Genomic DNA, 139,921 nt, shown 5'->3' with positions numbered 1-139,921 from the left:
TGGCATTTACTGAGATGGAAAGAGTAGTGGAGGTGCTAATTTGGAAGGGAACAGCAAAGCTTCCATTATCGGCTATGATAATTTTGAGATGATTGTAAGATAAATAGGCAGAGATACAAATCTGGGGTGCACAGTATTAGTGAGGGCTGAGAGTATAATCTGGAAATCATGAACATGTAGATACTTTCAAAAGCCATGAAATCATCTGGGAACAGTGAAAGAAGAATTCCAAAGACAAGCCTGGAGCTCCAAATATTATGAGGTTGGAAACTGAGGATGGGATGGAGGAGGCAGAGAGGAGTAATAAGCAAATGAGACTGCCAAGGTACAGCCAGTGAGGCAGGCAGAAAACCAAGAGAGTTTGGTGTCTCAGAAGCCAAGTGAAGAAAGAGCTTCAAGAAAGAAGTGACCACTTGTGGTAAACGGGGTTTGGTGACCCTGCCATGACTGGTTTCACCGGGTTGGCAGGAAGAAAAGCATGCTTGGGATGGGTTGAAGACAGAACAGGGGAAGAAAAGAGAGAGAGAGAGAGAGAATGGGAGGTGAGGCAGTGGAGTCAGGGAGTTATAGAGAAGCATCTAGAGAAAGTGGGAAACAAAAATAGAATAATAATTGAAGGGAAGCCTGGGGGTCAAGGGAAGTTGTGCCTTTTTTCTCAAATGGGGTTTATTACAGTAAAGGGAAAATTAATGCTACAAGAGAAGGAAGAGAAATGTGCAGGAACAAAGTCTTTGTGGGTAAGTGGGGATGGGATCCAGTTTGTAAACTGAAAGTTGTCCATGGGCATAGCAGGAAAAATAATTTAGAGTGTTCCTTACACATTCCTCAGGGCCTGCATCTAAGTTCTAGAAGTTCTTTTGAATCACAGACACAGGTGAAATGGAGCCAGGTAAGGAATATCTAGTCTTCCCTAGTGGCTCAGATGGTAAAGAATCTGCCTGCAATGAGGGAGACTCAGGTTCGATCCTTGGGTTGGGAAGATCCCCTGGAGAAGGGAACGGCTCCCCACTCCAGTGTTCTTGCCTGGAGAATTCCATGGACAGACGAGCCTGGTGGACTACAGTCCATGGGGTTGCAAAGAGTCAGTCGCGGCTGAGCGACTAACACTCTGACTTTCGATTCCTAACATGGCCCTTGCCATCTGGTGTCATGGTCCATGTGGCTTGCTGCCATGTCCTCCTCTTCATGTCTGCCAACAACTTTGCTACAACTAGTCTGCTCAAGGCTACCACAGAAAATGTGCCACTGTCCCCTGTGCACCCTCAGCACAGGGACTCACAACCTTCAGCTATTCCTTTTCTACTGCTCCCGGATTGGGTTGGGTGTGGGGACCCAGGGTAAGCCTGGGCTGCTGTTACAAGGAGAATGAACAATCATTCAGCAGCTTGACCAAAATGGCAGTTCCTTTTTCTCTTATAAAATTGTAATGGACTGCATATGTCCTCCCAAAATTCATGTGTTGAAACCTGATCTGGAATATGATAGTTATTTGGAAGTGGAGGCTTTGACAGGTGGTTAGCTCAAGAGGCTACCCCCTCACCGAAGGGATTAGTACCCTTATAAGAGAGGCCCTGGGGAGCTCCCTGGCTCCCTTCACCGAGTGAGGACCCAGAAAACAGTAGCCAGAAAGCATGTGTCCTCATCAGACACTGAATCTGCCAGCACCTTGTTTTGGACTCCCCAGCCTACAGAACTGGGAGAAATAAATCTCTCTTGTTGACTACCCACCCAGTCTATGGTCTTCTGCTATAGTGGCCTGGACTAACTAAGACAATCATGGTCTAAGACTCACAGTCCAGCTCATCTGGTGGCCGTGCTTCCTGTTGTCCTCCAGGCACCTAGGTTCCTCCCCTGTCTGTGTGATTGAGACTGGTTTATGTGGGGTTCAACTGGCCAGGAAAAGGATAGAGTCCTGGGAGTCCTCCCCCTTTCAGTTAACAACAGTTCCATTTTCCCAGTTGTTTGGGTCAAAAATGTCATCCTTGACGTCTCTTTTTCTCATATCTCACATCTGGTCTGTCGGTAAATGCCTGAGGTATCCCTCACTAGTTGAATTCCTAGTCTCCAAACTCAGAAACCAAAAAGACACAGATAAATATTTAGAAGTGTTCTTTCAGTATCTGAGCCTTTACAACTACAACCATCTTTAGACTTAGGTCCTATGTTTTAGGAGGCCCTGCATATATCCCAGGTTTCCCCAGTGGTTCAGTGGTAAAGAATCCACCTGCAATGCAGGAGTTTCAGGAGATGCAGTTTCGATCCCTGGGTTGGGAAGATCCCTTGGAGGAGGGCATGGCAACCCAGTCCAGTATTCTTGACTGGAGAATCCCATGGACAGAGGAGCCTGGTGGGCTACAGTCCATGGGGTCACAAAGAGTCAGATGCGACTGAAGCATGCACGCATGCATAAATCACACACACACATCAAATAAAGAACACGTAAGTGCCTCTGACTGTCAGGTTCTGAAGTTCAGCGCTGGCACGGAACAACTTATAATCAGAAATATCTGCTCTAGGACTAGCGCCATTCAGTCCCCAGGGAAAGCTTCTAAAATCTCTTGACCTATGTCCTCAAAATAAAAGTTGACTGTGTTGATGCTGTAAGGTTTACAACTTGTGTCACTGCCAACAAGAGACAGACACTGCTTCAGAGTCTGGGGAAGACTGAGAGTTAGAAGAACTTACGCAAGAGAAACAACAAATTGGTTGACTTGCCAAATCCTTTCTCTCTGATACCATGAATGTAGTCATAAATCCTTGCATGACAAAACATTATTTACAAGTAGTGCCCAAGTGTCCATTTTCTTGCTTCTCTTCCAGTTTCAGTTCCAAACAAGAGGTCCTCATAAATAACCTCGGCAAGCACAACAGCTGCGCATGGCAGCAAAGGGAAGTTTTCCAACTAAACAAGTCATATTACTCATCTGGGCTTCCCTCATAGCTCATCTGGTAAAGAATCCAACTGCAATGAGGAAGATCTGGGTTCAATCCCTAGTTTGGGAAGATCCCCTGGAGAAGGGAAAGGCTACCTACTCCAGGATTCTGGCCTGGAGAATTCCATGGACTGTATAGTCCATGGGGTCACAAAGAGTCAGACACGGCTGAGTGACTTTCACTTTCACTTTATTATTTATCTGTGTATATATAGATCTGGATCATATGTGAAGCATAGTACCAATTCTTTCTATTAGCATTTTCATAGATACTGCACCCTAAAGTGGTAGAAAGTTTTCTTTAAAAAAAAAAAAGATTTGATAAAATCTTCCAAAACAAAATATATGACCTTTCAATTTTGATTTAAAATGTTATATTAATAGGTAGAGCTTGCTTTTTTATTTGTATTGATGATTTAAATCTTCTGTAGTAATTTTTAAAAACAAATATATAAAAATTTCTTATTTTAAATTTTCATATTTATTTTAATTTTTTATAAGAATATATGCAAATTTGTGTATTCTGAAAAATTACATTTTAATTTAATTATTTTGCATTTTATTTTTTTACTTTATTTTTAACTGGAGCATAGTTACTTTATAATATTGTATTGGTTTCTGCCATACATCATCATGGATCAGCCATAGGTATACACATGTCCCTTCTCTCTTAAACCTCCCACCCCATCCCACCCTTCCAGGTTGTGACAGACCATCAGATCTGAGCTCCGTGGGTCATACGACAAATTCCCACTGACTGTTTTATATGTAGTAATGTATATGTTTCAATGTTATTCTCAGTTTGTCCCACCATCTCCTTCTCCAGCTGTGTCCACAGGCCTGTTCTTCATGTCTGTGTCCCCTCTGCTGCCCTGAAAATAGGTTCATCTTTGTAGATTCCATAAATATGTATTATAAATGATACTCGTTTTTCTCTTTCTGATGTACTTCACTGTGTATAATATGCTCTAGGTTCATCCACTTCACTGGAACTGACTTAAGTGGGTTCTTTTTTATAGCTGAGTAATATTCCATTATATATATATGCCACAACTTTTTTACCCATTCATCTGTCAATGGACATTTAGGTTGCTTCTATGTCCTAGCCATCGTAAATAGTGCTGCAATGAACACTGGTGCACATGTGTCTTTTTCAATAACATTTGAAAATAGTGACTGTTCTCCATAGTAGCTATACCAATTTATATTCCCACAGACAGTGCAAGAAGGTTGCCTTTTCTCCATGCCCTCTCTAGCATTTATGTGAAAAAAGTTACATTTTAACTTTAATTCTTTAGCTCAGAAGTTGGTAAACTTTCCTTTGTAGGGACAGAGAGTAAATATTTTAGGCCTTGTGGGCCGTTATGGTCTTTGTTGTAACTACTCTGCACTATAGCGTAAAAGCAGCCAAGACAATATGTAAATGAATTAGTGTGGCTGTTATCTGGTAAAACTTTATTTACAGAAACAGGCAACAGGTTTGATTTGGCCCGCAGGTTATAGTTTCCAAATGCTGTCAGGAAAACACAGATCATGTGAAAAGGAGTTTTAAAGATTTATTTAGTTATTTTTGGCTGAACTGGGTCTTCATCGCTGTGCGCCAGCTTTCTCTGGTTACGGCGAGCAGGGGATGCTCCTCATTGTGGCGCAGTGGCTTCTCTTGTTTGGACCACAGCATTGAGGCTTGCAAGCTTCAGTAGTTGTGGTACATGGGCTTAGTTGCTCCTCAACATTTGGGATCTTCCTGGACCAGAGATCAAACCCATGTCCTCTGCATTGGCAGGTAGATTCTTAACCACCAGACCACCAGGGAAGCCCTATGTGAAAATTTTGACTGTGAAAAATTGTTAGTAATTTTGCAGAAACAAAATCAAGAAAAACACATTAGTGCACCGGTACCCTTCAGTTCACCAGAAACAGACCTGTGGTTAAACAATTTGGATTTATACCTCCCAGCAGTGAGGGAGAATACACACCACTGGAAATCATGGGATGTTGCAAAGAGTGTTAGGAAGAACCTGTTATAGGATCCTGGCTAGGGATGAATGACTTGGGGGAAGGTCTGAGAAAGTGAGGGATTGCTCCAGATTAGATGTCAGAAAGCAAAGGCAATTCTGTGATTGGGGGCATAAATTTGATCTATAGATGGAGGTGACTAGCACAAGGGTAAAACTAGTTGGTAAGAAGTAGCCGTCACTCGGACTTCCCTGGTGGGTCAGCGGTAAAGACTCTGCATGCAAGGCAGGAGACCCAGGTTCGATCCCTAGGTTGGGAAGATCCCCTGGAGGAGGGCATGGCAACCCATTCTGATATTCTTTCCTGGAGAATCCCCATGGACAGAGGAGTGTGGGGGCTACAGTCCATAGGGTCACACAGAGTCAGACACGACTGAAGTGACTAAGCAGCCGCAGCAGTCACTCATTTTAGCTAAGGGGGGTTGTTTGATATTTTATGGATGGCACAGTGACTTTGTTGTCTATGCTTAGACAAAATGTAAAGTGGCCTTGTTTTGTCTCATTTAATCATGGTCTCAGAGTAACTTTGTGTGAGACTGGTATTCAGTGTGGTCATTTATGTTCAATACCATGACCTAGCTGTGAGTACTAAGCCAGCCTCCTCTTTTTTTTTTTCCTTTCTTATATGTGCTATGTGCTTAGTCGCTCAGTTGTGTCTGACTCTTTGCAACCAAATGGACTATAACCCACCAGGCTCCTCTGTCCATGGGGATTCTCCAGGCAAGAATACTGGAGCGGGTTGCCATGCCCTTCCCCAGGGTATCTTCCTAACCCAGGGATTGAACCCAGGTCTCCCACATTGCAGGTGGATTCTTTACCAGCTGAGCTACCAGGGGAGCTTTTCTCATATGGAATAAATACATAATAACTTATTAATTGAGTATATATATTTTTTATTTCTCACCTAAGTATTTCCAGTCCATCAATAGAATACCCAGATATGTACTATGACAATTCAGTCATTTTATTTTTTATTTTAATAAATTATTGGTCATATAAAAACCATAGTTTTTCCATATATATTTTTCATTTTGTCATTTTGAAACTATGTTTGTTAAAGTATGAAGATAGAAGATGTCTTAATTAATAGATTTTTGTCTTGATTTAGAGTTTTTAAATATTTAGACATCAGGTAGGTGAGCTTCCACTTACAGCATTGTCCCAGGCCCTGTAGAAGTGGGCAGTGGACCTTTTTGTTTCTCCTCATCAGACTCAAAGTGACATGACTACTGTCACATCAGAACTTACCATCCAAGCTCAGAAACCAAATAGATTCAGACAGTGAGGGATAGTCAGGATACTTTCAGAATTCAAGCACTTCTCACACCCCTGTTGTCAAAACTCTGGCCCAGTTAAACTCAGTTCAGTTGCTCAGCCCTGTCCAACTCTTTACGACCCCATGGACTGCAGCACACCAGGCGTCCCTGTCCATCACCAATTCCCAGAGCTTGCTCTAAGTCATGTCTATAGAGTCGGTGATGCCATCCAACCGACTCTGGCCCCAGTCATTTCAATTTATCCTCTGGGTTGGTGGGCTTTGTATTATGTCAGCTAAGCTAAGCTGCAACTATGTTTCCCAGAGTTCCTTTCCTTGTATAGTTTTGGGTGACAATTAGCCCCAGAGGGAGATTTAGGCAGGGTCTAGAAGGTGAAATGAAGCTGCGACCATGATTATATTTGGATGGCTAGTACAGGGTCAAGTGCTATGCATGTTTTCACTGATCTACTGCCCACCTCCCCCGTTGGTGTGAGGCTGCAGCCGGGCCACAGCAGCCCCTTCCTGCCCCAATCTCTGTCTTCAGCTTCTCCAACTCCAGGATGTGTTGATGAAGGGCACCAGTTTCTCTTGCTGGTCGTCATCAAAAGTGGAGACGTAGAGGTGAGGAGAGAGAAATGGGGGGGTGTCTACAGATTCCATTCATCTTCATGGTGCCAGTTTGACCTTGCCCTCCACCATTTCATGTCCACCTTTCAGAACACCCATCATTTAGGACTTACGTGCTAACTCCTAGCCCACCATCAGATACGCAAGCAACAGCTGTACGTAAACTGTGTAACTAGCACCCATAATTACACCTGGTCAAATACCTCTAACAAATGCCCTCTTCTTATCATTCCTAATGGTTCTGCTTCTCTGATGGAACTCTGATGGATACATCTGGATTATTGCAATTGACTCCTAACTGGTCCCCTCTGGTCTGTCCCTGCTCTCCTGGGCAGCCAGAGTGATCCTGTTAAAACTTTTCAGACATGTCACTTCTCTGCTCAAATCTCTCCAATAGCTTCCCATCTCTAAATATATGCCAAAGTCTTTCCTGTAGCGGCACATATTCAGTTTAGATGTCTCTCAGCAGTCTGTATCCTTGCCTCATCTCCAAACTTGATGGGCTGCCTCAGCATCATCAGGAGGCAAGCGCTAACCTTTGGCATGAACTCAGTTAAGCCTGCTACAGTAGGAACCCCAGAAGCTTTGGCACTCACGACTGACCCAGCTGGACTTATGAGGGCTCTGGCTTTCCCAGCAATGGGTCAGTGGAAGGAGTTAACACAATTCCAAAGTGCAGACTGTTAAGACCCTGTTGGCAAGCATGGGACTAGACAAAGAAAAATTGCCGACATATAAATTCCTCACACTTCTTCCTTACTATGGACTATTCCAAGACATACTGGTTTCATGTGACCTCACTGAAGAGATTCCAAGTGACTGAGCAACTGACCTTGATTTTTGTGGAGCTCTGGCTAGCTAAGTAAAGCCCTTAGCTTGTATTTCTTTCCTTCCTTCTCTGTTTCACTTCTCTTCCCCCCGTCCCATCCACCACCATTGCTTTTGCTTCCTTGGGATTACAACCCCCAAGGAAGCATTAACATACAATCTTTTATTCAGGCTCCATTTTCAAAGGAATGCAGGCTATATTTAATGCCAGAAGAAGTTCTAGAAAACAGACCTTTGGGTGTGATTTTGTAGTTGAATTTCTCACCCATGTGAAAGCAAGAGGGATCTCATTGCTGGTAGCAAATGGAATGATAATAACTTTGCCCTTCAGTTGGCATCACAATTAGTAAAGCTTTCACTTGTTGTGAAGGGAAGGCTACATGGGGAAAAAGCACACCCAATCACATTATAAGTGGCAGAGTTGCAAAGGTCTCTACAGGTACAGTGTCAGTAGATGTCCTATGTCAGTGTCAGGGTCCTGATAGGGAAAGAATAAGGCCCTGAGACCTGGGTTAGGGACGTCAGGGTAGACAAACCTAAGATTCTTTACCTCATAAGTTCTCCTGGGTGGCAGAAGCAGCTCCTGTCCTTTTACTAACGAATAACAGCTTCTCCTTGTCTTGAGACTATACAATAATCTCACATGAAGCAGGTCCCTCATAAGATATTTGTTCTCTTCAATACAAATATCATTTCCATTGCACACTCAAATAACTGGGGTCAGTTCCTAGCAACTCTTAAGTGGGGAGATTGAAGTACTGACCCTGGAAAAATAGGTTCCAAATCAAAGGAATTGAAAGGCCTAGCAAAAACATATGTGGGAGTGACCTTGGGAGTTTTAGACATGTTAGTGAGGAGGCAGGCATAGCAGAATATCAGACTGGTTTATGGGGAATCCATCATCATGGAACATTTTGTTCACTCGCCCAGTCATGTCTGATCCTTTGTGACCCCATGGACTGCATCACTATGCATGCTGCTAAGTCGCTTCAGTTGTGTTCGACTCTGTGTGACCCTATGGACTGTAGCCTGCCAGGCTCCTCTGTCCATGGGAATTCTCCAGGCAAGATATTGGAGTGGGTTGCCATGCTCTCCTTCAGCGAATCTTCCTGATCCAGGGATCAAACCCTATCTCTTACATCTCCTATATTGGCAGGTGGGTTCTTTACCACTAGCGCCATTTGGGAAGCCCTCATCATGGACCAGTCTCAAGTAAATCAGGCTTTAATATGCATGCAAGGACGCCTGAGCTGGTCTCTGGTAGTTTTCAAAGCTGGTCACCACTGGGACTTCCCTGGTGGTCCAGTGGATAAGACTCCATACTCCTAGTGAGGGAGGCTGGGATTGGATTCCTGATCAGGTAACTAGATTCTATATGCCACAACTAAGGTCCTGCATGCCAACTAAAGATTCTGTGTACTGAACTAGAGACCTCACATGCCACGATGAAGGTCGAAGATGCCATGTGCCCCAACTAAGACCTGGCATGGCCAAATTAATAAATAAATAAATGTTTAAAAAAAATCCAATCATCAATTCCTTCCCTCCCTTTATGTACATGCCACTCCTCACAACAGAAAATGGCATCTATTTCCACCCCCTTCTTGAATTTGGACTGGCCTTACGACTTGCCATAACCCACAGAATATGGCAGAAATGACACTGATCCAGTTCCAGACCTGGCCTTTGAGAAGATGGGCAGCTCCCATGTCCTCCCTCTTGGATGCCAGCCACCATGTAAGAAATCCAACCACAGGGAGACACACAGTAAGGAGGTATGAGCTAGCCATGTGGAGATACCATACTGAGAAAGAAAGACGCCTAACGAGCCAAGATGTTCCATCCATTCCAGCTGAGCTGCCATTTATGTGAATGAAAAGGACATCCTGAACATTTTACCTCCTGCAACACCTGCAAACAACAGATGAAGCATATGAACAATCACCTGAGCCTAACCCAGATTGCAGAATTGTCAGAAATTATAAATTGCTGTCGTTTTAAGCCTTTAAATTTTGGGTGGTTTGTTATTCAGCAGTAGATGATTGAAATATGATCTTAATAGTTTGCAAGTATGCTTGATTAAAACAGGATGATGACCTACAATAAATGAGGTCAAGATGCTAGAACATCCTTGGTAGAATATTTAGGAAGAGGTCAGAAAGTTCAGGGAGGTGGGAATGTAAGATCTAAGAACCCAGCACCGATATTCTCTAGGAGGGCCCACAGGACACTCTGCACTAAGTCAGTGAGCGGTTCATGATAAAGGGGACACCAGCATTCTGAGTAGCTCAGTGGTGACTGTTTTGGGTACCCTAGGATCAAGAGTAAGAGATGCTGCTGTAGAACTGGGATCACTAACGTCAATAGTAATGTTGGGATTCCAGAATGGCAGAGGTGGCATCCAAGACCAGGTGAATATAATTGCTGTCAAGGGCAGCAAGGCCAGAGTGACAGTGAGGATGCCTCAGTCTGCAGGAATCTATGGCAAGTTGATTATGGGGATGGGATGGATGGATAGCTCAATGGATGATCCTCTATTTTTGCTTTTTTTTTTTTTTTAAGCAAGAGCTGGTAAGCAGAAGAGTGACATCAGCTGCTACAATAGAAAACCACCACAGTCCATCATCTAGATTCTAGATATAAACTCACAGAGCCAGAACCCCTTGGCTACAGGAGAGGCCATTTCCCTTCAGAAACAACTCTACAGTGAGGTCATGATTATATATAGTAAATATTCCTCCACTCCTTCCCCAAAGGAATCTGATGCCATTTGCCAGGATAACTGGGTGTTGGAAAAAGGACAATATTCAGAATTTTAAAAGATTGTTAAAGGAATGGAGTCTGAGTTGACACAAAACACCATCACAGTTCTCTGGCTAAAGTAGGGAGTAAAGGAGGCCAAGTGATACAGATGGAGTTTAGCCTAAGTCCAGTGGGTCCTATAGAAGCTGACAGAATCCTGTCATTGGTTCCATGATCTGTGGAGTAATGGCTATTATGACAGGAAGAGCCAAGCAGAAGCTCCTGAAACTCCCTGCTTTAGTCAGGGTTCTCCAAAGAAACAGAACCAATAGGAAGTGTACATATGTAGAAAGGGAGTGATTTATTTTAAGGAATTAGCTCATGCAATTGTGGAGGCTGGCACGTCCACAATCTGCAGGATAGACTAGCCACCCGGAGAGCCAGGAAAGAATTGATGTTACAGCTGGGCCCAAAGGCAGACTGCTGGCAGAATTCCCTCTTCCAAGGAGGAGTCAGTCTCTTTTTTTCTCTTAAGGCTTTTAACTGATTGAATGAGGCTCACCCACATTATAGAAGACAATCTGCTTTACTCGAAGTATACTGATTAAATGTAAATCTCATGAAAAAACTACCTTCACAGCAACACCTAGAGTAGCATTTGACCAAATATCTGGGTACTGTGGCCTAGCCAAGTTGACACATAAAATTAACCACACACTGCCCTACAGATGATTTGTGCAGTATTATTTCTGATCTAATACTTTGGCTAAGCTTGGATTCCCCATCATATCCCCATTCAATCCACCTGTCTGGCCTCCAGGAAAACAGATGGATCATGGTAGATGATGAATAGACTACTGTGAATTTAATCTTGTGATAGCCTCCATCAGAGCTGCTCTTCAGGATGTGGGACCTTTACTGGAGCATATCAGCACAACTCCAGCACTTGTGTGTGTGGTTGTTGGTTTAGCAAAAGCTTTCATCTCAACACCCACGAGAAGAGACGATCAAAGGCAGTTAGTTTGCCTTTACATCACAATACTACAATGAGCACCTTTACTCTCTCCCCTAAGGGCTTTGTTAGCTTACCGGCTCTCTGTTATCTATAGTCCTCAGGAACCTTGACCACCTTGAGATCCCACAGAATATCATGTTGGTCCACTATATGGATGACATCATGCTCACTCACTGGATATGAACAGGAAATGGAAAGCACCATGTTCGCCAGAGAGTGGAAAATAAATTGCATGAAGATTCACGGTCCTGCTACAACTGGGAATATTTTTAGGGGTTCAGTGTTTTTTGAGGCATTCCAGGCTCAGTTATCTAACCCCACACATCTCTTAGAAAAATGCAGTTTTTGGCTAGAGCAGTGGAGAGCTCTTTGGATTTTTGGAGTCAGAATATACCCCCTTAGAAGTACTTCTCCAACCCTTTATTAGGTGACCTGGAAAGCTGCCAATTTCGAGTGGCGCCCAGACCAAGAGAGAGCTTTATAGCAGGTTCAGATCATAAAACAGCCAATGCTGCCACTTTGGATTATATGATCCTGCAGAGACAATGTTGCTGGAGGAATCTGTGGTGGATATAGTTTCTGTGGGGAGTCTCTGAAAGCTCAGATAGAAGGGCTGCAGTGAGGACCCCTAGGATTCTGGAGCAAGGCCATAATTACCATGGTCCATTTGAACAAAAAGGTTCTTCTGTGCCTCTGGGTCCCAGTAGTGACTGAGCATGTGACCACCAGAGGTCAGGTGGCTATATATCTAAAGCTAGATGTTATCAGATGGGCACAGCAGCAATCCAACATGATGGAAGTGGTACATTCAGGGCTATGCTCAAAGGATCCAGAGGCATGAGTAAATCAAACGAACAGACATCTCAGACTCCCATGACATCTAACTCTATGGACCTGACACTTCTTTAACTCATACCTATGGCCTCATGGAGGAGTCCCTGCAACCAACTGATAAAGGAGGAAGAGAGTAGAATACATTTTACAGATAGATCATTGCAGGCAGAAGATGCTTGCTCCTTGGAAGGAAAGCTATGACAAACCTAGTCAGAGTATTAAAAAGCGAAGACATCACTTTGCCAACAAAGGTCCGTCTAGTCAAAGCTGTGGTTTTCCCAGTAGTCATGTATAGATAAGAGAGTTGGACCATAAATAAGGCTAAGGGCCAAAGAATTGAGGTTTTTGAATTGTGTTGCTGGAGAAGACTCTTGAGAGTCCCTTGGACTGCAAGGAGATCAAACCAGTTAATCCTAAAGGAAATCAACCATGAATATTCACTGGAAGGACTGATGCTAAAGCTGAAGCTCCAGTACTTTGGCCACCTGATGCAAATATGCTGGGAAAGATTGAAGGCAAAAGGAGAAGAGGGTGGCAGAGGATGAGATGGTTAGATAGCATCACCAACTCAATGGGCATGAACTTGAACAAACTCTGGGAGATAGTGAAGGACAGGAAAACCTGGAGTGCTGCAGTCCATGAGGGTCAAAAAGAGTTGGACATGACTTAGTGACTGAACAACAACAGAATAGGCACCAGATGGAAATGGACCACTCTATTATAACCGCAGGTAGGAGTAGCCCCAAAGGACAGCAGTCAACCCTCCCTGGGGGCAAAACTCCAAGCAATATACTTTGTCATTTCCTTTGTGTGAAGGAAGCGATGGACTGAAGCACAGACATACACTAACTCCTACTAACTAGCAAATGGTTTGGCTAGTTGGTCAAGGGCACAGAAGAAGGGTGGGATTTCGGACATAAGCAGGTCGGGGTAAGGGGCATATACACGGACTTCTGGGAGTGGGTGCAAGGCATGCAGATCTCTGTGTCTCGCGCTAATACTCACCAAAGACCATCGAGGCTCTCCAGTCAGAGGGTCAGGTGTCCCACCTTGTGGAAATCAACCATCGTCTAAACCTAGCCACCCTGCTGTTTTGCAAAAGACCCATACAAGGATGGCCCCAGTGGCAAGGATGGAGGCTATGAATGCACCTGACAACTTGGGCTCCCTTCCATCGAGGCTGATCTAACAACAGCCAACAACTAGCCAACCAGGCAGCAGCAGGCAGCTGCACAGAAACGTTGGTTAGGGAGAGCAGCCAGTCACCTGGGCGCAGGTCAGTTACATCAACCACCTTCCAGCTTGGAGAAGGCAACGATTCATCCTTACTGGAATTGTTCAGTTCAGTTCAATCATTCAGTCATGTCTGACTCTTGGCGACCCCATGGACTGCAGCACGCCAGGCCTCCCTGTCCATCACCAACTCATGAGTTTACTCAATTGAGTCAGTGATGCCATCCAACCATCTCATCCTCTGTCATCCCCTTCTCTTCCCGCCTTCAATCTTTCCCAACATCCGGGGCTTTTCAAATGAGTCAGTTTTTCACATCAGGTGGCCAAAGTACTGGAGTTTCAGCTTCAGCATTAGTCTTTCCAGTGAATATTCAGGACTGATTTCATTTAGGATGCACTGGTTGGATCTCCTTGCAGTCCAAGGGACTCTCAAGAGTCTTCTCCACCACAGTTCAAAAGCATCAGTTCTTCAGCACTCAGCTTTCCTTATAGTCCAACTCTCACATCCATACATGACTACTGGAAAGACCACAGCTTTGCTTAGATGGACCTTTGTTGGCAAAGTAATGTCTCTGCTTTTTAATATGCTGTCTGAGTTGGTCATAGCTTTTCTTCCAAGGAGCAAGAGTCTTTTAATTTCATGGCTACAGTCACCATTTGCAGTGATTTTGTAGCCCCCCAAAAAGCTGGAATTGTTATTTACTCCAAATATGGGTGGCATTTCTAGTTCTTCAATCATCACCATCCAAAGGTTGAAAGAATGCTCAATCCAATACCCAAGGCAAGAAGACCCATTTTATGGCAAAGGATCTGAGACAATGGCCTCATGAACATGGGCTTCACTGGTGTTACTATATACCCATCACCCAGAAGCAGCCAGGTTGAGAGAACAATGGAATGATTTCATTTCCACAAGCTTTAATCTCCTCATCTGCAAAACACGATTATGAGCAGTGATTGTACTTCTCAAGACTGTTGTGAGATTGGATGCAAGTACTCAATATATGACTTGTTGTTTAGTCACTAAGTCGTGTCTGTGGCTTCCCTGGTGTCTTAACAGTAAAGAATCTGCCTGCAATCCAGGAGATGCAGGATATTCGAGTTCAATCCCTGGGTCAGAAGATCCCCTGGAGGAAGCATGGTAACCCACTCCAGTATCCTTGCCTGGAGAATTCCATAGACTGAGGAACCTGGTGGGCTACTGTCCATGGGGTCACAAAGAATCGGGAACAACTGAAGCGACTGAGCACACATGCATGCAAGTCATGTCTGACTCTTTTGTGATCCCATGGACTGTATGTAGCCCACCAGCCTCCTCTGTCCATGGGATTTCCCAGTATTCCCAGAATACTGGAGTGGGTTGTGATTTCTTTCTCTAGGGGATCTTCCCGACCCAGGGATCAAACCTGAGTCTCCTGTATTGTAGGTGGATTCTTTACCTCTGAGCCACCAGGGAAGCTCCCCAATAAATGGTAGGCATTATTATTAACTCAATTAAATTGTCAGAGACTTTCTGCCTTAGGAGGAGCTGGTGGTCTGGCTTCACTAAGCCCAGTAGGACTGTGGATCCCAGTCTAGTTTGACCTGCTTTGAATACTCTGAGCTGTTCAGAAAGTCTCCAGCTTGAATTTCGTCTTTTAGCCACTAAGCAGCTCAGCAGAGATGTTGTCACTGAGCAGAACTGGAACGGAGGAGAAAAGCTGATGCAGAGCGCGAGAAACTGAAACAAAAAACCGAAACTAGAAACTCTGACACTGATTGGCCACTTGGAGGCAATCTGAAAGGGTGATAAAAAAACCAGCCTGAGGACTGTTACTTCACTTCTGCTCCCTTCTAGCAGCAGGCTCCATCCAGGCAGGAAGATTCTTTCTCTGCTCTCCTCCAAGGTAAACCCAGAAGCTATAAAGTGTGCCAGGCTGCCTGCCTGGGAGCCTTATTCCATAAGAGCTAGAATGCCCATTCCTCAGGGAGGCTATACTCCTGAGTGCCCGGACTAAGACTGGTCTGAAGGGATGGGTTGGTGGGCTTTTAGGGGCTTGGGTTGCAAGAAACCCCAAGAGTCATGAGATTTAGCTTATAGGTGCTGTGTCAGCGGCCTGTGGCCTTAACCCTGTCACTTCATTTCTCTGGGCTTCAGTTCTGTAAAAATGAGGATCAAGCTACTTCACCTGCCCAAAGGACTGGATGATTTCTGAAACCCCTTTATTATAGGATCTAATGTGATGGTGAGTTTATCTTTGAGGATAGACGAAGGGATCCGAAGCAGATGTTCAAAGTGTGGGTGTGGCATCAGTTAACTGTGGCTTTAAATCTTTACTCTGCTTCTCCCTAGCTGGGTAGGCTCAGGAGTGTCCCTTTTCTGAGCTTCAGTTTCCTTATTTATAACATGTGGTTGAGAACAATGGTACCTACTTCATGAGGTTGTTATAGGTATAATTAACCTCGTGCCATAAAGTGCTGAGTAAGTGCTCAGTCCAGGGGAAGTTTTGGGGGATTTCTGCTTGCTTGTTTTTATTTCAAGGAAAATGCATTGAATGGACAAAGATCACATTAAAGGTAAACTGTGGTGGGGGCAGGGAACTGTGTTTCTATTTTGTGGTGTAATGGAAAGAGCATAGGTCTTGGATCCTGCCGGTCTTGATTGTGTGTCTAGGCTGCAGGATTTGGGAGTGACCGCCGGCAAGTTCCTTTATCCCTTTCTGCTTTCTGAAAAGTGAAGTTAATCTGAGGCAGCGTTTGGTGCCTGTCATATTCAATGCACTGGAAGAATAAGTCTATCAACAACCATTGTTTAGAAAACCCTATGTGACAGGTCCTGTTCTAAATGCTAGAGATCCAATGGTGCACAGTTGCAAAATCCACAGCCACCCCCTAAAATAGGCTCTATTAACACCCCCACTTTAGAGTTAAGGAAACTGAGGTTCAAAGAAGTCCCGGGTTTCCTGGTTAAGGTCACACAGCCAGAAAATTCTCACGACCACTAGAGGGGCAAAAACATCAGCGTCGCTGGTGCAGCGAAGAAACGAAAAGCCTGCGGCTCCTGAGAGGGGGTCCTGGGCTCAGTCCAGAGCACCTTGATGCTTTTTGTGGACTTATCCTCGCATCGAAAGGGAATTACCACCGAACGGGCGTGGTTCCAATAAGAGGACCGTCTCTTTCCTCTGCCCCTGTCCCAGGGACGGTGACAAAGCCTTGAGCTGCGCCACCATGCGGCAGAAGGCAGTATCGCTCTTCCTGTGTTACCTGCTACTCTACACCTGCGGCTGCCACCAGGAGGAAGGTAAGGATCTTGGGGCACCTAAGGATTAAGAAGCGGAGAGTTTCAGGATCCCTCGTTTAGAGACCCAGGCATGCCTCTGAATGAGAGGAGCTATTCCAACGGACAGCGCGGCGGGGGTGGGGGGTGGTCCCTGTAGCCAGAGCCCCAGGTTTGAATCCCTGCTCTGTCCGTTCGTCCATTCTCTCGAAATGTATTCAAGCCAGTTCTGTGCCAGGCCCGGCGACCTGCGAAAAGCCGCTATCCTTCATTGAGGCTCTCCAAAATGGGAGGATGGTGGTCCTACCTGTCCGGGTGGTCTGGAGCTTCGGGCACAGAATAGGGGACCTTGCTCTCCACTGGGCTTTGTCCATTCTCCTTCCAGACGAGAAAAGACGCTCAGAGGAAAACAACGACTCGAGCTTCTGGGGCATGGTGACCTACATGGCCGTCGGAGGTGGTAGGTCTGCAGGGTGGGGAGCCCGGAAGATGCAGGCGGGCCCTGCAGCCGGCGTCCCTCGCCCACCGCCCTCCTCTCCCTGCAGGACTCATGGCCGCGGCACTGCCCGTGCTGGGCTTCGCGGGCACCGGCATCGCCGCCAACTCGGTGGCCGCCTCACTGATGAGCTGGTCGGCCGTGGCGAACGGGGGCGGAGTGCCGGCCGGGGGGCTGGTGGCCACACTGCAGAGCCTGGGTGAGTGCGGGCAGGGCTCCTGGAGGCGGGAACACCCGGGCCAGGGGCCTCCTTTACTGTCCTGAGCCCTTTTCACAGCCTAACTCGGCTCTACACACCGTGGGGAAACTGAGGCACCCACCTGGGGACTAAGGGATTGACTCCAGTTCTCCCATATAGTTAGTACCATCGCCAGTATTCAAGCCCAGTCAGCAGGCCTTCTCACTTTCAGCCTGTAACTACGGAGGCCTCACCCATGCTCTGGCCAAGTCACAAGTCTCAGTTTCCCTGTTAACCAGGATAAGCATCCTCACTTTAACACTTTATGAAGCTCATCCATCCCAGAAAATCAGAGTGGCAACGAACCAGTGAGAAGTGACCCAATTCAAAGTCCTGCCCATCCTGGTCTTGCATTTCTTGAGCATCATGACGGGGACAGATACAGAGCACAGAGTGGTGCTTCTGAAAAACCTGCTTTCACTTCTCTTTCTGTCTCCCCATCCAGCCCTTTCTTTTTTCGTTTCCCCTCTCTCCCTCTCTCTAAGGCCTCCCACATCCTTCAGAAAAACCACCCCTGACAAACTGCCCCTCTGCCTTTCCCTCCCTCTTCCCTCGGTTCTGGATGACAACAGCCCCAAGAAGCGGCCCAAGAGGCCAGGGCCCTTCTCAGAGCGGGCAGCGGGCAGCGGGCAGACGCAGACGGAGCCACACCCCCAGCGGTGGGAGAGGAAGGGGGTGGGCAAGCCCAGCAACAGTCCTGTGCTGTGAGACGGCTGTCCTCTCACATGTCACAGGGTCGTGACAGGTTGTCCTGTCCCACATGGCGGGGACAAGGTGGACATATCTCACTTGCAAAGCGCCAGCACCCACCGAGGCCTCCACCAAGGAGGCGGTTCGCATTACCAATAGCACAGCGCGTCTGCTGCAGACATGAAGAGAATGCGCTCTTATTTTTGTCATTTTCATCTCGGATTTGAGATGGCAAGTTGGCAGGGTGGCGATGGGAGTCCCTTCGCAGAAGTCCTGTCCCCTCTGGGCCTCCGTTCCTCTGGCTGGAAATAAGAGGGTACACTTGACCTATTGTTTCCCCACATTTGGATCCCTGGGCCTGGTGCCTGGGCCCCAAGGGACCCGGCTGTCATTTGTCTTACAGGCGCTAGCGGTGGCAGTGCCCTCATGGCCAAGATCGGGGCCCTTCTGGGCTATACTGTCCACAAGCAAGTCGAAAGCAGACAGGAGAGAAAGGAGAAGAAGTAGCTAGCAGCTCCCTGGAAGCCCCTCCTTCCTCCTTGTCTTCCTTTTCCAGCTGCAGTCCAGAGCTTCTTCTGTAACACTTGGCAATGACCGAGGTAAAAAAAAAACACACACACACAGAATAAACGTCTCTCAGAAAACACTCGGGCCTGCTGTGAGTCGTGGTTGCTATGAGAAGCCCAACAAGATCTTGCTCTGGTGTGCCTCATCCACACACCCCACCCCCACGCCCCTCCCCAGAGCCCCTCACAGCTCCTGGAGCACCACCAGCTGGTTTTGCCTCTGAGCCTTGGTGAATTCTGGTCTCTCGGCCTAGGACGTCCTTCTGAAGCTCGCAACCCACCTCACACATACCTCATCCCCCAGGACTCCTTCCCAGCAGAGCATTCCTGCTACCCCTGTCACAGCCGGAGCGCCCAGGCTCCATTTCACAGGGTGTCTGGGGGGGCAGATTCTTCCTGTTCTCAGTGAGCAAAGCTTCCGGGTACTTCCCTGATCAGGTAGGGATGGAGAAGCCAGATCTCCATTCCCCAAAGAAGCGCTAGAGGGGTCTCCCTCAGATAAGGCCAGGCCTTTGTCGTGGGGAAATGGTTTAAGAGCAGCTTTTGTGGGGATGGGGGTGGTCAGCGAGGCCTCCCTTCCTTTAGAGAGCTCTGGGGACAGGGTGGGGAGTTTGCAGCTGGAGCCCACACGCCTTCTGAGGGGGAAAGGGAGGCCCAGCCCTTGGGAGGATCTGAGGTTCAGGAGGCCCATCCAGGGAACCAGAGTGCCAGGACCTCGGTTAGGGAAGGGCAAAGAGGCCCCGGAAACCAGTCAGCAGTAAAGCTCAGGCTGGTTCTGGCACTAATGCAGAGAGAGACAGACTCGAGCTCTGGTTCCGGCCTGAGTGGGCGTGCCAGCCACGATTCCAGACCAGCCTTCTAGAGAGATCCGCACCCCTTGGGAAGTGGCCGTGTGTGAACCACAAAGCCGGTCACTAAAGGCCCCAGCCAGCTGTCCTCAGGCCTCCCCCACCCAGCCCCACTGCTAACCCAGAATTTCTCCTTCGAATACCAACGTGCAACGGCGGCTAAGAGGCTGTATCGTGCTCGCTCCTGTCTCCAGGTCCGACGCCACCCTGCAGGTGGCAAACAGTTGGCCTCAGCTGGCTCACCCCAGGCCCCCAGAGAAGCCGGGTTTGTGAAAGAGGGGGCACAGGTGCTGGAGGCCCCACCGGCACCTCAAACACTGTCTCCACAGTTTGTTCCAGGAGCGGAAGCTGAGCTTAGTTCCCTGCCCTCAGAGTCACCACAGGGCATCAGCTGACTCCCGCCTTGGTGGACTTCCGCCCACGTCTCAGGCGCCACACTCTCCCAGGCCTGCTGATTGCACCCCAGTTTGTCCACAGAGTTGATATCCCAGAGATGGAAGTGTGTTCCCTCAGCCCCTTCACAGCGGGCACTGCATCTCACTCATCTCACCTCCCCAGCGCCTGGCATACAGCAGGTGCTCAATATATGTGGGTAGAATTGAACCTGAGGCCAGTCTCCTTCCATCCACCAATCCTTTCACCTCCCCCAACCTTCACGGGAGGCAGGGGCTGGACCGCTTGTTCTTTTCCTGGGGAGCCCTTGATAATACCCGCTGTCACTGCCATGCGGGCCTCAACCCCCTTTAACGCTGTGGTCAGGTAAACACAGGCCCCTAACTTTTGCTCAGTATTCTCTAGCACAGGTGAGGCTGGGTTTTCCATGAAGCAGAGGAGCAGAGTGGTTAAGGGTGTCCCTCCGAGCCCCACAGACCCGGGTTCGAAGCTGCCCTGCCCTCTCCGACCACGCTTCATGCCCTGCAAGGTCCCCTCACTGCCCTGTGCTGCGTTCCTCCCCCGTAAACCGAGAACAATAACAGCATCTGTGTGTTAGTCGCTCAGTCGTGTCTGACTCTTTGTGACCCCATGGACAGTAGCCCACCAGGCTCCTCTGTCCATGGGATTCTCCAGGCAAGAATACTGGAGTGGATTGCCATTTCTTATCAGACCAGATTAGATGAAATCATGAACAGAGTTTAGCACGATGCCTGACAAATGCTAAACACTCAGTAAATGTCCATTATTATTATGAATAGGGACTTGCATAAAGCAAAGAGGAAATAGCCAAATAAAACCAAGAATTAGATAATCTAACTTTGGAGTCTGGGTTTACTTTGTAGGGCTCACAGCCCTGGATCTTCTTTCTTCCTAAGGGTGGGCATCCTGCCCCCAGGGGCATACACCATCCTTAGATATCATATTGCCCTGAACAGCATTTAAAGCCAGAAAGAGGTGGACGACTCTGGCTCCAGATTTTAGATCTGAGGCCTCAGCAGTTCTCAAGCTGAGTGACACTGGCAATGACCTGTCTTTAAGGTGATCCTCTGCCTATCACAGGATCCCTTTGGGCTGGTGCAGGATAACTCTTGACTTTCATTCCACAGCATTTACTGGGCACTCACTCTATGTCTGGCACTGTGCCAAATATTAAGGACACCGCAGTGGAAGAGACCCAGTTCCTACTTACTTGGAGCCCCTGCATACAAATTAGAAGCCCCTCAGAATATTCATGGCCACCCCCCTCCCCCCGGTTCTCCTTCCCTGTCATCACCTCCTCGCCCCCATCTCCTTTCACCCATCCTGGCCCTTGTCAACTTTCATGGACTGCAATCATCTTGTCCATAAAATATGAGACAGAATGACGAACATAAACCCAGAATTCGCTAGTGCAACAAGTCAGGAGACACTAATCACCTTTGGACTCCTCCCTGGCAATGGTCTTCAGAAAGACACAGCACCAAATCCTGGCCCAGCTCCAGAGTGGGGCGCTCAGGCAGGTTACTTGCCTTCCGTGAGTCCCAGCTTCCTCCTTTTTAAAACAAGGGGAGGTTGGACATCTGAGTCTCTGGGCACTTCCTGCTCTAAAACTGCTGAGCCTGAAGCACAGACTTCTGAATCCCCTAGGTCTGTCAGTCCCAACCCCTGAGGTTTTATTTTTGGAAGCAGCCAAAAGCCATCTTGTGGTGCCAACTTTGGTGACTAAGGTGGGTGATGGTGCTGAGAGATGCCTATTTGGTCACAAATAAGGGTGGCTAGAAACTAGCAGGGCCGTTCCTCACTCTGGGACCGCACCCTAAGACAAATCCAAAAATAGATCCCATCTGTGTGGCTGACTTGATGGAAAACAACGTTGAGGTCCTCTGACATCATCATTTCTTTCTGGACCTCAAGGTCCTAGTCTATAAAACAGAAGAAGGGGAGAGCTGGACTCTCGTCTAGACCTAGAATGTCTTTCCAAAGTGCTCAAGTTAGAGGTGTCTTGCTCTTTGATAAAAATCCCTTTATCTAGAGATTTATTTTATTCTTTAAGGGGCCCCCTGGCCCCCAAGACCCTTGAAAGTCCACTCACTCCCTCTCCGGGCAGGCTTCCCACAGTCTCACTGTGCTATGCACGAGTATGACCACCAGGTGGCAGTGCTGTCCCAGCCTGAAAGCCGCCTCAGCCTGACTCATCCTCCCGCAGCTCCACTATAATCAACAGCTCTCCCTGGGGCCAGCCCCACCGAGGATGCTAGAGACCAAAATGATTCAGGCTCTGCGCCGGCTCTGCGGCAGGAGCTCCTGAAGCTCACAGGAGTGGTCAACGCTGAGGATGCCTGCAGGGCTGCCCTCTCCTCTCCTTCCAGGCCCTCGGTCCTGCAATGCTGGGATTTCCAAACTCCTGACCACAGCAATCAGGACACCCTGAGACCGGATTTCACTTCCAGGCTCACAGCCCGTGTTCCCAGACCTGAGTCACGGGGGGTTTAAAGGCAACGAGAGGAGCACTCCACACAGACCCTTCTTGTCGGGACGGGAGACGGTGATACCCGGAACAGGGCATCTCTGGACCCAGCCTTGAAGGGGACCCGGGCCAGGAGAGGGCTTGGGTCAGCAGCAGCTGGAGGGAGTGGAGGCAGAGGGGGCCTGTGGCTTCCTGTGAAGAACTGAAGAGCCACTTCCTTTAAGCTAGCCGGTGTGGGGGAGGGGCAGAAGGTTAGGGAGCATGGACTTCCCGGCTCAGGGGGAGAGGAAGGCCCTAGGAAGACCCTATGAAGAGGCCCAGAGCAGCCTTCTATTTCCTTTCCCTCTAGGGGTTTCCATGGAACAGACAGAGCGGACAGGCAAGGTCACACCTTTTCCAGGTTCTGTGAAGCCACAGGGAGGTCAGATTGGGGGAGGCTCATTTGTACCAGATCAGTAAATAAATGGGGTCTTGATGGCTCAAAGAAACAGGCCCAAAGGTACCGCCAGGTATGTAGGAACCTAGGCTAGACATTTGCCCAAAGGGGCCCTCCTACCCCACCGACCTTCCAACGATAGCCTTCTTTACTCTGGGGTCTCCACTCAAATGTCACCTACTCTGAGAAGCCCCCCTTGACCACATTTTAAAGGAGCCTCCTTTTTTCTTGCTACCACAGCAGTTCCCAAACTTATCTACAGCTGGAATTACCTGGAGGGATCAAAACATACTGATATGTATTTTACCCACAGAAATTATTTAACTGGTCTGGGGTGTAGCCTGGGCTTTGGAAGTTAAAAAAAAAATCTCTGGGTGATTTTTATGGTGCAGACAGACAAGTGTGGGAACCACTGTGCTCACATGTCATCCTGTTTTAATTTTCTGTATAAGGCCAGTAAAGAATTGGAGACTTGGAGGTCCTTGGTGGTCCATTGGTTAAGAATCTACCTGCTAATGCAGGCAACATTGGTTTGATTCCTGGTCTGGGAAGACTACACATCCCTCGGGACAACTGTGCCGCAACAACTGAGCCTGCATTTTACAGCCCGTGCTCCGCAACAAGAGAGGCCACCGTGATGAGAAACCTGCACGCCGCAGCTAGAGCAGCCTCAGCTCACCGCAGTTAGAGAAAGCCTGCGTGCAGCAACAAAGACTCCACGCTGCCAAAAATAAATACATTTTTAAAAAATAAATTAAAAAAAAAAAAGAGCATCTTTAAAAAAAAAAATTAAAGAATGGAGCCTTGGTTGCTTCAAGAAGCAGACCCAAACACTCAACCCCAAGTTCAAGTCTAAGGAACCTCAGAACCTAGTCCCAAACACCCAGATCCAAGGTTTTACTTATATCACCTCATTTAATCCTTACCACAATTTCCTTAGATGTTATTAGGAGCTTCATTTCACAGAAAAGAAATGAAGGTAAAGAGATGTCAAGTCACTTCCCTGAGGTGAACAGCTGGCAAGGACTTGAACCCAGTCAGCCTCACTAGGACAGTGCCTGGCCTCCAGAGGGCACTCTATAAGTAACTGCCCAAGCAAGGAATTTAACTTTAATCTCCTTCTGCCTCAACCATCCAACCCCATTCAGCTGAGCAACCAGGCAGCCTGTAGATCTATTTTCTAATTATTTCCTGAGTCTGTTCACGGGTCTCCACCCACATGGCTCTCCTCTCAGCATCCAGGTCACTAGCCTCAGGCCTAGAGGGCACCCACAAAGTCCTTCTAAGAGGTCACCCTGGGTCCACTCTTGATCCTTGTGTTCACTCTTATGTATTCTCCACACAGGGCCAAGGAGATCTGAAAACAAAGGAGATCAAGTGACACTCCCCCAAAAAACCCAACCCATCACACTTAGAATAAAGTTTCACTTCTTTATTTTGGCCTTTGAGGTCTTTAATAATCTGCTCCCCCAAATCTCCAGAGTCTTATCTCACTGTGCTTCCCCTCCCCCAACTCTTTTCCAGCCATACCGGCCTCTTTTCCCTTCCCAGAACCCTGCAAGAGCCTGCCAAGTTCAATGCCTTTCCACAAGCTCTTTCCTCTGCTTGGAACACTTTTGTTACTTCAGGAGTCAGCTGGAAGGTAACTTCTCCAGAGACCCGAGCCCCCAATCTAAATTCAACACTCCTTTATTCCGGCAGCTGGTTCCTTATGTTCCTAGAATTGATCACGGTTGTAATAAAAGCATGATCGGTGTAAACATTTGTTACTGTCAGACTTGCTCACTAGACTTGAGCATTCTGAGATACAAGCACAGGGCTCATCGGTGTTTATCACCAGCACCCAGCTCAGCGCCTGGCACACAAGAGACGCCCCAAAGCTTTGGCTGAGCGGACAGTTAAGATGGACAGCTGGATGCACAGACCGATGAATGGGTGGATGAGTGAATGAGTGAATAAATACATTTTAAAACTTAGAAAACGATTCACCTGCCTGTACATTTCTCAGGGTAGCTATAACGTGCGCGATTTACAAGGGAGTTATTTTCACCCTTCGACAAGCCCCACCCACTGGCCCTTCGAGGCTTTTCCCAGGCCCGGCCACTGGGCGGGACTTCCAGGGCCGGATGAGTGACGTCACGGGGCGTGCCCGGAGTCGGCCGCTGCCTCCTGATTGGCGGGCGCCCCGGGCCGCGGCTCTCACCGCCACTGCCGTCGGCGTGGAACCGTGGGAGCTGAGCCGAGGGAGCTCGGCGAGGTGTCCCCGTGGACCTCGGCGACGCCGTCTGCAGATGCGCCGGCCTCGGCTCATCGGGGTCCCCTGGGGCACGTTCACGTAGCGCTGAGCCTTTGGCCAGGCTCTCCCCGTTCTGCCGGGAGATGGGACAGCGCAGGGGGCCCGCGCTGCGGCTGGACCGCTCCCCGCAGAGGGCGGGGCAGAGAGCTGGTGACCAGACCTCTGAGCGCTCGCCGAAGCGCCACTATTTCGGGCCTCTGACCTCAGCGAGGAAAGTCCCAGAAACACAGCCCCACACACCACCACCACCCCCCAACTCTTCTGGACACGCTTCATCTCTTCCCCAACCCCCCACCGCAAACTCAGACCCCAAAGATCTGGACGAGGAGTAGCACTGGATTCCTATTGCCTCCGTCAGGCTCCATGCCCGCCCTGTAAGGCGGGAGATGCTGTTCCCATTTTACAGACGCGTGAGCTGGGGTTTCTGGTTGGCTGCTTTTTATCTAAGGTCGCACAAATGAGATAGTGGCCAAGCCAGGGTAGACTTGAAAGCCCAACCTCTTTCTTCTACCTCTCAGCTTGGAGCCTCTTGTCTACTGACCCTGCTTCCAGAAGCATCATGAGATCCTGAGGGTCCACGGCTCCTGTTCCACACAGCTGGATCCCACCCACACTGGGGCCTCGGCAGCCAGCTAAGAGCTGACTGTATATCAGGAGTCGCCCCTTCCTTCTGTACTTGGTCACTGCCCAAAACCACGGAGGGACCTAGAGTAAAATTAGGCAGTGGCCAAGGAGCATTCTGGTAGCCATCAAGTCCCTGAAACTAGACTGGGCCAGTTATTTCCTGCATGACCTTCAGTGGTTTCCTTTCTTGGAGCCTCTGTTTATCATCTGTAAAGGGGGAATATTATCCCTCCCCGGGGTCTCTGTGTGCCGGTTTTCAGGAAAACTGCTCTTCTTTCTCCCAGGTCTCCGTACTACTATAGATAATAATGTTTAAATCCTCAATAATTAAAACCCTCCTGAACCCTCTCAGAGAGTATGGCCTCCTCTTCAGGGTCCCTGTGATGGCAAAACGCCAGCATAAACTGCATATAACCTGGTCCTTGATGGAAGTCACAGATCCTGCGTGGGGCAGGCTGCTTCAGCCGCTCTTGGCCTCCATCTCTGCTGAGGAACCGCTCTCTCATCACCTCGACTCCCTCTCAGTTCTGTGGCCTTTGCAGAGCCGTTCCCCAGGGGAACCCTGTCTCTTCTGCCTCCTTCTGTTATCCTCTCTCGCTTCTCTACCGCCCCCCCTCTGCCCACAATTGTTTATCCATGCCTACTCTGTGCATCCGTCACTGAATAAGCTCAGTGCCAGTCCTTGCAAAGGAGGAGACTGACAAGGAAACCGAGTTATAATTCATGCACCCATCCCCAGTCCTATTGCCTTCCCCGGTTCTGCCCTCAGCGGTGCAGTCTGCTCTCTACATCCTGATAAAAGGGAGGTCAGAACATGTCACTCTTCTGCTCAACCCCCTCCCACGCCTCCCCAGCCCAGAGGAAAAGCCAGCGTCCTTGCTGTGACCTGCACGGCCTGCCTGAGCTACCTCATCGCCTCCCACTCTCCCCTCTGAGAGCTCCATTCCAGCTGCACGGTCTGCCTTGCTGTTTTTCAACATGCCAGGCATGCTCCCGCCTCAAGCCTTTGCATTTGCCCTTGGTGCCGCTGGAATGTCTTCCCCAGGTATCCCGGTGACCTCCTCCCATCACTCAGGTGTCTCCAACTCTTTCAAGGGCTTCCTTGAAATACTGAATACTACTTCCTACTGCCTTCTGTCCTTTTATCTGCTTTATTGATGTTTTCTTGGCATTATCAAGTGACAGATAATTATTTGCTTATTGTGTGTTCCCCTACTTTCAAGACTGTAAGTCCCATGAAATCTCCTATAGTTCCTCACCCCTCAAGGGAAAAAAAAAAAATGAGGGAGGGAGAGAAAAGAGTATCAGGAAACTATAAAAAAAGAAAGGCAACACTCACCATACTACTATAGATAATGTTTAAATCCTCAGTAATTAAAACAACTTGCTTTGGCTGCAGGAAGAGACAAAGGAGTGGGCTGGGCTAGAATGTCCAGAAATAGACCCAACTGTACACAAGAATTTAGTACTTGATCAAAGTGGCATCTCAAAGTGAAGAATGGACTTGCTAATAAATAGTGTTGGGACAGCTAGGTAGCCAACTGGGAGGGCAAATGAGATCTCTACCTCACATTAAAGCACTAGGATAAGCTCCAAAGGGGTCAAAGTTTTAAATGTTAAAAAATTAAAATAAAAGCACTAAAGGAAAACAGGAGAATCTGTAATCTCATAGTGGGAAAAGTCTAACTGATGACTCAAAAACTAAAATGTCATTAGGAAAGATTGATAAAGTCAACTATATAAAAATCAAAAACTTTTGCATGGAAAAAAATCATATAAATTTAAAAATCACATAAATCAAGTCATAAGATGAATGACAAAATAGAGGAAAAGATTCACATCTCAGATCACAGACAAAGGGTCATCTCTCTAATTTATAAAGAATTCCTGGAAGACCACTAAAAGGATCAATGATCTAGTAGAAATAGGCAGATATGAATTGACAGTTTGCAGAAAAGTAAATACAAATGGCTTTTAAACATATGGAAAGAAGATCAAACACAGTTGAAAAAATGAAAATCAGGAAAAACATGGTGGAATACTATGTCTTATCCGTCTGGTGAAAAATCCAAAAGTTTAATAATATACTCTGTGGGCCTTTCTGTAAGGAAACCATACTCTCACACCTGCAAATATAAATTGGTGCAAGTCCCCAAAAGGGCATTTTGGCAAAATCTATCAAAATTACAAATGCATCCAGATATTCTACTTCTGGGAATTTATCCTTCGGATATACTTGCAGAAGTGAGAAATGATGTATGGACACGATTATTTTCGGCAGCGCTGTTTGCAATAGCAATAGACTGGAAACAACTCAACTGTCTGTTAGTAAGTGCTGGGTTAGGCAGAGTACAATCCATCCACAAAATGAGGTACTATTTAACTGTGAAAGAGAATAAGGGAGATCCATGTATCCTGACAGGGAAAGGATATCTGTAAGGGATAGTAAGTTTTAAAAGCAAGGTACAGGTACTTCCCTGGTGGTCAATGGCTAAGACTCCATGCTCCCAAGGCAGGGGCTCTGGTCAGGGAACTAGATCCCGCATGTTACAACTAAGACCCGACACAGTCAAATAAACAAATAAATTTTAAAATATATATGTTTAATTTAAAAAATCCAGGTGCAGAGCAGCATATATGATATTCCACCTTTTGTAGGAGAAAGGGGGAGAATTATATATACAGCGGACCCTTTAACAATTCAGGGTTATGAGCTCTGAATCCCTGCACAGTCGAAAATCTGTGTACTGCTATGTCTGCCTCAAAAACGAAGGAATTGGTAAATGACTCACACAAAAGCAGGAAGTGGGGGATTCCTTAGTGGTCCAGTGGCTAAGACTCTGCACTCCCAATACAGTGGTGCTTGGTTCGATCCCTGGTCAGGGAACTAGATCCCACGTGCCACAACTAAGACTCTATACAGCCAAATAAATAAAAAATAAATATTTGAAAGAAAAAAAAAAAAAGCAGGAAGTGGGAACAGTTCAGATAGAATCAGGATTCAACTTCAGTTCTTTTGATTCCATGGACTGGGATCTCTAATCAAACACAAACTTTCCCCCACACAATTAAGTTAAAGATCTATAAAATGAAATCACTTGAAATCTCCTGCAGATCTTAATATACCCATTTTACAGCTGGGGTTTGTCTAGGTACCATATTTATTGGGGAAAAAAATCCTTGTATAAGTGTACCCACACAATTCAAACCCATGTTGTTCAAATGCCGACTGTATATTCATAATCTTACTGAGAGGCAGTATAATCGGTGATTCACAGCACAGGCTCAGAAGCCAGACTGCCTGAGTGCAAATGTACTTTTGGGTGCCAGGCTGGGTTCAATAGTGTCCCACCAAAATTGATGTCCATCTGGAACCTGGGAATGATTGTGACCTTATTTGGAAATAAGGTCTTATTTGCAGATGTAATCAAGGTAAGACAAGGTCATCCCTACATTCAGTATGACTAATGTCCTTATAAAAAGAAGAAAATTTGGACACAGAGACAGGCACACACATATGAAGACAGAGACTGGAGTGATGCATCTACAAGCCAAAGAATTCCGAGAATTGCTGGCAACCACCTGAAACAAGGAGATGGGAGGCTTGGAACAAATTCTCCCCAGAGCCTCCAAGAAGGACTGAACCTTGCTGACCCCTCAGTTTTGGACTTTTAGTCTCCAGAATTGTGAGAGAATAGATTTCGATTGTTTTAAGCTACCCCGTTTTTGATCATTTCTTCTAGCAACCCTTGTAGCTGTAGTGGTAATATAGTTACTTAGAAGCTGTGTCATCTTGGGCAAGTTATTTAGCCAGCCTCTCTGTGCTCCAGTTTTCTCATTGGTTCTGGAACCAATCCCCAGCAGATACCGAGAGACAACAGTCACTGAGTCTCTATATTCTTGGACAAGTAATTCAGCCTCCCTGGGCCTCAGTTTCCCCATCTGTGAAATAGGAACAATGATACTGACCTTTCTGTACATTTACTGTGCACAGTAACCCAACAGGCACCTCACACGCATCATTTCACTTCATCACATAGGAGATTTTATCAATATACCCATTTTACAGATGAGGAGGTTTAAGGAGTTTAAGCAGCTTGTTCAAGGTCACCCAGTAAATCAAGGAGTCAGGGTTTGTCTAGAGGCCAATGTCAGGGTTATGGAGACAAGGCAGTGTTAATCAGTTCAAGCAGACCCTGGGTCAGACCCCAGCTTGTTCACTCATACACTAGTTGTGTGACCTTGGATAAGTCTCTGGAGCTCTCTGGCCTCTAACCTTATTCACTGGAAGAATGACTCTACTTTGCAGGGAGATGATGCAGGTTGAATGTCTAGAACAGGGCCTGGCCTACAGTAGGTGCTCAGTAAAAGTGTCCCTGCCCCCTTCCTTCTTTGCCTTCTCCCTTGCTTCTTTCCCTCCTCTGGAAGGGATTTCCAGTCCTGTGGGCTAACCTAGCTGAATCGAGACACAGTTGGTGTTCCCTCCTCCCATATTGATGAAGACCAGAGGACTGCTGGGGGCATCCCCCACTCCCAGGGTCTCTCCATTCCCAGGGAGCCTCAGCCTGCGGCCATCTGAGGGATGGTCTCCAGTCTGATGTAGACACAGCCCAAGCGGAAAAGGAAGATCCCAGCCCCAGGCCTGACGCGGAAACCACAGCGTTGTGCCACCTCATTGCATAGTGTGTGTGTGGCTGTGGTGTGCACACAGGAGATAGAAGCATTGGCACTGTAGCGGGGGCGGTGCGGGGGGAAGTGTCTGCCCCTCTGCTCTATGTTGAGTGACCTGCTGGGACCATGACCTGTTGGGAGGTGAGCGCATTGTGTGGACGTCTGTTGGCACGGTCCAGCTGGTACTTGTCAAAGTGACAGCCCAGTTGATCTCTAAAGCAACACATGGTGGAGCAAACAGGAATTGTACCCCGAGTGAGCCATACTGGCTCACTCTCTTCCTCCCACCGCCCATTGCCACTGCCTACTTAGCACCCTGGCCCCCAAGGGCCTCGGGTCTCACAGGCTGCAGGAAATACCAGGGACCACTGGGGCAGAGTAACCTCCCCCACCCCAGCAGGGCTCCTATACTCAGGAAATCAGCAAGCCCCCCATAAAACAGGAGGGACTGCAGGTAGACTGCAGAGACACCCTTGGAAGCAAGGGTCTGAGCTCAGCAACGCTCCCCACTTCAACCGGGAGTCCCATACTTGAGAAAGGGTTGCTGAGGAAAGGAAAGGAGTCCTGCCCAGAGGCAGAGGGATGGCCAAGTTAACCTGACCCTTATCTGGAAGCTCCAGGGCACCAATGGGAGGCTACATCAGGACTGGCTTCTCCTTGGTGCCACCGACTTGGAGGCAACATTGGATATTGGACCCCAAGGCCTTGGTCTCCAGCATCACCTTGGAAACCACACTGAGGGACTGCATGTGGCTGAACTGGAGTGCGATAACCCTGAGGGGCGGGAGAGAGCATGAGACTGGACTTCCAGGCACTCCAGAATCACTGGACTGCAGACTCGGGGCTGAAGGAGTTCTCTGGCAGCCTCCAAGGCCATACACAATCTCCACCACTCTTCTCACTCACCTCTGAAATATCCCAATCCACCCCATGAAAGACTTCAACTGCCTCTGAAGGACTCCTGATCCCTCTGAAATAATCCAGCCTCCCCCAGAAGACTTCAACCTTCTCTCTAACATTCCAGCTTCTCTCTGAAATACTGTAGATCCTCCTCACTCCCCATACTCTAGCACAGAGGTCCCCAACTTTTTTGTCTTCACAATTTTTCCACAGACCAGGGGTGGGAGGATGGTTTCAGAGTGATTCAAGCACATTACACTTACTGTGCACTTTATTTCTATGATTATTACATCAGTTCAACCCTCAGATCATCAGGCATTAGATCCTGGGGGTTGGGGTCCCCTGCTCTAGCATCTTCTGAACCCAGCCCTTGGTGAAGTCCTGTAGCTCACCCGCTCTGCATCAGACAATATTCCAACCGTCTCTTGAGTACTCCAGCACTTGCTTTGAAACTGCACTCCACTTTTAAACTGCAGCTCAACTTTCAATGTGTGCTCCAAGTTCAGTACTCTTGTTTTCTGTCTGCAATATGCCAACGTCCTTAATACTCCTCACCCCACTAGAGTACTCTAGTCCTCACTCTCATTATAGTCTCCATCCCCAGTGAAGATCTTCCAGCCCCTTCAGTAATACTCCAACCCCACGCTATAGCCCAAAACCTCTGGAATGCTCTGCCTGGCCCCAAAGATGGACTCCCAGGCCTGCCTAGGACGCAGTGAGAGGTAGGACTTGCCCTGGCAACTCAGTCTGCTGTTCCAATGCCCTTCTGAGCCTTATATGGCTCCTGGACGTCAGCATAGCACACAGTGTCAGTATCCCTTCTGGGAGGAGGCTCCCACCAGCTTCCTCACAGTCCTCCAGCCAAACAGACTCTCCTTCTAGAAATCTTCCCCCCGCTCTGCTCAAGTTAAGAGCCCCACTGACCAAACATGATTGTAGTCCCCAAAGGTTAGGGGCACCCAGGGTCTGGGGGACAGTACACTGCTGACCTGCCTGGTGGACTGGTCAGGAGCTCCCTGCCTGGGTCAGCCACCCAGGGTAATCCGACAGGTTCAGTCAGCCCCAGCGCCTGGCCGGTTTCCCCTTGTGCTGCTCTGAGACACCTGTCCTGTGGCTCCATAGGTCTAAGATAAAAAGGCAGTTAGGCCAAGGCCAAATGGCCTCTGTTCAAAGAACACAGTGACCCAGTATGGCCCCTGTGTCACCAGAGAGCAGAACTGGGCCCATGGGGAGGGTTTGGGGGCCACCGGCCCTTTTCTTTGCTTAAGGGTCACCCACTGGGTCACCCTTATGTGAGGGTGAATGTCGCCAGAATCTAGCAAGTCCCTGACCACAAGGTGGCTCCATGGAAGGGGCTATTAATTGTGGGTTAGCAAATGGAAGGAACTAGGTTCCAAGCCCAGCTCTGTTGTGTTACTTTAGGTGGATCACTTACCTTCTCTGACCTTCAGTGGCTTAGCCTTTGAAACAGGTAATAATCTCTTTTAAAAAAATATTTATTTTTTTGGCTGCATTGGGTCTTAGTTGTGGCACTGGGGCTCAGTAGCTCCACAACATATGGGATCTTAGTTCCCTGGCCAGGAATTAAACAGTGTCCTCTACATTGAAAGACAGATTCTTTTTTATTTTTTTTTTAATATTTATTTATTTGGTTGTGCTAGGTCTTAGTTACAGCATGTAGGATCTAGACCCCTGACCAGGGATTGAACTTGGGCCCCTTGCATTGGGAGCACAGAGTCTTAGTCACTGGACCACCACGGAAGTCCCTGGAAGGCAGATTCATAACCACTGGACCACCAGGAGAGTCTCCAGATAATAACCCTTATTTTGCCCTGTACCAGTTTGCTTCAAGGCTCAAGTGAACTAGTAGTTATAGAATGAATCTTTCATTTAATAAATATTTATTGAGTGCCTACTATGTACCAGATCTGCATCAGACATAGACATAATATATTTATTATTTCTCCCTGCACCAACCAGTTTATGAGCATGAAGAAGGTAGAATATAGAGTGGTGGTGGAGAGATTCCAAAACTCCTGTTCAGACATCCCTCACTGGCTCCTAACAGCCTGTTGTATGCCTGCTATGTACAAGGTACTTTCAAAGACATCATATCCTTTACTCCTCATCCTGGGAGATGAGGAGTTCTGGTTTTACTGGTGTAGAACTAAAGCTTAGTGTTGTTAAGTCATGGTCTAAGATAACATAGTAACTTATGGGGCCTAAACTTTGGTCCATCCTTCCTTTGACAAAGAAGAGGTCAGAGCAGCACCACGCCCTGCTGCCCTCCATGAACCAGGTCTGTTCCTGGAGCCAGGACCACTTCTATCCTCTGAGAGTCCCTGGTCCATACAAAACAAGAAGACCGGACTCCAAGCCAGACATCTGAAGGTTGAATAGCCCTCATAGGGCATCTTGCCCCACCCTGTCCTTGTACAGATCAGGAAACAAAGGCCCACAGGTTGATAGACACTTGTTCGAGGTCACACAGCCCATGAGGGGCCCTGCCTCTTACCCAAGTGAAGACTTGTTGCCTGTAAAAGACAGCATGCCAATAGCCCTCCTTCCCAGATGGTGCTAGTGGTAAAGAACCTGCCTGCCAATGCAGGATACATAAGAGATACGGGTTCGATCCCTGCCTGGGTCGGGAAGATCCCCTGGAGGAGGGATGGCAACCCACTCCAGTATTCTTGCCTGGAGAATCCCATGAACAGAAGAGCCTGGCAGGCTTGGCAACCCACTCCAGCATTCTTGCCTGAGAAATCCCATGGACAGAGAAGCCTGGTGGGCTACAGTCCATAGTGTTGCAAAGAGTTGGATAGGACTGAAGCGACTTAGCACAGTACAGACCAGAAGTGCTTGAGGGTCAGAGAAGGGGGAAAAAATGCAACCTGCCTAGAAGACTGAGCCTGCGCAAGAAAAAAGGAGAGAGAGGCTGCCGGTCAGGGGGACCTCTGGGCCAAGGGTTGGCAATCGGACTAGTGTGCATCACCAGGGGGTCCATCCCCTGCCCATACAAGAGGCCAGGCCACGAGGATCCCCTCTGTGAATCACCCTGGTGCCTCCTGAGACCAACCATTCTGCTGCTGAGCTATTCTGAGAATGTGGTTCTTCCTGCTCCTGAACTGAAACTCGGCCGCCCGAGGCTGCGCCCGCTGGTCAGAATTCTGCTGTCTGGGTCTCCAGAAGGAGCATCAACCCAGAGCCACTGGGGTAGGGGAGCGGTTCTACCAAAGTTCTCGCCAGTGAGCCATCTCCTACTTCTCCTTGAGAACCCATCAGACACTCCCTCCTCTGGGGAGTCATCCTTCTCCCTCAAGCAAGGTTCATTCCTTCCTTTATTCAACTTATTTTTATTTTTGGCTGTGCTGGGTCTTTGTTGCTTTGCTTAGATGCAGTAAGTGGGGTCTGCTCTTCGTTGCAGTGTGCAGGCTTTCTCACAGCAGTGGCTTGTCTTGTTGCAGAGTATGGGCTTTAGGGCACCTGGGCTTCAGCACTGCAGCTCACTAGCTCAGCAGTAGTTATAGTCCATGGGCTCTAGACCGAGAGTTCAACAGCTGTGGCACAGGAGCTTAGTACTCCGAAGCATGTGGAATCTTCCCAGACCAGGGATTGAACCTGTGTCTCCTGCATTAGCAGGCAGATTCCTATCCATTGCACCAATAGGGACGTTCCCTTCATTCTTATTTTCAACCAACGCCTATCTATTGATGTGCTGGGAACTATTGCTATGTTGGGAAGATCTAGGGACAAAACCCCCGCCCTAGTGGAGCCGAAAGCCTAGGAGGGAGAGAGGAAAACACATTGACCAATACACACCATGATAGCTGTGTTTTTCCCAAGAACTCTGTAGCCAAGTTTTATATGTTACGTTTGGCAATGATGTTGGCTTTTTGGTCTCTTTTCATATAGCACAGTGACCCCTGTCTTGCCTTTAAAAAAAAAAAAAAAAAAAGACAACAAGTTTTTAAAATGCCCAGGTCAGTGGTCTTCCAGAATGTTCCACATTATAGGTGAGTGTGAAGTTTCCCTCTAGTGTTATTTACCCTCTTCCTCTAAATCTGGTATCGCTTGTAAGTGGAAGTTAGGTGGAGAGCACAGATTGGCAGACATTTTCTGTAAAGGAGCAGAAAGCAAATATTTGGGGCTTTGCAGCGCATACAGTCTCTGTTGCAAGCATTCAGCGCCGCCACTGTAGCATACACACAGCACGCAAATGAAGCACGGCTACGTTTCAGTGCAACTTTATTTCAGGATGTTGAAACTGAGATTTAATGTAATTTTCGTATGTCACGCAATATTATTCTTTGATTTGGGGGAACCATTTAAAAATGTAAAAACCGGGACTTCCCTGCTAGTCCAGTGGTTAAGAATCCGCTTGCAACGTAGGGGACACCAGTTTGATCCCTGGTCCGGGAAGATCCCACAATCTGCAGGGCAACTAAGCCCACCCACCACAGCTGCTGAAGCCCCGACACCTAGAGCCTCAACAAGGGACACCGCCGCAGTGAGAAGCCAGAGTACAGCAATAAAGAGTAGCTCCCACTCGCTGAAACCAGAAAAAACCTGGATGTAGCAACGAAGACCCAGCACAACCAAAAAAAATTAGCAAATTTTTTTTTTTTATGTAAAAATCATTCACAGTTCACGGGCTGCACAAAAACAGGCAGAGACCGTCTTTGACCCATGGTTTGCTAAGCCCTGATTGGATTTAGGTTAAGCATCTGTAACAAGAATTCTTCATAGTGATGGTGATTATCTAACAGTCATTGAAGGAGGAGGCACAAGGGCCAACTTACACGAGTTACGGCTGAGTTATGGGATGTCCACTAAATCTCTCCATTGAAAAGAGAGAGCCTCTCTGCAGAAGCCCGTCAGCCGTGCAGGACTCCTTCTGCATCACGTGAATACTGTTCCTCACAACCTTTCACCGAGGCACTTCCCCGGTGGTCAAGTGGTTAAAAATCCGCCTGCCAAGGCAGGGGACATGGGTTCAATCCCTGGCTGGGGAAGCTCCCACATGCTGCAGGGCAACTAGGCCTGTGCACCACAACTACTGATGCCCACGTACCTTAGAGCCCATGCTCCAAGACGCGAGAAGCCGCCACAGCCAGAAGCCCAACACCGCCAGCTAGAGAGTAGACCCCACTCTCTCTAACGAGAGAAAGCCCACATGCAGCTATGAAGACCCAGCCCAGCCAAAAATAAACTAATCTTTTTAAAAAGTTAAAAACAAACCCATTTACCTAGTGTTTTTGGCACCTTCAATACACTGAATTGGGTCCCCCATCTCAATTCATAAGTTGAAGCCAGAACCCCAATGTGACTATCTTTGAAGATAGGGCCCTTGTGGAAATAATTAAGCTTAAATAAAGCCATAAGGAGCTTCCCAGGTGGCACAGTGATGAAGAATCCACTTGCCAATGTAAGACACGCAGGAGACATGGGTTCAACCCCTGGATTGGGAAGATCCCCTGGAGGAGGAAATGGTAACCCACTCCAGTATTCTTGCCTGGGGAATCCCATGGACGGAGGAGCCACGGGGTCGCAAAGAGTCAGACACTGAGCATGCATTCATGTACCCAAAGCCATAAAGGTGGGGCTCTAATCCAGTGGGTATCCTGATAAGAAGAGACAGTGGACAGTGCCTTCTCTCTCTGCCAGGTGAGAACACATAGAGACGGTGGCCATCTGCAAGCCAGGAAGAGAGTTCTTACCAGAAACCCACCTTGATCTGGAACTGCTAGCTTCCAGAACCCTGACAAATAAATGCTTACTGTTGGAGCCACACAGTCTATGGCTTTGGTATGGCAGACCGAGGTGACTAACGCAACATCATTGAGAGTTCTTGCCTAAATCAATTATCAGTTGAGGTAACAAGATGAAGCTTTTCTAGTTCTCAGATTCCTGCTAGTATATTAGTTGGCATTTTTCTACAAAGAAAAGCTTTCCTTCAAGTAGCAATGAACTGCAGCCTCTCCAAAAAGAGGCAGGATAAATGCTACATTTTCTAAAGGATAGTTTGGAGTTGTTTTTTAATTTTTTATGGGAACTTCTAGAACCTGTTTGTATGCTGACAGGTTAATTCTTTAGAGAGGGAGAGACACAGCGTAAGAGAGGAGGTCACAGAAGGCGTGAAGTCCTAAAAAGGTGGGAAGATGTGGAGTGCAAGTGGAGGAAGGAAGGGGAGGGCAGAAGAAACGATGTGAACTGGTCATCTGGGCAGATGTACAAGGCCAGCTTACTAAGAAATGTGCCGGAGGATTGCTGGGCCTGGTTGCATACATGCTAAGTCGCTTCAGTCGTGTCTGACTCTATGCGATCCTGTGGACTGTAGCCCGCCAGACTCCTCTGTCCAGAATTCAGAATTCCTCTGAATTCTCCAGGCAAGAATACTGGAGTGGGTTGCTATGCCCTCCTCCAGGAGATCTTCCTGACTCAAGGACTGAACCCATATCTCTTACGTCACCGGCATGGGCCCGCAGGTTCTTTACCACGAGCACCGCCCAGGAAGCCCACTGGGCCTCGTCAGTGTTGTTGGAACCTGGGAGCTGTCACCCTGTCTGTCTGGCAGGTGCTTTTCTCCTCCAGACCCAGAGAAGGTGGATAGTTTGATTGCTGTAGGTCTGGGGATTTCCAGGCAAGCACCCTGGAGGGTGAGGGGCGTGGCAAAGGGGCACCATCACAACTGACCACAGAATCCAATATGGTTGAAAACAGAAGTGAGAGCAAGAGAGTGATGGCTGGATGGGAAATGGATAGGAGTGCACAGCTACTTGCTAGCCCTTGGTTTTTAGTTTTGATATCAGTTTTCAGAATTGATTTAAAGGAACATGCAAGCATGGGAACTGTGAGCACTAATGACAGTGAGGGAGGGTGTCCAACAGGCCCCTCCTGTGGCCTCTTTGTCCTGTGCCCACCGTGGGGAGTAAGTGCCACATGGAGGGCAGGGACTGGATCTGACTCCTGTTCGAGCCTCCACCACCCAGCCTGGCACGGGCTAGTGACAGGGAAGGTTGAGTTTGATTGACTGAATTGAAAGAATGATAGCAAACACTTTATATAGCACTCACTATGTACAGGTCACTAGTACACATGTACAAGTCACTTACTATGTCTGAGCACACTGATTTCTCCCAAGACTCCTGTAAGGTAGACTTCCATTTTTCAGATGAAGAAATGGAAGCACAGAAAGCTAAAATAATTTGTCCAAAGTCATGGAGCTAGAAAGAGGCAAAGGTGATCCACAGACCAGGCAGTCTGGGCCCAGAGAGCCCGTATTCCTCATCACTAGGTTATTCTGAATGGATGAATGAGAGTCATAGAATCGGCTTGTCTCTGTGCTGGGTGAAGCCAGGTATCTCTTGTGGTCAGAGCCCAGATCTGGTCAAGAGAGAGCCAAGACAATCATCAATGAACTGAGAACCACTCTGTTCTAGATTGTGACGATAGCCATGAAGGAGACAAACTCGGTGCTAAGGGCAAGAATAAAGGGACCTCCTTAGATGACATGGTCAGGGACGGCTTCTCTGAAGAGGCAGCACTTCAGGTAAAGGATAGAAAAGAGCCAGTGCTGTGAAAAACAAGGGAAAGAGTGTTCTAGGAAGAGGAAACTGCATATGAGAAGATCTTGAGGCAAAAAGTCAATGTATTCTAGGAACTGAAAAGGATTGCAGTGTGGCTGAAGAGGAAGATGGCCCAAAAGGAACTGAAGAGGTGGGCAGGGGCCACGACTCTTGCGAAGCCATGAAAAGGGTTTGGATTTAGTTATTTTTCACTATTATTGAATTGTATTTTTGTTATTCCAAGCAAAATGAGAAGTAAGCCGTTAGAGTTGGGTTTTTGAGTTTGTTTGTTTGCCATTAACGTTTTAAGCAAGGAACTTATGTGGTCTGATCTGCATTTTAAAAGCAGAAACAGTTCTGTTCTTCCATTCATTTGGATATTCAGTCATTGATTCTTGGATATGTTCATTTGTTCTTTAGTTCTTACATTCAGTCATTTATTTTTCATTGGACTTTCACTTGTTTGCCTGTTAGTTCCTTTGCTTCTTGATTGACTCATGCACTCCTGTACTCAGAAAACCTGCCTCTCTGTGCCAAACCTTGCCTGGACTCCAGGAGCATTGCCAAAAACCAGACATAGTCCTTGCCCTTGAGAAAAACATATCCCACACCCCACACCCCAGGAACCAGTGGTCACCAGGCAAATGGTGCTGAGTGCTCTGCTGGAGATGAGAAGCCAGAACTTGAAGGATGCCAGGGCCTGATAGATTGTGGGGGGAGGGGGTCCTCAGGGACAGGGATCAGTGTCCTTCATGTCTGTGGTCTCTAAACCTGACAACTGACCGGCAATGGTAAATATGTTTGTTAATTGAACAGGTGGGACAATGGTCAGGCAGGAAGTGCTTGATAGTGGAGGTGATAGTGTCCAGCCAGGGTGAAGCCACCCTCCCCAAGACCCTGCACCTCCATCTCCTCCCCTGTGTCTTCCTCCCCACTCTTCCTCCAATGAGAAAGGCATTCTTACCTGCACCCCACTGTTCTCTGCCATCCCGCAATCATATTGAGACATACCTGAGCACACGCATGTGCACAAACACACACAGGCATTCACATGCATCCCTGCTCACACACGCCTACATAATAGGTCCCCGTTGTTGATTCCAAAATTGCAGTCATCGTGTTCATTGCCTACAACCACACACTCACACATCTGTGCTTACACCCCCTCCCAGCCTCCCCACCATCCCAACACACATACTTCTCCACCAAACAGCCTTCCCACACACATCTCATCCTCCCCAGGCAAGAGAGATTCTTGTGGTCCTGGTTGAAGGCTGAAGAAGTAACAGTGGTGGAAATTGAACCCCAGGTTGAGGGGAGGGGCCTCGAACCCTACTAGTTGGAAAGGCTAGAACTGTTGTGATAGAAATTGCTATACTTCGCTTTTCTAAAAGGTAGGTGGGTGGGGGAGGCTGACACCTTCCTGCTTGCTCAGTGTAGCGGGATGACTGATTCCTCTGAAAAGCAGAGAAGGGTCTTCCGCTGCTCCTCACTGTCCTAAAACCTCTCCAGTGCCCACTCCCCAAAGATGGCAGAGCATGGTGACTGGAGACCAAGCGGCCCTGATAATAGCAGCCTTGGGTCAACTGGCTGTGAGAATTTGAGTTAAGGCCTGTCCCCGTGTGGTCCTCCACAGCTGCAAAGGCCAGAGGGCCGAGCAGTGGTAGAGAAATGCCCCCTCTTAACCTCAAATGCAATAATTCTAAATGAGCAGGTGCTTCTGGGTGTGAGGAGCCTGCCACTTTGAAGGGGGTCTCAGGGAAGTCTATGCTAAGAGTTCAGGTCAGCAGAGAGGTGCTGGGGTGGGGTCAAGGGTGGGCGGGAAGAGGCCTGGGAAAGCTGAGCAGCGGTAACTCCGGGGAGGTGGGAAGCGGGGGCGGGAGGGCCTGGGATGTGAGGGCCCCTCCCCGCTGCCGCCGGGCAGCTGGCTTGGGGCTGGGGCGTGACTGCAAATTCTCCCCGTCGCCACCGCCACCGCGCGCGCCGCCGCCTCTGCAATAAGAGAAGTCCGACGAGGCGGCTTCCTCCTCCCTGACCAGAGGGGGACCGCGGTCAGAGGCGGGCAGCACCCCCGTTTGCTCGCCCCCACCCCTTTCGGCACTCGTGGCTGCTGGGAGCCCCGGCCGGCTAGCCTCAGGGTCAGTCAGAAGCGGTTTCGCCTGGGACCAGGTAGGAGCCGTCGGGGGAGCTGGAAGGGCCGGCGGTGCCCCGCCCCCAACCCCTTCGTGGTTAGGAAGAAAGGGGGACGTGGGGTGCGGAGAGGAAGCCCTAAACTTGGGGAGGAGAGCTGAGGGAGTAGAAGGCCAAAGGGACCTCACCCCGAAAAGGACATAAGAAGGAAAACGGAGAGACCCTGGAGAGTGAAAAACTGATACAATTTGGGGAGAGGGCTGAGGGAACGCGGGGAAAGGAGACTAAAAGGACCCGCCCCCCAAAAAAGATCTGGTGGGAACCTGCAGAGACGAAATTGGGAAAGGGCTGAGTCGGAAGAGGGAAACTGGGGGGATCCCCAAAAGGATCTGGGTTGAGAAACTAAAAGGGACCTTTAAAGTGAGAATCTGGGGAGAACCTGAGGGGTCTGGAAGAGAGGAACGACTTTTAGGTGGGCGGGGAGGGAGTCTGCCAGAAAGGAGTCAAGGAAAACCGTTGCTGGAGGACGCGGAATGTGGATCGCAATCCCGAGGGTCCAGGAAGTCTCTCTATCCGAAATCAGCGGAAGTCGGAGGTGGGGTGAAGCCAGCGGCCGGGAGGGGAGGGGAGGCTATCACAAGCGCCCCCCTAGACGCTGCAGCCCCGCACAGGTGGGCGGGTCCCGGCTGGCGAGGGGACTCCTGCAACGCGCAGGAGGCGTGGGTCCAGGTTTCCTGGGGAAGTCCCCGCCCTCGGCAGGGATGGGCCTCTCTGGGTGCCCCCTCCCCGCCCGCAGCGGTGATCTCGGTCCACGTTCCTCTCGGGATCCGGGAATTGCTGGCCGCCCCGACGGAAATCCTGCCTTTGACCGCGATTGCCGGGAGGGGCTGTCTCCACGGTTACAAGAGGGCGGAGGGACTGAGCCCTGCGCTGGGCAGCCGCGGGGCTCGACGCCCGCGCTGCCCTCTGTGGGCCCCTCCCCCGCCCCCATTTTGAGTCCTTAGTTGGGGGCGAGCTGTGGGGCAGAGAAGTAAGGCGACGATGTGCAAGTGTTCAGGGATCGGGGCGGCGGGAGATCTGCAGTCTCAGGGTCTTAGCCAGACTGGAACCTTGATTGCTGTGTGACTTTAGGCAAATTATGGGCCCTCTCTGGGCCTTAATTTCCTCATTTGCATTATGTAGGAAATTACCCCTGCCCCTACCCAGCTTCCACCCCCCAGCTTATCCCCAGTCGTGGGACTCGGGTGCAGTAAGCAGTTTCTCCCACCCCCATCCCCCACCCCACCCGGTGTCCTGGGGGTAGCCTCTTCAGTTTCTCATAAGCATAGAGCTGGACCAGAAAGCCTGACAGGGCCTCCAGGGACAAAAACACAGGTGACTTCTTATAAAATAAATATTTGTGGGTCTGTTGAGGCCCCATACTGGGAAAGTCAGCCAGTTTGAGACTGTCCTTGACCCTCCCCCCGCCTTTTCTTTTTTTTTGGTGATTTTTTGTGTGTGTGTGTGTTTATGGTATAAACACTGGTTTGTCAGCAAGTTTTGCTCTTCTCAATTCCAAATAATGCAAAGTTCAAGAATATGCATTTTATTGCAACTTTGTTTTCTTTTTTTAAACTGTTTTATTTTAAAAAAAATGTTTGGCCATGCTGTGCCACATGTGGGATCTTAGTTCCCCAACCAAGGATTGAACCCATGCCTCCTGCATTGGAAGCGTGGAGTCTTAACCTCTGGACTGCCAGGGAAGACCTGAAACTTCGTTTTATTGAAACCAGTGATCCCTGAGTCTTTTGACATCCTTCCATCTGTGAGTGTGGTGGTGGGAGAGCGAGGCTCTGTTCCCACTTCTCAGATGGGAAGATGGAGGTTCGGGAGTGAATAACTGACAGGTCAGCAGTAGGGACCCAGAAGCCGGGGTATCCTGTCCCTGATGTGGTGAAGGATGTAGACAGAACTGAAGCCTACATTCTCTCCTCATCCCGACCAAATTCCATTGCCCTCTGGAGAGGAGAGGGGAGCCAGGGGGGCAGTGGTGAAAAAACATATGGGTTTCCTGGGCTGTGTGGCTGGTTCTTGCTTCCCAGTGGGTGTGAAGCTGTGAGGGAGGGTGGAGAGTGTTTGTGAGTATGGTTTGGGCTGTGAGTGAATGAGCTTGAGCGTGTGAGCATGTGTGTGGGTGTTTGGGTGTTCTCTGCAGCCACCTGGGGCTGATGTGGCAAAGGAAGTGGCCAGACCTTGGGAGGATGGGCAGGGGGACCCCAGGGCAGGGGAAAGAGGACCCAGGGCCCTTCCTGCACAGTCACCCAGGCTGGCCTCTGACCGGACCTGGGGAAGGGGACTTCCTGTCTGGCCGCGCTGTGAAATTCAGACTCCTACTCCGTCAGTTCACCCTGGACCAACTCATGGCTTTCCATCCCCCAAGAATCTCAGGTCCCTCAAGATCTCTATTTTAGAGGCTAGTGGGTAGGTTTTCAGCAACCGATGAGAAAACACTTTTACCAACAAGAAGTGGAGAAAATTCAGCTGACACGGTGAGGACCCTGCGGACGGGAAAGCTAGTGTGGCCCCTCCCTCACCCCCACACACTGGCCTTACCAGAGTGATAGAATCAGAGCCGGCTTTGTCTTCTTAGCCCCTGGGTGTTAGGGGTGGGGGTGATAAGGCCTGAGTGATGTGAGATGGTTGGAGGTTCTATGAGAGATGAAGGCCTCAGTGAGGGAGATGGAGGCTCGGGAAGGGCACTAAAACCAGGGAGGGGTGGAAGGTCTCAGTGAGGAATGGAAGCCTTCATCAGAGGGGCCAGGCCTTGGTGAGGGATGGGCTGCAGGGAGCCTGAGACTTGGGCCTGCCCACCGGGCCAGCCTGAAGCCCTGAGGAGAAGCCGGAACTCTTGCTGGATGGTGGTTTCCTGTGCCTGTTCAGTCCCAGTTCCCTTTTGGTGAAATCCCCCAGGCGGCTGGGCCAGCTCAGCCCTCCTACCTCACCCCGAGCACTTCTCTTTCTTCTCTGCCCCATCACGTCTCCTCCCTCGGCCTTGGAGGGGGCTTCCTCAAGGGAAGGGATCAGAAGTGAAAGTTCACAGAGCAACTACAGTGCACCCGGTGCTTTTAGGGGCTTGACCGCAATTGAGGCTCAGGAGCAACCCCAGGAGGCAGAGATTTAGATTCCTATTTTCTAGGCAAAGAAACTGCAGCTCAGCGAGAAGTGAAGCGACCTGCCCAATGTCTCAAGTCGGGTAGAATTTGAGCCGAAATCAGTCTCCAGATCCCACAGATACTTGGCAGAAGTCAGGGGGGAACAGGACATCCTGTGTCTACATCAAAGCCCTGATGTGCTGTTGGCAAGTATAGACCTCAAGAAAGGATGGGTGCATATGGGGCTCCTATGTCCGGGAGGAGGGGTGGGAGGTGGACAGGTTCTCCGCTTTGTGGCCAGCAGCCATATATATGGCAGGGGTGGTATGATCAGTTGTCCAGGGACTGGGTAGGAAATATGACATTCACCAATCAGGGAGAGCATGACCCCTCTGCTCAGGCTTTGGAGAGCACAGCTGGAAACAGAATTCTGTACATGAATTGATAGTCCTGGCTTTGAATCCCAGGTCTGGCTGTTTGACCTCCAGCAACTCACTTCCCCTCTCCACACAAGAGAGAGGTAGACTGATAAATCATCCCTGGGGGCCCTTCTAGCTTTGCTGCTTGTGGTTCTCAGCCTCCCTTAATTACACTGGCCAAGAGCCTTCCCAACAACTGCACAGAAGATAGAGATGCAAAAACAGAGGCTCAGAAGGCTGATGTCATTCAACCAAGGCCCCAAAACTCGGGAGGGCCACACAGAGGGGGAGATGCTGAAGGTGGGAACACCATGGTCCAGGATTGGACCTCAGCTCTGACATCCACAGCCTGATTTTGACCCAGATCAGACTTTGGAAGCCAACTCCTGTCAACCAGATGTTCAAGAGGCCTGTTTATTAACAGACTCAAGTCCCTGCAGTAACCAGAACGCTTGTGGCGGGTCTCTGAGCCGCTCCCTTTGTAAGCAGGCAAACTATATCGGTGCTATGACAAGAGAGACCTGGATTCAGATTCTAAGGGCTATTGAAAATTGGTGGTTGCTGACAGACCCTGGGCAGGTCACTTCCCCCGCGCTGGGCTGTAATGAGGATTCAGGGTGTGTAGCACGGGGCTTGGCACTCTGTGAGGGCTCATGAAGGTACATACTGTATTGATTTCACGAGGACTTCAAAATACAGCAGTGCTTATGATGGACGTTGGAGCCAAATTGATTGGGGTTGTGTTTTAGCTTCCCCTTATTCGCTGTGTAGGTAGTCTTTGGGAAGTTATTTAACACCTTTGTGACTTGGTTTCCTTATCTGTAAAATAGGGGTAATAATAAAACCTACCTCATAGGGTCACTAAATAAGATCAATCATGGGACTTGCTTGGCATTGTGCCAGGCACAGGGTGAAGCGAAGTGAAGAGAAGTGAAAGTCGCTCAGTCGTGTCCGACTCTTTGCAGTCCCAGGGACTGTAGCCTGTCAGGCTCCTCTGTCCATGGAATTGTCCAGGCCAGAATACTGTAGTGGGTGGCCATTCCCTTCTCCAGGGGATCTTCCCAACCCAGGGATGGAACCCAGGTCTCCTGAATTTCAGGTGGATTATTTACGGTCTGAGCCACCAGGGAAGCCCCAGGCACAGAGTAGGTGTTTAATACATTAGCGTTTTAAAACTAATAGTTGTCGCCTCCCCACCCGCTTCCCCAGATTTCTAGGAAGTCAAATTATGCTCCTAGGCATTGGTAGCTTGTAGCTAAGATGAGAGCTAGGAGGACAAAGATTCCTGGGGGCTGTTTTCATGCAGATGCCAAGCAGAGAGGACCCTCCGTGTTCCCTTTCTCTTTTCTCTTTCATTCTGTCTCTACCCCTCTGTTTCTCAGCCTCTGTCCCCCTCTGTCTCGCTGCCTCTCATTTCAGTCTCTGTTTGTCTCTTTGTTTCTTTCCGGCAGTGGTGTGCTGGAGCCAGCTACCTAGTACCGGCCCTGGGGAGCTGATTCTGCAAATCTCTTTCCAGCCCAGCATTCAGCAAGTCACTTCGGTAACTTGAAATCGGCCATGGTGGGAATATTTACACCATGGAAATCAGCAAATGCTACAAATCTGGGCCTTTTTATTCCCCTGTTTCTTTTAAGAGTCAGTGTACCAGCACGGACACGACTGAGCGACTGAACTGAACTAAACCGATACCAACACACCCTCACCCCTGCCCCCGCTGCCCACGCCATCAGCCTTGCCAGGGCTCTCCCTCTGCCTCCTTCTTGGAGGGTCTCTGAACCCCCTCCCCATTCCAGGTTTGCAGAATTCAGGGATCCTCTTAGGCTGATTTTTAAAGATGGGGGTAACATATACCTGTGTATTGTTGGCAGTGGCGGCATCATGTCTAAGTGGGGACTCAAGAGATCGTGTAAGTTTGAAACTCGTATTGAGAGGAGCTCTGTGTGGGTCTGTGACTGGGGGAGAGGAAGACTGCATATATCTCTGGGTTTCCTGGTGGAGGCTCATTATACCTGTGTGTGCTTGAAGGAATGGCTGGAATCCTCTGTGTCTGTGACCAGGCAATGGAGAGAAGTGGTTCAGATCCTGGAACCAAACGCCAGGATACCTCATCTGTGTGGCCTTGAGCAAGTTTCTAAACCACTCTGTGCCTTGGGTGCCTTAGCATTAATAATAATACTTAACCTTGTAGAGTTGTCGTGAGAATAAGCTGAGGTAATATGTATAAAGTGTTTAATGCAGTGGCTGACATAGAGGAAGGCTGTAATGGGAGAGGCTGTGTGTGTGTGTGTAGATGGGTGAAGGCTGAAGGTGTGTGTCTATTCCTAGATGTCTATGTCTGTGAATCTGTACAGAGGAGCTCAGAGACTCCATGTGAGGCTCTGTTGTGTAGCCGAGGTGACGGGGGTGTCTGAGAATGTGTTGGCACGGCTGTGTGCCGTCTGAGGTGTGTGCGTGTCTTCCTGTGAGAAGACCTCCATTCTCACCCTGTAGGTTGTGTTTTCCTCTTACCCCCATCCGTCCCCTGAGTGCCTGAAATCCCCTCCCTTGGCTGGAGATGCCCCTCCTCCACCCCTGTGTCTATACTCTCTGTGAGCCTCACCAGCCCTGTAGCACCTTGGAGCCCTTCAGACAGTGGCTTCACCCCAGGGGAGGGGTCCTGAGGTCTGAGGCGAAGATCTCGGCAATGGCTTGGTGAACAGGGGCTATTTTAGAGCTCAAACCACAGCCCGCCTCGTAGTTCACCACATGGGTGTCACCCCCTACACATACACGGGAGAACGGCTGCAGCGGAGCATGAGACAGGCTGGTGGGTCTAGAGCGGGGGTCACAAGGCACTGATGTGACAGGGCCATCAGCCAAGCAGCTAGATCTGGTGGATCCAAGAAGGCTTCCTGGAAGAGGTGAGTAGTGCTGGCTGGACAGGTGGGACTGGACCCATAGAGAGGAGGGGGGGATATCCATAAAGGGAACCAGACTCAGGAGTCCGGAGTCAAGAAAGGCAAGGCGGGACACCTGTCCCGAGGGTCCTCTGGGAGAAACGAAGGCACACTGGGTTGGCCCCACCCTGGAGCTCACATCTGAGGAAGTCGAGCCCTTTCCCCGGCAGTTCCTCTCTAAGTGTTGCAATGGCGGAGTTTCTGGCAGGGCGTGGAGAGCCCTTGCTCAATGACCTGCCTGCCTTGTCACTCAGAGGACACAGCTACCAGGAAAGCTTGGCTCCCTTGGGGGCACCCCAAGTCAGACCTGGTGGTCCTGACTTCGGACTTGGGCCTTTCCGTGGTGTGGAACAAGCTCTGGAGGTAGGAGTCCTCCTTCCCTCGGCTACTCAATGTAGTCCTGGGGTTGCTGGGGTTTACCCAGACCAGGGTGGGTGCCAAGGCAGAGCCCAGAGGGAGGGCTTGGTTTTAGAAGACAGTGATCAGAGGCCTAGGGGGAACTGAACAGGGCTGACAGAGACCTGGGTCTAACCCAGAGATGTGCATACGTGAGTGTACGAGTCTGTTAGCCTGAGCGGGCAACCTGTGTGCATGTGCATGTGTGCACGCTACCGTGCACCGGGGCTTGGGCTCATGTGGCTTAGTTGTGTTGCTGTGTGGTGGTGCTGCTGAGCCCGCTCACGCAGGGGTGCGTGTGTGTGTTGCGTGTGACTCTGCTGCTCATGTGCTAATGTGTCAGGTGGAGATGAGTGTGAGAGGGCTGGCGTGGGTGGTGGGTCTTGTGTGAGGGTGGATGTTTAAATGAGCCATGGAGGCCAGGACGAAAAGGAAGGAGGAGTCCTGTCGGGGCAGAGCCCAGGCCCCTGGCTTCCCTGGAGAGGACGGGCTTGGGCATCTGGCCGCCAGAAGCCTGGCAGGGACTTCATCTTCCGTGTCCTCTGTCTCGCCCTCAGGTCTCCGGCCCCTCCCAAGGACCATGCCGCAGCCCCACTGACGCAGGAGTAGGGGCCTGAGGGGTGAGTGGGGGCTGAGGGCTCCCCGGGTCAGGAAATGGGGTGGCGGTGGCCTCTCTGGGCCCCACAATTCCTCACAGCCCCTTCCTCCTACAAGGGCCCTGTTGCTAGGTAACAGATGGGGGAGCCAGAGTGAGGCAGCTTGAAAGGCCAGAGGCTGGACCCACGACAGGAAATGGCCTTGATCCCCCTCTGCAGGGACTCTCCAGGTGCAGGCACACAGCCCTCACACGCACTCACACACAAACACGCATCGACACACAGACATGCGCACACGCACGGACACGCACATACCCACACGGACTGATGCAGACCTGCACACACAGATACACACACGCAGACAGGCACAAGTACTCCCACACAGGGCCACACGCATGGTCATGACACACAGACGCACTCACTCACACACGCCTGCAAACACAGACACACACACCCATGCTGACACAGAAACGTGTGCATATGGACACACTCCAACAGACATGAGCACACAGAGTCGTTTCACACAAGAACGTCCACACACTCACATACACAGAGACACAGACATTCACAAAGAGCTGCCCAGACACACACAAAGACACGCACCCACAAGCAAACTCACAAATACTCAGAGACACAAGAAAGATACACACACAAGCACTCTGAGGGGGTCATAGAAACCCAACACACTGAAGCAATAGGAGGCAAAAACATATAAATAAACACAGAAACATCCCGAAACAGAAAACCAGTCCCGTAGAGGAGATACATACTCTCCAGAAACACTAAAGCAGCTGTAGGGGTGGACGGAATGGTGACCCCGCCCCCCTTTATCCCTCCACTTGGGGAGGACCCCCTCCCCCCAGGCCTGAGCAAGGCAGCTGCACGCCTGTGTGCGTGTATGTCAGTGTGCGTGCACGTGTTCCTAGGGTGGCAGGTTTCACAGGGACCCCCGAGTGAAGCATGCCCCCCTTCTATAGCAGGGCACCTGGCATGGGCTGTGTGTTCTGCAAGAAGCTGGAGCCGGGGGCCAAGGAGGATGGTAGCCTAGAAGGGGACTTCAGGAGCTATGGGGCTGCAGACCGCTATGGCCCCGACCCTACTCAGAGCCGGCCTACATCTTCCTTTCCCCACATCCCCAACTACAACAGCTTCTCCCCTCAGCCCGCCAGCTCCGCCTTCCTTGATGCGGGCACCATCCGGGGCATCTCAGGTGAGTCCAGGGGGCTGGAGGCAGGCACTGACTGGACCCTCGCAGGACCTCGGGGGAGGAGAGACTTGGCCTTGTCCTTCGTAACCTCCAGGATGACTTGGGAGACACAGCCCTGCTTTTAGCGTCCAGTCTGAGGGAGTGCGTCCAGCCCTACCCTCAGAAACCCCCATCTGAGGGGCAGACAGAGCTCTGTTCCCCGTCTGACAAAAGGTCTCTGAAGACAGTTACCAGTGGGATGTCTGCTTGGTGGGGGAGAGCAGAAGGGACTCCCAGGGAGCCCCCAAGGGAGGAGGGATGAGCTCAATGGTGTGTGTCCTGAATCCATGAGGTCCAAATCAGAAATCCACTGGATTCCAAAGACCTTTGAGCTCCAGGGCACTGTCACAGTAGGGAGGCAGAGCGCCTGTATGGGGAACAGGACTCTGGGGGTGCAGCCTCTGGGGGGCCCTCTGATGAGTAACCCTGGCTCTGCAGGGGTTGGGGTGACCATGTTCATCGCCCTTTATGACTATGAGGCCCGAACGGAGGACGATCTCACCTTCACCAAGGGCGAGAAGTTCCATATCCTGAACAACACGTAAGTGATCAGGGCCCCCCAGCTCAGGACCCAGAGAGGAATCTTACCTGGTCCTTGTCCTCAGGAAATGCCAGTCTAACTGGAGAAGGAGACATGACAATAACAATCTCTGGGTAACTGCTACTATGTAGGGGAAGCCTGAGGAACTATGGGCACGGAAAGACTACCAACCAGGGCCTCGAGGGTAGCAGTGATCAGGGCAGGCTTTCTGTAGGAGGTGATTTCTAAACTGAGACTAGAAAAATGAAGAGACATTGAAAGAAGAGGTAACAAAAAAGGAAGAGAGTTAGAATGAAACTAAATGATGACTTCTGGAAACCACCAAGTGGTTCAGTATAGGAGGATCATAAAGTCTGAAGTGCAGAACAGATCCTGGAGGACTGGGTGGGAACAGATTCCGCAGGGCTTTTTAAGCCATCTTGAGGAGTCTGGATTTTATCAAGAAGGAAATGTAGCCATTGGAGGGGTTTTTAATGGGGAAGTGACCTAGTTAGCTGTTCACTGCCTGCCCAAACCCCAGCCCAGCTGAGGTGCCAGAAAAGAACGCCAGGAGGCCCAGATGTCCCCACACATACTCCTTCTGCGGAGAAAAATCTCCCAGGGCAGCTGCAGTGGCTGGGGGCAAAACAGGCAAAAGCCCTGGGGGTGGTGTGTTCAGGGTGAGAGGTTGGCAGGGCCAGTGTTCGCCTGATCCTTGATGTGACCCTGCCTGGCCCCACGGTGCCCCAGGGGCTAGGTTGCCAACGAAACCCTCTGTTCTGTTTCTCCAGCGAGGGTGACTGGTGGGAGGCTCGGTCCCTTAGCTCCGGACACACTGGCTACATTCCCAGCAACTACGTGGCCCCTGTGGACTCCATCCAGGCTGAAGAGTGAGTAAGGATGGGGGGACGCCAGCCTTAAGGGCAGGGCTCTGGAGTCCAGATTCAAGGCCACTCTTGAGCAAGTTGCAGCTGCACTCTGAGCCTGTCTCCTTATCTATAATCCTGTAAGGTCATTGTGAGGATACGAGGAGATAAGAGAGATGATACTAACAGTTGGTAATATTATCCAGCACGTACCTTGTTCTGAGCACTATTCAGAGTGTTTTCTGTGTATTAACAAAGTCTGAAACTAATACTATACTGGTTTGCAAATGAGGAAACTGAGGCAGAGAGAAATTAAATATCCTGCCCAAGTTCACATGGCTAGTAAGTACCTGGAGCTGGTATTTGAACCCAGCTAGTCTGGCTACATTTGCTAAGCGTTATATATATATGAAAGTGAAAGTTAGTCGCACAGTCATGTCCAACTCTTGGCGATCCCATGGACTGTAGCCTGCCTGGCTCCTCTGCCCATGGAATTCTCCAGGCAAGAGTACTGGAGTGGGTTGCCATTCCCTTCAGCCCAGGGACTGAACTTGGATCTCCTGCGTTGGAGGCAGATTCTTTCCCAACTGAACCACTAGGGAAGCCATATATAAATACATATTCTCTCAGCGATAACAACAGTGTACAAGCTTTTTAAAAAACTGTGAAGTGCTAAACACATAGAAGGAGACATTACTTAGAATTAATTCTGTTAAGGAATCAAAGAAATATCATTTTTTAATACCCTGATGAAATTGAGATACTGTGACAGGTACTTTATATACCTTGATTCATTTAATTCTCTATGGATTTTACGGATGAGGAAACTGAGGCTCACAAACACTTTTTATTTAGCTTCACATATACATCCATATATAGGAAAAGTAGAGATTGGAGAGACCGCAGAGTAGGAGTCACGAGGACTTGGTGACTGATTTGCTGCTGGGTTGTGGGAAGTGAGAGGAATCCAAAGTGACCCAAAGGCTTCTTGTGGAGCCAAGTGGGTGCTGTTTGCTAAAGTGGGGAACCCAGGAACAGGTACAGATACATGAGGAGGGGTTTGCTTGTTAGGTGGAATTCATGGAGGGGAACACTCACAATTAGGTCAGCAGTTAGATTGGGTATGCTTTGTATGAGAACTGCCCAGCCCATGCTAAGCCATGTGCTTGCATTAGCCCAGATGAAGGGGCATCCTTTTCTAACCATCACTGAGATTCCTTAGTTTGTTGGCTGTGGCTCTTGCAGAGGTCACGCCTGGGCTGGGGTGGAAATTCAGGACTCTTCAGAGTGGAAAGAATCATCAGAGCTGCACAGAGGAGTGAAGGAAGAAAATGAAAGAGACTGGTCCTAGGACCCAACTCTGGAAAAAGCTGGACATGAGGGAGAGGGAGCTATTGGCAGACCAGGCCAAGCCAAGTCAGAACAACCAAGAAGGCAGAGGGGAGGTTTCAGGAAACAAGAGAGGGAATGTCAGAAGCTGCCACTGGATTTGGCAACAGGGTTGACCTTGGTCAGACATCCCTCCGCGTGAAGTCAGGGTGGAGGCCAGACAGCAGAGCCTGGGAGGGAGTGGGAGGTGAGGAAGCAGAGACCCAAGTGTGAAGGGCTTTTTCAAGTGAAGGAAGGTGAGAGATACAGCAGAACGTTGGTGGTAAGATAGAGCTTAGAATGGTTTCCTTTGGGGAAAGAAGAAGTGTGGCCACATGTAGGGGCTGGTGGGATGGAGAGGAGGCAGATGGGGGCTGGTCGCTGGGGGAGAGGTGTCCCTGAGCAGAGGCCAGTGGACGGGCTTCAGAGCTCAAATGGCATAAGGCCTTCATCCGGAGAGGGTGATAGGAGGCTTCTTGGAGGAGAGGAGAGGTGATGAGGCAGGTGAGAAGTCTGGGGGTCTACATCTCAGAGGCAGTGTCATGAAGCTCTGAGAGGTGCTCCGTGCAGCGTTGTGGTTAAGAGCGCTGTCGTGGTTAAGAGCGCAGGCCCGAGAGCAGACAGCTTGGGTTCCTATTCTGGCAGCAGAGCTTAAGAGTTGTGTAGCTCTGGGTAAGTTGCTTAACCACTAGGTATTTCAATTTCCTCATCTGTCTAATGGGGGTTAATAACAGTACTTATTTCACAATATTGTTATAAGAATGAAATGGATACACACATGTAAGACAGCAGAGCCTGACACAGAATAGGTGCCGTTATTGTTGTGTCAATGATTAAGGAAGTAGCTAAGATCCCGGTGTAAGGAGGGGGCAGAGCATTGAAAAAACTTGAGAATGTGATCTGTCTACACAGCTTCTCCTTTCCCCACCCTGCCTGCCTGCCTGGACACTACTCGCCAATACCTTTCCTTGTTCCCCAGACTGTGCTTAGTAACCAGGCATGGCTTGACAGTCCCAGAGTTCACTGAGACTGCCACCTCCCTTAATTTGAAAACTGTGCTCCTTTTAATTCAGCCCAAAATGATCATAAGCCAATTTAGTGATCAAATGACACCTGAGTCTTCTGTGGCACCTATGGTCACTTTGGCTCTCCTCCCATTGTACTCTCACCATTGGCTCAAGGCTACAGTTCAGTCCCAGGAGGTATATCCAAGAGATAACAGGAATGCTTGAGGTCTCAGTTGAAGTTGAGACTTAGAACAACATCCAGACTTTAGAAAGTGGAGGAAAAGCAGCAGTCAGAACTGGGCAGGAGCAGTTCAAAAGAGGGAGAAGGGGACTTCCCTGGTGGTCCAGTAGTTAGGACTCAGCATCCTAACTACTGCCTTGGCCTGGGTTCAATCCCTGGGGCAGGGAACTAAGATCCCGCAAGTCATGCTCTATGGCCAAGGGGGTAAAAAAAGAAAGGAAGAGTAGAAGAAAAGAGTGTTGTCCTGGACGCCAAATGAGGAAAGGGTTTGAGGGGCATGTGGAGAGAGGAACCAGAGTGACTGCGTGTGATGTTGGGAAAAGAAGTAGGGTGGGAGGCAAAGGTTTTAGATAGAGCTCATCAGCTAGCCTTGTGGGCAGGTCAGTTCTCCTCTCTGAACCTCAAGTTCCTCATCTGTAAATGAGCCTATGGAAGGAACTGTAGTGACCCCCTGATGACGTCTGGCAATTTTAATTCAGGAGACACTCAGAGAGGAGATTTCCCTAGTGGTCCAGTGATTAAGAATCCACCTTCCAATGCAGGGGACAGGGATTCGACCCCTGGTCCTGGAGCTGAGATCCCACGTGCTGTGGGGGCAACTAAGCCCTGGCACACAACTACTGAGCCCGCCCTCTAGATTGTGTGAGCCCCAACTAGGGAGAAGCCTTCACAGTGAAAGGAAGATCCCTTGCAGCCAAATAAATAAATAACTAAGAGGGAAACCCGGAGAGTGAAGAGGAGAAGCCTAAGCTTCATTGGGTAACTTCTGTGTGCCAGGCATTCTCTACATCTCTGCTCTGTGATCCTCCTTGTCAGGCTGCAAAGCAGGTGTGTGATCCCCATTTCATGGGTGAGGAAATCAAATCTTGGCTAGTGAGGTGACTTCTCCTGGGAGGCTCAGTTGGGGGTTGAGCCAGGTGTATCTGACTCTCGATGGCCTTTCCCAACAGGTGGTACTTCGGAAAGATCGGGAGGAAGGATGCTGAGAGGCAGCTACTCTCCCCAGGGAACTCCCGAGGGGCCTTTCTCATTAGAGAGAGCGAGACCACCAAAGGTGAGGGTTCTGCACTGCCCACCCAATGGGGGCAGGCTAGCCGTTTGGGTGGGGCTAGGAGCAATGGGCTTCCCTTGTGGCTCAACTGGTAAAGAATCTGCCTGCAATGCGGGAGACCTGGGTTCGACCCCTGGGTTGGGAAGATCCCCTGGAGAAGGGAAAGGCTACCCTCTCCGGTATTCTGGCCTGGAGAATTCCTGTATAGTCCACGGGGTCGCAAAGAGTCAGACACGACTGAGCGACTTTCACTTTCACTTCACTTTCAGGAGCAGTGGGGTGGGGCTTGCGTCAGGGCCAAGACTGGGACAGGGTTGGAGGGGCTGAGCTAAGACGGGGACTGGGTTCAAGGGGTGTGGCCATCCAACTTCAGAGTCCCCAGCCTTTTGGGCTTCCCCAGGCTCCCAGACTAGGGGTGGTAAGGAGGAAAGCAGACCCAAAGGTGATCCTTGCCCACAGGCGCCTACTCCCTGTCCATCCGGGATTGGGACCAGGCCAGAGGCGATCACGTGAAGCATTACAAGATCCGGAAGCTGGACACCGGGGGCTACTACATCACCACGAGGGCCCAGTTTGATTCTGTGCAGGAGCTGGTGCAGCACTACCTTGGTGAGGACAGCCCTTCAGGCTGGCGTGCGTTTGAGATTCCTGAACCAATCGGCTGCGACTGAGGTGCCCAGGGAAGGGAAGGGGCTCCCAAAACAGTTGTGCCCGGACCGGAACTAAAACCCAAGTGGTCTGGACGCCTGGCCCAGGATCCTGCTCTGTAAGTTTCCAGAGGAAACTGAGGCGTGAAGCTCTGCATGGCCGGAGAGCGCCCCCGCCTAATGTCTGAGCTGAGTAGGAGACTGAATGGACCTGACTTGGAGGATGGGCTCTAGGGTGGAGGAGAAGTTTAGCATCCAATCCCAGTTTTTGCTTTGGTTGGTTAGGCCAAGCATAGGTCTGTGGAAGGGCAAAGGCTTCGTGTCCACACCTTTGTCTGGAATTCCCAAGTCCATTTCCTCCTGTCAGAATCCCATCTTATCCTTGGAGGCCCAGCTGGAGGCCACCTCTTAAGGGAAGGCCATCAATCCTTACAGGAATCATCTCTCCCTCGGGTGCCTTCCCTGGGCACCAACATGTTCACCTACTCAGTGGGCTGGGTTGCCTTCTGCCCTGGCCTGTAACCCTCAGCTGTGCTCTAGTGACTTATAACTGGTCTTGGAGGCTGGGGTTGGAATGAGGAATGTGTGGAGCATCCTGGCCGCCTTTGACCTTCAACTTCCCAATGCCCCGCTGCCCAGAGGTGAACGATGGGTTGTGCCATCTGCTCACTGCGGCCTGCACCACCATGAAGCCGCAGACGCTGGGCCTGGCCAAGGACGCCTGGGAAATCAGCCGCAGCTCCATCACGCTGGAGCGCCGACTGGGCACCGGCTGCTTCGGGGATGTGTGGCTGGGTACGGAGGTCCCGAGAGCGGGGGAGGGGGTGTGGGTGGGAGTGGTGGTGTGGGGGATCCAGGCCGAGCCCGGGGCGAGGTCTGGGGGCGGCAGGGAGCTGGTCCAGACAAACCTTTCCACCCAACAGGCACGTGGAACGGCAGCACCAAGGTGGCGGTGAAGACGCTGAAGCCGGGCACCATGTCCCCGAAGGCCTTCCTGGCGGAGGCGCAGATCATGAAGCTGCTGCGCCACGACAAGCTGGTGCAGCTGTACGCGGTGGTGTCCGAGGAGCCCATCTACATCGTGACCGAGTTCATGTGCCACGGTGAGGGGCGGGGTCAGCACGCGGGGCCTGGGAAGGCGGGGTTTGCGGGGGGATTCCCAGTGTAAGGTGGGTTTATCTGGGGGAGGAACCGGGGTGGCGATTTGTGAAGGGACGAGGAACGCTGGGCAGAGACCGAGTGAGGGGCCCCAGAATGAGAAAAAAAACACCGGGAGTTTGGGCGGGGCCAAGGTAGACTGGGCGGGGTCTGTGCCCGGGGGCGGAGCCTCGTGGGGGCCGTCCAAGACATGTGGGCAGAATAGGGTTGTCGGTGGGAGTAGGGTCCGGGCGAAATCCTTGAGGGGTTGAGGCACCTGGCGGGATCCCGAGTGGGTGTGTGTGTGTGGGGTTGGGGGGACGCAGATCTAGGGTGGGAGACCTGGGAGCAGGGGGCGGGACCAAGCGAGAGAAGGCAGGCCCTAGGCTGGGAGTAGGGTCTTAACTGCTGCTTTTCTTTCTTTCTTTCTTTTTAATTAATTCATTTTAATTGGAGGATAATTACTTTACAATACTGCGATGGCTTTTGCCATGCATCAGTATGAATCGGCCATAGGGATGCATGTGTCCCCTCCACCCTGAAGGTCCCTCCCACCTCCCTGCCTATCCGTATCCCTTCAGGTCCTCACAGAGCACCAGGTTTGGGTGCCCTGCTTCCTACATCAAACTGGTTATCTCTTTTGCATATGGTAATGCACATGTTTGGATACTAGTCTCTCAAATCATCCCACCCTCTCCTTCTTGCTGCTGATTTTCTGAGTTCTTCTCCCCAGGTAGCTTGCTGGAGTTCCTCAAGGACCGGGAGGGTCATGCTTTGAAGCTGCCCCATTTGGTGGACATGGCAGCACAGGTAAACTGGGACAGCCGCCTTTATCTCTCAGAGCCCCTCCTATTATCTTCCACAAACCCCTGGGTCCTCCAGCACCTAGCCTGCTCCTGGAAGTGCAGCCCCAATGCCTGGACCATCTGTGCGACCTGAGGCAGGACCCTGCCTCTCTCTTTGGGTCCCAGTCTGAAAAATGGGATTTTTTCAAATGATCGCTTACACAAATATGGTGTCCTCATCTCTCTATTCCTTCGCCCCCAGGTTGCTGAGGGCATGGCCTACATGGAGCGCATGAACTATATCCACCGTGACCTCAGAGCAGCCAACATCCTCGTCGGGGAGCGGCTGGTGTGCAAGATTGCTGACTTCGGGCTGGCCCGTCTCATCGAGGATGACGAGTACAACCCCCAGCAAGGTGCCCTGCCTCACCCCTCCTTCCAAGAGCTCCCCAGTGCACCAAGGGGCTGCCCTGGGGCCCCGCCTCCTCCCAGACCATCCCGGACACTCCAACTCCGATATAATGTAAAAGGCAACTCTGGGTTCAAACCCAGTTCCTCCATTTACCAGCCATGTGGCCTTGGGCAAGTCACTTAACCTCTCTGGGAACTGTCTTTTCTCACAATGGAATTCTCAGTGAATAATCCCAATGAAAATACTCAGACAACAGATATTTATCAAGCACTTCCTATGTGCCAGGCACATCTATAAATCTCAAGTGAAAGACCACAGAGTGTAATAGCAAAAACGCTGTAGCCAGAATGCCTAGGTCTGAATCCTAGCCACTTGGAAGCTGTATGATTTGGGCAAGTTATTAACGACTTAGTGCTACCTTTTCCTCTTCTGTACAATCGGGATAATACTAGTAAAAAAAAAAAATAGTAATAAAACTCACAGGGTTTTCCTGAAGGTTAAAATGAGTTAATGCACGTAAATTGCTTAAAACAGTGCCTGGCACATGGTCGAGGCTATACGAGTGTTAGCTATAATTATGATGAGAATTATTACAATGTTTGCAAAGTGCCCAGCACTATACTAGACCCTTAGCAAGTTCTGGCTAGATACCAGGTCTTTCCTGTTATGCCCAGAAACTTCTGTGCTTAGGGTTCCCATTCCTAAAGATGCCATTCTTTTAATCCAGCTATTCCCAGGGATTTCTTCACTAACTTTCCCTTCTCTCTCAACCTCTCCAGGGACCAAGTTCCCCATCAAGTGGACAGCCCCAGAGGCTGCCCTCTTTTGCAGATTCACTATCAAGTCAGATGTGTGGTCCTTTGGGATCCTGCTCACTGAACTCATCACCAAGGGCCGAGTCCCCTACCCAGGTTTGCTGGGGGATGGGGAGGTGGAAAGGTGGTCATGGGAAGAGCTTCTTCCTAGCTGCCTCTTCAGAGGGCTAGGCCCTCTGACTGACAGAGCCCTACCTTCCAGGCATGAATAACCGCGAAGTGTTGGAACAAGTGGAGCATGGCTACCACATGCCGTGCCCCCCAGGCTGCCCAGCATCCCTGTATGAAGTCATGGAACAAACCTGGCGTCTGGACCCAGAGGAGAGACCCACCTTCGAGTACCTTCAGTCCTTCCTTGAGGACTATTTCACCTCCACAGAACCCCAGTACCAGCCTGGGGATGAGACATAGCCTGATTGGGCATCAACCACCTCTCTGGGGGTGCCTGCCAACCCCTTCCTATTCCTAGGGCTCTGGTCCCAAAACCCCCAGGCCTAGAACCCTATAGAGTCCTAGCATGTCAGAGTAAGCAAGTTGCTTTAGGTTCATCTAGGGCAACCTGTTCATTTTAAAAATGGGGCAAATCGAGGCTCAGAGATCATCCCTCATCCTCTCTGGCCCCAAGCTCTATCTCTCCTCTTCCCACTTAAGCCCCTACATGCCTCTAGTCTTCCTGCCTGTGCCCCTTCCCCCCAAAAAAGAAATGCTGAGATTTTTTTCTAGTTATTTATAAAATTGTATATCCTTTCCCTCACTTACCTCCTGTCCATGCTTTCCTGCCTGTCAACCCACCCTGGTCCAGACCCCCAGAATTCACCTCCTACTCAGTTCCCTCATGTCTGTAAGTTACAAACACAGGAAAAATTTCTGTCAGATCCCTTTCCTGCTGGGTGGATGCTGTTGTCCATGACTGGGGTCCAAGCCAGGGTGAAGGAGAGGGTTGCTGAGGGCTCATCACCTCTCTGAATCATGTCTGTGTTTACTGATTTTGTAAATAAGAAGAGTGACCATATGAATCCTTGAGCCATGAAAATTTCTTTCTGTGGGAGGGACGGTGGTCAGTGGGAGGTGAGTGGGCCTGCTTTGGCTGCTGGGAGGAGGAGGAGGTTAGAGAGAGCCCTAATGCCTGCTAATCACAGGGCACCCAAGGTGTGTTCTAGGACACCCCAAAGTCCTGAATCTCATCCTCATATGAGCTTAGGATGAGCTGAGAGATGGATATAGAATCAAGTAACTGGAGATCAAAATATCTCCTTCATTACTGATATGGCTTTCAGTCTGCATGCAGTGGTTTCACTAAGTCTTTACTTGATTTCAACAGATTTACTGTTCATCACAGGCACCTCAGCAGAACCTCAGGCCTCCTCCACTGAGGCAGGGGGAGGACCACAGTGAATCCTCTGCAGCTCCCCAGAAGGGACAGAGGTAGGGCTGGGTGGGCAGAAGCCTGAGAGTCTAGCTCCTTGGATTTCACTTGGGGCAACTCTGCCCCCAGGGGGCTTTTGGAGAGGTTTGGAGGCAGTTCTGTTAGTCACAGTGATGGCAGAGAGGGGAGGGGCTCCTGCTGGCATGTAATGGACAGGGAGTGGGGTACTTAACATCCTGACATGTACCTGTGCAGTGAAGACTTGTTCTACCCCTTGGGTCCCCCTTTGAGAAACTCCTGCAGCTGATGTGACTCTGGGTGGAAACAAGAACAGGGAATAAGGATTCCCACCTCTCCCATCAAGAAGTTGTTGACCCTTAACTCACTAAGGGAATAGCCAGGGGAAAGAGTCTGGGAACTGGGAATCAAGGCTATGCTTGGCAAACAATGACTAAGTATTGGCTCTGTGAAGGGCCCTTTGCTAGGCAGGAGCCTGGGAACACAGACCTGAACAAGACCTGTCCCTGTCCTGGAGGAGTTCACAGTCAGGCCCGGGAGAAATAGTAATAATAATAACTCATTTATTAGATGTCAGCTGAATGCCAGATGTGTTTACGGTCATCTTTTTGTTTAATCGAGTCCTGAATCTGGTTCTATGATCAGCCCCCGATTTACAGGCAAGGAAACTAAGGCCGAGGGATTACCTGATGTACCAAGGTCACACACATATATGAGACAGAGCTGGGATCTGAACCAAGGCCCATGATCTGTCTACCAGACCTTGCTACCTCTGGGTTTTGGGAAAGGATCCTGTCTGCCCCAGTGGATGTTTAGGGGATGCTTCTGTCTCTAAATATTGGTAGAAGGATTCCCTGGAAACTCCCCAAGTTGAGCGACCTAAAGGAAACAGGATGAGGTGGCCAGTGCAGATGGAGCATTCCCTGTGCTCAGCCCTCCGCTAGGGATGGCTGAACTGGAGCAATAAGATGCAGAGAAGCCAAATGGCTGCTTGGAGAAGTGGCCGCAGCGTTGGGAGCCTTCGCTTTGCAGACTCCAAGTCTCAGGGCCAGTGCTTCCAGTAGGCCATGGTCTCTGGCCAACCAAACTCACAAGAACCTGATGTTTAAATCAGAGGCCCAGTGTCTCCACTTGCCATGGAGTAAGCAAACAATGAGCACGGCTCTGGAACTGTCGTGTGATGTTGTGAATCTTACCTCTACCACTTGCTAATTGTGTCATGTTGTACAAGCTATTAATCGCGCCAAGCCTCAATTTCTTCTTCTGTGAAATGGCAATAAAATGCACAACACATGTTAGTTGTCTTTGTCACTACCACTTATAGATCATTCACTCTATGTGAGGCATCCTATACACGCATGCTGCCATTTAATCCTTGGAAAGTCTTATGAGGAAATAGCTATTATATCTTAATTTTGCCAATAAGAAAACTGAGGCACAGTGAAGTAGATTCTAGGACATAAATGGCAGAGCAGGGGTTTGAACCAAGTCCTCTGACTCCAAAATCAGTGTTCTTAGTCTCTAGAGTCTTTTTTTGGGACCAGAATATTCCTGTCTGCCCCCAAGGGGCTCTGCCTGGTACCTGGATATCCGTTTAGTTTAGATGATGGCCCAGCAGGGCAGTGAGCCACCTGGAGTCCCCCCGGTCCCCATGACTCCTCAGCTGAGACCAGAGCTGCCTGAGCCTGGAATCCCTCTGTCTACTGGCTCCCCGTCCCTCCCTCTGATGTAGCCGAATGAATTCTCCCTTGCACCCCCTTTTCTGTGCATCCTTCTGTTCCCTTTAGATAGAGCACAATGCAATTGATTAGGCCTCTGTTTTCTCAATTTCAATCACATCCTCGCCCTGCCTCCCTGAGATTACAGGCGGGTCACCTTGATTGCGGTTTCCACCGTTCACAAAACTCTTCAGTCATTTACAAAACCATCTCTCGCCTCATTCACTCCCCCACCTGGCTCTTCTCCTCTGCGATGCGTGATTTTACTGGCTTGAGACTCAGAGGGCAATTTTATTTCCAAGTTCATGGTGGGGGAGGAAGACACCTAATTGACTAATGCTGGGTGTTTCACATGCATCATCTAATTTGAGCTTCACCATGAGGCAATGCAGAAGTAGGATTATTCCTGTTTTACCAAAGTGGAAACAAAGACTCTGAAAGGCCACAACGCTTGCTCAAGGTCACTCAGCTGGACAACAGCGTCAGGATTTGAACCCAGATTCCTGTGACTTCAGAGTCTCGGGCATCCCTCTGTGTCTCATTCCCTTATTTGATGGAACAGCATGGGACAGTGTGATACTAATCCAGAGTTAGGCCCAGGGAGGACATGCTGCAGACTGGGGTGGGGGTAGCCCCACATGTGCTGGACTGTTTTCATAAAAGAGCCAACTCATTTATTAATTTCACACACATCTACTGATGTCTCCTGTAGGCTGGTCCTGACCAGGAGGCAGAACAGTAAACAATTACAACACTTAGGGGCAAGGTCAGTCTGGAGACCAAGGGAGACTTCTTGGAGGAAGTGAAAGAAAAGTCTGCCTGATGAAGCAGCCAGAGGGTGAGATCATCTCCCACCGAGGGAATAGGTTGTGCAAAGGTCCAGAGGTGTTGTAGAGCAAGGTCAAGTCAGGCAAGTATAAATAATTATATTTGGGAGGGTTGAGGTGAAGGATGAGGCATGGAAGGAGGTTGGAAGGCCAGAGACAAAAGATACTGGGGGGTCAGGAAACCAAGGATTATGGTCCCTGAGTTGAGAAAAGTCAGACAGAAAAAGCCTGGGTGGCCTAGGACATATTGGGATGAGTCTATTCTGGATTCCACTGCTCCGGTACTGAGCTGGGTGGACCCACTATCCACTCCAGGAGTTCTCTCCCAGGTACCACATCAAAGTCTCCCTCCCGCTCCTGGAGATACACAACACCCACCCAACCACCCACCCCTGGATGGTCTTGCAGTGATGTCTGTACTCTCTCTAGTGGCCATTCTGGGCACTACAGCCAAAACTGCAGGAAACTTTCTGGGACAGAAGAAACCTTCAGAACCTTCCCATCCCTCAGGATGGGAGAGAGAGTCATTCAGTACAGCAGTACATTTCATGCTCTCAGAAAGCTCACAATTTACTGGTGGTGAGCGTGAAGGGCACAGGCAAAGCAGAAGATGTTGGAGATCAGGAGAGGGTCCTAACCCAATTGGGCAGGGGGACGTCTTCTCGGAGGAGGTGTTTCACTACCAGAGACTTGAAAAAGGAATTAAAAGTTTGGTTGGTAAAGAAGCAAGAGAGGGGCATCCAGACTTGATAGAATTAAGTAGCTCAGAGGCAGGAAATGGGACTGTGAAGAGAGTTAAAATTAAGTAGCTGTGATTGGAGTGAACAATTTGAGGGGGATCTGTGGCTAAAGATGAAGGAGATGGCGAGGTCGGCAGGGGTTGTCTGCTCTGTACTCAAGCTAGGATTCCAAACCTTGGGTCACAGGAAGTCACTGAAGAGTTCTGAGCAGGGGAGTAAGAGAGTCAGATCCACTTTCCAAAAGGAACCCACTGGTGACCCAAGCGGAGGAAGGATAGGCAGGTAAGAAGCGGGAAATGAACACTTCTTGGACACAAAGAATCACACCAGGTCACACTCATAGGAGGACACAGAGCTCTGGTCAAGCCTGTGAACCAGACGTTGTCACAGATGACAACACCTACAGACTTGTCAGTGGGACCCCAGGCTGAGCACCCAGACAAACACACACAAACTGACATATACGCAAACCCACAACTCAGGACCTCGAACCAAAAGGAGGCCAAGGACACACATTCACTCCCAGCCAGAGGCTGACAGTGAGAACCCAGCACTCTGATGGACGAAGGAATCCAACCGCACGTACTGTGGCTGTCAAGGGCTCTACCCTGCCCCACCCCACCCCCACCTCCGTCCCTCACCACCTCGGGCAGGAACAAAGCTGACCTTTGCCCCCTGGCCTCTGGCCTCTCCTCCCACACCCCCTGCCCAGAGGGAGGAGCTGTTTGAAGTCTGGGCTGCAGCTGGGGCTTCCTGTTGCCTGGAGGAATGTGGGAGGACTTGCAGGGAGGGGCGAGTGTGGGGAGGCCAGCACAGGAGGAGGGATAATGGGGACCTGGGGGCCTTGGTTCCCACTGTACCACAGTGAAGGAGAGCTTCCTGCTTCCACGGTCTCTGGGGCCCCAGCTCTGAGCTGTTCCCATCCAGAGGAGGGGAAAACCAAGGCCGTAATGGCTGCAGTCCAACGGGCCTCTTGTTCCCGAATCTGTAGTTCAGTGGTTCAGGACAGGCCCTCCACCTCTTTGGGCCTCAGTTTCTCCTTCTGGGGACTAGGTCAAATCCCTCTGCAACAATCCAGACCTTTCCTGGGGGTAGCTCCAAGAATGAGGCCAGCCCCAGAACTTCTGTAGTCAGAGAGGACAGTGCCCATTCCTACCCAAGGCTCACTTCACTTTGCCCTTTCCAGGAGCTCCAGGGGCCTGGTCCAGGCTGCTGTGACCTCTCAGTTATTGCTATTATTATTATTATATGGCTCAATAATCCCCCAGTATGCCGGTGCCAGTTTTTCAAACTGCTTTCATATCCATGTGTTTAGTAAATCTTCTCAACAGCCTTGCCTGTAACACAGAGAAGGGGTTACTCTCAGTTTTACACATGTGGAAATGGAGACTCAGAAAGTTAAGGACACACAAGCAAAAGCAGAATCAGAACCAGGTCTGGAGAATTCCCTGGCTGTCCAGTGGTTAGGACTCCATGCTTCCACAGCAAGGGGTCCAGGTTCAATCTTTGGGAAGGGAACCAAGATCCTGCAAACTGCTCAGCACAGCTGAAAAATAAAAAGAACCAAGTCTGTCTGCTTCCTATTCCACATGCCCTCCAAATCCTTAGGCCCCACAACTTTTAGACCCTTTGGACTCTTACTTCTATTTCCTAGGTCTAGCTACACAACACCTTCTGCTTATATGGAGACAAAAGTGGTTGCAGTGAGCTGAACCTAGAAAGGGATGATTTAGGTTCTTCCTTTCCTTCAAGTCTGCTTTCTCTGGGAGCTTACAGCTACCCTGCCCAGTCTGTGGTGACTCCAAATGCTGTTTTTAAAGACTGGGTAGCCCCCAGTCCATCCTAAAGGAGATCAGTCCTGAATATTCATTGAAAGGACTGATGCTGAAGCTGAAACTCCAATACTTTGGCCATCTGATGCGAAGAAGTGACTCATTTGAAAAGACCCTGATATTGGGAAAGAATGAAGGCAGGAGAAGGGGACGACAGAGGATGAGATGGTTGGACGGCATCACCGACTCAATAGACATGAGTTTGAGTAAACTCATGAGTTGGTGATGGGCAGGGAAGTCTGGCGTGCTTCAGTCCATGGGGTCACAGAGACTCGGACGGGACTGAGCGACGGAACTGAACTGAGACCCCTTCAGACTAGGCTGATAAACAGATATAGCAATTGGACACTAGGTGGCAGCAGCCACCCACAGGAAGACTTTGCTTGAGTTTGGAGAGGACCCCCCCCCCCCCCGCGCCCGCCCACAATACAAATTATTTTTTTTCCCCACAATACAATTTAAAGAGGCTCCAAGAAAAAGACCGGCCCCCAGGTGCCTGGGAAACCCTGTAGCGCTTGGTTTCCAGCGATGCCCAACACCTTGGGGGCCAAGAGCACCCAGCCTCCCTGGGAAGGGGGCTGCTCAAGCAGACTGGGGTGGGAGGGGTTTGCATGGACAACCCTACCTAACTTCTATTCCCCTCTCACTTACAGAGCCATGGGCCCTACTAATCTTGGCCCCTGTACCTCATCACCTAACCTCTCCTCTCCTGGATTTCCCAAATTCCTCTTCATCCCACCCCACCTGGGGCTCCCTATCTCCCAGAAGCCATCCTGTATTGCCCCCCAATTCCCTCCTCAAACTTGATTCAGCTTAGGTGGGGTCTTCATGCCCTGGGGCAGAGTCTAATAGGTAAGGATGTTGTGAGGGTATAAAAGAAAGGGGAACCTGGGCCTCTCTGAGCCTCCCCACTGCTAAAGTCTGACTGGTGGGGGACCAGCTGGGGCAGGATGCCAAAGCCTCAGCTATTTGTGATACCTTTAGGTCAGGCTTGGGAGCTGCAAAGGGCCCCTAATGACTTTAACCATTGCTTTCGTTAATATCTGATCTTACAATGGTTCCCATTCAATGAATAAATCTTTGAACCCAGGGCTTGCCTGTAAGGAGAAGCTGCTCCCAAATGGGGGCCTCTGCGACTGGTCAGCAGCCCCATGATGCCAGATCAATAGATGGAACTATTTAGAGCCCTAGACCTCTCCCATGGCTGTGGTGTGTCCAGTCCCTGCAAAGGGCCAACAGAGTGTCCCCCAGATCCCCCCCCCCCTTTTTTTGTCTTAGAGGAGGGGCTTGGGAAGGGTGGAGGTGTAGGGAAGGTGGTGACAGGGAGCTGCCATTGGCAAAACGACACCACCTGCCTTTTGTCACACGCTGGCCATCACCTCGTATCACCCCGCAGGGCCAAAGGAAGAGTCCAAAACAGGTGGGCCAAGGACAAAGGCACTGCTGAAGGGACTTTAGACGTGGGGCAAGACAGAAAAAGCCAGCCGACATTGGACAAAGGAATGTCAGACACCCAGATGAAGCGGGACTAGCACAGGACCAGTCGGGGCCGGTGTTGGTAGACGCAGGGGACAAGACAGCCACCATGCATTATTCATCTCCGTGTCCCCTGTGAGCCCTGCACACCTCAGTTAACATTTGTCGAATTGAAGTGCCAAGGGAGGACACACAGACGCAGGGAGAGAAGGTCAGATGGAGAGCTGGGGAGTCACAGCTCCCCGCCTGACCCAGAGGTTAAGCAGTGAGCTTTGGAATAGAACAGACCCTGGTCCAGGTGGGCTCTACCAACTTCATCAGTAGGGGTCATGGGCCTCAGGGCCCTCATCTCTAAAATGGAAATGAGAACAAAATCATTCTACCAGGTCTTTGCAGGACTCAAGAGCCCCGTGGTGATCAGGAGTGGCAGCACCAGTTCTCCTTCTTGGGCTATCCAGAGACCTCTCCTTGGTAACCAGGCCCTGGCAGTGCACATTCCCATCTGTGGGGATAGGCCAGGCAGGGGGCCGGGGCTAGGGGCTGGATAACAGATGTGACCTGCAGAGGAGGTAGGTGAAAGCGCTGAGTCCAGCCCCCTGGGCACAGCAGGAGCTCTGGACTGTTGAATCTGAATGCTGCTTCCTGACACCAGGAAGAAGTTCAGTCGAATTCAGGAAGGCAACGGTTGTGTGTGTGTGTGTGTGTGTGAGAGAGAGAGAGAGATCGGTGGAGAATCCAGGACTTCATGCTCTTGTCTTCCTCGGACTTCTAGAAAAACTAGTCTGGTGGGGGTGGCTAAACCCAGGGCTCAGAACTTGAGATTGGGGGTCCCTGAGTGAGGAGGAGGAGGTGCGGGCGGGCTTTGAGTTTTCTGGAGCAGCCCTGTCTCCATCAACCCTTGCTCTTTACTCAATAGGAAACCTTCCCTGGAGGGAGAACGCCTCCAGGTTCAGGGAGCCGGCCGTCTCCTCTTCCCGCTTCCCCTCTCGTTTAATTGGGACGCCCCCAGAAAGTCTCAGGCCCTTTTAGCTAGTCCCTCGATTCCCCCATTCTACTCTCTTTACATTCTCAGACCCCGCCCCTTCACTCCCACCCGCAACCTCCGCTCCGGCCAGAGACCCCCGCGGGGGGACGAGGAACGTGGGAAACGTTGGCGATCCTTAGGGAAGGACGCAATCCCCCTTTGGGTAAAGAGGACGCGCGCCCTCGCCCAAGCGGCTCGGGCGCCGGGTGCCCCCCGCGGGCTCCCGGCCGCGCCGTCGGAGCTGCCGGCGCCGCCCCGCCCGCCCCGCGCGCGGAGCGGCCGAGGCGGGGACTACAAGTCCCGGCGAGCCGCGCGCGCGCTCCCCCCTGGGGTTCCGGATGGTGAGCGGCGAAGGTAAGGCGAGCTCGCAGAGGCAGCGGCGGCGGCGGCGGGGACGGAGAGAGGCAGGCAGGCAGGCGGGCAGGCAGGGCGAGAGACGGCGAGGGGAGGGAGCGAGCGAGGCAGCCCAGACAGACAGACAGGCGGGCGGGCGGGCAACGCGAGCCACCCGCCAGGCTGCGCTCAGCCCCGCTCGCCGCGGAGAGAGCAGAAGGCAGGAGGAGGGAGGGGAGGAGGGGGAGGGAGGGAGAGAGGGAATCCAGCTACCACCACCCAAAGCCAGCGTCTGCTTTCTGTCCTCATTTCCTTTCCCACCCAGCTCTGAGAGCAGAGAAAGGCAGAGGGAGCGAGAGATTGAGACAGTCAGAGGGACAGACAGACAGCCAGAAGAGAGCGGGAGGGAGGAGGGCGGAGGAGGAGGAGCAGGAGGAGGACTACGCGGGGCGCGTTCCCTCCCAGGTTTGCAATTGGGGGGGGTGGGGGCGGGGGTGTCCAGGGCTGTGAGAGTGTGTGCGCGGTGGTGGTGGTGGGGGGAGCAAGGGGGGCGCAGAGAGAGAGCGAAGGAGTGATCGAGGTTGGGGGGCGCCGCGGGAGCTGGGGGGCCGGGTCCAGCGGAGTTAGCGGCGGAGAATGTGAGCCGAGGCGCAAGCCATGCTGTCAGCAACGGCGGGCGGCTCAGGGCTCCTCCACGACTCCTCTCCCCAGCTGCCGGGCGCCCGCATCGCTGCCGCCGCCGGAAGACAGACGCCCCTCGAAGCCCCTCGCCTGGCTCGGACCCACGGAGCCGGCAGCCCAGCACTCCGGTGAGTGGCGCCTCCTCCCCAGCCCTAGACCCCCGCTGGGGACCGGCCGGCCGGGCTCTTTTGTGCAGCGCACCGGGGGGGCCCCGCGCCCCCTCCGCGCGCCCCGGTCCGGTCCGCCGGACCCCGTGGCTGCGGTGCCCGCGGTGCGATCGGTCTTTGTTTCCACCGGGGCCCGCGGCTCGGCTGGGCTCGGCTCGAAGCCTGGCAGGCAGCGCCGGGAAGGGGGAGGGGGAGGTGGACGAGAAGGGGGGGCGGGGAGGGGGGGTTCTCGGGTTTCCTGGCCGCCCCGCGGCTCCCCCGGCTCGGGGGCGAGGTGCGCGCCCAGCGCTGCCGCGCGCCCCCTCCTCCTTCCCCCTCCCTCCGTCTTTGGATTTAAAACTGCAATTTGCTCTCCAGCTTGCTGAGAATGTGGGGGGGTGGGTGAAGGGGGGGGGGACCGTGGGAGCGGAGAACAAGGCTGGATTTTAGGAACGGCGCTGGGAAAGGGGGAGACTGCGGAGGGGAGGAGCCCCTCCCCTCCAACCCCCAAATCCCAAGGTTCCGCTTGTGCTCTGGGAGTTGAGGGGCGGGGACCTAATGACCCGGAGGGGGTGTGGGGCGGAGGAGGGATTTGGGGGCGGCCGGGGCCGGAGGGGTTGGGCCGCGTGCCCGGTTACCTGGCGAACAAAGTCGGCTCACTTTTGCATAAATAAATAAATAATCGCCCATCAATGCGTTTCCTCTGAGGCTCTGATTGAATCGGGGGCCCCCTCTTCCCCAGGGGGTGGGGTGCTGAGTGACAGCTGTCAGCCCCCTGGGCCAGTCGCTGGGGGGTGAATCGCTGAATCCCTCCGCTCGCTCCGGGCGCATTCCCCTGCTGGGTCTTGGTCCCCGGGCAGAGCCAGAGGGGTAGGGGGCTGGCTCCGAGTCTAGGAAATAACCTTGTTTCCTGTTCTACAGGAAAAGGGACAGCAACCCGGAGAGTTTGGGGGCTGGGGATGAAGACTGATGGGAGCCGGAGGGGTTCCCCAGCAGCCTGACCCCCCAGCCTCCTGCCAGGCGCAGGGGCCGGCCGAGGGAGGAAGGATGTGGGCCTTGCTGGCCCGAGGCGGGAGCTGGGGCTGTCCCCGAGGCGGGCAGCGGGCACCGAGAGGGAGGAGGGAGACAGAGAGCAGCGGGGGCGGGAATTCTCTACCGCAGACCCTGGGGGCCGGGGCCAGATGTGGAGGGGTGGGGAGTCCCCCCTCCCTGCTAGCTTGGGGGCCCCGGGGGCTGGGCTGGGAGGGGCTGAGCCTGGTGCCCTGGGTTCTGCACCAAGTGCCTGACTGGCAGGGCCAGCTGAATTTGGGCCCAGGCGTCACCCTGGGAGGCAGGGCCAGCCTGCACCAGCCTGGTCCCTGAGCACAAGGAGGGACCCTTGGGGGGCCTATGCCTGTCTGGCTGGGCAGGCGTTTCCCGCCGGACCAGTTGGTGTCAGGCGGGACTTGGCCCCAGCTCCCTGGGCAGAGCTCAGGGTGTGAGGACAAGCTTTGCCTCTGGGTCAGGGTGGCCACATTTTGTCCGCTGCTGCTGCTGCTGCTGCTGCTGCCGCCGCCGCCACTGCCGCCACCGGCGGGGCGGGGGCATGTGCCCGGGCCTGGGCAGAGTCCTGCCAGGAGCATTTGGGGTGTTTCTATTGTTGGCTTGTTCCTGTTCCGTGTGGCCCGGTGTGTGTAGCTGTGTGAGCTGGGGCTGTAAGTGAAAGATTACCAGTCTGTCCACCCCCCCACCCACACCCCCCATACCACCACCCCCCCTCCCCAGCTGCCCGTCGTCGGGGGCAGGCTGGGTTGTGGTGGTGAACTGTGGGGGACCCCCCCAGGTGGCATGTGCCTGCAGCTTGCCATCTCCCTCCTTTGAACAGATGTATATTTATTTTTATAGTAATGGAAAATCAAACTGGATAGTAAGTTGAATTCATTTTTTTTTTCTCTTCTGCTGTGTCAATAGTTGGAATAACCCCCAGAGACATCTTGCCCCAAAGCTCCCACCCTCCAGAGGTTGCAGAGATCAGTGAGGGCATGAGCTTTGGGGGACCAGTGGGCACCAGTTCAAACTGGTGATTCTTGTCCCTCTCTGGCATTGGGGCAGGTGCCCAGGTGGGCAGGCATCTCCCCCTCCCCAGGCATCCCCCCCACCCCTACTCCCCCAGTGTAGTCTGTCCTTTAGGCCACCTCCTTGGTCAGCGCCTAAGCTGTGCCCAAGCCCTCAGGGGACGTTCTCCTGGTGGGCTGTCTCCCCCTTCCTGGGCTCCTGGCCCACGTGCTGATATTTATTTTCTGTAGTAAAATCCATTTTTAATGCCGTTACTTTTGAAATAATATAGAGAGAAACAAATGTGATGTGTTTAAGTTGCCCTCTGTGAGTTTTTAATGTGATCTATGGCTGAGGTAGTGATGGAAGGAGCTGTTGGGCTTGGAGGAATTTGGTGTCATAAAGAAAAAGAGCTTACTGTTTATTATGTTTGCTGGCCTGGGGGGTCTGGAACAGGGTCGTGGGGGCCAAGAGCCCCAGCACCCCCAGGTGCTGTGATGGACAGCCGTGCTTCTCAGTTTGGAGGTGTGTGGTTTCCAGGACTCTTTTGCCTTGCTCCCCAGCCCTTGATGGGGCCTTTGGTGAGGGGGCCTGGGGCCTGGGGGCTGGGGGATTTGTCCCCCCCCCACAATTCCACCCGGTTAGATTTTGGCTGAGAGGCTTCTGGAACCCCCTGCTGAGCTAAGTGGAGGTGTGTTGTAGCGAGGATGGATTTGGACTCTCAAGGAGATTAAGAGATGGGATCTTGACCTGCTTGGTGTGCCTGTGCCGGAGGCTTGAGGGGCAGACAGTCCCTGGCAGAAGACCCTTTTTTGAGGGGGGTAAAGCTGCTGTGGACCAGCAAAGCCCCCAAGGGACTTTGCTGGTTTTCAGGTCAGCCTGGAGCACTGGCTGGAGCCACTGCCTCCTGTCGCTTCTGTTCCCCATTGGACAGGGGCTTCCTCCAGGCAAACCTGACCCCCTCCACTTCCCCTCTTCTCAGCTCTGCCCCACCCCAGGGCAACTTTTTTTTTTTTGGTTTGTGGAATACAGAGCGCTGTGTCTCATGCCAGCCACCCAAGACCACAGGGTGCCCTGCCTTCTTCGTACCAGATGCCCAGGCGCTTCTGGTCTGATTCGTGAGGTCAAGCAGACTCGCTATTATGGGATGGAGCCCAGCTCCGTTGCTGGGTCCCCTGGGTCTCTTGGGACAGAGCCGGGGAGGGGGAAGCCAGGATGGGGTGGAGCTGGGAACTGAAGACAGGGGGGAGCAAGGGCAACATTGTTGCTAATGTCAGCAGATGGGCCCCCCAGGGAGAGAGCTGGAGTTGGGGGAGGTGGGGAGGAAAGAGACCCAGTCACAGGCGAGGTGAAGAGAGGGAAAGATGGTGATGGGGTGGGGGGGAGCGGGCAGAGGGGGAGCAGAGAAAACAGTCAGGAAGAGCCAGGAGCAAACCCCAGGAGACGGGCATCCAGGCGACCTAGAAGGCCTAGGTGTGTGCCACTCCCCACCTCAAAGCCCGAAATGAGCGGGCACTTGAGAGCCTCTTGCCCAAGATCAAATGCTGCTAGGATTGTGTTTGGAGAGGAGACAAGCAAATGTCTCAGGGAAGAGGGAGGAGGACAGACAGGTGGGAGGGGGAGAAGGGAGGACTCCCACAGGAGGAGGAAGAACGGGGAGACCGGGGGATTCCAAGGGTCACTAGACTGAGGTTGCTGCCCCACGCAGGGTCTCCCCACTGCTTTGCCCAGATGTCTGCGGATGGAGCCTGGCTCTTCTTTGGACATGGGGGCGGGGCCGGAGGCAGGTACAGCGCCCCACAGGTTGTGGGCGCTCTGCGCCAGGAGGCACGGGCTTTTAAAAGCAGGGAACATCAGGAACATTAGAGGCAGCAGGGTGCCATGCAATTGCATCCCCCCCTCCTTGTTTGAGGGGAGGAAACCCAGTCTAGAGAGCACCCCCTAGCCCCTGCTTGCCAGGGGTCAGAGGCGGCAGAGCCAGATCTGGGACCTAGGCTCTTTCCCTCCACCTCTCTGTAGTTAGAGAGTTGGAACAGCTGCAGGGGGGCCTCCTGGGTGTGCAGGGGGGGGCCAGAGCCTGGGGAGAGGAGCAGGCGGGCACCCTTGTGGCCAGAGCCCCCCCAGGGGAGGGGGAGGCGCCGCTGCCGGGAGAGAGAGAGAGAGGGAGGGGAGAGAGGAGGGAAACAGTGAGTCAGGCTTCCAAGAGCTGAGGATGAGAGAGCCAGAGCTGGGAGGGAGAGGGCAGGGAGCGCTGCTCCGAAGCGAGGAGAGGGAGGGGGCCCAGCCAGGGGCAAGGAGAGCTCTGGAGGGAGGGAGCCAGCCCCTGGCCCCGGCCCAGCGGCAGGGCTGCGCAGGGCTGTGCGCCCTGCGGAGGGTGCAGCCAACATGGACTCTGCCCACAGTGGGTCAGGAAGGAGCCAGGTCCTGCCCCTGCGGGGCCCTCTCGTCATCTGTGACCCCACCCCAGGGTCTCAGGAGCTCCTGACTGTGTCGTCCCCTTCCCTTCCTCGGTTTCCCCATCTAGCGTGAGATCGGGACCGTGAGCTCTTCTCAGAGAGGTAGTAGGGGAACAGAGACTCCTGAGAGGGGTCTGAGGGCTACCTCCTGCAGCCGCTGGATTCCTGCCGGGGACCCTGTTGGAGGCCGCTGCCAGTCAGCGTAGGGGGCAGGTCTCTGGAGTGGGGCTCCTATTAAGCCTTCTTGAGTCGCTGGGCCACAGAGTGGGGTGTTAGGCTGTGAGTGCTGGGGGGGGCAGTGTGTGTATATGTGGGTGTGAGGTGCTGGGCTGGCCGTGGTAGGTGGACTGCCTGGGGTCTCTTGATGACCAGTGCCTCGACACGGCCACGATCTCTACATGTCCAGAACCAACCTCCATTTGGGGAAGGGGGGAGACATTCAAGTGATTTCCACCCACCCCCCACCCCCAACTCTGCCTGCCATATCCCTGTGGGTCAGAGGCTCTAGGGCAGAGTGGAGGTGGAAATGACCCCTGTGGAGCTGATGAGAACTGCATGTGCAGCCCCTCATGTCGTGTCTGGAGCTGGGACCAGAACTGGAGGGGTCCCCAGGGACTGCTGGGAAGGGCGGCGAGGCGGGGAGGAGCCCCCCTCCCACCCAGTTGACAGGAAGCTGCGGCTCCAGCCCCTTTTTTACCCAAGGCCTGGCGTCCCCCAACCCTTCCCTCCTGGATCCCCCGGTGTCTCTTGCATGGGCGAGGGGATGAGGAAGGTGGGCATAGAAGCTTCCTCTCCTCCAGGGCCTGGCTTTGGGGGGGAAATGGTGAAATGAGGGCAAAGTGAGGCCCCCTGCCTCCTCTTTACACACACACACACACACACACACACACAGACACACACAGACTCAGCTGCAGTGAGGCCCTGCTTTCTCTCCTCTCTGCTCTGGGGTCCTTGGCTTGGGAGCCCAGGGGAGGGACCGCTTCTGCAGCTGGCTGGCCCCGAACTCCCAGCTCAGCCCAGCTGCTACTGAAGCTTCCAGAAGCTGCGGCTCTGCACCCCCCCTCCCTACCCTATGAGCCAGAAGAGGCCTTTGCTGACCTGGGGGAGGGTGCCTTGGTGAGTGAGCGGGTACCCTCCAAAGGACTCACACAGACAACCAGACAGATGGGTGGTGAAGCAGATGGACACAGACACCCACGCACAGGCAGGCGGAGAGAGACGGACAGATGGACCAGGACAGGGAGAGACGGACAGACAGAGGTGCTGGCAGAGAGAGGAGTCAGAAACATGGAAGGGTCTGGGGAGAGAGAAACAGACAAGAGACTTGGAGACAGGGAGATCCAAGGAAAGAGACAAGGTGACTGAGATGGGAGAAGGAGAGATACGGGGAGAGAGTGAGAGGCAGGAAGAGATAAAGAGAGGGGGAAACCCAGACTGAGAGAAAGAGAGAGAGGCTGGAGGCTGCAAACCACAAACAAGGATTTGATGAGAATCTGGAAGGTGTTTTCTCCTGCTTCCCTCCCCAAACCCCCAGGCCAGCCAAGTCTCCATTCCTTCCACCCCCAGCTCAGTTTCCAGCTGCTAAAGAGGTCAGGGAGGGGGAGAGAGAGGAAGAGAAAAAGAAACACACACACACTGGCCAGATCCCAGAGACCCTCCCTGCTGATCTCTTTGTGGGGGCAGGGAGTCTCAGAGGGCACCTCTCCTGGCCCTGACCCCTAGATGTACATATCTCTTGTCTCAGGAAGTGTTCCAGAATCCTCCCCACTCACTGGGTGTGTGTCTCTTCATATAAGTGCACCCCCCGCCCCATACTCATACCTGTCCACACAGGCCTGGCCTCACACACACTCACAAACACATGTTTTGTGGCTCTCACACTCCTCTTGAATCTCACAAACAGAACCCAGTGAACTTGTCCCTGGGCTTCTCACCCACACGGGCAGTGACACCCAGGACTGATCGTGGGTTCTCAGGACCTGTTCCTACCCCCGTACACAGTCACCCCACAGCAGAGAGAGGACCCTTTCTGGAGGGGAAGATCAGGGGTCCCAGGAGCCATGGTATTGTGGGGGCAGCGGAGGGGGTTTACCCCCAACTCTGAGTTGGCTGGCTGGAGTGGAGGCCCTCTGAGCTGGTGGGAGCCCTCCTGGGAAGTGACAAGGCCTGTCCTGAACACTGATCAGCTGGCTGGTGTGAAAGAGCTGAGAGTTGGTGAGAGTGTGTGTGCGTGTGTGCACATGTACAAACCTGGGCACGTACATGCAGGTGTAAGGGATGGTGAGTGTCTGTTACGGTGTGTGTGAGAGACTGAATGCACGTGAGATGGGCTATGGGTGTGACAGGGAGATCCGAGGTGCGTGGCGTGTGGGTGTGATCACTACTTGTCAGGTATATATGTGTGTAGGCATGTATATGTGACAAGTGTGTGTGGTCGTACCTGGCTTTGCAGCATGGGGTGGGGTGTGATGGGCGCGTGCATGCAAAGGACTGGGACCCTGGGCCGCAGGTTCTGCAGATGTGAAGGTGTGGGGGCTGTGTGTGCGGGAGTGTAGGCAGGGTACATGTGTGAGGGGTAGCTGCCTGTGTGAGCCTCTGAGCGTGGAGCCTGGCTCGGAGGGAGGGCTGTTTTCCAAGGCAAGGCCGCCGCCATGAACACAGGCGAAGAAGGGGCTCCAAGGCGCACAGTCGGGCGCTGACCCACACAGACGTCCAAGGACAGACCCTCCCCTGCCCTCTCTCCCGGCATCAGTGGTTTTCAGAGGAGCCTCCGGGAGGGCTGTTTTCTCTGCAGAGCCCCCAGCCCCCAGCCTGTGTCTCTTCAAACACAGCAATGCCCTCCAGGCAGCTTTGTGGAGGCTCCTGCCTCGACCATCTGAAGGCAGATGGGTGGGCTGGGATCCGCTGCCGCACCCCCCCCCCCAACCCTGGGGAGCGAGGAGGCGGCTCTGCTCCTCCGGCCTGGCCGGGCACAGGCTGATACAGATGGACAGCCGGTCTCAACACCCCCACAAGGGGGTCTGAGGGCGGGCAGGCACCCCCCTCCCACCCCAGCAGAGGGGTTCCAGCAGCAGACAGCCCCCAGGTGGCTGCAAAGGCCAGGACTCTGCCCTTCACCTCCTCAGAGGGGTACCCCACCTCACCCTTCAGCCCCCCCCAACCTGTCGGGGCAGCCGGGGGGGGACCCAAATGCAGCCCCCTCACGCCTCCTGAGTATACAGCTATTTCCCCACTCACGGCGGCAACACCCCCAAACACACAGCCCCAGCTTCTCCACAAACACACAACCTCTCCACATTCCAACACCTTCCTCATATCTGCTGCTGCGTGCACTCTCAGCCCCAACACAGCACCACACGCCTACCCTCCCACACATAGTCACAACTCTAGTACTGAAAACCCAGATTTTTATGACCCCCAGTATATCCCCTAACACCCCAACACACACACACACACACACACACACACACACGGCTTCTATCACATCCTCAAACATCAACTCCCCTCTCTAACCCAACACCTCCCCAGATACAACCAGGACCCCGCTCCAGCCCTAATACCTCCCACACACCCTGACTCTCAGAGCCCCAACACCTAACAAGACACCCACAGACTCTCCCTACAGCCCTGACGTTTCCCCCAGCTGGAGCCCAGCATGTCCGAAGACACCCTCTACAGCTCCCTACACCTTTCCAAACTCACAGCTCCCACCCCTCACACAGACACAGACACACACGTTGCCTCACGCAGGCTGCCACAACAACCGCTCAAACGACAACACCTCCTGTGGCCACACCATTCACCCCAGACACACAAACATGGCTTCAGTTCTACTGTATCTTTGAACAGGCAGTGGTCCCCCAGCTTCTCATGCCTTCCCGGGCATGCCTGTGCAACACACACACACACACACACACACACACACACACACACACACACTCCCCAGATCCCACAACATCTCAAACAAGAGATCCTCTGTACACCCCCAACAAGCTCCAGCACCTTCCTCTGCCATCCAAGGGCCCAGGGACAGCCTCCAGCCCTCTCCAAAGGCCAGTACCTCACTCGTGTACACACACACACACACACAGCCCCAGCCCCATCACAGCCCTGCACCCATTCACCCCTCAGAGCAGAGCTGCCCTGTGCCCCCTGCACCCCCACCTCAGCCTGCAGCCCTCACACCCACTGTCGCACATTCCAGCACAGCCTCCCTTGTTCTTCCCACCCCCCGCCCACCAAACCCCCTCTGGATAGCCTAAGCCTTGCACACGCACACGCACACACTGGCCCACTCTTCTGTGCTGTCTCTCTCTCTCTGCTGCCTGGTCCTCCCCCACTTCCCAGTGCCGCCTCTGCCTGGGGAGGCATCTCCACCCCGCCTCATTGCCCCAGGCCTTTCATTCCTGGACAGTGAGGCTGTACATCTGGTTCAAAGCTGCCCCACCCAAGACCCTGTGCTCTGGGCACCCTGGCCTAGGCTTTGGGGGTTTGAGGCTTCTTTGGGGGCTCTTGGCACCTGGTCATCCTGGTCTCTCAGCCAAGAACTCTGAGTACCCAGCCCTGCCCTGACTCTGGCATGTATGGTGGGGGCGGGGGTGGCCTGGGGCTGGGCAGGGGGATTTACCCCCAGCCTGCACTTTGTCAGGTGCTTGCCAAATCCCCCTCCTCCTTGGCTCACCTGAAGGGGGACATCAGGCCTGGGACTTCAGGGAAAAAGATGGGGAAGGTGCTGGCTTGACCTGATACCCCCTCCCCAAACACCCCCCCAGGATCCGGGCTTGGGGCTTGGTCTCCCTGGGAGTCAGTTCCGACAGTGAAGGTTACTTTACTAGATGCATGATTTTAAACGGAATCTCCACCATCTGTTCCACCCCCTAATTACAGATGCACAGAATCCGCCTCAGAGGGCAGCGTGAGGGAAGTGATTTAGAGGCTGAGCTGCTTCTGCCTGCATTAGGGCTGAGGAGATTGGGGTGGGGGGGGCTCTGGGTATTGCTCACAGCCCCCCAACCCCACCTCTTCCCCAGGGGCCCCTCGTGCCTCTTCTCTTGCTGGGGGAAGGCTCCTAGCAAGGTGCCCTGACCCCCTAGACCTGAAAGAGGAAGCAACTGCAGTGCCGAGGGAGGGGTCCCTGAGACATCGCCCGCGTCCCAGGCCCCAAGTCTGGGGATGCAGGCTCCATTAGAGCCTTAAAAAATTCAGTGGATCGATCTCCTGCCTGCCTCGTGAGCCCCGGGGAGCCACAGGCACAGGCCTGGCCCAGCTGTCTGCCCACCCCAGGGGTAGCAAGGAATTGGTGAGGTAGGGAGGGGGCGGTTAGAACAGAGGTGGGGACATCGGGGTTTTGGGCAGCAGAGGACGAGAGCAGGCACGAGAAAACCCACCAGGTGTGTTTGCGCGTATGTGCCCCGGCTGCCTTGGCGCCACTGGCAGGCCCGACCCCAGCTTGAGCCGCGCCCTATGGGGCTGGAGGGGCACCTGGGGCCAGAGGGGATGGGCCAGCACCTGGGTCTCAGAGGGTCCTAGGGGACACCGGGCTACACCCTGAGGATGGGTCCTGGGACCTGGGCCTCCAGCAGGCTCGGCGGTGGCGGCCGCGGGCACACTGTGATAGGAGCTGGAGCCTTCACCGTGGGCAGAAAGGGAGCGAGGCCGGGCTGGAGGAATTTTAAAGATTGCTGCAGGCAGGAGGGTCTCAGGAACCCTGTGGAGCGGGCAGTCATGCAGAAGTAATCCTATCGCCGCCTGCCTGGAGGAGAGGAGGGGGGCAGGGAGGGGACGAGCAGGCGGACGCCCCCTTCCCACCTCAGCCCCTGCCCTGGCCAGCGGTGGAGGGAGCCTGGGCCCCAGGGCACCCCTCTCCTGGGGGGAGGCACCACCCTTCCTGTCTCCTGCGGCCTGTGCCCCCTGGAGGGGCAGCACTGCAGCTGTTGCTGGGCCTGGAGCGCTGGGTTTTATAAATAAAGCAGCTTGGAGGTGGGGGCCAACTCAGCACCCCCCCCCCAGTCACCTTGGGTCACCCCCTGGGGGCATCAGCTCCAGCTGGCCGTCCTCTCCCTTGCAGCCTGCTCTTTTCCTTTGGCTGTGTGAGCTTGGGCCAGAGGTCCAGTCTCTCTGGACTGGACCAGGGGCAAAGGTGTGTGGAAGAACCTAGAATCCCCTGCCCGCTTGTACCCCGCCCACCTCCCCCCCAGGCTTCACAGGTGGACTGGCCACTGGCTCAGCACATCCAGGCTGGGAAGGGGTGGCTGGCTGTTCAGGAACCTCCCCTGTCTCCAGCCCCTCCATTTTGCAGATGGAGTAAACGAGTCCAGGGAGGGCAGGATGGCCAAGGCCAGCCAGCTGATGAGTGCCTCCTTCCTGCCCCGTTCTGCTGTCACTCAAGACTCTTCTCAGCCTCAGCTCAGCTAAGAGCAGGGCCTGGGGGGGGGGGTGTGGGGTGGGGGATGTTTGGGAAAGTGGTTGCGGCTGAGAGGTTGCCATGGCGATGCTGCAGGATGCCGAGCTGAAGTGGGGGTCCTACAGGGTCTCTGGGGCCCCCAGCTCCACACCCCTGTGGTCTTCTCCTCCCCATCTCCTGTCCCCCCACCCAGATGCCTGTCAGGCAGCTCCGGTGACAGGCGGGGTGGGTGACAGGTGGTGCAGGTGATGGGCTGGGTGGGTGACGAGCTGGGTGGGTGACAGGTGGTGCGGGTGCAAGGCAGGCAGGTGACAAGCTGGGTGGTGACGGGCCCTGCTGATGACAGGCAGGGGGTGTGGTTGGCGGGGATGCTGCCTCCTGGCTGGTGGCCTGTTGCAGCCCCCCACCCACACGCGTGTGCACATGCACAGACTCTGGGCTCAGAGCTTGGGGCTAAGATACTAATGAGGCTTATTACGTGCGGAGGGGCAGGTGCCCAGGCACACTAATGAGAGGCCTTTAACGAAGAGGGGAGACAGCTGGGGGGCTTCGAGGAATTTGGCTGGCTCTCCTGGGCCGGAGGATGAGCCAGGTCGGGACCCCTCCTCCTCTTCCCCCCTGGCCACTTGGCTTTGTGTTAATACTACCCACAGTCAGGATAGCTACCATTGTCGAAGCGTTTGCTACACTGGCCGAGCCCATTACATGCATTGTTTCTCATTTCACCTCAGCAGCCTGTAGGAGGGAGGCACTATTGCCCATTTTACAGATGAGGAAATCTGAGGCTGAGAAGGCAAGGGGCTTCACACAGCAAGTGTCTGTTGCAGCTGGCATTTTAATCTAGGTCTTTCTGACCCCGAAGCGCATGCTCTTAACCATCCCACCAATGGAGCTCAGGTCTTGGTGCAGACCCCAAGGCTCTCTCAAGGCCTCAGTTTCACTCTTCTAGAAAACAGATGTGTAGTCGAGTGGGGGGAATCACCAGGCTCTTCAGCTCTGAGTTGGGTGCCTTCAGGGACTCCTCCAGGTGACCCCGAGGCCTCACCCCATCTGGCCCAGATTCTCGGTGACAGCCCTGGACTGGAGAGAGGTCAAGGCTTAGCCCTGAGGGAGCGGAGCTAAAGGGGGGGACACCTGGGATCTGAACCACTTCCTGCGTCATGTGGTGAGGAGGCTGAGGTCTGGAGAGGACCAGCAACTGCCCAAGGCCACACACCCTGTGCACTACGGGCCCCTCTCCGGGATCCCAGGTCTCCTGGGCTGTTGGAAGAGCGGGGCTGGGTGTGGTGCCAGGGCTGGGAGGTCACCTCCTCCTGGGCCCCACCCTCCAGCATAGCTTCTTCCCTAGAAGTTGTGAGCCCTTACCTCCTGGGAGGGTGCAGGGGGCTGTCCAGCTGCTTCTTTAGGACCTTGCCCCGTCCCCATCAATCTGGGCCCCGCATGTCAGTTGAGCCCCCTCCTTTTGGGACCCGTTGGGGTGGAAACTCCCTGGCAACAGCTGATGGATGGGTTAGGGCCTTGACATTGGCCTGGGGCCACAGCATGACCCTGGAGGGACCAGGCTAGGGCTGGGGGGCTTGGAGGGGAATTTAAGGGAGAAGAATTAGGCTCATAAATCTTGGAGCGTCTTGGTTCTCTTCTCCTCGACCTTAATCTCTTACCAAACCTGCTCTCCGGCTGCTCGTCCAAGGCTGGGGGTTGAGGGAGTCCACCTGGCTCATTCATTCTCTTCTCCCTCCAATGGATGCCTCCCCTGTCCTGCAAATGCACCCTCTATGGAGAAGAATGAGTTGCCACCACTGTTGTTAGGCAGAATTGAAAACCTGTGTGTCTTAGACGCCTGGATGTGGCCTCTGATTCATGATGGCAGGCAGGGCAGAAGGTGCCGCTGCCTCAGTTTCCCCAGCCTTAGATTTGAAATCCTGGCCTGGTGCTTGACTGCTCAGTCAGGAAGGAATGCTAAGATTAAGTGGGACGTCACAGCTGCAGGACACATGGCCCCGTCCTGGGGAGCCCCATTCTGAGATCAGCAGCACAGCCCTGGCCTTGCGAGCCCTCAAACCCCAGAGGTGAGGTCTTGAACCCAGGCTGGGTGTGTGCGGAGGCTCAGGCAGGGAGTGGATGGTGCTGGGTGGCTGGTCCGCAAGGGCTCTCTGAAGCAAAGCCTGCAGCTGGGGAGACGCCAGGAGAAGGGTGGCATTGTGCCTGGGGGGCCAGGGAGCCATCATCGATGGTCGGGGTTGGAGCCCGGAAAGGTCTGGCTTTCCCATAGGTCTGGACAGCTGTAGCCTCGAGTTCTGGGGCCCTCCTAGCTCCCCAGGGAACCCACTGCTGCCTGGCCCTGGGGACCCAGGCGTCCTGGCGGGTGAGGGCGGGTCTCCAGCAGGCGCCCTGCCAAGCCCCGCAGCCTGCTCACCAGGAATCTTGTTGCTGAGAGATGGAAAATCCCGACCGGGCCTGCAGCTCATCCCTCCCCTCCGGGAGGAGGAGGGGCCCAGAGATTCCTTCCTGCAACCCCCCCCCCCCCCCCCGCCTCCCATCTGGGGCAGGGCCCTCCTCAGCAGTGGGTGGGGCTGGTGGGGGCCCAGGACAGGCCTGTAAGGCTCCATCACATGTCCTGGAGCCTAGCCCAGCCCGCAGTGGGCACCAGGGCACTCTGGGGGCAGAATGGGCCTGGTGTGGCAGAGGAGAGGTGGGGGTGGGGTGCTGAGGCCACAAGGGGGTCTGGATGGGGCCCTAAGCCTGGCCCTGGCCCCATGGGCTCCCCCAGGGCAGAGGGTGAAGAGTTGGTTCTCTCCTTGGACAGGAAGACGAATGATCCCATTATGGGAGCGTGATTTTATTCCACGTGTCACGGAGTCTGAGATTAACTTGCTCACCAGTCTGTGACAAACCCCTCACACCCTCACATCCAACACACGCATCCACACATAGAGGCACACGCACAGATCCTTGGTCTCACAAACACACATCCCACGGGCACACAGGAGCATTTCCACATTACCACGCGTGGCAGGAGTCTCACAAACAGAAATACAAGCACATACTCACACTGAGGTACCCCGAGGTCTAGACCCACAGCCTCAAAAGCACAATTCTCTCACTCACACCAAGGCCAGCCATCAGAGACGGAAACAGGCGGCCCAGGGCATGCTGGCGGCCCTCCTGAGGCATGCACAGCTCAAGGACACACAGCGCTCCATGGACACAGATATACCCAGACGCACACAGCACCCCAGAGACAGTCCTGTGGGCAGGCCTGGACCAACAGCCACACACAACGAGACAAAGGCCCAGATACAGACAGAGACAAAGACAGGCGGCGACACACAGCCGGCAGCGCGCACACAAGCACAGGCGTGCACACCCGGACCCAGACAAAGACAAATACATGCCCAGAGGTTTCGCTGTGGACACATGTGAGGCGCACACACACATCTGGGCCTCCTGCTCGACCTGCCTGCCTGGGGACGTGGTAAGCTGGCGCCTGTGGCTCGGGGGAGAACTCTGAGGAATCTTCTGCTCAGTCAGATCCCCCCCCTCCGCCCACCCTGGGCCCAGGGCCAGCCCCCACCTCTGGCACCGGGCCCATGGCCGAGGCCGTGGCAGCCACACCCTCAGCAGAGCCTGACGTCCCTTACCTCATTGTGCACGCTCACGGGCACACCGTCTCCTCCGCACACGCTCACGACGCCCTCCACGCCCACACACTGACAGTTCTTCACTCACACACCCCCTCAGGTGCCCCGCTCCTGGTTGTCTTCCTCAGTCCCTGCCCCCCGGCCCCACAGCCTTCATGGCCCACACCCTCGCCCCCTCACATGGACCCCCATGCACGAGGATAACGCATGGGCTCTTCTTCCCAGACCCACGAGCCACGTCCGTGCACCCCTGCACAACCTTCCTCGCTGCTGCTCACAGACTGATTCACAAATGCAGCGCGCGCGCACACACACACACTCCCCCGCATACATCCCCACCACTTTCTCACATGCATGCGTGCACACACACATACTTTCAGAGCCTCCCTCACACCATCACTTTCCTTCCTCTGTCTCTCACAAACACTCCCTCTGCCAAGAGGGTGGCTCTGCCGCAGAGCAGCCCCCGAAGTGTTTGTCACTGTTCTCCATCACGTCCTCCCTGGCCTCGGGCTCTTCCCTTCCACCTCCAGACCCGCAGACTGGGGCCTCGTGTTCTTCGGTCATTTCTGTTACTCAACAATAATACACGGAGTGTCCATTTAATTCATTCAGCAAATGTTGATGGAGCACTGATCATGGGTTAAGCTTTGGGAATACTATGGAGATGGGTTTCCCTGGTGGCTCAGCGGTCAAGAATCTGCCGGCAGTGCAGGAGACATGGGTTCGATCCCTGGGTTGGGAAGATCCCCTTTGGAGGAGGGCATGGTAACCCACTCCAGTATTCTTGCCTGGAGAATCCCATGGACTGAGGAGCCTGGCGGGCTGCAGTCCATAGGGTTGCAAAGAGTCAGACACAGCTGAGTGGCTTGAGCACACACACGCGCACACTGGTGACAGAGGTCCTTCCCTCGTCGAGCTCTCGGTTTTGTGGCCCATTTGTTGGCTGCTTGTCTCGTCTGACTCGATTGTTAAGGTAACCCTTGATCTCTGATGTTGAGACATGAGTAGGGATTCACAGGAGGAGGAACAGGGGGCAGGTGTTCTAGGCAGAGGGAACAGCATATGCCAAACCTACCAGTGAATCAGGGTATGGTAGGCTGGAAACCAAGGTGATGTTCAGAGACTGGAGGAACCGCTGCCAAGAGGGCAGAAGCCAGATGTCACAAAGCTCAGAGGCCATGCTCAAGGGTTTGAATTTTGTCCAGTGGCCCCACAGAGTCATGGGACGTCTTCAGTGACAGGACAGGGTGCGGAGATGATGGTGGTCTGACCTGGGTGAGTGGGAAGGAAAGGAGACTCATCCAGGAGCAAGGCCCCGTGGTAGGGGTCCAGCTTCAGAGCTGTGACCTCAGGGAAGTCACACAACCTCTGTGCCCTGGGTCCATCATGGGAGGATGGGACAGGACAGGGGCTGGGCTTATAGTAGATGCTCAATAAACTATAGCTGTTATTGTCAGTCATCAGTAGAACATAGCAGGGCAATCAGATGAAGAGGAGACTGCATACCTACTGAGTGCTGAGTACTGTGCGAAGTGCTGGGGCCCAGAGGCGAGGGTGGTCTGCGGCTTCGGGAAGCTCACATGCCACAACCACAGCTCACGTGGACAGCAGAGGGTCCTCCCCAGTGGGGTGGAGGACTCTCCCCAAGGACAGAGCACCTTGGAAAGTTAAGGGAGCAGGAGGGCTCTGGGGGGTCACAGAGGAACTGGCACTGAGGCTGGGTTGAACTTGGACGGGCAGAGGTGGGAGAAGGATCTTCAGCGAGGCGGAGCCATGTGAAAAACAGCCCAAGGGCAAGGAGTCTAATCCGGCTGTTGTGTGGGACACAGGAAAGGGGGGTCATGGGATGGGATTATGGAGGCAAGACAGTGGTGGCCAGGCTAAGAGGGAGGTCAGCACGGGACTGAGCTGCACTCCAGAAATGCCATGTTTTGGTGGTAACATGGAATGTGTCCATTAGAGACTCAGCTCCAGGCTCTGCCAGGAAGCCATGGGGTGACGGAGAACAGATGCCTTGCCCTCTTTGACCTCGGTTTCCCCATCTGTGTGATGAAGTGTTTAGTCTTGTTTAGGAGGGAGTTCCAGTATCACGTCCTGGGATTGGTCCAGCCAGCTTTGCTGGACATGGGATTCTGGGCCTCAGTGGTGCTTCCTTCCTGAGCATTCTCAGCCAAAGAAAGGAACAAAATGAGGGGTTCCCTGGAGGAGGTTCTGGGCACTCCAAATGAGGGGAGCCCGCACAGAAGGGAGAGGTCTCTACCAGGACCCAAATCCAGCCCCAGAGGGAACCCAGAAGAGAAGGCCAAGGTCCCTCTTCCCTCCTGCCCTGACCCGTATGGTGGCAGATGTGGGCCATGTGCCCAGGAGGGCACAGTGCCTAGTCCCTGGCCCAGAAGGCATCAGGACCCTTCTTGCCCACTGACAGAGGAGCAGGGCTTGGGTTCAGGAATGTGGCCGAGGGCTTAGAGTCCCCTGAGATTCAGGAGCCAGGAGGCCAATCTCAGGGTGGCGGAGCCAGTAAACGCCCACGGGTGGCTGGGTTCATGGATACTTGGTGTTGCTGGTCTAAGGCAAGTCCTGGTGACCCCCAGCTGCCCGGGATCCTGGCTGCAAGGGGCTCTTTAAGCATCTCACCTGTGAGGTGGGGCTGGCAGAGAATTAATTTCCTGTGCTATTTTAATTTTGCTGTATTTAATTTGCTGTTTATTTTAATTAATTAACGGCGGGTAATGGTCTATCGTAACTTGCTGCCTGCCGCTGGCTCCTCTTTCTTTTCGGAAGGGTGGAAGGCCAGGCCAGGCAACTGCCAAGTTGGCAGTGGGGGCACTGGACGGCCTTGGGGGCCTGCCCCTCTGTCCCTCACTCCAGGGGTCTTCTCTGTTCTCCCCAGTTCTCCGAAGGGGGGCCCTCGCCTCCCCCTCACTGGTAGCCCCTCTACTTCTTCCTCCTCTCCCCTCAGGCCTGCCTCAGGGCCTCAGATGCCATAACTTCATGAAGAGAGGCTGACACGAAGCCCCTGCCTGTCCCCCAAGAACTGTATTTTTATGTCATAGGTCATGGACTAAAGGACAGAGCGCTTGGCTTGCAACCTACGTGGTGCTTACGGGCCGTTGGGGAAACTTATGAAGTGTGGGTCAGTTTTAAATAGCAGCTCCCTTCCCCACCCTGGTGCCAAACAGCACGCCCATCCCGTGTGGTCAGGCCTGTGAGACACTCACATGTTCAGATGCCTGTGAACACATCCGTGGGTGTGATGTCAGTTATCAGTTGATCTCTAGGACAGACTTTCAGGGGAGGATTATCCCCTGTAGAGAGGAGGAAGTGAGATTCAGAGAGGCTAAGTGACTTGTCCAAGGTCACACAGCAATGAAGGAAAGCAGGGCCTGGACTCTGTCTATGATCAATCTGGCTGCACGGAAAGAGTTAATAGGTAGAGGGAAGCGAGGGGAAGTGGCTTGAGGCTTAGGGCAGGGGGATACGGTCAGGAAGGGGCCTGGAAATGGGGTCCTCTGGCTCTTGAGGATGTGGGGAGAGGAGGAGAATGGGTCCCTGCCACAAGGGGCTTCCCGAGGTGTGAGGTCTCCGCCACCTGTTTGCATTTCCCCCGGTGTCTTCGGTTGTCTGTTTGGAACTGGGGCTTTCTTTGTCATTTGCCCTGTACTTTACCGGGGTGACCCTTCCGTGGCTAGGTGGAACGCTACATTTCTTTATTTAACAAACACATAGCACTTACCGTGTCCCAGATACTCTTCTAACTTTATAAACAGATATTCATTTAGTCATCATAGTAGCTGTATTATCATCATCTTTATTTTACAGATCAGAAAAGTAAGGCTCAGAAAGGTTAAGTACCTTGTCCAAGGTCACACAGCCAGTACCTGGTGGAGCAGCCTTGGAACTTGGAACACTGGGATCCATTAGTCCCTGTTCTGAGCCACCCTAACCATCCCTCCCACGCTCTTCGTGGGAGAGGGGAGCCCTGAATTCCCAGAGATGTGGCATCTTCGGGGAGCCTCTAGCCTCAGTTGAAGGGAAATCCAGCCCCATACTCACCAAGCCCAAATCTCATAGGGCAAAGAGAGCCCACAAGTCAACAGCTGCTTTGTGGGGGAAGCTGGCAGAGTGTCTGAGTGGGCCTGGCTGGGAGGCGCAGGTCAGCAGTTAGGAAGCCTCTGTGGAGCTTGGGCCTGTGGCCACAGTGCTGGCCACGGTAGGGGGTGGGGGACACAGAGACACTGACAGAAGCGTTGGCTTCAAACTGAGCCCTCAGAGAGCTTAGCATCTGACTGACTGGAAAAACAAGGCAGGCATGTGTGACCAGTTAGCAACAGCTGTGTAAGAAAGTGGGAGAAAAACAGCATAAAACCCGATGCAATTGAAGGAGTTGGGGCTTGGACTCTTGTGTGGCCTTAGTTATTTGATCTCCGCTCTCAGTCTCCTCACCTGTCATGAGGAAATAATGATGGCACTGACTCCATTGCATTTTGTGAGGCTCAAATGAGATGAAATGTGAAAGGGTTTGAGCTCTGGATCCAGGGCCCAGTGAGCACCCATCTAAATGTAAAGGCTCGACACCTGGAGAAAGAACGGGACCTGCCCTTGGGGTTGGCCTTGGAGCAGATCAGGATGGGAATAGTGAGGATGAAGAGGCCAGTGAAGGTCTTGGCTCTGGAGTCAGACTGCTTAGGTGTAAATCCCAACCATGATGAGTCACTTACCCTCTCTAGGCCTTGATTTCCTTGTCTGTAAGATGGGTATAACAATAGTGCCCTCCCCATAGGGTATTCTGAGGATTAAACTAGTTAACTCATTTATTCAATAAACAATATTGAGGGGACTTCCCTGGTGGTCCAGTGGCTAAGACTCCGCAGTCCCAATGTGGGGGCCCCGGGTTCGATACCTTATCGGAGAACTAGATCGCACATGCTGCAACTAGAGATCCCGCATGCTGCAACAAAGATCGAACATCCGGTGTGCCGCAACTAAGACCCGGCACAGCCAGATAAATAAATAAACAAATAATAAGCAATATTGAGCACCTGCTGGGTGCCAGACATATCTCTATTCACCGCAAATAATAAACAGTCAATACACGTTAGTGATCTTATTATCTTCATCAGTCATTTTCAGAGGGTGGGGAACTGTTACAGGGAGGAGAAAAAGAGGAGGCTGAGGGTTTTCAGGATCTTTGCCTAAATGGGGAGGCACGACATGCTGATCACAGGTTGATAGGTGATGAGTGCTTACTATGTGCTGGGCAGGTCAGCTCATGAAACAGGGGATCACGTCATCCCCCTTTTGCAGGTAGCAAACAGGTCCAGAGAGGTGCAATGACCTGCCCAAAGAAACACAGCTAGTTGGGGTGGAGCTGGGGTTTGAGAGACTCAAAAGCCAGGCCCTTGTTTTACAAAGCTTTAAACCTGATTGAGAGATGGCATGGGATGGGGGCAGTGACCCAGGAGAGGAAGGAGGGAGAGACCTGGCCAGGAAAGGGACAGACGTGGGCAGATAGTGAGGAATGGAACAAGTCAGCATCTGTCTCTCTGGTGGGTTTTCCCAGCAGTAAACAACTGAGGGAAGAGAGTGAGTGAAGATTAGCTGCCAGGCTTCTCAGAAGAGGTGGGTCTTGAGAAACAAGCCGAGATGAAAGAGATGGGAAGCCAGTGCCTTCCTGGCAGAGCGCACAACATCAGCAAAGGCCCTGAGGTCAGCACACAGCATGGCACGGGGCTGAGATGTGGCAGGAGATGGCTGAGGGAGGTCAGAAAGAGGACTGGGAGGGCTGGAGGCCTCAGGGGCCCAGGGACAGTGACAGCCCCAGGGAGATAGGGAGGGTGACAGATTCAAGAGGCCCAGCTAACGTAGAAATAGAAATAACCTCCCATCTGGACAGGAAGTAGAGCACAGTGATCAAGAGCAGGTCCTGGACATTCTAGTCGGGCTACTTCCTACCGTGTGGTCAGAGCAAGTCGCTTGATGTCTCCTCCTCAAAATGAGGTACCTCTCTCCTAAGACAAGACCATCTGTGGGGGCGCGCTTTGTGCAGTGCTGGGCATGTAGAAAGTGCTTGATTCATCCACTTATTCCTCAACCGCCAAGTGCACCCTTGGTGTCGAGCACTTTTCTGGGGCACACAGCAGAAAACAAAGTCGATAAAAATCGCTGCCCTCAGAGAGCTTACATTCAGAGGGTAAACGACACAAAAACCGGTGAAATACATGGTTTGCTGGATGGTGATATGTGCCAAGGAGGAAAATAAAACATGGAAAGCACTTGGGGCCTGCCAGGGTTACGGGGTGGTTGCAGTTTTAAGTAAACTTATAAATGGAGGCTATTGTGTAGAATTATTGTATGGCTATATTATAACATTATTTGCAGAACAGGTTGTAGCAGAAAAAAGTGCCTTCCAGTTTATGAGGTATTTATCCTTCATTAGAATCACTCGAGGTGTAGGTATTGCAGTTCCCATTTTATAGATGAGGATGTTGAGGCTCAAAGAAAAGAATCTGACCTTGGAATCATGACTCTGAGGACAGGCTGCAGCGCCTGACTCCTGATGACTCCCTGTGACAAGAAGAGTGTTGTTCCTGAAAGTCTAGAGGAGAGAGAGGTTAATTGGGGGTGGGGGGGTGGGGGTGGATATAGACAGGGGCCAAGGTGGGTCAGCATCTCGGGGTGGGGCTGAGCTGGAGAGGAGGGGCAGAGGCCTCCTTCCAGAGCCAGAGCTGTGGTCAGCATCCCTCGGTGTGGCCTGATCAGAGGGGGTTCGAAGTGGCCGGACCCAGGGGCAACCCTGAGGGCAGAGCGGGGGCAGCAGCAGGCTGGCCCTGAGACACTGCATGATTGAACAGAGGGGCAGAAGCTGTCCAGAACTGAGTGAGTGTGGGGGTGGTGTGGAGAATATGGGGGAGGGGGGAGGGCTGACCAGACGAGAGAGAACAGTGAGGAGGTTGCAGAGCCAGAGCTGGCCGTCCAGCTCTTGAATATCAGGGTAGAGACCTCGGCCTTGATGTTGTCGTCAGCGGTGGGGAGCTCTTAAAAGTTGTTGGAGCAGGGACACAGGTGTCATGGGGATGGAGGAAGAAGAATCTAGCACTAGGTGGAGCAGATTCAGGGGAGGCATTTGGAAGTGAGGAACCCTCTGGGGGACTGTCATAGCTGACTGGGCAAGAAGTGATGAGGAAGTCAGATCAGAAAGACCACTTGGGCTGATGAACAGAGTGAGTGGGGCCTGGGAGATGCTACTCCTAGGTGCTAGCCTTGGGTCTGCCTTGCATTTACTTTTTTTTTTCTTGAATGCGCCGCATGCTGCTTGAGGGATCTTGGTTTCCCTACCAGGGATCAAACCCAGACCCTCAGCAGTGAAAACACTGAATCCCGCAGGGCACTCCTTGCCTCTCATTTTCTGAGGGACCCAGGGCTAGTCCTGTTCCCTCTGTACCTGTTTCCTCATTTGGATTGAACTAAAGCCCCGCCCCCCGCCCCCTTTTTTAACCCTGTGGGCAAAGAATCCATTTTGAGAAGATGATGGACCTCTTCAGAAAAAATACTAAAACACATTTTGGTTAAAATTTGCGTGAGGTTTACAAACTTGTCAAAGACCACTCATGGAGACAAGCTAGATCATCAGTAATAGAAAAAATAGCAGCCAGCATTACAGGCTTTTGGTGGGGAGGGGAGAGGGTGGAGCATGCCACAGCATGCGGGATCTTAGTTCCCCAACCAGGAATCAAACCTGCGCTCCCTGCAGTGGAAGCATGAAATCCTAACCACTGGACTGCCAGGGAGGTCCCTGGCATTACATGCTTATTATGGGCCAGGTGCTGGGCAAAGTGCTATATGCATCATAATCCTGTTAAGTCTACTCAACAACCCTATGAGGCAGGTACCATTGTTTTATTCTGTTATCAGACAAGGAAGCTGAGGAGGCCTAGGCCTAGAGAGGTGGAGTGACTTGCCCAAAGTCAGAGCTGGAATCGAAGCCTGGCTGTGTCAGCTCTAGAACTTGAGATCTTAGCTGCTTAGGTTAAAGGCTAGGATTTTAGGATGGAGGAAGGAGAAATGGCAAGAGGAGAGTAGATGTGGGAGGATTTTCAAAGAAAGCCATGGAGAAGCAGCACAAGAGTAAAACCATGGAGCCCTGAGATGACGGGCACAGGTGGTTGTAGGGAAAGATTCCATTTGGAGGTGACTTGTCTAACTTGCAGGGGGTTGGTACCTGTCCCACATGACCCCCAGCTAAATGACCTGCTCTGGAGCCTGCTGGGAAGGGGAGGGGCTTTTCTGTTTTCTTGGCTTGATCATGTTCTGCCCCCTTGGCAGGAAGAGCTTACCCCTGACTCTTTGACTCAGCCTCCAGTGCTGTCTCTGGAATCTACCCTCCCTCCCTCTTCCCAAGGCCATTGACAAGGGCCAATGGGCCTTGATCTCTCTAGGAAAGTTCGGAAGTGGGAACACCCTTTCCATCCCAGAAAAGAGTACTGAGGCCCATCTCCTGAGATCAGAGGGGAATCTGGAACCCAGACAGCATGGGTGTGTGTTAGGTTCTGGTTTAGATCCGGGTCAGCAGTACCATCCAGGGGGAGGTTTTCTGGATTAGACTAGGTCATCATTTCAGGTTGGAATCTAGATTTATGGTGGGTGGGACTTGTTGGTCATCTAGAATAGGGATTGGAAACTTTCTGTAAATAGTTTAATAGTAAAAGTTTTAGGCTTTATAGACCATTGGGTCTCTGTCATGACTACTCAACTCTGCCACTGTACCTTGAAAGCATTCATGACAGTACATAAAATGAATGAGCATGGCTCTGAACCAATCAAACGTGAATCATAAAAACAAACAGCAAGCTAGATTTGGCCCTTGGGCCATAGTTGCCAATCCCTGGTCTAGAACCTTATTCTTCCTGTAGATGGCTAGATCTCAAATATGACTAGACAGTAATCTAAGCAAACAAGACTGGGTGATCTAGAGCCACTTCTTGCTGGATCTAGATATTGGGAACTGGTGATCGAGAAATGTACTAGACCGTGCTTTCAAGCAAACTAAAGCATAATCTCTGGCTGAGCCAGATTCACAGAAAGCTGGGGAGGGCTGGTGTGGGGTGGTAAGATTTAGACCCACACACAAGGCTGTGGTCTGAACATGGGGAAGTGGATGAGCTAAAGCCACACAGATATTGATCTACAGCAAGCAAAGTCTTGGTCCAAAGCCAGAACGCCATATGATCTAGGACAGTACTGTCCAATAGAAATGTAATAGGGGCCACATATGAATCTAAATTTTCTAGTAGCCATGTTAAATAAGGTAAAAAGAAAGAAGTGAATTAATGTTAATCATATAGCTTATGTAACCCAATATATCGAAAATACAATCATTTCAACATAAAACCATTGTAACAATCATTGTGCTATTTTATATTCTTTTTTTCATATTTATACTTCAAAAGCTAGTGTATATTTTATACTTACAGCACATCCCAGTTCCAACTAACCACATTCCCAGAGCCCAGTAGTTAGTTTCTACCACATTGGGTGCATATTCATCCAGCGTTGGGCAGTTTGGAAGCAGGCTTTTCTTTGGGACCAGGGTCCAGAGGAGTCATGAGCCAGAATGCTCTGGAGTAAATAGAGCTGGTCACACCGGAGGTTATATTCTTAGCAGACCTGAACTGGGTATAGACTGGCTTATCCTGGGAGAGCATCTAGGCTCCGGATTGGGAGGACGTGGTGGTGGTGGTGGTGTCGTCCCTCCCTTGGAGTCCTGACCAACTGGCCTCCAGCTCTTCCCTCCCTCCTCCCAGTGTCACCTCTGACTCTGGAGTCCGGTCTGGTCTGGCAGGTGGGGGTGGGGCAGGGTAGCAGCTGGACCCTTGAGGGAGCAGGAGCTCCACCCCTCCAAGCCAGCTGCTGCCAGCCTTCCTGGACTGACTCTGTGGAAACAGGGGGCCCAGAGACAGAAATAAACTGCCAGGTTTCCGGGGCGGAGTAGGGGGCCTGCCAACCTTTGTGCTTCCTTGCTAAGGGGTGGTGGAGGGGGACAGGAAGCAACTCCAGGCTTTCTCCCAGGCTGTTACCCCTGCATGTCATCTCTCCTCACCCCCACGTGTCCTCACCCTCATGGGGAGGCTGGGCTAAGTCTAGAATTTGGTGGATTAGTGAATCCTGGGGGCACGGGAGTCTGGGCCTGACCCTTGGGAGCAGAGCATGATCCCTCAGGGCCCTGGATACAGTTCTGTGCCCATTTCTAGATCCCATCCTAGGGCCACACTCGCCATCCCAGGGCAGGAGCTGAACAGCTTCAGAGTGCTGCACAGGGCATTAGACTAGGAGCTGGAAAATCTGTGTTACATGCTCAGCTCTGCCACTAACTGGCCAAAGGCAACTTGGGGCAGATCGCTTTGAGCCTCAGTTTACCCTCCGAAGAAAAGGAGACAGTGTTTGTCCTGCTTGTCTCAGGGCACTCTAGTTCAGCGGTTACTCAGACTCTGGAGCCAGAGCTTATCTGATTCTGGCCCCTGCCACTGTGTGACCTTTGGCGGGTCACTTAACTTACCTGAGCCTCAGTTTCCTCATCAGCAAAAAAGGAACATTACCTCCTTTATGGGAACTTTTTAATTAAATGAGTTTACTGAATGCAAATTATACAGGGCAAGCGCCCGGTGCTGGTTCTTGCCCCTGGGTAGTCCATGAGCTCAAGTGGGTTGTAAGTGAAAATGCATTATTCAAATATAAGGGATTCTTCCTCCGTTAAGAGTCCTCTCGGATTCCCTCATTTTATGAACGAGAAAACTGAGGCCCCCCAAAAGAGAAGTCGTTTTGGCCAAGGAGAGGCATACGGCGAGCAAAACCTTTATTTCCGTAACTCCCCTTGTAAAACCAGGTAAGGCTCATCCCCAATTTACAGGTGAGGAAATCGAGGCCGGTGATTGGCCACTGGTGCGTAGCCGCGCCATCCAGTAAGGCCTGAGTCCGTCGCTGGGGAGGGAGTGCCCTGGCCGCCCGTGTTCACCGGAGGAGGGGCGTGCAGGTAGCGGGCGCCCTGGAGCCGCAGCCGGAGCCAGGCGCGCTATTAATAATCCCGCCGCTCGGCCTCGGCCGAGAAGCGCAGGTCCGCACCGCCGCCGGGCGCCTCCCGGGCCTGGGCCCGGGCCCGAGCCCCAAGCCGGATCGCGGCGGCCCTCCCTTTCCACCGCCCTCCCCCGCCACGTGACCCCCCTCCCCCCCCCACTCCGCGGGCAGCCGAGGGCCCGGGCTGGCGGGCCGGGGGCCAGGAAAAAGCCAAAAAACACCGAGGCCGGGCCGCTCCCCTTCCCGCTGAAAATAGCCCCCGGCCGGGGCTGCCACGCATTCCGTTGGGCCCGGGGCGCGGGAAGGGGCGGCCGGCCGGGCCCCCCGCCCGGCCCGACGTGGCTGCCCGGCCGGGTTGGAGGCGGCGTGGGGCGGGGGTTGGGGGGGAGCCGAGGGCGGGCCGCGCGGCCGGCCGGCATGTGGCTCTCCTTCGGGGAGCCTTGGCAGCCCGGGCTGCGCGCTGCGCCGGGATGATGGAGAGCTTCTGGAATTTCCTGCAGCTGGAGAGCGCGGCCGGCCGGGGGAGCGGGCTGAGCGCGCGGCTCGGGAAGGGGCGCCTTGCAGCCCGACCCTAGGGGGCGCCCCCGCGGCGAGGGTAATCGGGGGTGGGGTGGGGGGGCGTAAGAGATCTCCCGCCCCGCCCCTGCACGGCGCGCCAGGCGAGGCGGGCAGCACACACCGCCTTCGGGTCCCCCGCCGCGCTTTTTCGGGGGGTCTGGCGGGGGTCCAGTCCCGCCCCCTCCCGGCCGGGGCGGCCTAGAGGGACCAGGTGCAGGCGGCGCCCCTCCCCCAGCTGCCTGGTTTCCCTCTCGGCCCGTCACCTCCTCCAGGAGTCAGTAGCTCTGCGGCCTCATCTGGCGGGGGTGGGGGGCGGGGGTGGCAAGGCTCGGGGGCCGCGCAGGCCTGCCAGGTAGCCGGAGAGGCGGCGGCGGGAAAAGGCGCGGACCGTTCGGGCCCGAGAACCGCTGGGCCTGCAGACCAGAGCCTCCTGCTCAAGCTCATGGCCCCCCAAAGGTTTCTAGGAGGGAGGTGAGGCAGCCAGCTCACAAGAACCCCCCACTCCCCACCCCCATCCCTCGCAACTGCGGACCCGGTGGGGGTCGGATGTGCCGGAAAAATCCTGGATGGTTTTTTCGACGGCGGCGGCAGCTTTCTTTGGGGGGCCCGCTCTGCACCTTGCAGGTCTGGGAGTCCAGAAAAGGGCTCCTGGGAGGGCTTCCTTTTACAAGGAGCCCTGAGATCCAGGGGAGTAGGTAAGTGACCTCTTAGGGCTCACTCTTGGCACGCTCGCTGGCTTGCGGGAGGGAAAGAGGTCTACCTTGCCCTTTGTGGGGGAGGGGAAGGGATGCTTTCCCACCACTTCGCTAGTTCCAGTACCATTTGGTGCTCTGCAAACCGAGGAACCCTTTGGCAACTCAGCAGGCGCCTCCCCATCCTGGGTTGGACCCCACCCCCGCCCTTACCAGTGGTCCCTGTTCAACTTCACCTCCTGCGCCAACCCAGCAAACCCTCACCGCGTGAAAGAAGCCGAGGGGATCGAAGGTACAGTTCTGATACCTTCTCTGCCGCTCCATGGCTGAGTCATCTTGAGCAAGCCCCTTCACTCCTTAGTCCCTTTGCTCATTTGAAATACTGGATGGTAGAAGGTAGGCCACAACAAAGATAAACAAAACAATAACGAATTAAAAGGTAGTCCGCGGCCTTGTAGTGGGGCTTAAAGTTGCACAATACTTAAAGCAATTCCCATAGTGTCTGCATACAGTCAGGACAGGAAATAAAGGGCACCTGTGTATGAGACAGCCAGCCCCATTCAGAGCCTTCAAAAGTGTTTGAATCTCTTCTCCAAAAGCCCTGAGAAATTTGACTTTGCAGGGTAAGTGGTGCCTCTCAGGTGGGCTGGAAAAGATGGAAGGAGGTTGGTTCTACTGAGTGTTCATTTATTCACTGAACACACATTTATGGTTATTCTCAGCTCCAGTCTGGGGGAGAGACTTACACATTTGCTCTGGAGACTGAGAATCAGGATGGTCACCACATTGTTGAAGCTGGAAGGGCCCTTAGAAATCCTTCCTGCTAGGCTTTCTTTTTTTTTAACCTAAGAATTCTCTGGTAGCTCAGTTGGTAAAGAATCTGCCTGCAGTGCAGGAGTCTCGGGTTCAATCCCTGGGTCGGGAAGATCCCCTGGAGAAGGAAATAGCAACCCACTCCAGGATTCTTGCCTGGAAAATCCCATGGAAGGAGGAGTCTGGCGGGCTACAGTCCATGGTATTGCAAGAGTTGGACACAGCTTAGTGACAAAACCACCACAGGCTAGCTCTTAGTACAGATGGAGAAACTGAGGCCCAGGGAGGGGGCGGGGTCTCCTCACTACTTCTGCTGTTGGGATGGGGGCGGGGGCAGGGGCTGGCAGAGAGCTCTGGGCCTGAGAAGTTGGGGCAGCCCCTGGCCCAGCTCCCTGGGGTATGGTCCAGGCTGGCTAAGAAGCTTATGGAATTCTGCTTTCCTCTCCCTCCCATCTTCTTGCTGACCTTTCACTCCACCTCAGCTAGAGTGGGTGGGGGTGGAACCCAGATACCCAGATTCAAATTCAAATGCTTGTTGGCTACCCCTCAGCCCAGGATGTTGGGCCTGGGCCTGTGTCAACTCCCACCCTTCCCTCTCCTCCTCCCCCTCCTCCCCCCAGTTCTCCCCGCTTCCTGTTGGATGGGCCTTCCCTGTGTACTGGAAGGAACTCAAGGCTCCATTTGTTGTCTCTGTGAACTTGAGCAAACTACACCACCTCTGTGAACCTCATTTTGCTTTTCTGCAAAGTGGAGTTGAAATAAAAATTACCTTGCAGAAAATCTCTTTCGCAGCATCCCAAAGGCTCCCTGGCAGAGATCTATTTAAATAACAAAAGGCAGGGACTTCCCTGGTGGTCCAGTGGTCCGGTCTGTTCCCTTCCACTGCAGGGGGCGCATGTTCGATCCTGGTCTGGGAACTAAGCTCTCCTGTGCCACTGCCAAAAATAGTAATAATAAAAAGGCGGGGATTCCCTAGACATTCTAGGCTAGGCATAGGGAACAGAGCAGCCCCCTTTCACCTTTGGTTTGGGGAGGGAGCTCTCTGGAGCTCTGGAATAGGAAGTGGGTTGGGGGTGAATGTCTACCAGATCATTTTGGCAAAGTACAAATTCGAGCAAATCTATACAGACCCCAGATTCCAGGGCTGCCGGGGGCCCATGTATCTGAAGATACCTCAGGGCAGTTCTCATAAGCTCTCCAGGACTGCAGACCCTCCCTCTCCCAGCTAATCCAGTTCCATCTCTGGGCTGAGTGTCCTCCACCCCCGACACCCATTATCACAGAGGGCTCTCAGAGACTAGAAAAGAAGGGCTGTGTGGCTTTGGGCAGGCCACTTCCCCTCTCTGGGCCTCGGTTTCCTCCTGCCTAGAGGAGGAGGCTGGATTAGTGACTCCCTAAGGCACCTTCCAGCTCTGACAGGCTCAGAGCCTGTGTTGACTGATGTATCCTAGGAGATAGGAGCACACAGAACCGAGTCAGCTGGGAGATTCCTGGTGAGGTATATTCCACCACCCCCCTCCCCAGAAAGCTGGAGTGCCTCCCTCCCCAAGACACACCCTCCAGGGATACTGGCTGAGATTGTGGTGGATGGAGGGGGGCATATCACCCAAGTGGTGCTACTGATTCCCTGTCAATAGAGAGGCCTGTGCCTAAGAACAAGAGCTGGTGTGGGGGGGGAGGAGCTGTGAGACTCCTTGTTCTAGGGGAAGGGAATGTGTGTGTCAGTGACCAGGCAGCCTCCAGGGAATGGGGGGGCGCGGTGCATGAGGCAGCTAACTTTTGGGATGGTGTGTCCAGAAGAGTGGTCACAGGGCCAGTTTACTGGTGTGTGCAAGACAAGGAGGCTGACAGTGGGAGGGAGGGAAAAAAAAACATGAACCACAGAGCCAGGCTTTGGGTTAGGGCAGGCTGTTGGGGAGGCACCAGCCTCACGGGGAAGTGTTGGAATATTCAACAGTCTGACACAGTTTTGCCTGTGCCTAGGATTGTCAGCTTGTTTATAGGTGCTGTGCTGAACCGCACTGTTCGGAATTGCAGTTGTCACATTCTGATGTGGGGGTATCTGTGTCAGGGTGTTGTCAAGGTTTACTGAACAGCAAGAGTCTGGCTGTTTGCGGAGAGTATCTGTACAGGATGGCATTATAAGGCAGTTAGGCAGCTTTTGTCTATTTGGGATGCTATCAGATTGTATGAGGGGCGTCGGTTCTGGCTGCTAGGAAGCCTTGAGCCATCTTGGGGACATTGCCAGGCTGTTAGGGGAGTGTTTTCAGGCTGTGTGAGCATCCTGGCCATGCTTTAGGTGCCTCTTCCTCTTCCATCTCTTACACACAGGGAGAGAGGTCTGTCTTCATCAGTCCCTCCGCAGGTAGGCTAGCAGGCAGTCACAACCCGCTCACACTTGCAGTAATTTTACCACGGTGCCTAAATCAGGAACAGGCGTGAATTGACCTTTTAACCCCTTCCCCGCCAGGGGATTAGACTCTGTTTCCTGTTCAATCTCCTCCAGAGCCAGTTCCATCCCTCCTGGGGGGGCCCCCCCCAAGGAGCGGATAAGCAGCCCCCACCATCTCTTTTCTTCCCCTCCTCTGTGGAGCCGTGGGGAGGGGCGGTGGGCACTCAGGGTGGATGCTGAGGTCCAGGCTGGTGCAGGGCCTGGCAGGAGCTGAGGGCCCAGGCGGGAGTGATAAATATTGAAGAGGAGGGATTTCGGTGTGGGCTGGAGCAGCTGCAGTGGTTCGAGTGTCACACTATCTCTCCCCAGGTTTACTGACCCATTTCCATTCACGCGGCTGCCGGTTTCCTAGCAACGGCAACAGTCCCCCCAGAACAGGCGGAGTGTGTGTCTGCCATTAGCGACTGCCGCAACTGTGTCAAGGTTACCCCGCTCCCTGCAAACCCACCCCGGCGGGTTTGTTTTCTGCCAGCGCCTGGCACACACCGTGCCAGCCAGGGAGGGGGAGGGAGGGGGCCGGGGGCCAGCCCAGGGGCTTGGGTGGGGGTGGGGGGCCGAGGAGGAGCTGTAGTTCCCGGTCCAGTGGGAGCCAACTTGGACTCAGGCCGAAGCAGCCCCCCCCACCCTTGGCTGGTGGAATTCCTGAGCCCGAGGGGAGCAGGGGGCGGGGTTGTCCCTCAGCCCTGACCCCCGAGATTCCAGAGCCTAGGGGGAGGGGTGTGGGCAGAGGGGCCTCCGGGAAGCCTGCCCGATCTGACCCCACCTGGCTTGTTCTGCTCCTGCCCTGGCTTCCTCCCACTTCTGCGCAGCTCTTCTCTGCTCTCAGCTCTTTGTCCCAGCCTCTGGGCCTGGTCTCCCCCCTCAGACTCCCTAGGGCGAGGTTGTATTTCTCCCATCAGACTAGGAGCTCCTGAGGTTGGGGTTCATGATACCTCCTTTCCTTCTCTTCCCTCAGCTCCGGTTCATGACTGTTTTTCTAAATGTCATGGGAGATGAGACTAAACATTTGGGGTAGCAAAGGATAAGTTGCTTTAACAGGGACTAGCAGGGCAAATACCCCCATTCCACCTCCTGGGTGAAGTAGGTTCTGCCTGCACCGCCCAGGCTGGCAGCACTTGTAGGGGAGGGGCTGCTGGAAATAGAGGAGGACCCTTCTTTTTCACCCTGAAAGCCTGGCTGCAAAGGGTTAAAGCAGTTCTTCCCCCCACCTTGGTATGTAAGCTCCCCCCAAGGCGGGGGGGGGGGGTGGGAGGGGGGGGATGGGAGGAAGAGGGGTCTGTCGCCTTATAGCCACTCATGTGGTCAACTCAGACCTGACCAGTCACATTCCTGCCCAGGAGGATGGGGCTTGAGGTGGAGGGGTAGGAACCTGGAGGGGGCTGGGTGTGTAGGATTTGGGGGGGTTGGGGTACCGAGAAGGTGGGGCATGGGGCTGCTGGGAACTTGGAAGGATTGTGCAATGTAAACCTCTGGAAGCCTGAATCAGCCTCCTGTCCCTCTGGAACTGTCTCCCTGTCTTTCCTCCTAGTTTGCACCCCCAGAACATTCCCGTGGTCCCCATCGATGTGACACAGGTACAGATTCGATCCCAACTCTAAACAAAAGAAAAGTGTGTAGCGGAAGTAGTTTCCCACATGCAGGATGGAGCAGAGATTTGTGGGTAGCCTCCACTGTGACTTTCTGGTGCTTGGAGGAGGTCGGCTGGATTTTTGGCTGGGTCGGAGGCTCTAAGATCTAGGGTACAGAGCAGGCCGTGCTTGACAGTAGAAAGAGACCTGGGCGGGGACCCAGGCAGCCTGGTTCTCTGCCCAACCTTGTGCCTGACTCCCTGTGGTCTTAGTCTCCCCATCTGAGGGGCTTAGGCCAGTGGTCTCTAACAGCCCTCCCATCCTATTGGTCAGTGGTTCTGGGTGAGGGATGAGGAAGTGAGGGGCAGTGGTCTGGAGGGACTGTGGGAAGCTGCCAGCTCCAGGGGGAGTTTGCAATGTGATCCCAGAGCGAAAATAGCCCAGGTCATTTTCAGCTGCTTGGGCGGAGGTATCTGATCCCGCCAGGGCAGGGCAGCTTGGGCAGGGGGCAGGGAGGAGCATTCTGTAAAGCTCTCTGGGAAACCAGACCCCAGGATGGGAGGGTGGGGAAAGGTTGGCATGCCCGGCTGGACTTCCTGAGGACCCCCCCCCACCCCCACCTCATGGGGGCTCTGGAATTTTAAGATGAAGAATGCACAGGGTTAACAGGAGGTGAGGGCTGGACTCCAGCCCCCTTTGGGTCCTGGCCTGGATGAGGTGAAAGGTCAGCCCCAAGGAGTCCAGGCACAGCTGGGGAAGGAGTAACCCGATCCTTCTCCCTAGCCCTGCTCAGGGGATCACAGAGCTGCCTCCCCCAGGAAAGGTACTTTGACATCCCCAGGAAGACTTTGTTTCGACTTGTTCTCTGCAGGCAGTGAGGGGTAGGGGAGGGTCGTGGCCCAAGGGGTCAGGGAGAGCTCCTAGCCTGGAGCCCCAGCCAGAATGGCAGTGCTTTGTCATCCTAAGGTCAGGGGAGGTGGAGGTGAGCTTGCTGGAAAGGTTAGAGGTAGCGTGTTGTGGACCTGCTCCCATTCTGTGTCCCATTTATGACTCTGATGGCCAACACTGAGGATTGAGGAAGCTTAAAGTTAGGAGACTACCCGCCCTCAACACACATACACTGATTAGTGAGAGAGGCTGCCTGCTACTAGACAGTGACATTGGGATGTGTTTGGGGTGGTGAATTATCCTGACTCTGAGATGGCTTTGCTGTGTGTGATGGAGGCGTTATATAGAGTGTAGGATGGTGTGGTGGGAAGGCAGAGATAATACATGGAAGAACATGGACTCTGAAGTAAAGCCTGACCTGGGTTCAAATCCTTGCCTCTGTCTCAGACAAGCTTTTTAACCTAAGCCTCAGTTTCCTCAACTACAAAATGGGACTGATCATCTTCATCATAAAGGGCAATCGTGAGGGTTGGGAGAGAGAACAAGTGCTCAGTAAAAAGTAACCCTTAATGGGCCTTATTGTGTCCCAAGGCTCCAGAGGAGTTGGTGAGCTACAGCTGGTCTGAGGAAGAGGAGAGTTAGGAGACTGTAACGGGGTCAGTGTCCCCAGGGCTCTGCGTGAGGCTGTGGGAGTATCCAGGTCACTTGGGGTTGGATGGGGTGAGGTAAATGATGTTTAGTCTGTAGCAAGGGGTGGTTGGGGCAAGGTTCTTCTTAACAGCCGACCTCTGAGGCTGGCGACAGCCCCTCTGCTGCCTACCCCTGCGGGTTTGTGCAGCCATATGTGGGTGTAGCCTGTCCCCGGAGTGTGGCTGTAGGTATGTTTGAGAAGGCGCAGGCATCCCAAGAAAGAACAAGTCGCCTTTTGTACAAGCCCAGCCCCGGGCCGGGTTGGGCCCTCTCTGGGGGATCCCCTGTTTCTGCGCCCGGCTCTTAGCCCACGGGACAGCGCCCCAGCCACGCCCGCCACCCGAGGGGGCTGCGAGGCTGCCTGAGCGCCCCCTCCCGGGAGACCCACGCTTCGGGCTTGGAGCTGGGGGTGCGGGGTGCGGGGAGTGGTCTGGGACAGGGGGCGTGTCCGGAGGCCTGCCCCGCCCATGTGACGTCACCCCAGGTGCTACCAATCTCCGGGAGTCGTGCCCACGGGCGACCCGCCCCTTCCAGGCTCCGCGCTCTGAGATCTGGAGGCGCCGTGGGTGGAGGCGGCGGCAGGGCCGGCCCACGGGGCGGGGAGACCATTGAAAGGCCTCACCCTTCCTGCCTTGGGCGGGGCTGAGCACACGAACCCTGAGAACGAACCGAGCTGCTCTCTTTGAACCTCACAAGACCTCGCTTCCTGGAGCACTCAACCTTCTTGCCCACCTGTCCAAATCCTACCAGGTACCACTTTCTGCAGGAAGCCTTCCAGAACTGACCTCCCCCCCACCCCCCACCAACCTGTTTTCTTATTACCTACCCCCTTTTAGCGACCCTCAGTCATACCAGTACTGACGGCTACTAACCCCAGCAGCTGTCCACTGAACCATTTACTGTGTACCAGGGCGTTGCGTGTCTTTCATGGAATACCTTACCTGATAGATCTCTGCTTTCCACCTTGTATTATGAGCCTTTCTCGCCCACTGGATTGGAAGTTCCTCTGGGAAGTGGTTCCAGACATGGCTAGGCTCAGAATAGGCACTGCTGAATGTTTAGGATGGATAATAAATGAAGAGACAGGCTCATGGAGGGAAAATATCCTGGCAGAAGTCCCACAGCAAATAGGTAGAAGAATCAAAGCTAGAAATGAGGTATCCAGGCTCCATTCAGGCCTTTAGTTCTGGTGTGTGACTAAGAGTAGGGAGTTGCAAAGAAGGATGGCATAATCCTCCTCTCTCCCCATAGGAGGGCTTCTCCCCCCAACTCCACCAAAGATCAGAGGAACCCGAAATCTGTTTTCTTCTGCAATTCACACACCTTGAACCAGAATCTCTGGCTCTTGAGAGGATGGGGAAGAAGCAGTGATGGAGGAGCTGGGAGGGCTTTTGCAGGCCAAAGTGGTACCTCTGGGCGTAAGGAGTAGTGTGGTTCCAGTAATTGGGGGTACTGGTTCTGGGGACATAAGGCATTTAGTTTGCAGGTGGGAGGTTCCAAGTTGGGCCACGAGGAGGGTTGGGAGCCAAGGTATGTAGGGATTGAGTGCAAGGGAGGCAGGGTTTGTGCTGGGCCAGCACTCCCCCCCACCGCGGCCAGCCTGGTGGAATGCTGGGAGGCCCGGGGGATGGGGCCAGGCAGCCAAGGTGTCTCCGGTGGTACAGAAGCAGTTAAGAGCTGCCTCAGCCCGTTCCTTCAGACAATTAGTGACATCTCGCTTGACAACACCACACTGAGCTGATGCAGACCTCAACCCCCCTCCCGGCCCCCCCACGGCCGCTTCAGCTGTTTATTCTTGGGCTTTAACAATTGGGATTCTGACTTGGAGGAGCGGGCGCCCCGCGCTGCCCTCTGACCCTCCGTCGCCTTGGCAACTGGAGCCCGGTAGGCCTGGGCTCTGCGTTAGGATTACAGATCCTGAATTCACAATCTTGCTGCTCCCCTGCAAGCAGCAGCAGCAGCATGTGGGATCTTCAGCTAGACTGGAGGGGACAAGAAAGAGGATCCCCAGGGGCCAGCCTGAGGCACAGGTGGGAACCAGGGATGCCCACAGCAACCCAGAGCATGTGCGCCCCCCATGGAGTGGAGCAGGGCCCAGAGCCTTCCTCTGTTCCCAGCATCTCCCATCCTCTGGAAACTTTCTTCCTGGTAGAGCCCCCAGGGCAGGGGCCAGGCTTCTTCATCACCCTCCCCCTGTTTTTCCCCCCAGTCAGCCCCCTACCATGCCCAGACCTCCAAGTGCCAGCAGACTGTGCCCCTGCCGTGCCCGCAGCCATGACAACAGGCCCCCCCCCTTCTGAGCTCTCCTCCTCATCCCCCCCACTATCCCGCCCCCCCCACCCCAGCAACCAACTGCCCCAGCTGAAACCGGAGCCGACGCATCTGTGAGCCTCATGCCCAGACTCACATTCCATTTCTGTCCGCTGTCCCCCCCAGCTCTGGCGACGACATCTCCCCCTCCTCCTCTTCACACCCCCTCCCTCCTTGCCTCTGTCTACTCCTCCTGCCCCCACCCCACCCCACCCACACACTTTATCACTTAGTGTCTCCCCCTTCCTCCCTTCCCAGTCTCTGAGTACCTCTCACCCGCTCCCTCTGTCTCTGGTGGTCTTTGGGTGTGTCGGTCAGTCCCTCTGTCTGTCTCCAGTCTCCTGTGCCTTGCCCCGTCTGTGGCAGCCCCTTCTCCATCTCCTTCCCCTCTGCAGGTGTCTCGCTCGCTCTCTCTGTCTTTGTCTCTGCCTTGTTCTGCTTCTCTGTCTCTTTGTCTTTTTCTTCCTCCTCTATCCCTCTCTCCCTGAAGGGAAAACTTCCTGTCTCTTTCTGGCTCTTTTCCTTCCTCAAGCTTTTCTCTGTCTTTTTCTCTCCCTCCCCATCTCTGTCTTCTTAACCTCACTCTGCCCTGTTTCTCTTGTCCCCCACGTGCTTCCTCTTTCCACCTCTCTCTTCCTGAATCCGATTCTCTGCCTTGGTTTCTCCTTCGTCTCTCTTCTTCTGACTCTCTCCTCCTAAAATACATAGATTTCTTTCCAGTCTTCTTTCTCTGTTTCCTAGTTGGCCATTCCCCTCATGGCCCCTGGGATGGAACTGGGATGGGGGGCCCCTCTGGAGTCACCCCAAAGGAGTCCTCTTTCAAGATAATCCTGACGTCCATTGGGCACATGTAGTTGAACCTGAGATGAGATGGGGAGGTTCTGAGAGCAAAGAATCAGCAGGGGGTGGGGCACAAGGAGCCAAGATTACCAGACCTCTCTTCCCTTCAGAGGACGGGCTCCATCATCTAGTTTACCTTCACCCAGCCCAGGTGAGGGCAAAGGGTAGTTCTTAGGGGCTGAACTGGCCCAAGAAGCCCCCTGGCTCTAAGGACTCTATGAAGAGCATGTTTAGGCCTCCTCCCCTGATTCCTGGGATTTGTTCCTCCCCCTCATACAATGATGGCTGTCTCAGACTGTGCCTTAGTTTCCCCTCTGGTACAGAGGGTATACTCCCCTTGTTCTACCTCTGACTCCTCTAAAGTGCTTTGAGTTCCTGGAGCAAAATCAGGGTTATAAAGAACAGGGAAAGGGTGGAGTGACTTCCGCCGCCCTTGCTCACCAATACTTCTGTGCTGGAGGGGGACTTCAGCACAGAAGAATTGGTTTGGCTCAGGGCTGGGGTGGAATAAGGGTCCTGTCTCCTTAAGTGTCTGGTAGAGGACAATGCCCCTGCTCCCCCCGACCCACACGACTGGCAGGCCTTGCTGTCAGGCCCTCCTCCTCACACCCCCTCTTTGGAATGAGCTCGAAGTCATGGGAAACAGACCCTGGGATGGCGGTGCCAGGCCTCCAGGGCCTAGCCCTTGCCTCTGGGTGTGATGAGACCTGGGCGGGCAGACAGTTCTAGGACCCCTGGGTCTGGGCACTACTCACCAAGGGGCCAGGCGGGGGAGTAGGGGTGCCTGGGGGAGGCGGGTTGCACGCAAGGCATGCTGGGCCCCCTCGGCGGGTGGGTGGGGGGAACAAAGCTGGCATCGAGGCCTCAGCTAAAATTAGCCGCTTCCCTGCGCGGGAGCGAGCATGCCTGCCAGCCGCCCAGATCGCCGCTGCCTCGGCAGGCCATCTGTCGCCACGTTTTGCTCAGTCCCTCAGGGCCCCCCAGCTCCAGTCACCCCAGGGGCTGGAGAACTCTGCTCCGAGGCTGTCCCTGGCCAGGACGCTGGACACTGCTGCTGTCAGGCTGTGTGACCTCAGGCTAGGCCTGTCCCTCTCTGGGCTCCTGTGTAACAACAGGGCCCCGGACGCTGACATCCCAAGACCCGCCCCCCGCCCCAGTCCTTTGAAGCACCAGCTGCTGGCGCCACTCATGGGGCTGGGGTGCGGGCTCTCTCCCTCCCTTAGAGCTAGCCTTCTGGTTTGAAGTCTGCAGGTAGACCACGTGGGGTTTAGGGTAAAAGTCGGGCTATATGACAAACTCCTGTCCATTTTCTTGATCTTCAGTGGACAGGAAGTCAGCTCTATAGGCAACAGCACCCTGATACACACAAACACACACACTCACTCACTCACTCACTCTCTCCCTCCAAGCAGTCCTACAGAAACAGCTTCAGCCTGGAGGCAGAGGCTAGGTTCAACTGATACTAACTTGCCCTGTGGCTTGGGCAAGCCTCCTGCCCTTTCTTAGTCTTATCTTCCGCTCTTCAATAAGAAGTTCCCATTTCGGGACTTCCCTGGAGATCCAGTGGCTGAGACTGCACTTCTAACGCGGGGGGCGTGCGTTCGATCCCTGGTCAGGGAAGCCTCTCTGCTTTCCAGTCGAGGCAACTGAGCTCCAGAAAGCAGAGGTCCCTGGTGAGGAAGCAAGCAGGGGGCTGAGCCGCCATGTCCCCCTTCTGCCTCAGCGCTCCCTGGCTTGCTGCCTCTTCCCCCTCCCCAGAGCCAGAGACTGAGCCTCTGCTCCAAGGTCACTCCGCTTGGCCTGGGAGGAGCTCAGACTTGAACCCAGGCCTCTTGGCTCCTGTCCTCCTCCCTTTCTGGCCAGCAGGCTGGGCCTGTTCCCTGGGTGAGTCATGCCCCTGGACTTTGGCCTCCTTGTCAGGCTCTGTGGCCTGAATTGGAGAGGGGGCGTTGGTAAGAAAGAAGGGCTCCCCTGGCCTCAGTGGGCGTCTGAAGCAATCATCCCACCCCATCCGTCCTGGGCCCCCAAGGGTGTGGTGACAGCCACCCCTACCCTGCCTGACTCCACAGCCTCCGAGAAGTCCTGTTAGGACCTGCTTCTCAAGCCTTAGGGCCAGGACCGCCTCTTTGCCCTCTGCGTTCTGTTTCCCCAGAACAACTACACGTTCAATTAGAAAGGGGGGGGGGGCGCTGCTTGGGGAGGCGGCATTTTCAGGCTGTCTGCGCCCAGGCGGCCTTCTTGCCAGCACTCATCTTCCCGGCCCCGGGTTACCCAGGAGGGAGGCCACGGCACCGCCCCTCCTGGTGTCCAGGGACCAAGGTCACGCCCAGGGCCCTGTGCGCCTCCACTCCTGGGGCCAGCGGTGTTTGTCACTGGGGCAACGTGTGGCTGTGCCCGGCGCTGGCAGTGCTGGGGTGACATTCATGCCCTGTGAGCTGTGACGCCTCTGCAGGCAGAGGACGGCACCACCAGGCTGGCGGTGATGGGGGCGGGGCCGGTGGGCTGTCACCTGTCCAGAGCAGCCTGGGGTGACATGTCCTTTACCCACCCTGCAGTCTGCAGGGAGGACTCACGGGGAAGGTTGTGTCCCCGGCTTGTACTCAGTGTGGTGGGGAGGGGTCTGTGCCTTTGTCACACCTGGAAAGTGAGGCACACGCACGCGTGTGTGTGTGTGAGAGAGAGAGAGAGACAGGTTCTCTGCATTTCACACCCTGTTGGGGTCTTGACTGTATGTCGGCCCCACCCTCTGGAGGGTGACAACCTGTGTTCCTGTCTCAGACTGTCTGGAGGTTATCAGGTGTGCCCATCTCAGGCTTTGGAGGAAGTGACAGGTTCTGTGCTTGGCCCCTCCTGTTAGGAGGGTGGTCACCCACTAGTCCGCCTGTCTCTCTGACTGTTGGGGGTGTGTGTGAGATGTCACCACGTGCCCGTCTCATGCCAGGGTGGGGAGTGACGTGTGGTTATCTCGTGCTGTTGGGGGGCTGTCAGGAACTTGGGAGCTTGTCTCTCGCCTTAAGGAGATGACATGTTGCCCAGTGGCGTGGGGCTGTCAGTGGGCAAGGCCTCAAAAAGCAGGCCAGAGCCAGCCCACAGGCCATGGGCACAAGGACAAGCTGGGATCGGGGCAGGGGTGCAGGGCAGGAGGGAGGGTCTGGGCTTCCCAAGACCTAACTTGTGACCCAAGTGCCAGCCCTTGGGACCGTTCCCCAGGAGGAAGGATCCGCTGTTTTCCAGATGGTGTGGACCAGGGCTGCTGGGCTGGGACAGGTGCGACCGGGTAGGCGGGGCACCAGGCAGGGCTGGCATGGGGGGGGATTCTGTCCCCACGAGTCTGGGGGACCCTGTGCCTCGCCTCTCCTGCCCCTGAAACTGTTAAACTAATTAAGGCTGTGGAGCCGCAGGATTAATCGGGGCAGCTCGGCGCGGGCCGGGAGCTCAGGTAGTCGATTAGTGCGCCGCGGAGGATATTGGATTTCTGAACCGCAAGTCAGCACTATTCGGGCCTGTTATCTCTCCCAGGCTCCAGGGTCAGGAGGCGGGAGGCTCTGGGGCTTGCTGGCCGCCCCCGCCCAGCTGCTCCAGGGCGGCCACTCCCCCTGCCCACCCATCGCCCCTGCCCTCTCTGACCCTGCATCAGGTTCCCCCTGAGTCTCCCCTCCATCAGGCTTGCAGCCCCAGCGCCCCCCACCCCACCCTCTCCCCCTCGGTCCTTCCAGGTCTGACTAGCACCCTGCACCTCCTCGCTGACATGCTCCTCAGCCCCCGACCAGCCTCTCTCCACCTTGGTCTCCTTACCAGTCACTGGCCCTGTCCCCCACTGTTTGTTAGCCTCGCCCATCATCACCCCGTCCTGTCTCTCTGCTTTGGGGTTTGTGTGTCCTTGTCTCTGCTTCTCCTGTCTCTCTGTCTCTCTCCCTGTGCATCTCTGTTGAGTCTTTCTCTCTCTCCCTGTGTCTTTTCCTCTCCCTCTCTCTCTGTCTTTCCCTCTCTCTCTCTTGTGTGGTCTCGGCTGGTGTCTGCAACCAGAACAAATCTCCCCCAGCCAACACCCCCTGAACAAGGAGGCCAGAGCAGCTAATGGGAAACATGTGATGCTGCCTTGCGCCTGGAGCACCGTGAAGGGAGCCTTAGTCCCAGCTCAGCCCCTGCTCCCACCACCCCCCCTTTGCCGCATTCCCCCCACCACGCTGTCCCCTGCCTTCCAGTCCGTGTGGGCACAGTCACAAGTTCCCCAGTCATTTCCATCTCAAGGGGCGGGGGAGCGGGGCCGTTATCAGTTGGGGAATATCAGGTTGGGGAGGGGCTGGGAACCGCTTCACTCCTCAGGTCGCCCCAGCCCCCAGGGCCAGGCAGACCTCATGCAGACTCCCCCAACCACCAGCACCATATGTAGGAGAACAGGGCCAAGATGAGTTGAGCTCTGGGGGCCTGGATGGGGGGCGGCCAAGCCACCCCCACTGGAGGGCTCTGGGGCCACCCAGATTTCCATCGTTTCCACCCTCCTGGGCCTCTGGGGAGCCACAGAGGTGGGGGCTCCCCGAGGGCTTGGGAGCTGCCTGGCTGCATTTCTGTGCCCACCCAACCATGGGGGGAGGGGGGATGGATCAGAGGAGGGAGGCTCTGGCAGGTTGAAATTCTCCTTCTCTGCCTGTGGATAAATTGTCCCTAATCCAGGCTTGGGGAGTTGTCTGGCTCCTACAGAGAGAGAGAGAGAGAGAGAGAGCAGGAGATAGGGAGGGAGGAGGGAAGCAGGCATACAAACACAGTGACACAGACACACACTATCACAAAGAGTCTCACATACACGCACACACACGCGCACTGACAAGTTACATAAAGGTATCACACGAACACTGAAGCACCATTGTGCTGACAGGCACACCATGGCACACAGACTCACACGTGTTGACACTGACACAGACATACAGTGACATGGCACAAGGGCCCACTGACACACACAGGTGCACCGTGATGAGGTCATACAACACGCACATGCAGGGTAACAGTCAAGCATACACTGACCCGCGGTGAAACAGACCCGCAGGGACACGGTGACCAACCGCACCGTGAGCCTGAAAACCCAGAGAAAGGCAGCGGGAAGGAGGGAGACGGCACTGATCCAGACACCAGTGACCCCACTCACTGGCCTCGAGACTGGAAGCCTGTGGGGACAGCAGAGGGTCCACCCGCCCCCACCCCCACCCCCACCCCCACCCCAATGCACACGCCCAGAGAATCGGAAATGGGCAGAAGTCAGTTCAGCTCCTGACACGGCCAGATGCAGAGTGTGTACATATGGGCACGCATGCCCCAATCACAGCTGGGTACACCTGCTCACACATTAGGCACATATACCTGTGTGTCCCCATAGGTGTGCAAACATAGACTTAGCTGGACACACACAGAGAACTGAACAAACCCAGATACACACACCCACATGTATAAGTGAAGACACCAACTCCAGTAAATATCAGCTCACACACACATAGACAGTCCTATACATGGGCACTCTTGAACACACATATACTTGCACAGACATATGGAAATACACAGAGAAACATACAGAAGGCCTAGCAGACCCAGGAAGCCACATACAGGTGTATTTGCCCAGACAGCTGAATGCTCACAGACATGTAGGATCTCTTTAACATGCATGTACAAACACATTCCCAGGCAACCAAAACCTATAAGCAGTCTATGAGGCCTGGTTCCCAGACCCCTCGGGGCTCAAGTACAAACCTCAGGGAGGCAGACAAATGGGCAGGAAGCAGAGGGGGTGAGGAGGGCCCTAGTTATTAAAGGAAACAAAAGAGAGAACCAGTCTCGGATGGAGAAGGATAAATGCCAGCTGCGTATACACCCCTCATGAAAATCTGCAGTCACCGTCACTTTGAACAGTAACTCTCACACCTGCATTGTAAGTGAGCTCTTAGCATTTATAGTTTGCCTAGAGCACTTCTCCCCGTTCATAAACTCTCCCTATTTTATAGATTAGGAAACTGAGAGCCAGAGAGGTTAACTGACTTGCCTGAGATCACACAGGTGATGAAAGTTGAGCCAAGGACCATTCTGACTCCCAAGACCAGGTTCTTTTCACCACAGCGTATGTGTTCTTGTTCATGCGTACACATCTGACCATGAAGATACTGCCTGGGGTTTCAAGATGTAGTTAATAGTCCCCAGTGAAATGAGGTTGGAGCCAATTTCTGTGCAAGACTAGACCCACCTAGGATGGCCTCCTGGTCCCTCTGTCTGGTTCATCCTGTATCCGTGCTTATGTCTGGGGTGCTGTTTTTGTTTTCACAGATGGGAGCTTGCCTGCCTGTCTACCCATTGGCCTGGACCCCAGAGCCTGCCCAGCTAAGTGCGTGCAGAGGGCCCCGGGTTCGGGGCGATTCTCAGGCTGCCGAAGAGACCACCCTGGAATCACTGGTGAAGACAGGCCTTTGTTGCTGAGCTGGGTCTGTCTGCACAGCTTGCTCAGGTAACAGTGTACAGAGAAGCTGGGTCTGCCGGCCACCCCAGGAAGTGGGGATCAGGGGTACTTCCTTCTCAATCCTATCAGGGATCCCCCCTTCCCAGCTTAGGCCAAAAAGAGGCCCTTTAGTATCAAAATACTTTAACCACACTTCCTCAGACTCCCCGTTATCCAGAAAGGCGAGGTCCATGGATATACAGCCGGTTCCCCCGAGTCCTGCCTCCTAGTTGGGGGACCTGCACCTGGATAACCTGAGAGAACTAGGAAGCGAAGGGGTTTGTGACAGTGACCAGAACCCAGGGCAGAGGTAGAATGCCTGCTGTGTGAAGCTGACCCCCCAGGACCCCTCTCTCCTAGAGTCTGTGGAACCTGAGAGGACCTGGGGAGTTGAGGTACGCTGGGCTGCCCTCCTGGGATGAGATGGGGCAGGGGCAGGAACCACCTCCCTACCCTGGGCCCAGATAAGCCCACCCAGGCAGGCTGGAGAGCCAGAGACCAGGTGGAGAGGCAACTCCCCGAACTGACACATGGAGCCTCAGGCTCCAGGAAGCTCCCTAGAGCCCAGCCTGCCTGGGGACCCCACCCAGCTTCCAAAAGAGCATTCCTGGGGCCTGAGGTCTGGGGGGTGGAGTCTCCCGGGATTGTCAGGGTGGGGATGTCAGAGCTGGGTGTACCCAGCTGTAAATGTTCAGGGCATCTCGTGTGCAGGTACTCCAGCTTGTGTGCAAGCAGGCGTGTGTAGGGCTCTGTCCTGAGGTGTGCAGAGTGCTGTTCGTAAAAGTCTAGGTGGACTGGACTGGGAGACATTCACAGGCTGCATACGTGGTACATGGGAGCGAGTGCAGTGAGGGTATGTCTTGTGCAGGTGTGGGGAGGCTAGAGTGTTGTGCGTGTCATGCTGGGTGGTGTTCTGGGCAGGGTGCTAGTGTACACTGGAGAGGTGTGTAGACAAGCCTCTGAATACACCGGGGTGATACTTGAGTACACACTGGGTGGGGTGGGTCATGTACACAGAGGTTCTTCCGCGTGTCACCAGGGAAGCGTGTGTTCAGGGTTCTGGCTGCACACACTGGGGGAGGTGTGTGCACGTGGCTCCGTTTGTGCTTTGGAGGTGGGCTGGGCAAGGTTTCAGCTGAGCTGGGCTCAGCAGTGCCCAGCCTTGTGGCCAAACTGCTGAAGTCACTTCCTTTCCAGCAGCAACTTTCCAGGAGGAGGAGTTTTTCAGACCTGGGCGGGGAGGGGTGGGGGGGCGGAACAAGGAGCTCTCAGGGGAAGGAGGTGGGCGGTGGTGAGGCTGTGGGGAGGGCCTGGTGGGGCTGGAGGAGGGGTGTCCTCCGGGAGACAGAAGGAAAGACAAGGACAGGAGTCTGGAAGGGCCAAGGGCAGGAGGGGATGGGGGCGGAGCAGGCGGGAAGCACAGTCCCTGGGTGACCTCGGAGAGAGGAAGGGAGGGCCGCCCAGCAGGGTGACCCTCGGGTTCAGCCAGAGCTGGCGGTGGTGCCCACACACCTGGCACCCAGGGCAGGGGGCTGGCAGGGGGCGGGTCTAGGGCAGACCTGCTTGCCAGGTGCCCTGCTCCGGGCAGGAAGGGGGTGGGCAAGGGCTGCACAAAGGAGCTCTGTGTGGCTGGGGGTAGGGTGGGGTGGGGTGTGCTGTGCTATTGAGGGGGGGTGGCCCTGATGATTCCAGGGGGTGGGGCGGGGCTTGCTCCCCTTGGGGGCATCAGTGGCTCTAAGGGGACACCTAGTGGTGAGGGAGGGTAGTGCATCGAATGACCTAGGTGGGAGGGGTGAAGAAGCGGAGAGGAGGGGGTAGATTTAGATGTCAAAAATTAGAACTGGTCGTTGGGACCAAGACAGTTCGAGGAAGCTGACTCTCTGGACAGTGGAGAAGTTTGGTTCAGAGGAGCTCAGCTAACCCAAGTGCAGACACTCTTCCCTGTCATGGCTGTTTGCCCTTAAGGGCTTTTCTTAACCTCTCTGAGCCTCATTTACTTGCCAAATAAGTGACAGCTGCCCGTTGTTATTTTCATCATTGTTATTTTTTTGGTAACGATTCTGGTCCGGAGTCAGGTTGGAAGGAGATCTTCAGGGGTGGGTGGGTGGGAGGGGGTTGAAGAGAAGGAAATTGGGGGGGGTACATAGTTCCTGAGTGGGGGTGGTCCTGGCAGATAAAGGCCCCCCTCCAAGGGAGGTGATTGACGGGAGGTTTCACCGCAGCAGTGATAGCCCCCTTTGAGGCCTAGTTTTCCATTTGAGGACATCCCTGGGCCTTCAGTCCCGGCTGGGAGGGAAATGGTGTGTGCGGGGTGGGGGGGTGGGGGTGGGGAGGAGGCTGGAGAGAGGGTCATGAGGCCGGAAGTGAGAGCTGGGGCTGGCAGCCGGGCTCCCCTGGGGAGGCTGCGGGTGGGGGAGGGGGAGGCTGGCTGGGGAAGGGGTGGGGTGGTCAGAGCCGCAGCGGGGGAGGGTGGGGCTGGGGACTCAAGGATGTGGGCTGGCCCTTCCCGGCACTGCGCGCAGCAGGTTGGGGCCCCCAGCCCCCCTCCCAGCCGGCGGGTGTCCCCACAGGCAGGCTCAAGACACACTGACCCAGAAGCAGACAGACGACGGACAGAGGAACCTTTGCGACTTTGTTCTCAGACGTGGGGATAGGTGGTACCCTTGGGAGGGGGTCCAAGAAAACGTCTGCCTGGGTGTGGTGGGGAGGGGAGCCAGTTGCTTCCCTCAGATCCTGGAGGCCGTGGACAGTCAGGAGGTCTGGCAGGACGGCGCGCCCAGAGGTCTTCACGGGTGGGTGGAACAGAAGCAGCCGCTGGAGAGGCGGTTTGTCTCTTCTGCCAAGGTCACACCCTCAGGCCCCCGGTGGGAGGTCTCCAGAGTAGGGAGGGTTGGTGAGCCCCACCCTCCGCGAGAGAGGGGCGGTGGCTTGTGGTAGGCATCTCCGAGAGGGCAGCGGGAGCCACGGGTCAGCCGTGCTGTTGGAAGTAGGACCCGGAGATTCCAGAGTGAGCCCCTTCCCTGCTTCCTGAGTGTCTTACCCACAGTTCTTCCCGCAAGAGCGGCGGTGAGATTCTTGAAGCAGAGAGGGCCTGGCCTAGAAGGGGCCCACCACAGTCTGCAGGCGGGCGTGAGAGAGAACAGAACCCGAAGTGATCTAGTAAATGGGACAGTGAGGAACAGCTGCGGCCTGGGAGCTGAAGAGACACGGGGGTGTTCTGCTTGGATGAGCAACACCCTGGGGGCCCCCCCCCCACGCTATCTTGTGGTCTTGGGCAAAGTTTGTTTCCCTCTTTGGTCTTAGTTTCCTTGTCTGAAAAATGGGAGGGGCACGAGGTGACACTGGAACAGTGTACCCACTGGGGGAGCCGATTAAAAATGCAGATTCCCAGGGCCTTTCCTGGGTGAAGTGAAGTGAAAGTCGCTCAGTCCTGTCTTGACTCTTTGCAGCCCTGTGGACGTAGTCCATGGAATTCTCCAGGCCAGAATACTGGAGTGGGTAGCTTCCCCTTCTCCAGGGTGGTCCAGTGGTTAAGACTCCATGTTTCCACCACAGAGGGCACAGGTTCGATCCCTGGTTGAGGAACAAGATCCCACAGGCTGCACAGTGCAGCAAAAAAAAAAAAAACCCCACCAGATTCCGAGATGTCCCTTCAGATTTGTGAGTCAGACTCCCTGGACTAGGGTCTGGGTATCTGGAAGGTTACACAGCTCCCCAGGCCCAGGGTTTGGAAGCCCAAGGGTTAGGTGATTTTAAGGTTCCTCCCAGCCTTAATTTAGACTGCAGCTCTAGAAGAAGCACTTTCAGGAGTGGCCGGAGGAGCATTGCAGGAGCTGGGAGTGGAAGGAGGCTTTGGACTTGGCAGAATTAGAAATCTTGCCACTTAGCAGCTATGTGACTTCAGGCAAGTTATACAACTGCTCTGAACCTGCTTCCTCTGTAACATGGAGGTAATAATCCACGTCTCCCTGGTTCACTGAAGATGCAGTGGGTCATATATGTGGAAATGCTTTGTAGATGGCATGTTGCTGCCCACCAGAGGGGAGTGGGGGAGTGGACGAGTGGCCCCGCCCACACCTCCCTGTCCCCAAGTCAATCTACTGTCTTCCTGTGAAGTACAAAGTGATCCTCCCAGTGATCAGGGCCCATTCATCTTCCTGCTCCCCCAAACCAGCTCCTGGGGATCAGCCAGGGCCTTGAGTCCCCAGGCTCCTTTGGGAGTCAGACCTGCCTGGATCTAAATCCCAACTCAGCCCTACCAGCTGAGGGAGTTGCTCAGTAAATGTTTACGTAGCATCCAGAGCCCAGGCCCTGGGGTCAGGGGATACAACGGTAGACAAGACAGACTCTGTCCTTACCCCTGAGAGCCCACACTCGGGGAGAAGGCACACTGAACAGCCAGTCACACAAGTAATTGACTACAGTCCCGGTAAATACTGTGAAGGGGAAATAAAGGGGGCTCTGAAAGTATGTGGCAGGGCCGAGCTGAGGCTAGAGGTGGCAGGGGAGCAGAGAATGTCCCTTTTCACGTTCTTAATCTCCCTCCCTCTTTCACATCCTACCTGGGTCCCACTTTGGGGTCTGGAGAAGAATGAGAGAGAGCCTTATGGAGAAAGGCTGATTGTTCTGTGTGCCTCATTCATTCATTCGTTCAGTAGATATTTTTTGAAGCACATTTATGGGCCATGGTGTTGGGGGATATACGCTTGACAGTCAGCAGGACGGAAATCCTTGCCTTCATGGTGCTTACCACCTTCCAATGGATGGTTTCCTTGACTGTAAAAGTGGGGGTGATAATCGTATTGATTTCAGGTTTGCAGGGGGGGGTTAGATGAGATAATCCGTATAATGAACTTAGTCCAAAGTTTGGCAACAGAGAAAGTGCCCCCAGGGCATGAACTTTTATTGTTGTTGACTCCTGGTATGATTGTTGAACCTCTGGCCTTAGGCGCTCTAAAGTTTTTCTCTGCTGCTCTTATCCCACTAATAATTACGTCACTTACGATTGTCCCATCAGTGTTTGTCTACCCAGTGTTTGTGTACAGTAGGCACTTCACAAATAATGAGTATATGAATGAATGAATGAATGAATGTTACTTCATCTCTGAGCCTCCATTTCCTCATCTGCAAAATGGGGTTATTAATAGCCCCTACCTCACAGGATTGATATGAAGAATTAAATGAAACGATGCCTGGACAGCTTCCAGCCCAGTGCCTGGCGCCCAGTAGGTGCTCACTAAACCTGAGCTGCGATGGTCCTTTCCAGGCGCTGTCCACGCCCCGAGGCCTGGGCTCAGGCCACAGTTGCTTCACAACACCCTCAGCTGACAGCCAGCGACTGGCAGAGCCCCCAGGCACGGGGGCCCTCTCTCTTCCAGGTCAGCCAGAGTTCCTGGGGTGCTGGAGTTGGGGTGTGGGGGGAGATGGGGCCCCGTGGGCAGGTGGGCAGTGGTTGGGATCTATGGCTCCCAGACTACTGAGATGGCTTCTTATCTGTCTTGTTGCCCACAGAGATCTCCAGTGTGACAGCCCAGGCGGCAGAGCCGAGGGTGAGTGGCCAGGGTTTGCCTGGGGGATGGGGCAAGAAGGAAGAGGCCATGTCTTTGACAGGCCCCCTCCTTAAATTTGATCGGAGTGGTTGCTCCACCCCGTTCATGAGCGTCTCTCTCAAAAGCAGGTGAATTATTCTCCCCCAGTCCTTAGCCCGGGTCTAGACAAAAGTGGGTGCACTGTCAGGAAGTGTAACTGGGGCCCATGGGGGTTCATGGTGCACAAGGTGGCTTAGGAAATGCTGAGGGTCACCAGAGGGATTGGGCTTCAGGAGGGGACTCAGGAGAGGGGTGCAGGGGGCCACGGGGGACATGGGAAGCTGATGGGGGCTTGGGTGTTCAAGGAGGGACCTGCTGCCTGTCCCGCCCGGCAGGTCCTGGTCCCGGCTTCTCGCACCCTCATGTCAGTCCCGGCCCCGCCCGGCGGCCCTCGGAGGACAAGGTCAGGATGCGTGTGAAGCCCCAGGGCCTGGTGGTGACTTCCAGTGCCGTGTGCAGCTCTCCTGACTACCTCCGGGAGCCCAAGTACTACCCCGGCGGCCCCCCCACCCCCCGGCCCCTGCTTCCCGCCCGGCCCCCCGCCAGCCCACCCGACAAGGCCTTCGCCCACACCTTCTCCGAGAACCCGCGCCCACCCCCACGCCGGGACCCCAGCACCCGGCGCCCACCAGTCCTTGCCAAGGGGGACGACCCGCTGCCCCCAAGGGCGGCCCGTCCTGTCTCCCAGGCCCGCTGCCCCACACCCGCGGGAGACAGCAGCAGCAGCTCCCGAAGGCGCTGGGACAACGGGCGGGCGACCCTGCGTCCAGTGGTCCAGCTGATCGACATCATGAAGGACCTGACCCGGCTCTCCCAGGACCTGCAGCACAGCGGCGTGCACCTGGACTGTGGTGGTCTCCGGCTCAGCCGCCCCCCGGCCCCGCCCCCCGGGGACCTGCAGTACAGCTTCTTCTCCTCACCCAGCCTGGCCAACAGCATCCGCAGCCCGGAGGAGCGGGCCACCCCCCACGCCAAGTCCGAGAGGCCCAGCCACCCCTTGTACGAGCCTGAGCCTGAGCCTCAGGACAGCCCCCAGCCCGGCCAAGGCCACAGTCCCGGAGCCACGGCCGCGGCCACTGGTTTGCCACCCGAGCCTGAGCCCGACGGGCCCGATTACTCAGAACTCGCTGACGCCGACATCCTTAGTGAGCTGGCCTCTCTCACTTGCCCCGAGGCCCAGCTGCTGGAGGCCCAGGCCCTCGAGCCGCCATCGCCTGAGCCCGAGCCTCAGCTCTTGGACCCCCAACCCCGCTTCTTGGACCCGCAGGCTCTAGAGCCGCTCGGGGAAGCTTTGGAGCTGCCGCCCCTGCAGCCCCTGGCTGATCCTCTGGGGTTGCCGAGCCTGGCGCTACAGGCTCTGGACACCCTGCCCGACTCCCTGGAGTCGCAGCTGCTTGACCCGCAGGCACTTGACCCCCTGCCCAAGTTGCTTGACGTCCCCGGCCGCCGCCTGGAGCCCCAGCAGCCCCTGGGACCCTGCCCACTGGCCGAGCCCTTGCGCCTGGACTTGTGCTCACCCCATGGCCCTCCGGGGCCTGAGGGTCACCCCAAATACGCCTTGCGGCGCACCGATAGGCCAAAGATCCTGTGTCGCCGACGGAAAGCCGGACGGGGACGCAAGGCAGATGCCGGCCCCGAGGGCCACCTGCTCCCCCTGCCTATGCCCACCGGGTTGGCCGCCGCACTGGCCGAGCCACCCCCACCGCCTCCTCCACCGCCTCCTGCCCTGCCCGGGCCAGTTCCCGTCCCGGAGCTGGAGCCCGAAGCCTCCCAGACCCCGGTGGTCCCTCCCCGCAAAGGCAAGTGCCGGGGCGTCCGGCGCATGGTGGTGAAGATGGCCAAGATCCCCGTGTCCCTGGGGCGGCGGAACAAGACCACGTACAAGGTGTCGTCTCTGAGCAGCAGCCTGAGCGTGGAGGGCAAGGAGTTGGGCCTGCGCGTGTCCGCCGAGCCCACCCCGCTGCTGAAGATGAAGAACAATGGCCGCAACGTGGTGGTGGTCTTCCCACCCGGCGAGATGCCCATCATTCTCAAGCGGAAGCGCGGCCGCCCTCCCAAGAACCTGCTGCTGGGCCCCGGCAAGCCCAAGGAGCCAGTGGTGGTGGCAGCCGAGGCGGCCACCATGGCGGCAGCCAGCATGGCCATGCCGGAGGTAAAGAAGCGCCGGCGGCGGAAGCAGAAGCTGGCGTCCCCCCAGCCGTCCTATGCGGCGGACGCCAACGACAGCAAGGCCGAGTATTCAGACGTCCTCGCCAAGCTGGCCTTCCTGAACCGTCAGAGTCAGTGCGCCGGGCGGTGCTCCCCGCCCCGCTGCTGGACGCCCAGCGAACCCGAGTCCGTGCACCAGGCGCCCGACACCCAGAGCATCTCCCACTTCCTGCATCGCGTGCAGGGCTTCCGTCGGCGAGGTGGCAAAGCAGGCGGCTTCGGTGGCCGGGGTGGGGGCCATGCAGCCAAGGCCGCCCGGTGCTCCTTCAGTGACTTCTTTGAGGGCATCGGAAAGAAGAAGAAGGTGGTGGCCGTGGCAGCCGCGGGGGTCGGGGGCCCTGGCCTCACTGAGCTGGGGCACCCGCGCAAGCGAGGCCGGGGGGAGGTAGACGCCGTAACTGGGAAGCCCAAACGCAAGAGGCGGTCCCGGAAGAACGGGACTCTGTTCCCAGAGCAGGTGCCCAGCGGCCCCGGCTTTGGGGAGGCGGGCACTGAGTGGGCCGGGGACAAGGGTGGCGGCTGGGCCCCTCACCACGGGCACCCAGGCGGGCAGGCTGGCCGAAACTGTGGGTTCCAGGGGACCGAGGCCCGGGCCTTTGCCTCCACTGGGCTAGAGAGCGGGGCTTCAGGCCGTGGCAGCTACTACAGCGCGGCCGCGCCCGCGGGCCAGGCCGAGCTCAGCCAGGAGCGCCAAAACCTCTTCACCGGCTATTTCCGCTCCCTGCTCGATTCCGACGACTCCTCCGACCTCTTGGACTTTGCTCTCTCGGCCTCTCGGCCCGAGTCCCGGAAGGCATCAGGCACCTACGCAGGGCCCCCCACCAGCGCCCTGCCTGCCCAGCGGGGCCTGGCCACCTTTCCCAGCCGGGGAGCCAAGGCCAGCCCAGTAGCCGTGGGCAGTGGCGGGGCTGGGGCTGAGCCCTCCTTCCAGCCGGTGCTGTCCGCTCGCCAGACTTTCCCACCCGGGCGGGCAGCGAGCTATGGGCTCACCCCGGCCACTTCAGACTGCCGGGCTGCAGAGACCTTCCCCAAGCTGGCGCCCCCGCCTTCTGCCGTGGCCCGCTCACCTACCACCCACCCGCCCGCCAACACCTATCCCCCGCAGTACGGCGGCTATGGGGCTGGACAAAGCGTATTTGCCCCGGCTAAGCCCTTCACAGGCCAGGACTGCGCTAACAGCAAGGACTGCAGCTTTGCATATGGCAGCGGCAACAGCCTACCTGCCTCACCCAGCAGCGCCCACAGCGCCGGCTATGCCCCACCGCCTACCGGTGGCCCCTGCCTGCCACCAAGCAAGGCCTCCTTCTTCAACAGCTCCGAGGGGGCCCCCTTCTCCGGTTCAGCCCCCACACCTCTGCGCTGTGACAGCCGGGCCAGCACGGTCTCGCCCGGCGGCTACATGGTGCCCAAGGGCACCACGGCCTCTGCCACCTCCGCCGCCTCCTCGTCGTCCTCGTCCTTCCAGCCCTCGCCTGAGAACTGTCGGCAGTTTGCGGGGGCTTCTCAGTGGCCTTTCCGGCAGGGCTACGGAGGCCTGGACTGGGCCTCGGAGGCCTTCAGTCAGCTCTACAATCCCGGCTTTGACTGCCATGTCAGCGAGCCCAACGTGATCCTGGACATCTCCAACTACACCCCGCAGAAGGTGAAGCAGCAGACAGCCGTGTCCGAGACCTTCTCCGAGTCCTCCTCCGACAGCACCCAATTCAATCAGCCGGTCGGCGGCGGTTTCCGGCGTGCCAACAGCGAGGCCTCGAGCAGCGAGGGCCAGTCGAGCCTGTCCAGCCTGGAGAAACTGATGATGGACTGGAACGAGGCCTCGTCCGCCCCCGGTTACAACTGGAACCAGAGCGTCCTCTTCCAGAGCAGCTCCAAGCCTGGCCGTGGCCGGCGGAAGAAGGTGGACCTGTTCGAGGCCTCGCATCTGGGCTTCCCGTCGTCCGCCTCGGCCACTGCCTCGGGCTACCCGTCCAAACGGAGCACCGGGCCCCGGCAGCCTCGGGGTGGCCGGGGCGGTGGCGCCTGCTCGGCCAAGAAGGAGCGGGGTGGGGCGGCGGCCAAAGCCAAGTTCATCCCCAAGCCGCAGCCCGTCAACCCCCTGTTCCAGGACAGCCCAGACCTCGGCCTGGACTACTACAGTGGGGACAGCAGCATGTCCCCGCTGCCCTCCCAATCGAGGGCCTTCAGTGTGGGCGAGCGAGACCCCTGTGACTTCATGGGACCCTACTCCATGAACCCATCCACGCCATCCGATGGCACCTTCGGCCAAGGCTTCCACTGCGATTCGCCTAGCCTGGGTGCCCCTGAGCTGGATGGCAAGCATTTCCCACCGCTGGCCCACCCGCCCACGGTGTTTGATGCAGGTCTGCAGAAGGCATACTCGCCTACCTGCTCACCCACCCTGGGCTTCAAGGAAGAGCTGCGGCCGCCGCCCACAAAGCTGGCTGCCTGTGAGCCCCTCAAGCACGGGCTCCAGGGGGCCAGCCTGGGCCACGCGGCTGCAGCCCAAGCCCACCTGAGCTGCCGGGACCTGCCGCTGGGCCAGCCTCACTACGACTCCCCCAGCTGCAAGGGTACAGCGTATTGGTACCCGCCAGGTTCAGCTGCCCGCAGCCCACCCTACGAAGGCAAGGTGGGTTCAGGGCTGCTGGCTGACTTCCTGGGCAGGACGGAGGCCGCGTGCCTCAGTGCCCCACACCTGGCTAGCCCACCGGCCACACCCAAGGCCGACAAGGAGCCGCTGGAGATGGCCCGGCCGCCCGGCCCACCCCGTGGCCCCGCTGCAGCCGCTGCTGGCTATGGCTGCCCACTTCTTAGTGACTTGACCCTGTCCCCCGTGCCAAGGGACTCGCTGCTGCCCCTGCAGGATACCGCCTATAGGTATCCAGGCTTTATGCCGCAGGCGCATCCCGGCCTGGGTGGGGGCCCCAAGAGCGGCTTCCTGGGGCCCATGGCGGAACCTCATCCTGAGGACACATTCACCGTCACCTCCCTGTAGTGCCAACTGAAGTGCCGACTGGACCTCGAGGTTTTGTTCCTGGGTGAGTCTGAGGATGTGGGTGCAGTGGGCAGAAGAAACCGGGGGGCTGGGGCTGGGGAGGCGTGAAGACATTAGAGCTTGGGCAGGGGGCAGAAGGATAGCCACAAGCCGGAAGGACTCGAGGGCAAGATTAGGGACCCGACAACAGGACAGGGAGTTGGGATTCAGGGAGTCTGGCATTAGCTGTTGGGAACGGTCTTTTTTTTTTTTTTGGAACAGTCTTAGGGAGGAGGTGAGTGCTTGGGTGGGGAACCCAGGATGGGGCTTAGACATTCAGGGGTCCCATTACTGAAATGGCTGGAGGACCGAAGACTGGATGGGGCCATCTGGTTTGGTTCATCAGGTGTCCATTCCCCTTAGCCATGCTCAGTTCTGAGCAGGGACCACCTGAGTCCCAGCACACACTCATCACTTGACCTCTTGTAAGGGAGGGTGTTTGCATCACTCTGCATGAGACAGATGAAGGAAAAAGCAGGTTGGATAATTACCCACGAAGGCCCATCCAGGATCCTGATCCTGCAGGCTTCCTTGTCTCCTTGGGAACTTCATTTAATTTAAGATGCAGTCTGACAAAGGCCAGGCTGAGGCTGTGGCTAGGATGTCCTTTTCTGGCCTCACAGGGTACCCCAGAAGCTGTTCTTCCACAAGGGTATTGGGATTTCACTGTCTGGGAGCCTCCAGCTAGTGGGTCTGTCCCCAGGTAGGATGTTTCCTACCTAAAAAATCCCAGGCCCTTTCCTGAAACCAAATTCATTCCTTAAGAATTCAGTTAAGTATTGTTAGGTATTTAGATATTGTTTTATCAGGTACTATCACCTCCTTCAGTATTCTTTAAGATTTTGTGTTCAAGAAAAAGAAAATAAAAGAGGGGGAAATGCCCCCAAAATGGTCTTAAAGGGACAGAGTTGAAGGAATCATTTTCTTGATGAACAGTCTGCTCCAGAAATGCAGCTATAACTGGCCCTTCATTTCCTCCTTTTGGAACAGACCTGTCGCAGAATTGACCTGGACATGGTGCATAGTGATGGAGTGGGCTGGGGGTCTGTCTGAGCCTCTCACCCCACCTCACACCTCTGTGACTGCTGCAGCCTCCTGGGAATGTCTGTTCCTGGAGAAGGAATGGCAGGGCTTCTGGAAAGCCCCATCCCTGCTTGGGGAAGGCCATTCAAGGCCAAGGTGACTCAGGGTCCTGAAGTCATGTCAGTGGAAACTTATTACCTTCTCTCCGCCTGACCTCCGCTCCCTTGGTGCATGGAGATGGCAAAGGGCAGCACGTGGGAGTCAGGAAGCCTGGGGAAAGACCATTCCTCAATTGGCCAACTTGCTACGTGCCCTTGACCAAGCTTTTACCCCTCCTCCTCACCACCCCCTGAACCTCTCTTTCCCCATCTGTTCAAGGAAATTGACTTTGGTAATCTTTTGGGTTCTTGAAACTCTGCATGGCATAGAGAATGGACCAGACTTTCTTGGGGGCAGCATATTTTTCCTCATAATGAAGCCAAACCAAGATTAAAATGGCCTTCCATTCCCCATGCACCTCACTGCACGCGGCAGAGTCACAGATCTGAAGCAGGCCAGGGAGAAGCTGCTTAGGGCTTAAAATGTCAAACTCTTGATCCTTCTCACTGGAGGGAAGATGTCTTGTGGATAATCCAGAAAATGTGAAATAATCTGAAAACCTTTTCCTCGCGGGCTCTGGGTGGGAAAATAAACCGATGTGGGGGCTGGGTTATTGGGCAGGTCACGGCTCAGTGAGATACATAATGGAACCACCCAGCGAGGCCTGAACGCAGGAGGAACTGGGACGCCATCCAGCCCCACATTCTGGCCCGCTCCCCACTCAGAGCTGGGAGTTGACAGCACTAGTCCTCAGACCGAGGCAGTCAGTTGTTCCAGAGACATCCGTCCAACACCCACTGCCTGCCAGGCGTTGGGGACACAGCAGTGAACACCACAGTGAGCCCCTGGTCCTCAGGGGGCTTCCAGTTTAGAGGGAAAGACGGGAAAACAGAAGAACACAAAGCATTTGGTAATTATGGCCAGAGGAAGGACCATGCAAGAGAATAAAAGCTAGGAGGCTATAAAGATCTGCAGCGGGCTGGCCAGGTGCTGAGCTGATGCCTGAAAGATAAGGGGGCGTCAGCTAGATAGGGATGGGGGAAGAGCATTCGGGGCAGGGGGAACAGCAGTGGGTAAAGCCCGGAGGCCAAAAAAGCACCTCAGCTTTGACGACCTGATAGGAAGACAGTAACGCTAATGACGGGGTGAGGAGGCAGGGCCAGATCATGCAGCCACTGGAAGGAATTTGAAGTTTGTTCCAAGACAAATGGGAAACCATTGAACGGTTCTGAGCGGAGGTACCGCGGCGGCGGAGCAGGCAGGTGCTGGAGGAGGGAGACCGGCTGCGGTAGCTCAGGCAAGCAGTGGTTGCTGGCTTAGACCGTGATGGCGGGAGGGCTGTCCCCCCTTCTTCATCCAAGATGGCACATCCGCCCTCATCTCGGGCAACCCCCGCTCCCAGTGCCAAGGACTGATTAAAAGCATTGTGGGGAGTGAGGAAGTGTTGGGGATGCAAGGAAGGAGAACGGTGAGGAAGAAGAGTTGTTAACAGAGGGAGTGTCACTGTCAACAGAGGGCTTAAACGAGGAGGACAGTGACACTGATTCACCAGCAGGGCAGCAAGCCCTTAAGACCCAGGGCCGGGTGCGGGAGAAGTCACTGAGCTCAACCTCGCATCTTGAGCATCACCCCCACCTACCCTCCGATGCCTGTCCCCATGCCAGGCACAGCCCGTGTCCTTGAGGGCCCATGGAAGCTAACCCAAGCCCACAAAGAGCCTCAAGCATCTGGGTGTGAGATGGTAGGGAAAAGCAAACCTCGTGCACCAGGAAGGCGGGCCACGGCCCAAAGTCACCTCTCTGTCCCTTTGGTAAGAAAAGGGATGTGTATTCGTGCTGGGCCGTTTGTACAACACAGCCTCGCTGGCCCTTCACAATAGCCTGAGGGGTCGGGGTACTTGCCTCTTCCATCAGTGAGTCAAATCTCTCGGAACGCAGGCGCAGCTCCGAAGCTTGCCCAGGAAATCCACGGGTAGGAAATGGCAGAGTCGGAATTTGAACCCAGCTCCCCACCCTCACCGATCCTGGATACTCTGCCTCGCTGGTCCCCCGCGCCCCTGATTCCCCACCTGCAAAATGACGGAGTGGTTGGATGCTCCCCACAGCTCTTTCTGGGTCTGACATTTTAAACGGATTTTGAGGTTCTGTGAAAGAAGCTGCATCTGAGCTCAACCTTGAAGGATAGGCAAGATGTGGACACACAAGAGACTGGGGGAAGGGCGATTCCAGGCAGAGGAAAGTGCGGGCAGGGGCAGGTCACATCCCCAAGTGAGTTAGAAGAAGAAAGCTGGGAGGAACCAGAGTGGGGAATGTGGGACCTGACCGTCTGGGAGCTGAGCTGACAGAGAGGGAGGGGGGCGGGGGGCGCCCGAGCCGGCAAACATCTCTAGTCCCTTAGATGGAACGCAGAGCCAGACAGACTGGCTCCGCCTTGGGCCCTCACAGCTGAAGATCAGCCCCTTCTAGACCCTGGGGACAGGCTGCGAGGGTGGGAAGGGCCCCTCGAAGGTGTTCGGGGATCTCGAGTCCCCCTCTCCTCCCCATTCCCTCTTGGGTCTGGACCTGAGGCCAAGAGAAATGTCACAGGTCCTCCAAGGTTATACCAGCTGGGGCAGGAAGCAGCTTCCAAGGCCACCAGCCAGCCAGGGTCAGCAGGCATGCCCGGACCTGGGCCAGGCCCTGACCGCTCTGGGCTTTGTCTCTCCCTGTCTTGAAACCTCAAGAGGTCACCTGATCTTGCCTCTGGCCCTGAGCAAGAGGCCCACACCTCGGGTCAGGCAGGCTTGCCCGGGCTCCTCTCCCCACTGTCTGGGGCTATCCTTACTCCCGGCCTATCTCTCGCCTCTCCTGCAGCCATTTTCAGGCCAGGCCTTCTTGTTCTGAGCCCTTATTTCCTGGAAATGTAATCTCTCCGTGAGCATGCCTTCTCAGGCCCCTCCTCTCCCATTTCCCCGCATCCCTGCGGACCCGGAAGAACCCAAGGAGGCTGGAGGGTGGTGGCTGGGAGCAGGCCTGTGGGTGCAGACGGGCCTCTGTGCAGAGCCCGATTCCATCCCTTCCCAACCATGTGACCTGGTGAGTCATGTCACCTCACTGCGTCTCTTGTGGGAATTAAATGAGATTACCCGTGAAGCACTTAGCCCAGTCCCTGGCACGCAGGAAGCACGTAATCAGTGGTTGGTAGATGAGTGAATAACATCCCTCCTCACAGTGTGTGTGAATCACACACCTCTGACCCTTTTCTCCAAGCTCAGGACTCTTGTAGCCAGCCCTCCTTCACCTGCTCTCCCCGCTTCCCTCCTGGGAAGGAGCTGGTATTCTAGTGTAGGTTTGGGGCCTTTGGGTTTGGGAGGCTGTGAAATACCACCTGGTTACATGCCTTAATAATGGGGCTGAGTCCTCCCTGGGGGGGTCCAGAGTCAAGGTGAGTCACAGGTCCCACCCCAGCGGACCTAAAGCCTGATGGGCAACAGGACCCAGACTGCTGCATGATCCAGGTCGGCTGGAAACTCTCTCCACATAGTTATCCACACCAGTTTTCTGTCTCAGTCCAGATCATCTGAAAAAAAAGATTTCCTTGTCACTTTGTCTTCTAACTTTGGCTACCATAGTGCCCTCCGTTGGTGCCGGAGGGCAGGAGAAAGTAGGTTAACTCTGGGTTCAGCCCACACAAATGAACCACCTGGCCTGGGCCAGGCATTGCATGTGGTACTAAAGGAGCCACTGAACAAGATGAGCAGTATCCTGCCCTCATGGAGTTTGCAGCCTTTAAATGGGTGTTCATTACAAGCACCCACTTGGGCATCACTCACCAAGGGAGGGACTAAGACGCTCCCACCAGACCTACTAGAGACCACCCTCTTGAACCAGGGGCAGGACTGGCAGGAAGAGCTGGCGCGGGGGGCGGGGCAGCAAAATGGGTCTTGAACAAACTCGAGGCTTCGGAAGCAATAACCTTGGCTCAGCCACTTGGGTCAGCCCAGCCAGCACCTGGCAGGTCTCTGCCCCAATATCCTCCCACTCTCCACCCCAGGAGCCCATACCCCCACTGTGGCTGCCAAATATCCTTCAGCTTTGTGGGATGCTGTGTCTGGACAGCTCCCCACTCCCGAATATTTACTGGATGAATTGATTCAGACATATCTGCTCTTGTGGCTTCATTGCTTAACACCTTCTGATTGCATCCTCAGCCCTTCAGCCTCCTATCCTAGTGTTCTAGGCATTCGAGGCCGCTTCTTCAGCCCCAACTTCCTGTTCACACAGCCTCCCTTCCCAGCCCTAGACTGTGGGGTCTGGAGAGAGCTTTCCCCAGCGTGCCTGCCTCTTTGCTGTTGGCTGTTCCCTGGCCTGGGCCGCTCTTTCCTAGCCACCATCCATCTCCCACCTGTCAGTTCCTATCTTTCACTCAGACACCACCTCCTCCAAGAAGCGTTCCAGGATCCTTCCCAGGCGCAATTAATCTGCAGCCTTTTATGCATCTGTGACAGCTTCTCCTGGGAATGACTTCCTCACTGTGCCATCAGCTCCTTTAGGCGGGTTACTCATTTCTGTGCACTGTCCCCTCAGTGTCTCATTGTGCCTGGGACATTTCTGAGGTCAGGGTTCGTGTTTTTTTTTTCCCCCCCTTGAGTCAAAGAAGGGCATGTAGACCAGGGAGAATTGTGAGAGAAAGGGTTAGGCATTGGGGTATGGACATGAGCTGGTTTCTCTCAACCCCGCTGTTACCACATACGCTCCCAAGGATGGAGCAAGGGTGGGGTGTGTAAATAAACCAGTTCCAACTCTCATGGCTCACCGGGCTCCTGGAGTTCTCCAAGTGCAGTCCCTTCAAGTTTACAGAGAGGAAGAGGGACTCGCCCAGCCATCCAGGCAGGAAATCACAGAAACAAAGAGCCAGAGAGGACCCTTGGGATCACCCAGGTCCAGGTTCTTGCCACTTCTCAGCTTCCATTCAGTTGCATACCCAACACATTACCTGTGGGTGACACCTGTCCTGACACAGGCATCTCCAGTTGGGAAGAGAGATGGGTGTTAGGGGGACATATATAACCTCCTCCCAGGACAGGTAAGGAGTGTGAGGCTCTGAGAGGTGAGCGATACACACAAGGCCACACAAGCTGGGTGGGCAGCCATGGATGTTAAACCCCACTTTGTCTCACTAGCATCCCTCTGTGTGCCCAGCGGTGGGGGAAGCAACGGAGGGTCCCTAAAGAGGGAATGACTGGCAGAACTGGCGTTGAAGGAATGCCTCTGGTCACTGGTAGGTGGATTCTGAAAAACTCCGGAGCAGGGAGAGCCACACCCACCCACGCCACAGCCTACCCAGCCCGTTGGAAGCTTCATCCCTCATCAGTGTCTGGGTCCAGCCTAGCTGAGGGTATCCCCATCTGCCAGGTGTGCTTTGGGTCTCCTGATGGCAGTGTCCTCTCCACATTTAAGGGACTCACAGGCCAGACTTTGTCTGAAAACCTCAGGGGATGGATCACCTTTGGGCAGCTGTGGCTTGTCTCTGACCCCCTTGTCTTTGGCACATTATCTCAGTGCCTAAAGATCTTCCCCATTCCCTGTTCAACCCCCTTATTTTGTATAGAAACTGAAGCCAAGAGAGGGCAAGGACTTGACCTAGGTCACACAGCACATCAGTCTCTCAAATTCTCACACACTCTTTGCCTTCTGTTCCACTGTCATATTTGATGTTGAGACCCCCCTTTCTGGAGGGTAGAGACTCGAAGGTGGGGCTATATTTTAGACTACCTCTCCGCTGGTTTGCTTGAGTGAATGCACGAACGTGTGCTCCTTTTGCCAGGGAGAGCAGATCTCTGGACAACCTGGTTTATCCGTGGTCTTCAGCATTTTAAATTCCTGCTCAACTCAGCTCTCCCTTGGTGCCCCCAGTGCCAGCCCCCACTGACAGGCAGAGGCCACTGAGAGACCTGGCCCCACAGACCAGGTAAAACTGCTGGAGCACCAGGCTCCGTGGAATATAGCTCTGCAGCCCTTCATTATGGAGGTACTCAAAGGTTAAGTCTCGTGAACAACGGCCGGTGTCCTGGGGCGCTAGCCGCGTGCTGGCATCGGGATGCCCAGGAGGAGCTCGGAAGGGAATGACAAGTGCCTCAGTAGCTATGGTAACAGGGTGGTCTGAGGAGGCGTCTGGAGGTGTGCAAGACCTGAGCTGGACCTTGACTCCCCCACTGGACGTAGACCAGTCACAGCTCCGTCATTCAGTCCCTGTATACCATTGACCCCCGCGTGTGCTGGGCGCCCTGCTCCGAGCGAGTTGGAAGAGTCAGTCTCTCCCACCAAAGCTGGGTGAGGTGTGTTCCCTGAGCCCCCCAGGACTTCTCTTGCCGTACCCCCATCTCCCTGCCTTGTGATCCTCTGGTTTGGGGGTCTGCTTTGCTTCCTTCTCTGCCCTGGGAGCCCCTCCTGAGCAGGAACCAGATCCGTCTTCCTCTTTTTGTCCCCAGTGCCCAGCTCTGGGCCGCCTAGCCCAGCAGCATTGCTTCTGGGCCGGGGCGAGTCGCACCTAGTGAGGTCAAGGTTCTACATGGCCACAGCACTCTGCCTTCCTGGCTCAGAAGCCTCTGGTTTTGATTCTCTCCCCATCCCCCACCCCCCCCCACCATCCCCCAGATTCTGGCCAAGTCATGAAAGCTGGGGAGGGCGGTGGGAGGAGGAAGGTGAGACAGCGGTGGCTTAGCAGAGGGTGAGAAAGCCTCCCCGCTGCCTGGCCGCCGGCACCACGGGAATGGTTCTGGCAGGAGCTGCCTGCTGGGCTGAGATCACCATGGAGACCTGGCTTGGAGAGGGTCACTGGCAGTGGCTAAGGGCTGGAGGGGGGCGGGGGCGACAGGGATTTGTGCAGAGGCTCCCAGCCTGCCCTGGGGCCCGCAGGGGAAGCAGGGGAAGCTGGGGTTCGGTACAGTTTGCTTGTTAAGTGGTTTGGAGCTGCTCGTCCTGAATCTCCCCCTCACTTGTCACCCCAGTACACCATATCTGTCACCCCAGCGGCTGTTCCTTAGCTTGGCAGCTGTTCTTCAACTGCAGTAAAGCTGTCTTACAGATAGATGCCCCCAGCCCTCCAGCAGAACCTGTTCCCCCCACCCCGTTTATCACTCCCCTAACTGGAGTACTGGCACCCACCCCAACTGCATCCCTGGTCCCCATCACTCCAGTTGTGATACACCTGTCACCCTAACAAGCACACCTCTTACCCCTACGGCTAATTTTCCATCCTCCTCTCACCAGCAGGAGACCTGACAGCCTGACAAAGATACAGCCCTCCCACTCACGCCTCTGCAAGCCACCTGGGCTGATGCACCAGGATGGGATTCTGTCCCACCTCCCAGGGGTCCACCTGGCTCCTCTGGCCCTTGAGGGGAGTCCTGGCAAGTCCAGCCTCAGGACAAAAGTCTTCCCCGGGGCTGACTGCCCAGCAGACAGCAGCCAGGGCTGAGCAGAATTTAAATGTGGCCCCATTGGAAAGGGAAGCCAAGAAAGAGGACAAGAGAGGAAAGGCTTTCAGTGGCTGCTGGTGGTGGGGGGAGGTGGGGATGGCTCCCTGAGGAGTCTCAAAAGGTGGTTCTAGCACCCCCCACGCCTGCCCGTTAATTTCAGTGGCATTTCACTCACCAAGTATAGGAGATGTGAATTTTAGGGCTCTGAGAAGATGGAGCCCCAAAAGAGCCAGGCTAGTAACTAGAGGTCTTGAGAATATCACCTCTTCCCCACTGGACATCTTCCTGCTCACCGCAGCAAAGCTGGGGGTCTGGATAGGAAATCAGGTCCCCAGAGCCCTGCAAACATAATTAGGACCATCTAGGGAAGTGGGTGACTTCATATCTCTAGTGTCTGATGATTGTAGGGACTGGGGAAGTTTCTGAGCTTCTGGAAGGCAGGGGCTGCAGGCAACACAGATGCTATTGTTGTCTTTTTTCCTTTATTCTGACAGACTTCCTCATCACCTCACCTCTGTAAGGAACAGAATGGCAGTGGTAGGGAATGGGGAGAAGGTTGGATTCGGAAGAAATTAAAGCCGCAGTTCACACCTGTGCTGTGCTAGGGCCTTGTCTTCCCATTATGTCATTCCTCAGAACAGCCTCAGTAGGAGGAATTATTAAACTTACTGTTACATTAGGAAATTAAGACTTGGAGAGCCTAGCTGGCCCGGGCCCCAAGAGTATAATGACTCGTGCTAATTAGTATCACTTATGATGCATTTATGGACTAGGTGTAATCTGCCTCAAACCACTGAATTTTCCCAACAAATACACAGGATAGTTCTGTTATCCCCTTTTTACAGATGAGTAAACTGAGGCCTGCAGAGATCCACTGACTTGCCCAAGGTCATAGAGCTATGAAATGGAGGTGCTAGCATTTGAGCTCAGCTGTGTCTGACTCAGGAGCTCGAGTTCTTAACAGGTTGCTCTGCCTGAAACTCCACCTTCTTATCCAGCACATCCTTTATCCCTCAGTGGTGTGGGCCTTGGGCACACATCTATCTTACCAGTGGGGAAATTGAGCTCAAAGCAGGCTAGAAGCAGGCCAGAGTTTCATGAGCAGGGCTGTTTGGAATTTTCTGGGAGGAGAAACAAGGAAGTTCACTTCTGGGTGAACTGGGTGGGGGGTCCTGCTCTTAGACTCCCTGTTCTTGGAGCTCAGAGTCTGTCCCTGCCACTGACTTCTGCCTCTTCTCTTGTGTTTCTTTGCAGCTTTCAGAAAACCAACGCCAAGACCCCTCCCAGCGTCCACATCGTCCTCCTCTGCCTGCCCCTCTGCCTCCTGCCGCCCACCCCCCGCCCGCACCCCCTGCAGCCCTGTCCCTTGCTCCCACCCCTCCTTGTCCATCTCCTCCACGCAGAAGCCGAAGGTGAGCCCTTTCTGCACAAAACCAGCAATTGTAAATACTTTTTAAAAATGTACAAAACTTAAAAAACAAAACACAGTTTTAGAAAAAGACAAAAAAAAGAGAGAGAGAGAGCGCGCGCGTGTGCAAGAGGTTGCGAGCGGGGCCTCATGGTGTCCAGAGCCCCTGCAAGTATGCACTGAGAAATTTATCTACAGGTCGTTTGACAAAAATGAACAATATCCTATTTATTGTATATACTGTTTTATTATAAATCGTGGATTGTATATTGCATTCTGTAAACCTGCTGTGGTCCCGTGGTGTGCAAATTCGCATGGTGGGGGGGAGGGAGAAGAACCTCTTGCGGGAGCTTTTTTTTTTTTCTTTCTTTCTTATTTTTCACTCTTTTGGGTTTTCTCTTCTGTTGTTGTTGTTGTTTTCTGTTGGCAGGACACACCCAAAGATCCAAGTTTGTATTAAAAAGAAATGAAAAAAAGCAAAAAAAAAAAAACAAAAAAAACAAAAAAACAACCTCGTGTCTTGTGAAAGGGGGTGAATGAGGGTGGACAGAATGGAAGGGGTGTGACAGCTGGGGGTCATCACCGTCCACCGGATCCCTGAAGAACTTGAAATACCTCCGCCACGTTCCCTCCCTCAGAGTTCTTCCTTCTGCCTGACATCTGTGTCGCTTTTGCATCTGGGCCCCTCTCTTTGCACACCAGGCCTTGGGTCTCCCCTGCCTCTGAGCTCCTCAGTCTTAGCCCCAAAGTTTCCTAGGCCCTGATGCATTCTGTCCCAGGTCCAAGGAGTCTACCTTTTATAGCTTCATTTTGCTTTAGGTCCTGGGTCTCCCCTGATTCTGAGACCCCTATTCTCCCCCAAGTCCTAGGTTTCGTCTCCCTGAGGAACCCCCATTATAAATCAGGTCTTGGATCCCCCCCTGCTTCTCGACCTCCTCACTCCATCCTCAGCCCTGGGTCTCTGACTCTAGCCCCTTCATTTGTCCTGTGTCCCCCCAGCCTTTGGGCCCCACAGTTATATTCCGGTTCAGGATACTTGTCTTTGAGACACTCAATCCATCCTAAGGGCAAGAACCCTTGTGGTTCACCCCATTTCCCCACAAGGACTGGAGCATCCCCTGTTTGCCTGTCCCCTGTTTATCCTAAGGCCTGGGTCGTCTTTGTCTCCAGCACCCCCCTCTCCCACTTTTTTGCCCCAGCACACCTTCACCCGCCTTTGCAAACTGCAGGGTTTGACTAGGCCAGTGACCCCAACATTTCTGCCTTCCCCTGTCTTTCCACCCTGAACCCCAAAGGCCAGGTCTGGATTTCCTCCCAGCTTCTGTAAACTTTGGAAAAAGAAAACTCCTAATCCTGAGCCTATTTCTGGTAGACCTGGCAGGGCGAACTGTGTCCCACCCCCTGACCTTGACGAGCTCTTGGCTGCCCTTGACCAAATAATGCCCACATTGGGCTGCTTGGTCCTAAGCAAGCAGCTTTTCCCATAGCCCCAGTTTATATTAAAGCTCTGCTCTGTGTCCCTCCCTGCTGAGGCTCAAGGTGACCCCCAAGGGACAGCTCCATACCACCTGCCCCCCACCCCACCCAACCAGCATGGCCCAGGCATTGGGAGAGTCAGAGGAACCCTCGATCTGAGAGAAGAAGATAAACCCCCAACTTCTGGGCATCCCTGTCTGAAAGAAGACGCCGGAGGGTTCAGACGGGGGCAAGTAACAGCCCCCAAAACTTCAGTCTCTGTGCTGGATGTGAAGGTTCATTCTCCCACCAAGCCCCCCTCCTTTGCAGTCTCAAGACTCACCCTCCTGCACAGTGAGGACCCAGGCATCAGGCTGCAGTGGGGTGGGACTGGCAGGGGTGGTAAGACCTGGCGAGGGTTTCCTGGAGGCCGAGACCAGGGTACGAGGCAGAAGAACCAGGGAGTTCCCAAAGGAGGAAAGCTGCACGTGGCTAGATCGCCGAGGAGTAGACACTAGTCTGTTTGGGGAGGAAAGAAGGCTTTCACAAAGTCACCCCAGGGCTGGGGGCGGGGCGGGGGGGAGGCTGGTTGGAAGGGGTGGGTGGGTGGCCTCAAAGGGACCAGCGGGGGAGGCCTTGAGATGTTTGTTTTCAGCCCCAAGAGTCGCCTGCAGGGAGAAAATGAGTACGTTCATTGGCTGCTGAGGAAGCAGAGGAGACCTAGGGAGGCTGTCCAGGTGGGGCAGGCTGGGTAGAGGGTGGGGCCCCGGTGAGCAGGGCCGAGGGCCAGGGGGAGGGGGGTGCCGAGGGGGAAGGGGGTAGTGGAGGGCTTATTCGGTGGAAGGCATTGTAGGGGCTCAGCGAGAGGAAGAAGGACACAGAAGGGTGGTGTGCCCGGGAATTGGGGTGGGGGTGGGGAGGGGTGGCCCAGGAAGGAAATGGGAGTTGAGGGAGGTAATTATAGCCCTGCAAGGGGGCTCTGTAACTTGAAGAGGGCTCTGTAGGAGGGGTGAGGTTTCACTGAAAAGAGAGGGGCGCCCAGAGAGGGATGGAACCCAGAGAAGGCCTTGTGGTTTCCGGGATGGGCGGGAGGCTGGGTGAGGAGGACCGGGGCTCCTTGAAAGGTGAAAAGGAGGCTCCTGGAGCTCAGGAAGTGGAGGGGTCTCAGTCTAGGGTCTGTGGCTTAGTCTGGGCTGAGGGGGGCGGGACCTGAGGTGTATTTGGAGAGCAGACTCAAGTGGAGCTGCCAGGGCCAAGGACATGGCCCTTGGGATGGAAGGTTTTCTTGGCCCTTGGGCCCTCAGGCTTCTGAAGGAAGGGGAGCAGAGACCCTGCTCAGAAGTTTGGCCCTTCACAGCCACTGTCCCACACCTGATCCCAGAGTACATCAAGGCAACTTGGCTCCTAGGTATTTGGATTTTGCCACTGTTTATTAAGGCCCTCCCTGAGGCTTTTTACTCCTCAGGACAATCTTTGAGGTAGAGAAAAATATTCACCTCATTTACAGATGGGAAGACAGATTCAGAGAAACAAAGTAACCTGTCCCAAGATCCCACAGGAGGTGGCAGAAGTAGGTTGACCCAGAGTCTGACTCTGAACCATTGCTTTTTCATAACAAAGGGAAAAAAGACTTGCTTATAAAATTCATCCCCAAATTCATTGATTCTGTGATTAAAAATTTAAATAATAGAAGTAAGGTCAAGAAATAATTATATAACATTATGTACTAGTTACTGTTCTAAACTAGATCTATAAACTCATTCCATCCCCATGATAATCCCATGAGGCTGTATTGTAGTGATTATCATCCCCATTTTACAGACAGGAAACTCAGGTACAGACAGGTCACTTACAAAGACATCTCAATGAGGAACTAGTGACACCACCATTGAAACCCAAGCGATCTTCAGGAGTCTGCTTCACTATACTGTTCAAAGTGAAAACCCGCACTACCCCCATTCTTGGTAATAATCCTGACGTCAACATTTTCGAGTCCATTCATCTAGATCAGTGGTTCTCACCCCAGAGAGATTTTATCTGTTGGCCTGGGTGGGGCCTGGACATGGGGATTTTTAAAAGCTCCCCAGGTGGTTCCAATGTGCAGCCAAAGTTGAAAACCTTGAATCTAGCTATTGTGCTGAATGTTTGCACACAAGCAGCCACCTGTGTGCACACACCTATATTTAACGTGTTGTCCAAGGTGTGCATAAAATGCTCTCTCGTGTGTACACTAGGGTACCCGTCAAGTCTTTTTCACTGAATGGTTGTAAATTACCATGGGTTCTCTCAGTGACTGTTAGAGACACGATGTGAACACATTCATTCAACCAATATTTCTTAAGCATTTACAAGATTCCAGGCACTGTCCCAGGCACCTGGGGATACAACAGTGAACAAGACAGATGGGGTTCCTGCCTTTGTGTGTGTGGTCTGATGGAATTGACACATTTGGTCTTCTGTCTTTCCCTGTGGGTGCCAGGGGTTGGGAACCCCTTAGGGGTTGCTGAAGGGTGAATGGCAGGCTGGGGGAACTTACGAAGGTGAGACCTGTTGTGCGCATGGTGGATCTTCTGGCCCTGTGTATAGATGAGGAGAGACAGGGAGACTGAGGGCATATTTCCGGGTGTGAATGAGTGTGGCTGACTGTGTGGCATGTGTATGAAGGTGTGCATGATCTGGGCCAGGGAAAATGTGGACAACAGTGTGTGTGTGTGTGAAGGGGGAGGTGTGTGTGTGCCTGTGCCTTTGTGTATATGTGTTTGAGCGTGTGGTTGTGTCTGCCCTCTTTGTGCCTGTGGGCCTGTATGTTCCTTAAGGGCTGTGTGTGTGTGTGTGGTTATGTCCGTGTGTATGCCCATGGCCCTGGGAGGGCCGTGTGCAATTGTAGGCACCAGCCAAGAATAGCACACAGATGGTAGCACATGCACACTGGAGCACTCGCGTGCATGTGCACACACACACACGCATGCACACACGCACAGCCAGCTGCTGCAGGAGGAGGCTGGGTTCCAGTCCTAGGGCACAAACTCTCAGGGCCAAGAGAATTCTGCGTTGGGTGTGTGGAGGAGGCACAGCTGGGGCTGGAAACTCTAGAGCGGGAGGAAGGGAGGAAGAGAGGGAGGGAGGCTGGGGAGCCACATCCTTGATCTCTGGTCTGTTTCAGCAGTTCCGGACTTGGTGCTCTGGGTCTCTGTGTGACTCTGGGTCTCTCTAATGTCTGAATCTTGGATCTCTGTTTCTCTCTTCTGTGTGTAGGGCTCTGAGGCTGATCACATGACTCTGGGTCACCACCTCTGCAGCCTGCTTGGCTCTCTGTGTCCCCTTCCAAGTCTCTCTGTCTCTGCCTCTCTGCCTGCCTCTGTCTCCGTGTCCTTCCTTGTCCTTGCCAGGTGGGAGGAGGGGGCCCAGTGCTCAGGGAGCAGGTGTCGGCTCACTCAGGCAGCAGGGAGTGAAGTTGAGGAGGGCACAGAGCCAGGAGCTCCTGGACACAGAGCCACCCTCCAGGACACAAACTCGGGGCACTTACAGGAACACATGATGACATACATGGAGAAGTAGGTTCTGGAGGACATACACACAAGTACACCGTTCAACACACAGCTGCGCCCCACCACACACAAAGATGCCAAACACCGAGGGTCATGTGCAAAGAAATCACACGTACACACTGACAAATACTCATCTAGGCACACCTGGATATACAGTCACAGGCACATGGCCTTCTTCCCGAGGAAAACCCAGGGCCATGGGCATACACATGGACATAAACACACACACGCCCCTTAAGGAACATACAGGCACACAGGCACAAAGAGGACAGACACAACCACACGCTGAAACACAGATACACAAAGGCAGACACACACTCAATTACGCTGGGGCAGTCACACTCAGAGCCACAGACAATCAGGAGTAAGAAGGCAAATGAGCACAGGCAGGCAAATACCCTCAAGGACAACCAGACACAGAGGAACAACAGGCGCGCTGAGGGACACACCCAGGCACAAGCAGATCATCCTGAGGTACACTCCCCCCCACCCCGGGGCTCACTCTGGAGCACCTGGGGACACGCCCACAGGCGGCGGGCGCGGGGACCCGGCGGCCCAGCGCACCTGGCGCCCACGGCTCGCCCCCAGGCGCCCCCAGGCGCCCCGAGTGTGCGTGCCCGCGCGAGCGTGCCCGGCCCGCGCGCGCCGCCACCTGTGGGAGGAGAGGTGCGCGCTGCGCCCGGGGCGGCCTGGCCGGCGCTGCAAGGGGGAGGCTGTTGCCATGGCGCGACCGCATGCTAATAGGGCGGCCGCGGGCGCTGCCCCGGCCCGGCCCGCTCCCTCCGCCCGCTCCTTCCTCCCGCTCAGCCCGGCCCCGCGGCTAGGCCCGCGCACCCCACTCCGAGAACCAACACACCCCGCCGGCCTGGGGCCTGGGGCGGTCGGGAGGCTCGGGGATGCGGGGGGCGCTGCGGGACCCCCAGAGGAGGCCCAGGCCGGGTGAAAGGCGGCGCGGGGCGAGGGCCTGGGGCGCTGCGGGGGCTGCCTGGCCTGGGCACGGGCACCAAACGGGCACTGGCAGCTGGGAGCGCAGGTGCTGTCTTGGAAACGGGGGGTCGGGGGGGTGGCTAGGAGGGGGTGGCTATCCTGGGAGAGGGGGGAAATAAAGGGGGGATTTAACCCTTTCGTTGCCAGAGGGTCCTCCAGCCAGTCTTCCCCAGGCTTGACGGGGAGGGGGAGGGGACTTGACCAATCGCTAATACGGTCTGCACCCCTCACTTTCCATCTGCTTCCAGCATCTCTCCAGTTCTGGCGGGGGGCATCAGTTACCTTCCCTCCAGTCCTGCCCTTGTCTGACGGGTGAGGAGGGGGGAGCGTGAAGGAGTGTGCTGAGGACTGGGGGCCAGCGGACAGCGGCACCAGAAGGGTTACACCTCCCCACACCTTAATCCCAGTCCCAGAGCCCCCCTTTCACGCAGCCTTGACCCCCTACCCTCTCAGCCCCGCTGTTTTAATTGGCATGGAGGGGGCGTGGCCGTATCCCGGGGTGGGGGGAGCCAGCAAAGGGTTTGCAGGTAGAAGCAGTGGGAGGTGGGGGCTTAATAGAGGGGGGGAGCCGGGCGGTTGCCTAGCAACCCCACAGCTGTCTGTTGACCTAGAAGAAGCTGCGCTGTCTTGACACAGCTGGTGTTTACATGTAACCGAGGCTCTGGCTTACCGCTTGCTCGGAGGAAAGCTGAGGCAGTGCCCTGGTGGCAGCCTGGCCTCGGCTCCCGGCTGTGGTGGGCTCCGTGCCTGGGTCCTGCCTGCCCTCTTTCCTTCAGCTCCCACCTCAGTCCAGGGAGAGAGGGTGGGAGGGCAGATCTCAGAGCTGGAGGCACTGGGGCTGGGGGCTGATAGACACACACACACACACACACACACACACACACACACACACATTCACCGCATGAAGCCGGAGGCCTTCAACACAGAAATGGTGGGAGACTGAGAAAGGACTGAGGGACAGGGGTGCTCAGTTTGTGCACAGATTTCAACCCCACAGACATCTCCAGCATTTGCGGGAACGCATGGACACACAGACCCCCGAAATCAAGCTGACAGCAGGCACACACTCCGGCACAGAGGTGCCCGTTGACAAAATGACATCCAGGCAGACACACACAGACACACGGAAACAGAGTCCTCAGGTGGCAGACACCCCAACACACAGACACACTCGCGGACCTCTTGATACAGAGGACAAACAGGCACTGACCATCTGATAGAGACACACACTCCAACACACTGCCACGCCGAATTCTCCGTGTGGTAACACTGGCAGCTATCACAGCACCACAGTTCATTCCAGCCTAGAGTTTGCAGGTCTGCATTATGAAAGAAACCCAGGCTCACATACAGAGGAACATTCACACAGGGGAACATCCAGCTCCCCAAACTTCCATTGATTGCCC

At 54.1% G+C, this 139,921-nt stretch overlaps 3 protein-coding genes and 1 long non-coding RNA gene across 18 annotated transcripts; 3 read left to right on the top strand and 1 right to left on the bottom strand.

Annotated features, from left to right (window-relative positions):
* Nucleotides 1–15,215: 15,215 nt before the first annotated feature.
* On the top strand, nt 15,216–18,811 carry IFI6 (interferon alpha inducible protein 6). 2 transcript variants are annotated; one of them, XM_043445920.1, is made up of 5 exons: nt 15,216–15,371; nt 16,662–16,765; nt 17,127–17,201; nt 17,287–17,436; nt 18,569–18,811. In XM_043445920.1, the coding sequence occupies exons 2-5, from the start codon at nt 16,693–16,695 to the stop codon at nt 18,670–18,672; spliced, it is 402 nt and encodes a 133-aa protein (XP_043301855.1). In that variant the 5' UTR covers nt 15,216–15,371; nt 16,662–16,692; the 3' UTR covers nt 18,673–18,811. The 2 variants fall into 2 exon arrangements, with proteins under 2 accessions (XP_043301855.1, XP_043301856.1); XM_043445921.1 differs by lacking the exon at nt 15,216–15,371 and adding an exon at nt 15,628–15,710.
* Nucleotides 18,812–40,899: 22,088 nt separating this feature from the next.
* FGR (FGR proto-oncogene, Src family tyrosine kinase) lies at nt 40,900–61,337 on the top strand. 9 transcript variants are annotated; one of them, XM_043446108.1, is made up of 13 exons: nt 40,900–41,121; nt 48,522–48,584; nt 49,541–49,770; nt 50,245–50,347; nt 51,118–51,216; nt 54,759–54,862; nt 55,319–55,468; nt 56,146–56,301; nt 56,430–56,609; nt 57,377–57,453; nt 57,691–57,844; nt 58,620–58,751; nt 58,858–61,337. In XM_043446108.1, exons 3-13 carry the CDS (start codon nt 49,551–49,553, stop codon nt 59,064–59,066), a joined length of 1,584 nt encoding a protein of 527 aa, XP_043302043.1. In that variant the 5' UTR covers nt 40,900–41,121; nt 48,522–48,584; nt 49,541–49,550; the 3' UTR covers nt 59,067–61,337. The 9 variants fall into 9 exon arrangements, with proteins under 9 accessions (XP_043302043.1, XP_043302040.1, XP_043302042.1 ...); XM_043446105.1 differs by having other exon boundaries at nt 49,538–49,770; XM_043446107.1 differs by lacking the exon at nt 40,900–41,121 and adding an exon at nt 41,620–41,677 and having other exon boundaries at nt 49,538–49,770.
* Nucleotides 61,338–67,991: 6,654 nt separating this feature from the next.
* AHDC1 (AT-hook DNA binding motif containing 1) lies at nt 67,992–132,982 on the top strand. Of its 6 annotated transcripts, none has more exons than XM_043446100.1 (7): nt 67,992–68,010; nt 68,701–68,798; nt 111,538–111,715; nt 116,973–117,084; nt 117,218–117,255; nt 117,630–122,540; nt 132,372–132,982. In XM_043446100.1, the coding sequence occupies exon 6, from the start codon at nt 117,704–117,706 to the stop codon at nt 122,495–122,497; it is 4,794 nt and encodes a 1,597-aa protein (XP_043302035.1). In that variant the 5' UTR covers nt 67,992–68,010; nt 68,701–68,798; nt 111,538–111,715; nt 116,973–117,084; nt 117,218–117,255; nt 117,630–117,703; the 3' UTR covers nt 122,498–122,540; nt 132,372–132,982. The 6 variants fall into 6 exon arrangements, with proteins under 6 accessions (XP_043302035.1, XP_043302033.1, XP_043302032.1 ...); XM_043446098.1 differs by lacking the exon at nt 67,992–68,010 and adding an exon at nt 68,031–68,454; XM_043446097.1 differs by lacking the exon at nt 67,992–68,010 and adding an exon at nt 68,031–68,454 and having other exon boundaries at nt 116,868–117,084.
* A 1,341-nt stretch (nt 132,983–134,323) lies between these two features.
* Nucleotides 134,324–139,711, bottom strand: LOC122426872. Its single transcript, XR_006265256.1, has 2 exons — nt 139,186–139,711; nt 134,324–134,499 (listed from the first exon to the last, which is right to left on the bottom strand). It is a non-coding gene; the product is annotated as an uncharacterized LOC122426872 (long non-coding RNA).
* Between the last annotated feature and the right edge of the window lie 210 nt (nt 139,712–139,921).

The sequence above is a fragment of the Cervus canadensis genome, chromosome 24, assembly GCF_019320065.1.
Source record: "Cervus canadensis isolate Bull #8, Minnesota chromosome 24, ASM1932006v1, whole genome shotgun sequence".
NCBI lineage: Eukaryota > Metazoa > Chordata > Mammalia > Artiodactyla > Cervidae > Cervus > Cervus canadensis.
Note: the sequence above shows the minus strand (reverse complement) of the source record. Positions and strands in the feature narration are given on the sequence as shown.

Coding starts and splice junctions, on each gene's coding strand:
- FGR (XM_043446108.1), top strand. CDS start 49,551: ATGGGCTGTGTGTTCTGCAAGAAGCTGGAGCCGGGGGCCAAGGAGGAT. Junction 54,863..55,318: donor AGAGAGCGAGACCACCAAAG/GTGAGGGTTCTG, acceptor CCTTGCCCACAG/GCGCCTACTCCCTGTCCATC. Junction 55,469..56,145: donor GCTGGTGCAGCACTACCTTG/GTGAGGACAGCC, acceptor CCCGCTGCCCAG/AGGTGAACGATGGGTTGTGC.
- AHDC1 (XM_043446100.1), top strand. CDS start 117,704: ATGCGTGTGAAGCCCCAGGGCCTGGTGGTGACTTCCAGTGCCGTGTGC.
- IFI6 (XM_043445920.1), top strand. CDS start 16,693: ATGCGGCAGAAGGCAGTATCGCTCTTCCTGTGTTACCTGCTACTCTAC. Junction 16,766..17,126: donor CGGCTGCCACCAGGAGGAAG/GTAAGGATCTTG, acceptor TTCTCCTTCCAG/ACGAGAAAAGACGCTCAGAG. Junction 17,437..18,568: donor GGCCACACTGCAGAGCCTGG/GTGAGTGCGGGC, acceptor TTTGTCTTACAG/GCGCTAGCGGTGGCAGTGCC.